Source organism: Orbicella faveolata, unplaced genomic scaffold (assembly GCF_042242905.1).
Source record: "Orbicella faveolata isolate gen_17 unplaced genomic scaffold, um_ofav_v1 contig_34, whole genome shotgun sequence".
NCBI lineage: Eukaryota > Metazoa > Cnidaria > Anthozoa > Scleractinia > Merulinidae > Orbicella > Orbicella faveolata.
The window spans coordinates 12,021,201-12,152,500 of record NW_028301563.1 but is presented as its reverse complement, the minus strand read 5'-3'; the positions used below and the strand labels follow the sequence as shown (position 1 = coordinate 12,152,500).

Sequence of the window (131,300 nt, the reverse complement as noted above, 5' to 3'; positions counted from 1 at the left end):
ACAAAGTCATACACAGCCCTAGTCATACAAAGTCATACACAGCCCTAGTCATACAAAGCCCTAGTCACACAAAGTCATACACAGCCCTAGTCATACAGAGTCATACACAGCCCTAGTCATACAAAGTCATACACAGCCCTAGTCATACAAAGTCACACACAGCCCTAGTCATACAAAGTCATACACAGCCCTAGTCATACAAAGCCCTAGTCATACAAAGTCATACACAGCCCTAGTCATACAAAGTCATACACAGCCCTAGTCATACAAAGTCATACACAGCCCTAGTCATACAGAGTCATACACAGCCCTAGTCATACAAAGTCATACACAGCCCTAGTCATACAAAGTCATACACAGCCCTAGTCATACAGAGTCATACACAGCCCTAGTCATACAGAGTCATACACAGCCCTAGTCATACAAAGTCATACACAGCCCTAGTCATACAAAGTCACACACAGCCCTAGTCATACAAAGTCATACACAGCCCTAGTCATACAAAGCCCTAGTCATACAAAGTCATACACAGCCCTAGTCATACAAAGTCATACACAGCCCTAGTCATACAAAGTCATACACAGCCCTAGTCATACAGAGTCATACACAGCCCTAGTCATACAAAGTCATACACAGCCCTAGTCATACAAAGTCACACACAGCCCTAGTCATACAAAGTCATACACAGCCCTAGTCATACAAAGTCATACACAGCCCTAGTCATACAAAGTCATACACAGCCCTAGTCATACAAAGTCATACACAGCCCTAGTCATACAAAGTCATACACAGCCCTAGTCATACAGAGTCATACACAGCCCTAGTCATACAGAGTCATACACAGCCCTAGTCATACAAAGTCATACACAGCCCTAGTCATACAAAGTCACACACAGCCCTAGTCATACAAAGTCATACACAGCCCTAGTCATACAAAGCCCTAGTCATACAAAGTCATACACAGCCCTAGTCATACAAAGTCATACACAGCCCTAGTCATACAAAGTCATACACAGCCCTAGTCATACAAAGTCATACACAGCCCTAGTCATACAGAGTCATACACAGCCCTAGTCATACAGAGTCATACACAGCCCTAGTCATACAAAGTCATACACAGCCCTAGTCATACAAAGTCATACACAGCCCTAGTCATACAAAGTCATACACAGCCCTAGTCATACAAAGTCATACACAGCCCTAGTTATACAAAGTCATACACAGCCCTAGTCATACAAAGTCATACACAGCCCTAGTCATACAAAGTCATACACAGCCCTAGTCATACAGAGTCATACACAACCCTAGTCATACAAAGTCATACACAGCCCTAGTCATACAAAGTCATACACAGCCCTAGTCATACAAAGTCATACACAGCCCTAGTCATACAGAATCATACACAACCCTAGTCATACAAAGTCATACACAGCCCTAGTTATACAAAGTCATACACAGCCCTAGTCATACAAAGTCATACACAGCCCTAGTCATACAAAGTCATACACAGCCCTAGTCATACAGAGTCATACACAACCCTAGTCATACAAAGTCATACACAGCCCTAGTTATACAAAGTCATACACAGCCCTAGTCATACAAAGTCATACACAGCCCTAGTCATACAAAGTCATACACAGCCCTAGTCATACAGAGTCATACACAGCCCTAGTCATACAGAGTCATACACAGCCCTAGTCATACAAAGTCATACACAGCCCTAGTCATACAAAGTCATACACAGCCCTAGTCATACAAAGTCATACACAGCCCTAGTCATACAAAGTCATACAAAGCCCTAGTCATACAAAGTCATACACAGCCCTAGTCATACAAAGTCATACAAAGCCCTAGTCATACAAAGTCATACACAGCCCTAGTCATACAAAGGCCTAGTCATACAAAGTCATACACAGCCCTAGTCATACAAAGTCATACACAGCCCTAGTCATACAAAGCCCTAGTCATACAAAGTCATACACAGCCCTAGTCATACAAAGTCATACACAGCCCTAGTCATACAAAGTCATACACAGCCCTAGTCATACAGAGTCATACACAGCCCTAGTCATACAGAGTCATACACAGCCCTAGTCATACAAAGTCATACACAGCCCTAGTCATACAAAGTCATACACAGCCCTAGTCATACAAAGTCACACACAGCCCTAGTCATACAAAGTCACACACAGCCCTAGTCATACAAAGTCATACACAGCCCTAGTCATACAGAGTCATACACAGCCCTAGTCATACAGAGTCATACACAGCCCTAGTCATACAAAGTCATACACAGCCCTAGTCATACAAAGTCACACACAGCCCTAGTCATACAAAGTCATACACAGCCCTAGTCATACAAAGCCCTAGTCATACAAAGTCATACACAGCCCTAGTCATACAAAGTCATACACAGCCCTAGTCATACAAAGTCATACACAGCCCTAGTCATACAGAGTCATACACAGCCCTAGTCATACAAAGTCATACACAGCCCTAGTCATACAAAGTCATACACAGCCCTAGTCATACAAAGTCATACACAGCCCTAGTCATACAAAGCCCTAGTCACACAAAGTCATACACAGCCCTAGTCATACAGAGTCATACACAGCCCTAGTCATACAAAGTCATACACAGCCCTAGTCATACAAAGTCACACACAGCCCTAGTCATACAAAGTCATACACAGCCCTAGTCATACAAAGCCCTAGTCATACAAAGTCATACACAGCCCTAGTCATACAAAGTCATACACAGCCCTAGTCATACAAAGTCATACACAGCCCTAGTCATACAGAGTCATACACAGCCCTAGTCATACAAAGTCATACACAGCCCTAGTCATACAAAGTCATACACAGCCCTAGTCATACAGAGTCATACACAGCCCTAGTCATACAGAGTCATACACAGCCCTAGTCATACAAAGTCATACACAGCCCTAGTCATACAAAGTCACACACAGCCCTAGTCATACAAAGTCATACACAGCCCTAGTCATACAAAGCCCTAGTCATACAAAGTCATACACAGCCCTAGTCATACAAAGTCATACACAGCCCTAGTCATACAAAGTCATACACAGCCCTAGTCATACAGAGTCATACACAGCCCTAGTCATACAAAGTCATACACAGCCCTAGTCATACAAAGTCACACACAGCCCTAGTCATACAAAGTCATACACAGCCCTAGTCATACAAAGTCATACACAGCCCTAGTCATACAAAGTCATACACAGCCCTAGTCATACAAAGTCATACACAGCCCTAGTCATACAAAGTCATACACAGCCCTAGTCATACAGAGTCATACACAGCCCTAGTCATACAGAGTCATACACAGCCCTAGTCATACAAAGTCATACACAGCCCTAGTCATACAAAGTCACACACAGCCCTAGTCATACAAAGTCATACACAGCCCTAGTCATACAAAGCCCTAGTCATACAAAGTCATACACAGCCCTAGTCATACAAAGTCATACACAGCCCTAGTCATACAAAGTCATACACAGCCCTAGTCATACAGAGTCATACACAGCCCTAGTCATACAAAGTCATACACAGCCCTAGTCATACAAAGTCACACACAGCCCTAGTCATACAAAGTCATACACAGCCCTAGTCATACAAAGTCATACACAGCCCTAGTCATACAAAGTCATACACAGCCCTAGTCATACAAAGTCATACACAGCCCTAGTCATACAAAGTCATACACAGCCCTAGTCATACAAAGTCACACACAGCCCTAGTCATACAAAGTCATACACAGCCCTAGTCATACAAAGTCACACACAGCCCTAGTCATACAAAGTCATACACAGCTCTAGTCATACAAAGTCACACACAGCCCTAGTCATACAAAGTCATACACAGCCCTAGTCATACAAAGTCACACACAGCCCTAGTCATACAAAGTCATACACAGCCCTAGTCATACAAAGTCACACACAGCCCTAGTCATACAAAGTCACACACAGCCCTAGTCATACAAAGTCATACACAGTCCTAGTCATACAAAGTCATACACAGCCCTAGTCATACAAAGTCATACACAGCCCTAGTCATACAAAGGCCTAATCTGGGACCTTAAGTCGCTGTAACTTAAGGCGACTTTGGGCGATTTAAGGCGACTTTAGGCGACTTAAGCAAAATTGGCAGAAAAAACATTGCGACTTTAGGCGATTTAAGGCAATTTTAGGTGACTTAAGGCGACTTAAGGTGACTTAAGGCGATTTAAGGCGACTTAAGGTGACCTGGGGAGACTTTATTTCACTCGAGTGCTGTAAATTCAAACTTAGCAACACTCTCTCCATATATCTCTTGCATTAAACCAATATTGTACCAATACTGGTACATAATTTTTGGGAGGCGCGGTGGCCTCATGGTTAGTGCGCTCATCTCCGGATCGAGCGGTCCAGGTTCGAGCCCTGGCCGGGGACATTGTGTTGTGTTCTTGGGCAAGACACTTTACTCTCACAGTGCCTCTCTCCACCCAGGTGTATAAATGGGTACCGGCAAACTTAATGCTGGGGGTAACCCTGTGATGGACTAGCATCCCATCCAGGGGGGAGTAGAAATACTCCTAGTCACTTCATGCTACAGAAACCAGGATAAGCTCCAGTCTGATGGGCCACTTGGCTCATAAGCAGACTTTACCTTTACCTACTGGTACATAATTAAGTAACCACAGTCTCAAATATCCAGGGCTGGGTTGTTCAAAGCCTGATTAAACTAACCCAGCATTGGAGGGAATTTTGATTACTTTCATTTTTTGTAACTTTTCGGTCCGGTTTTCTGTTTATGTTGTTTGCCTTTCAGTTTTGAGTTTGATTCATTTTAAAACTACACAACCATAAGCAGTGAAAGATATTTCTCTTCAAAAAAAATATATTACCTGGGTTAGCGCTAACCGGCTTTTGAACAACCCGGGCCAGATTTCAAACCATTAAGAAAAATACTATTAAAGAAAGGATTACGACAACACTGAACAGTTACTACTATAAGAATAATAATAACAATAGACACCAGCAAGGTAGCATGAATATTAGTGAAGATATCACAATAAAAAAATCAAACAAAACTAATAAAATATATTCACAGTCACAAAAAATTTAAATTTAAGATATCTTGATTTAATTTGAAGTGTTTGTATATTTTCCATCAATTATTCAAACAACAGGGAAATTTAAATTAATTTAGCTCCTTTACATGCATTTATTTTACAATGCTTCCCGAATTATAAAAATGGTTATCTTGGTAGACTTATCTGCCATTTTTGGCATCTCCACTGTCAATTTCAGTCCTTTTCAGGGACCCAATCGATCTGATGCTCTCCTGCCTCAGTCAGACAAAATATTCCAATACCATAATGAGTAGCGTATGCTAAGTTCCTTCGTAAGAACACGTCCTGTCAAATTTCACCAACTATCTGTCAGGTTCCAGAAAACTTTGATGATCCTGGCAGTTTATACAGTGAATCGATTCTTTTTAGAAGGTTTTGTTGATCAGACCACCAGGAAATACACCTTCCAAACTTTCACTAGTTTCCACCTGAGAAATTACAAATGCCCAGAACGACATTTTCACAACGAAATACTAGAAATTGATACATCGATACCAGACACACTGTTCTCCGCCATTTTGATTCTCACAGTAACCCTTGCACCGCTAACTGGTTTCCATGCTTCTAAGAGACAAGATATCTGTGCCACGAAAACTCGAGTTCTCTTGCTAAGTGTTCGGGTGATTTCAAATCACCCGATAATAAATTACTGTCTTCAAATATTTCGGAGAGTATTAGTTTGGCGTTTAGTTTTTTTTTTTTTTTTTTTTTCTTGTCTTTTGTAAACGCCTGTCGGAGTAATCATACTCGTGTGAGCGCGAGTCGGTCGCGTGAGCTCGCGTACTTAGTCACGGGGCCAAACTAAGTCACGTGTTCCAAACATACCCCTGGCGGCCATGTTTACTGAGAGTTGATCACAGAGAATTTTCTGTACCATAGCTTTCGATAGTAACAGTAGCGCAGTCCACGTAAAGTGTATAAGATTATGTGAATACCTGGCTTCATCATGTGTACGAAAAGGATAGATAAACATTATGCTGTAAGTTGGTTCGTCCAATTACGAAATTCAAACGTTTACAGTTGGTCGAATGTGGAAGTAAAATGCAAACAATGATTTTTGCTGGAGAAATGGCCCACTTTTGTCACTCTTTTACACTGGGTAAGTAAAGTATTTAAAGTGTAAACTCAATTCGGTTCAATTGACTTTGGATGACCATATTTTTACTGCTAGTGTAAAAGTGACTAGAAAGAATTGAGCCTTAACCCAGAAATCTTTGTGTTTTTTTTCTTTTCATCTAGAGGATCTGGAACACCTCTCACTGTTGTTGTTTATTAATTATACACTGTAGGTCTTCGGAAGATTTGATTCAGAAATATCGTACAAAAATTGATAAGCTTAAATGAAGTTATTGCAGTATAGTCATTTGTTATATCCTTCCACATTTAATATATTTCCTGATGACAGCACAGAGTGTCATCTTAATTATTAACTCTTTTACAATGAAATACAAGAAAAAAAAAAAAAAGAAAACTTAATAGAAATAAAAAGCCATCTGTGAGAGAGTATACATCAGATTGTCGTTCCTATTTAAGTATTGTCCACATGTAGAAATTATTCCTGCTAACATGGGGGCTAGAGAGGTGCAAGACTATAATAATATTAGGTTTTTTTATGTATAAGGGAGGCACGGCCTTGTTATTGTCGGGTCCTCAGCTTCTTAAAGGACCCTAGTCAGCCTCTGCTATTTTCGATGCCATCAAAATTATTGATACTGCATGGTGAGGCAAAGTCTTGTTGCTTTACTGTAACTTTTGTTCCTGAAAGTATGTCCCTTTATCTCTAGTAGCTTCACAGTGATTTTCTTTGCTTTGACATGCTCCGAATAAAGCATAAAAGCCAACCTCTTGTATGTAAACAAAAACAAAGGTGTGGCTGACTAGGGCCCTTTAAGAGGGGTTTAGATGGTTCCAATGCATTGGAAACGAGTGTTAAAGTGCCACTGAAACGAAATTCTCTCTTGTTTTCACTGGATTTATTCAAGTTTATTCTTCATATTGTCGATACCTGCTAGTTTTCTACCTTGTAATTTCTGTCCAGTCTTGACAGGAAATACATATCATGAACGTTGGAGGGCGCCAAAGAGTGTAGATTCACCAAAATAAATGCTACAGATTAGAACAGTACTCGATTGGAGATTTCGAAGACGAGTGTGGCAACTTTTATATCACGTCCTAAAGCCTAAACACGATAATTCGTCGTCTGTTTTCAGCCTGGTTCTGAGATTTGGATTCTCACGTTTATCTAAGGTCCATTACACAAGGTTCGAATATATCCTCGGCAACTTTACTGCAGTAAAAGCCGTAGGCGCATCAGCCATCCGCACAATCACGAAGTTATTAACGGTCCACAAGCTTTGAGTGGAGTACTTCTTTGTACACAGAGGGCATCTTTTTATGATACTAATAAGTGAGAGTTCTTGTGGTAGACAAAATGTATCTTTGAAAATTGTGATCCGCAGCAGGGTTTGCTTTATCACCGCACACGTATCAGTGTAAACAAAGCGGGAATTTCGCTTCTCTTTTACACGTATCTCCCAACTGCAATATTTCATGGCCGATGGATTACTTTGAGTTCTTTAGCACATACGTATGTCTATGATCTTCATTTAATAGTATCCAAGTTCAAAGCAATTCGTTAAACGTCACTAGTTTACACTCCTTTCGAAGGTTTATTAAACAGAATTTGAACTAATTTGCATATATCACCTTTCGCCGCCGACATTGTCACGCTTTCTCTTGTTTCCTGAAAACATACCTGTAGGGTCATGGCAGCTTAGTTTACCTTTATAGTTTAAATTCGCTCCCTCATGTAAAAGAAGAGGGTTTCTTAAATTGTTGCTGTTTTGATAACTTGTAGGATGTAGCAGATACAACTGAACTAAAGGTCACTGTAGCACAATCTCATCCGCAGTGAAACTCACAAAGCGTCCAGTTTCCTCGAAGCGAAGCGACTCGAAACTCGAAGCGTTGTTGCTGCGATTCGTGCAGCAGCAGTCCGGATAATATTTTCAAAAGCCGCTTTCTCTTGTTTTCATGTCTTTTTTACTTTATGAGTGTAGATATTGTTTAATTGAGTGGTGGCCATTTCACCAAGAGTCCCGATCGTTTTGCGATCTAAGAACTCCCACTCGTTTGCTTGCTTACATAAAATATCCTGCAAATATCCAATTAATAGACTGGAAAGCCCCAGGATCGACTCTCCACCTCTTCATGTCTAAGGCTACTGTTATTATCTGCTTTACAGCTCTGAGATGTCCTTAAGATGTTTTTTGGGGGGCTTCGAACAGTATTCTCTTCTCCCATAATCACTCTAAATTTTCAGAGCGGCATGAGAGTAATACAACCAGTGACGTCACTAGATTGTTTTGGCCGCGCCAAGATGGCCGCCAATTTTGGGCTTAACCAGCCAACTTTGAACGGCTGAAAAAGCAGTTTTCGCTTACCGTATGCGAAAAAAAAGCCTGCAGTGTTTCCAAGTAAGGTTGAAACTTTATTACTAAGCAAATATCTCACATACGAAAATTTCGTTTCAAAAAATTAAAGGCACAACTATCGAGGTTACCTCTGCTGCACCCTGCCCCCCCCCCCCCCCCCCCCCCCCCCCGCTGTTCCATATCCAGTACCTATTTATACATCTGGGTGAAGAGAGGCACTATGAGAGTATGAACACAATGCAATGATCGACTATAGGGGTCCATTGCACCAACCATTGGGTCATCGTGCTTCCTCCTCCATAGGGTCAGAGTGGAGTTTACCCTAACATGACAGTTACGAGTCTAATAGCCTTTACAGGGGCAATTTGAGTGTGTTGAAACCTTTTTAACATTGCGTAACCGATAGCAACTTAAGGCAACTTTAGGCGACTTAGGGCGACTTAAGGTGACTTAGGGCGACTTAAGGCGACTTAAGGCGACTTTAGGCGACTTAAGGCGACTTTAGGCGACTTAAGGTCCCAGAGGAGGCCTATACAAAGTCATACACAGCCCTAGTCATACAAAGTCGGTCAAAATATTTTTGTAAATTTGCCGACGGGCTACGGTAAATCTTTGATTTTCCAGTGCCTTCCGATCGCTGCCGATGCTCTGTTCGAAAAGCCTCGTGGTTCCAGTGTTCACGTTGTAATATCGCCATTGCGATCGCTTATGGAAGACCATATTCTCTGGCGAAGCCGGACAGAGATAAATATGAAAACCGTGATAAGAAGCAGCATAACTTGCAACAGTTAATCACACAGCCGGGCCCGGCGTAATAATACAAAATGCAAGTAACCAACATGTTAGCGGAATATTTCAAACTTTGTCTCTCCAGAGCTAACATTTAGAGAGCTTAAAACATATCCTGCAGTACAAATGAGCCAAAAAAGACTAGCACGAAGCAAAAAACAGGTGTCAAACTCTTACAAATTACACGCGGATAACAGCGGAAACCACACAGACCTATGACCTCTAACGGCTCTACTCTTGCAACGTCCTCCTAAAAACACAGGATTATTGCTTAGCAAAATATTCAAAGATCCCCCTATCGTATCATACAAAAGGGGCAGATCCTTAGAGATATACTAGTTCGAGGAAAATTTTCAAAGCGGCTATTTATTAATACACGTGGATAGGAGTTGTGTAGGCCTGTCACTCTATTGTTAGCATTGCGTGATATATTTCGCAAGAATATGACCAATCACAAGGCGCGTAAGAAACTAGCCAATCAGAAACGGATACACAGATCCGTGTATCCATGCGGGATATCAGAATAAGCTTTTTGGGAGCCGTTTCACAGACGGACTATATCGGGGATCTTATGACACGTCCGGCTGCAACGCAGGCTAGAAGAGTCTTGCCCAGGAAAAACACAATGACTCCGGCTAGGCCTCGCACCAGGACCGCTCGATCCGAGTCCAGCACACTAGAGCTTCTCGTCACCTTTCCATACTCCGCCCGTTATCACTATAACACCACTGGACGTCCCATTAATATTTATTGTTTCTCTATGTAATCTTGAAGTGCCCATAACCTACTTTTTACCTTGTAACTTGAATCTAAACTATAAATCAATTTAATTCACTAAGCTCCTGGAGCTGAAACCTTCGGGTACAAAATCAAAGTTTACGTACTTCTAACTTTAGTAGCTTTAAGTATCACGGTAACACGCGACGTGCCCGGAAGATAACAGTCATCCGCGAATATTCCTGTTAATTCTTAGCGAATTCAAATTCTAAAAATGTTTCAGAGAATTAAAAAAAAATGTTCAAAAGGCGACACCTTTCCCACAATTTCGGTTTATAAAAATCATATAAATTTATTCGTGGGTGAAGGTCCTGCGCGACCTTGACGATCATTAAATGAATTGATCAGTCTTTCGATCAATTTACTTGGACACGTTCCTGCTCAAGTTTTACTTGTACTACAGGGTTAATTGGAGACTCCTACAAAAATTAAACAGACTAAGTTTTAGGACATATTTACAAGTTAACTTTTTGAAGATATAAAATACCATACTGTTTCAAACTTTCTTTTCAAAATCTAATTATATAATTGATTCTGTTTCTCATTTGGAATAATATAATTGCCTTTTACATTATCACATGTAGGTCTTTTATGAAAATGTTCGACCTTTTCCGAAACACAGAGTGTAAACTTAAAATTCTTAGCGACAGCTACACTATACAATAAATTCTTAAACTAAAAAGTGTTAATACTTTGCGTGAAAAATATATCATCAAAGCACCCGTCTTTCGGAATGTTTTGCAAAGACTTCGTGTAGAAAAAACGTAAAACTTTAAGCTACTTCTGAATGATAACGTCTCAGCATTCTAAGAGGTTATACAGTGGAATCCCGTTACTATCACTACAACTAAATCATAATAGTGTGGTCGTATTCAAGGCATTCTTTAAAAAAATAACAAGAAAATGACTGACTAGGCGTTTTCTTCTGGTCAAAAGAAGTGCCCGTAATAATGAGTTGATCGCGCTGACTGAGTGCTCTTGAGGCGGGCTTCAACTGACATTGATGTTAGAAGTTACGCTTTTAAACTTATTTCCCAGTTGTGTAATACCTGTGCTACACAATGTGCATGTTAAGATAACATAAAGTTCTTCCGGCAAACGCAATCTTTCCTTCAGTTTTAAAAAGTTGCAACAGTTCATTGTTTCCTCAGGAGTTTCTTGAGTCATGTATCGCCACAGTGAAGTGGTCTAGCCTTGTTAACCTGTGAGAGAGAACAGTGTATGTAACAAATAAACAACTGGTAGAAACCATGAGAAACAAGAAAGATTTGCCACTGACGAGTGTACATATTTTGTATAAAGAAGATTTCATTTGAGACGAATAACTTGTTAACAGTCCAAAACAAACCAAAACTTCTTAGCAATAATAAAGAAAAAGTTACTAGCCATCAGAAGCACTACTGTTCACATAGGATTGGCACCAAATCTTTGATGCAGGGATTCGCTTGTAGAGGGAGTGTTATCCCTAGATCGTTAAACTTTGCTTCCAGTTCAAGAAAAACTATGAAAAGTGTGGATAACAGGAGCCAGTTGATCAAAGGGCAGATGACGCTATCCACCGGTTAAATCACTATCCAGTGGATAACTGTTGTTTTATGTTTGTATTCAAATGAAAGTTAAAGTAATCGTCTTCGTATATACACAAACTAATTAGAATTGTTTTCATTTCTCTGATAAACTTTCCAAAACATTGGCTCCGAAAACTAAGCACTTCATATCTTTCACACAAATCTCTTTCCTCTGACAAGATTTCTCCCACGTGTAAAATTTATACATTGCTTGTAAGAGTGGTATCAATTATTTCAAGAAATCCTCTACATTATTTTGGCGACTGCGAAATGTCTTCTGTGCAATGAATTGATACGATATGTTCTGCACGCGATTGATTTGACTTGTCATCTAGAGAACTTGTTTTTCAATGTTTCGAATATTTTCGCTCAGAGGTCTTTAACCACAATACATTTTTACATTCATCTTGAAAAAACCTTTTCATAAAGTGTACATCACCTTTCGAGAGTAAGGCCAAGAAAAAGCCTAACCTTTACTTTCCAAACGGCATGTGTTGAAATGACTCTTAACAATTCCATTATATTGGACCCACAGAGCAAACTACGCGACGAATGAAAGTCTTACCATGAACTAACCGCCACATTTTTCGAACAAGAGCTTCACACTGCTCCTTCCAGCTGAATTCATTATCGTAGCTTGTTCGTAAGCTTCGAATCTCTTGCAACCGCTCTGCTCGCTCTTTCAGACGGACAGCTTCGATTGCGTTGGCCCACTCTTTAGGCTCGGCTGACTCCACCACAAATGGCTTGCCTAATGGTAACGAACGCAGTGCATTTCCAAAACCCGAGTTTCCACTCACAAGAATGGGAAGACCAGCAGACAAGGCTTCCAGCGCAGTCAGACCAAAACCCTCCGTCCTGGACGACATGATAGCAAGGTCGACCTCGCAAAACAACTCCTTCAATCTCTCCTTGTTTTGGACAAATTTCCTGACGACCAGTTGATCTTTAGAGATTCCACAGTGCAGCAACTTGTTTGCGACGTCCTCTTCTTTTCCATCTGGTGCGCCCACAAATATCAGACGGTACGAGCTGTCTCCCAGTTCAACTATTGCTTTAGCAGCAATGTCATATCCTTTGAGACTGAAGTCTTCTTGATCACCGCGGCCAAAAATCAGCACCCTAAACTTCTCGCTGTCGAAAGTGGCTTGCTTTACGACTGAAAATTCACTGAAAATACCTGGAGTTAGCTGAATTACATCTTGGCGTTCTTTGCACGATCGCAGGTAAGCAGAGTAGGCTTCCTTCAACTTGGGTCCAACAGCCACAACAGCATTGGCCAACTTGCACAGGTCTACTTCGGTTCTGTTCTTCTCTTCACCTTTCGAAATGGCCTCGGAATAATTCTTGTGCATTCCGAGTTCCTCGGGTGCAGTATGCACTACCTGGACCCACTTACAACTGTGCGACTCTCTAATGACCTGGGCTTGTTTACCAAGCTTCGCTCCATGACCCAGAACGACGTCAATGGCAAGGTCTCTTGGTGGGAAGCTCAACCATTCAAGGGAGTCGTAGCCCGGACGTCTCTCTGCTTCTCTAATGGCAATGTTGTGGCTTTTAGCGACCCTCCTTTCTTCTTCAGAGCAGGCAAACTGTGGGACTAATAGAGTGACTTGTACTTTCAATTGCGCCAGCTGTAAGGCAAGCTCTCTACTTATGGTTGACAAGCCCCCCTTTGACGAACGCCACTCACTGGCTAAGAGAGTTACATTCAAAACTCTATCGGACGTCCCTAGATTACCTTGTGCTGGCTCGCCCTGGGATTTACCAGCTACAGTGGACAGAAATACATCCTGCAAGAGAATGAAAACGTCTTCATAGAAATGCAGCCAATTTTGTCGGTTTATATTGTAAGCGGGCATGAGATAATTCTTTCCTGCAATGCAAGACAGCATGACTTCTTCAACTTGGATTACTTGGGTGCGCGTCACGAAAACCAAAATAAATACAAGGGAACAAGTGTGGAAATTTCTCCGATGGTTTTATACCAAGCTTGTCAGATGTGAACAAAACAGGGGAATCCCATTACTATTGATTGCGACCTCAACAGATCTTCAGTTCTTTGCATGAATAACTTCCGCATTCTTCAATTTAAATGCTTCCCCATGGACAAGTAATAGGGACGACTGTTGCCTGATATTTAACAATAGGGACTTTAAGGAATGGTACGGCTAGGTTGTAGTACCACGGCAGTTAGTGAAGATCACTTCCGGTGACGTCATGACGCGCGTACCAGTACGGCTTTCCCGCCGTAGCCTTCCTTTCTACTACGGGAAAGTGCTTGGTTTCACGTACTCTTCACTACGTGAGTATAAGCCTGCAGTTTACTTCTCATTTTAACGCTTTTTCAACTGTTTGAACAGCCTAGTTTGAAGATAAAGTTCTCAATCATAAAAATCAGTTCTAAGATCATTGTTTCTTTGTCATTTGTACAGAAAATTTGAAAGATTTTAATACCTACAGCGAGAGGATCAATTCAGTCATATTAGTATCAGGCCGAACAGCCGTTTATAAGAAAGCTTCGTATGTTCTAATCTGAACTATAATCGTTTGTTACCGTTCAAAATGTATTTATTATAATCGAAAGTTTTGCATTTTCGGGCTTATCACGTAATCGTTGTACGAACAACCTGTCCGTGTTGAAATCGAGCTTTTTCAGTATATCACAGTTTATATTTTGTTTTGTGGTTGGAATTACAGGCGGTTCTATCAAGTTCTAAAAGGCAAATCTGAGTTCTGGGAGATGTAAGACGGATACAGGAGAAGGAAATCATTGTCATTAATCAAGCCTATTTTGTATGAAAGTAGAATGATCTCTGGTTTCCTTGAAAGTACTGTACGGGTCCGCAAATGATCCCAGGACCGCAAATGATCCCGGACCGTAAATGATCCCCAAATTGGACCGCAAATGATCCCAGACCGGAAACGATCCCCGATAGGGACCGCAAATGATCCCGACTAAAAACTCAGGAATGGCATGGATGGTGGGATGGTGTGGATAGGGAATTGGCGCTCGTGAATACTGATGATTTTATTAAAGCCATCTTATAATTATAGTGGCTTACAACTTGCTTTTTTTTTCATACTTTCGACTAAATTTTGTTGCTAACTACGATGTTATGAATATCACCACTCAATCATTAAAACACGACTTGGCTTGCATTTCTTTGCAATTCTCAGTAAAATTATGATCAGTGCAACATACGCTACATATCCTCCTTTGTTAAACATTGATAGTTCGGTGTTATAGTGAAGTCACATTTTATCAGCCATTAACGCCTCTCGTCTGAAAGTTTTAAACTAAAATCTAACCATGAAGCAACTATTAAGGAAGACGCTGTCACCTGAGTAGACCCACAAGCCTACAACGCTTCATCACGTTGCAAAGCACGTAGTGTGTAGCACTGGAAATTTGAACAAATTTATTTTGTAATTTTTCCTCGGTCGTATTTTGGCTTTGATTCCTCGGAAATGGCCACTTGAGTATTCTAAGAAGCCAAAATTCCAAGCTATAGTTATGAAGTTCAGCTTCATGACCAAGCAAGGCCAAGGCTTGCTCTCCGTTTTGAGTGTTAGCTGTTTGATAGATGTTTGATACTTTCGCCACTGGGATTTAGAGAATGTTTACAAGTATGTAAAGACTTCTAATTCAATAGATCGTCCTCACGTGACGTATTTCTATCCTCATCAGGCAAAAGAAGCGGTATATTTATATCTGTTTACAATTAGCGTGCTTCGTTTGGTAACCAGAGCATTTTGAATTTCAGGGTTATGGAGGTTGCGTGACACAACGCTACGATCGAGTTTGTTGAAAAATGTATACTTATCTCATGATTTTGAGCCTTTTTAGAAGTTAGAGCATTAGGAAAAGTGCTTATATAAACGCTTGTTTGTTTAGTACTGATAATCAGTCGCCTAGAAAGCCAAAGTAAGTTCCAGATGTTTACACTACATTCCAGCCGCCATATTGGTGTACCACGGATGTATATCAACATGGCGTTTTCTTACTGGGCTCTGTAAATTTTTGGGAAACATTTACGACGAATTTCTGAAGTTTGGGGAAACGCGCAGGCCTAAAACTTGGAGAAGTGTCTTATTTAGTTATCTTCTATAACGTACATCACAATTTCTTAGCTTTTTCCATTGGTTGGTTTTCGATTTATTATTTTTTTTTATTGCGTGACAATGAAAACGATCTGTACCGTTCGAAGAACAAAACAGCAACTGTGGAATATTTTTTTGTAAAATGACAAAACATGTTCTTTAGTTCATATTTTTTGTACATGTTCTCACCTTCCTCTGATATAAATCCATGCCATTCCTTTTTTTTTTAGTCGGGATCATTTGCGGTCCTGGGATCATTTGCGGACCCGTACAGTACTCATTTTTGTAAAGACACGTAGAGACTGCACATACCGTTGCCGTACAACAAAATTTTAATCACTTGAGTTTGGCGGGTAAAACACCGTTGTCAACCTAGTCCCTCGCGGCCAAAGTAGCCGTAGTAGCACTTCGCCGTAGCGTATCTTAAAGTCCCTAATTATTCGCCAAAGGCAAAGTGAACATTGGCGAATATTCACCGAGACGAAGTCGAAGTGAATATTCACCAATGTTCACTGAGCCTGAGGCGAATAATTGTTTTAGTATAATTTTCAGACGTGAATATCAAGGACTACAAAATAACGGACTAAAACATAAAAACACAGACGCAATTGTTCGTGTGCATACACGTATGCAGCCGTAGTACATCGATCATCGAGTTCGGCAGCAAAACAAACGAGCGAAACACTACCTACGAAAAATAAATTCATCCGGTACCGTTTTATCGTTGTTGACTTCCTTCACAGTTGTCATCATCACCTAAAAATGAGTAGCTTAAGCCTTTAGTTTGAAGAAAGATAAATTTCGGTCAATCGATCTGACCTGCTGGCGATCTACGCAACCACTGCGTTTACAATTCTTAAAAGCCTTGAATACGAGCTCTTAAGAAGATTTTTGGTCCAAGGGCGGCAGCAGTCATTGTGAAAATTCTCCATCCTTTCAAATATCCTGGACTTGGAGCGATGTCTTTCGAATAAATGAAAACTTCATTCAGCAACTGTCCGCCATGTTTACTTCCCAAGATGGCAAAGATGGCGAGCTTACTAACCAAGCTCTAGCGGGGTGAATATAGCGTCATATGATAAGCTTTTCGACCAAAACAGAATGTCCAATTCTAATATTCACCTCTGAAAATTATACTAAAGGTAGATAATACCTTTTGCGTTTGATTTGCAACACCCATGCTGAACTACGATGTCAACCACTGGTGTTATTACTTGTGAAATACATTACTTTTTATTCATAAATCAAACCTGGCTTGTTCTTTGTGGGTACCACTTTTCCAGACCACGAACTGTGAGTACTTTGCCACTGACGCTCTTCATGCAGATCAAGCGTCCTCCTTGTTTTATTTCAAGGAGGTGCAGACAATCTTCGTGAGTGCACAAGGTTTGGCTGTGGTTTGCACACACTTGACCTCCCTGCAGACAGTAGGGGCATGCAACACAGAACTCGTACCGCAGATTACCAAGGTACTGAAACTGCTTCAACAAATCTTGTAAAGTGTCTTCCACAAACAATCGCACACTTCTTGCTGTTTCTGGCGATGTCGAAACTGGAACTGCTTCCTCTTCAGTTCTTTGCTTGAGGGAAATCTTGATGAACTTCTTTTTGCAAATCAGAATCATATCATGTATTATTTGCCGACCAACAACAAACCAAGCTCCATCTCGGTACAGGTTTGGGGGTTGTACGGATCCAATCTTGGAACACCAAGATATCGATCTTGAAACAAATTGAGAGAAGAATCCATGCGGAACAAAACCATCCACAAAATGAAGATACAACGGGCAAGGATCGGTGGGCGATGGCTCCAGTTTACCAAGGTCTTCAGGTGGCGACTTAAGCTGAGCGGGTACAAAGTACTTCACATTACTTGGCGAAGCTGAGAACTTGGCGATCAAACCAAATCGCTCCATCATGTCTAAGATGTCTTCCTTGACAAGGCCTTGCTGAATGAATTTGGAAAAGACATGATCGACAAGTTCGATGCTCAGGACACCGCTTGTCTCTACCTCTAGCCAGTACTTGGATTCTACGGGATCCTACCAACAAACAAAACACACTTACGTTGCATAATTATTTTTTGCCGAAGCAAAGGAGATTTGTGAAAACAACGTTCAACATGTCCCGAACATCTGACAAGAGAAAATCTGAGTCCCCGACGGCATTTGCACCCATTACCTCCCATATATCAGCTGAGTGCTGTAACCACTGACCTATGGAGAAACTCATGGTTAGCGAGGCCAGAATTATACTACAATGCTAAGGGATTATTTTTCAGTCTAACCCTGCTGGACCTTGCGTTCTTTAATTTGTCTCACGTATGTTCACTTGCATCGGTAAAAGAGAAAAGAAACGGAAAACGCCTCTCCTAAAGAGTTTTGTCACTGGGGTATGATGTATCTTAAGACTTCAGCCCGCATTTTACAGGTCCGTCTTTCACAGCCTTCCTTAATCTTGCTAAATTTAACTATCCCGACAGCTTTTTGGTTTTACCAAATTTTAAGCTATTACTTTCAGACTTTATTTGAACGTAGTTTTAATCTATGGTAAATAGCTACTTTAGTAACTCACACCCCTAATGCGCTTGCCTTCGCCCAGAGGAATAGATCTCATTTAAAAGCTGTCCTCAATAAAAATATACGTAGGTCCATATGACCAAGAGTTTGCTTGGGGAATACTCTAGGCGTTTCGTATAGAAGATACGCTTTTTAAGAGCTAAGCATAACGTCTTCGTACCGCTTTGTTGAAGGGTGGTATGGTTATCAGCATCTTGAATAGCTCAATTAACCATTGCGCCTTCAGTATGACTGTGCTGCGGTGCTTTACAATCATTCCGAGGTCATGATAAAAATGTAGCATGGCGTAGAACTGGTCTTCATCCTCGATAAAGCACACTTCTTTGGCATACGTTTGAAGTTGTTCCACATTCATGTGATACACATTCTCAGCTACCAAAGCTTCAACGACCTTTTCGAAGTTGAACCACCTAAAGAACAATCAAACAAAATAACTAATTAGCTTCGAAAAGTATTCATATATTCAACATCTCCCCCTTGAAATTTTTAAAAACAAAGTTAAACATAACATCTTTCAACCATATTGCCAACATTCACCTGAAACTTACTAGTCAATTGTTTATTACTAATTTACTTTATTCCTAGGTATTTAGTGATTTAGTGATTTGTTCCCGCCGTTTACTTATTTATTCATATTTTTCATTTTTCTCTTATTTTGTCCCCTTTTTTTTGTAACCAAGAGTTTTTATAGTTTGGTGATAAAGTGTATGCTGTATTGAAATCTCCTAACCGATGACATTCCAAAACATGGGCTTCGAAAATTCCACGAGAGGGATAATTGATAGTTCCAATAGGAAAATTTCACAGAAAAAATCTTGGGAAATGCTATATGTTATCAAGATGACATATGAATGGAAAATTCCCATCGAGAGATTTTTACGGATATTTGCCCTGTAAAATTCGAAAGAAAGTACATGAAAAATCCCCATGTAATACTTCATAGAAATTTTAAGTTTAATCAAATGTAAGACATGGCCCGTCAGAAATCCTAGTTTCTCGATAAGAAGACGCATTTCTTTTTTACTAAATTCATTGGAGGGTATTTTCTTGCTTCTCTCCACTTATATAGCCTAAATACTCTCCTCGATCTTTCAATGAATGCAGTTACAAATAAAGTATATACGTTCCAAACTCTCTTTCCAAGGATAGTATCATATTTTTTATATTAAATGTTGGTTCTCTAAGATAGAGTTGTAAATAAGCCCTTCCAGCATTTATTTGAGGTGTAGTATTAGGTTAAGCTCTAATGGTTAAATATATGGCTGTCCAAAATGATAAACAAAAACCTTTGCTAATAAACTCAAGACCAAAAAAATGCAGTGAAAACTAAATGCCGGGTCTACGTACAAGGCCAAGTTTGAAATGAACGCCACAACGTTTAATCGAGAAAATACGGTCAGTACACAGTAATGAAAAGATTGAGGGAAAATGGAAACCCTAGTTGTGCTGATGTGATAAAATGACTGCAGACAGACAGACCCTAAATTTACTACACTACCGATGTGTAGAACTATGAAGTGCACGAACTGGTATAAATGAAATACATAAAAAGAAAGAGACATTCGCAACCAATTTAGTTGCAAAGAAACCCAAAAAGGTCTCAATGGGAGACCATAGCAACTGAATCCTTTTTACAGGCCTCTTGTGCAACTGTTGTTATTGCAAAGGTCTGAATATCTCTTTCTCTTGCGATATCACTTTACTTGACTGGTATCTTCTCCCCCATGTATGGCTCCTTCCTCAAAACATCCATGATTTTGGTCCGAAGAGCATGAATTCCATCATTACTAGCAACATCAGTGTCACTGCCTCGCCCTGTAAATTACAAATGGCAACAAGCTGTAAAGCATCCAAACGAAGTTAAGCGTCAAGTCCTGAGTGAATGGCAGTTGTTACAGAGGAGCTCTTATTACCTGTGTCTTCTCTACACACGTTTGCTGATTTGTGCTACTTTCTGCTAGAATTCGAAAGCATGGCTCAGGAAAGATATTATTAAACAAACATACCCTAAAATTAATGGCTCGTTAAACGAAAACAAAAATAAACCTTTTGAGGTACCTTTGGCAGAGGATGTAAACAATGTAAATCTTTCCAGGGCTATCTGTACCGCAATACATATTCAAACTGCTCCCTCCATACAAAACAACGTCAATTCTAAGAAAGGCATGGCCAGTATTTGAAGAGATCTCGGTTTTACCAATTTGCTTTGCTGATGGATTTCATGAATAAACCAAATGCAGACTTAAACCTGAGTTAGGTAATAGTCATGTATAAAATGTCTGTTCATTGTAAGCTGAAATGTTTTATTTCAATCAGTGATCCAGCACAAAAAGATCGTTTACCTGCTTGTCGTTTGCGCCTTTGCGCAGGCTTCACAAACAAATTCTTCATCTTGCGTAACAATGACTTATCGCCCAGCGTGTTGTCAATGCTGAAGAATGGCCGGATAACATGCCTCTCGTATTCCTTACCAGATATTCCCTGCTGTATCTTTGATGTCGTAGCCTCGATATCCTCGAATAGTTTATCAGCATGTGTGCCAACAATGAACACTGGAGGTCGGAGATAGGGCAGCATGTCGCCTGAGTTGCCAACCATTTCCTCTCCTGTTGGTCTGATACTGTGGATTGTTACCAGCCATGACAGCAAATTCTCCAGATTTGTTTCGTTGTTTGGGTTTTCCAAAAATTTATCACGTGTTCCTTGTCGAACACAGGGCTGGGCTGGGGCGTCTAGTGCCTTGCTAAGGTTGTGCACCAGGACATACACTGCTCGTGATGACAGGAACACAGGATGAGAAGCGTAGTACAGGTGCTGTCCGGCAAAATCCCACAAATCTACAGTAACTACGGTTTCTCTTTTGTCAGCAGCATTTTCAGCGTCACCATGCACACCTTCAAGCATATCCTTCAACCGCTGATACGCATGTTTTGTGACGTCATCTGGAGGGGAGGTTGCATCCATCATTAATGTTGAATTTTTACTTGAACTTACACTGCTGTCATCTGGAGGGTCTTCAACGGTAGTCTTTGTTACAGCTTGCACTCGCATTTCACTCTCTGGCGGGGAAATGGTCGAGTTCTTGAGATTGCCAACATTTTCAGGAACCTAAAATGGAGTTTTTAAAAGAGGAAGCATTTTCGTTTCATTAGGACCTGCTTATTCCAGTATCTATAATTACATCTGAGAAATATTGTAGGAGTACTGAGAAAGAACTGTCACATTTTTGCCCACAAGGACTCACCTTGCACAATAAATGAGTCAGCCTTATCTATCTAATCTGACTACAATTCGATCAAAGCCCAAATATTGTGTATACTACCTCCTTTTCTACGTATCGTAATCCTATGTTTAAAAAATGCCTAGTTTTATGCTCTTAGAAGATAGGCACACGAGTCTCATGCTGTGGCGCCATGCAACAGTTCAACCGTGCTATGTTGCCTGGGTGTGGAATCAAAGTAAGTGGCAAATAAGTCAAACAGGAAGTAGCTATCAGTGCTGTGTGGGACGTTACTCTTGGCCTGTCAGTGTTACTCAGTACTGTTATACACTGATCACTCCTCAAACTCGCACACGTAGCTACTAATAACCTCCAGCCACCAAAAGAGATTATGTATGGTCACTTTTAGTGTCGTTATATATTAACATCGACCATACCATTCACTTTTAAACTAGAGTCGCCCCAGACTTTAACATACAAACCTGATTCATGTCAGAGCTGTTTGTGCCCAGCTCCATTGTTGATTCTTCACCCGTCAGTTCTAGCTTTGATTCCATTCCGGAATCTTCCTTTACTTCATTGACTATCCAGTGATACTGTTTTTCAGCTAACATTCTTGATATGTCTTCAGAAAATTCCGCCAGACTTGGCTTATTCTCGCTAGTGGAATTCCAGTTTTTTACTTGTTCGACTTCAATCTCGCAGACTGAAGGATCAACTTCGATTCCCTCAGTGCTCTCTTCTTTAGGGTTAAATGGCAAACCTAAAAGAGACTTCTTCAAACTTGTTTTGCCAGCACGATCCTGGTCGACCAATAATACTCTACTGCGGTAAACATTCACAGATCCATCCTTCAGCGCTTCTTCATAGAGCAGCTTTGCAAAACCTCCTTTCGCTTGTGTTTCTTCAGGAGTGTAATTGTAAGAAAATGCAGTGATGTTTGTGGGCTTATTTATTAGGCATGCATGTTTGTCAGCTTATGCATTATGCGTGCATAAGGAGGACGAGGAGGAGAAGGAGGAGAAGGAGGAGGAGGAGGAGGAAGAGGAAGAGGAAGAGGCAGAGGCAGAGGCAGAGGCAGAGGCAGAGGCAGAGGCAGAGGCAGAGGCAGAGGCAGAGGCAGAGGAAGAGGAAGAGGAAGAGGAGGAGGAAGAGGAAGAGGAAGAGGAGGAGGAGGAGGAGGAGGAGGAGGAGGAGGAAATGCCCACACCAGGATTTGCACCGCAAACCCTTTCATCCGACTTGCAATTCCCTGGCTGAATCCTTACCACTGCGCCACCCTGTTATAACTCATTAATTGTGAGGGAATACTGTCGTAAGTTAAAGAGAAAAAAGAAAATAAGTAAAAAGAGTTGAACTCATAGCCTCCCGCTCACAAGGCAGATATCGTCTCCACTGCGCCACACTGACAACTATAATATTATGGCGAAAATATTGAATTAATCGTTTTTTACCGAAGCTCTGGGTAGTTAAAACAGCAGGCTCGATTACGTTCCTAACACAAACCTCATTTATTCTTGTACTTTTATCTTTCTAGTAATTGCCTAATCGTAAGACCACAATACTTCAACCCAATGAATAAAACTAGCTATAAGCACACAAGTACGCATTGCGGACCTATTTTTCTGATTGCGAAGGCTCTATATAAGGGAATTATTTTAAATTGGTTGTTGTTGCATACTTCAATCACAGAGGTTTGCAAGTGACCGGAAAGTAACAAATAAGCACAATCTGCGATCATGATGGCGTATCTCATTCGTAAAATTCTAACATAGCTTTAAGGCTCAGGAAACTAAAACAAATTAAAGAAATAACACTGAGGTTGAGGCACGAATAAACAATTTCTTTTGTTTTAGTAAGGTTTTTTAGAATTGACCCACTGCCACTAACTTTAGGAAGTATGCAGCCATACCCGTTCTATGCTAGACCATGATGCACCAGTGCATGAAATAAGGTAAATGGTCCTATTTAATGCTAACCTGCAATGTCTATTGACATCCTTTGTGGTTTCAAATCCATTAGCGTCATGAGCCGTTCAATTTCTTCAAACTTCAGGGGGTTACCTGTCACGGAGAGCTTTTTAAGACGATGTAAGTCCACGATATATTTAAAGAGTTTTTTCATTTTGTTGTTCCTCAATTCCAGCTCCTCTAGATTTTCCAGATTTTTCATATTTTCCGGTAGTGTTGAGAGTTCATCGTCATTCACAAACAAGTGCGTCAGGTTGATCAGAGTAACAACAACTTCAGGAAACTGTGTTAGCTTGTTGTGGTTCAAATTCAGCTTTGTAAGGTTTGACAGGTTACTTGTACTACGTGGTAACTTTGCGAGCTCATTGTGTGAAAGGTTCAGTATTTCCACTTCCGTCATCAGTTCTGTGACAGCGTATGAAATCCTTAACAATCTCTTCCCTTCCAGATTTAAAGCCTTGCTATCTTTTCGAATTTTCTCCGTTAAAGTAAGTTCCATCTCCAACTGGTCCGCTACAAAAAAAAAAAAATAATAACTTCTCATTCAGTTGTTTTAGATAAAGGTTATTTTTGTCAATTTAGGACTCAGCTGTCTCTGATGTGCGGTATCAAAACTGCAAAACCGAAACATGCGTTGTCAATTATGCCTCAGTACTATTTAAATCCTTACTGAACACGAGGAAACCATGTCAGCGGTTTAAGCTTAAGCAGCAGAATATTACAAGCACGTGAGCGGCACCAGCAATGTGGTGTTCGCCAAAGATATGGAACACTTCATTGCCTATTTGTATTTCAGCGACCCAGGACAAGTATCAGACTTAACAATGCTTTTCACATCAGGGCCTTACAACAATGGCTCCTCACCATCAATCCAAAGAATATCTGAAGGAATCAGAGAAATGGTACGAACAAAGCAGTCTTAGAAAACTTTGTTGAGGTTAAGGACGCAGGATAAGGATACGTTTAACACTACACTTTTCGACAACTTACAAAAGATCTGGAGCGCAGACGTAAGTCAAGAGTGGTACAACTTTAAAAGTCACAGGCTAGGCTCTACTGACATTTTAAAATTTGGCTAGTGACATACCTTGCATACAGTGGCTGCGCCCGCAGTACGAGCGGCAGTCAAAAACAAGCTGCCCTTATAATAGTCTTTTTCTTCGCAGTTAACAAAAATAGAGAGAATGCTAAAGTTGCTTTGGTCTCTTCTCATAACTTCACGCGAGCACTCTGAGTTTAAGGTATCAGTATACCCCACAATTGACCACTTTTCAAAAAAATCGTTTCTCGCTTTTTCAGATAGATCTTTTTGCGATCTTTCATTGAAAAAATTTCTATGAAAAAAGATTGATTCTAGGCAGTTATAAACAAAAAACGTTTCTTTACATAATTACCTCTAACTGATAGCTGTCAACGGGTTGTCACGAGAAGTGCGTTAAAAAGTTACGTGACAGATTGCTGCGTAGTACGATTGTCTAACGTTTGTGTTTGGATGTCGACGAGCTGTTCTGAGAGTTCTCCATTTGTAGATTGTTAATTTGAGCTTAAATATGTCGTCGAAGAAACGCAAAAGATCGTGTCCATTTGCAAGTGCGAAGAAATCACCACACGGCAAAATGCAGAAAAAGGCAGAAATGTTTCAAAAACAATCGATCAGAATTGGGCTGATGCGTTAGCTGGCTAGCGACAAAGGTTCCTGCTTCGAGCAGGAGAAGTTGCTTGCACTGAACGAGGAAGATATTGGACATTCTCTGAGCGATACTTCGTTGGCGCTTTCGCCGTTCGAAGCGGTAACGATAACATCTCAACTCAATCGATATTTCGTGGGTTTCCTTTACGTTGCTTACGAGTGCCCTCTTTCATTGCCTATGTCATCTCGAAACTAATGCGTTTTACAGATCGAAAAGAAGAAACAGAAGCGAAAAATATTTTCTTACTAACCTGGGAGCACGAGCGGTGGAATTCAGATCTTGCAAAGGATATTTCCCGCCGGAAGCAACATTCGAGGGGTAACTCGAAAACACGGACCCCCGGTCGGCGGATCCCCACTACGGACCGGGTCCGCGGACTACCCATGGACCGGTCCACGTACTTCCCCTACTGGCCCCCTCTACAGACCACCCCTCAAAAAAGAATAAAAATAATAATTAATTACTATCCAACTGCAGCAAATAGCATCCAAATAGCAGTACAAATATACAGCGATATTGTAGTTATTTGTACAGTTGAAAACCTGTTTGCCGTGCAGGTCGGCGCGCGCACGCAAAACTGTCACACTCTTCCTCTTTTCAGTGATAAATCTATTGACTACAGCAGTTGGATTATCAATCTCTTATTAGATGTTTTGGTGTGTAGTATCGCTTTATATTTTTACTCATTGTCTGTTAGATAACTCGTGCCGACGAAATTTCGAACGTTACATTGTGCAAATGTAACAGACTTCGGTTCAGGCTCGGGCGCAAGTTATATCATTACACGTTGCCTTTTCCTTTGGCTATGCAGTATATGAAAGACCGGGAAGCCTCCGGGAGCCTCGAAATTTGTGCTCTTTCCCCTCTCCCATTTTGTATAGCCCATTCTCCCATGGGTTCGTGAACTCGTTCCAGGCTTCACAATTTGCTCAGCGAAATTACAGAAACAAACAAGCTTAAACAAGTTAAAAACACATCTTACATCACTAGATTGAGCCACGAATGGAAGGTAAGAACTTTCATTCTTTTTGTCATCGGCATGTCACATTGAAAACAGCTTTTTAGCATTTTTTTTTTTTTTTTTAGGCGGGGGGGGGGGGGGGGGGTGTAAAAAGTTCAAGGCTATTACATTTGCACAGTGTAACACTCAAAATTTCACCGACACGAGTAATCTATTAGACAACACTATTTTGGGGTGGTCGGTAGAGGGGGTCCGTAGGGGTAGTCCAAGGACCAGTCCGCAGTGTAGTCTGCGGACCCGGTCCGTAGGGGGTCCGCGGACGGGGGTCAGTGTTTTCGGGTTACCCACATTTGATCCCGCTTTGTAATTGAACTCTCTTGTTTAAGTAAAATTAGCCTTCACTTTATCGATCAACGCGTCATTATTTTCACACGTTTGTGTAATTATCTCATTACACCGGAAGAGCGCCCTAAAGTATATTTTCCTTCGTATCGCGAAACAAAAATTTCAGCGAGTGAAGCACACCTTTTGAGTTCGTTTTTGGCGAGTTTTAAACGTTTTTCGCTGAAATTTGGAGAGAATGTTGCCCGAAAATCAGGCAAAAAACAAACGATGTTGGAGAATTTTTAGTTTTTGTTTCTTTCAAAAGTTATAGCTATTTTAGTGAAGAAAACGTATGTTTTATCAACTTCAAAGTTTAACTGCGTGTCAAACCAAACCAGACAAGTAATCAAATTTCCCGACACCGTTTTTCAGAGAGAGGAAGAAAAGAAGACATAGTGATGTTCATCGCGTCCTCTCGCTCAAACGCGATCGAAAACGAACTTGATTAGTGAACCTCTGTACTTGGGGAAATAGAGCGCTATATTCGGAAAACCTTATTTTTTTATTATCTTAATAAATATACCTTCGTAATCTACAATTCTTAAACTTTCAGAAAATATATACTTTACTGGGGTTTTCGTCAAATGTCCGACCGTAAAGCGGCGCAAACGAATGATGGTCATTTGGGGTATACTGATACATTAATTTGATGAGGAGCAACATATTTTGCTCAAAATAGCACAACTAATATGCCACCTGGCGACACTCGGCGAGTGAAGAGCGAGTCGCCGGACGCGCCAGGGGAAACTGATTTTCGGCGCTAAGTTAAAATCTTGGAGACAAAATTTTTCATATTTTTCACTTGTTACAATCTGCTGTGGCTTTCGAAGTTATAGTTTTCTTTATGGTAATATTCAACTCTGTCTCTAGTGAGAAAAATTTCCAGACTTCAAAGCCTTTCCTGTTAACAAACGTTGACATCGACAATAGTTTTCCCCGGTCCTACTGAATCCTGATTGGTCAATTCAAATTAATAAAATAAATCACTTTATTAACGTGTAAAAGTCTTAAGCACTACTGTGCCAATTAACGACACTGAAATGAATTAACAAATATTGTAAATTGAACAGAAACATGTTAAATATCCAAACTGGCGGGAGACTGAGCAGTTGGCTATTTACAAAGCGTGGAGGAGTTGAATCTGGGACCATCAAACACAAATCCATCTAGTGGCAGGGAGGAGATTTGAACCCGGGACCTCCGGACTACAAAAAAAGTGCCAACTTACTTCACGCCAACTTCACGTCCTGAACTAATAACAAATGAGCAGGAACAAGTTTTAACCGATTTGAAAGCGAATTGGTGTCCTGACAGACTATTAAGGAAGTGTCTCAACCATAAAGCAAACCCAGACAGTCACAGGAGAGGCCACTGGGGTTTGCGATACTTCCTTACGTTAAGGGTGCATCTAATCGTTTGGGTTGCGTCCTCCAAAAATTTCACATTTCACTAACTTATAGACCGCTAAGAACATTACCTCATAAAACGCCCAAGGACCGACCAACGATCAACCAAGTCCTAGGGATCGTATACAAAGTGAGGTGCTATGGCTGCTTCTTCGCCTAGATTATGGAGAGTACTTGAAAGCGCTCGTGAAGCTCGTAAGGAGCAAAACATGCGAGCAACAGCGATTCAGCAAATAAACAACATACTGAGTCCAGGGATAAACAACTGTCATTTTTTTGTGTGTGTGTGTGAAAATACATTCTTTATTGATACACATAAACCTATATACAGTACAATGCAATAAACTACAATTTTAACAGTTGCAAAATTAATACATTTATAAGCTATAGTAAATAAAAATAAAGAGTGATTTAATATTAATCATAATGACTTAACCAGAGTAGACCAAAGCTGGAGCATCATTGCATGTAAATTTTTATCTAAATTTTCTAGCCTGTACTTAGAGGAGATTTTGCTGACAAAATCTGTGATGAGAAGAGAATTATTGTGTAACTTATTTGTATAGATAAAATAGCGAGCAAAAAGCATAGTGAAGTTAAATTTTTTCAGTAGTTCTTTATTGGCAGGATTGGAAAAAAATCCCAAATAAATATTCTTGACTTGACGGTTTGAACGAAGAGTTATTACAGTTGTTGAACCATTGCACCACTTTTGACAAGAAATCTTTCGTAAAAAGGCAGTCTGAAAAGGTATGGTCTATCGAATCTAGTTCTCCACAATATGGGCATTCACTGTCGTCTTTGATACCAAATCTAAAGAGCTCTTTTTTAGTTACAACGATTCGATGGAGAAATTTGAAGTGAAATTCCCTCAGCTTATTTTCTCTGGAAACCTGTTTAATCGATACAATTTTTTTTTCCCATTGTTTTGTACATATTGGCATAGATTTACTCCATTTAGTTGGTCCAGCATGTGGACCATTATTAACTAGCTTGTTCAATAACCAGTAGAAATCCGTTACCTTCGCAGTTTCAAAGTTTACCTTCGTTGAACTATCAAGATCGAAAATTGAGTGGTTTTGTAGAAAGATGCTCTTGGAGAACGGTTCCAAGTTATTGTTCTTTGTCTTGGCCAGTAAGCTGTCCGGAATAGCACTCCTAACTTGATAGTAATTCAAGAAGTTAGTTTTACATTTATATTTCTCTTTAAAGGCTTGGTATGACAGTAGCTGACCTTGTTCATCTAACAGGTCACTTATCAAAATAATCCCTTTTGAAAACCACTCTTGGATGAAAAAAGGCTTGCCGTCTATTAATATTTCCCGGTTATCAAATAAAACTGTTTGGCCCAGATTATAATTATACAGAGTTTTAAGATCATCGAAGAAGGAGAGCATGTCCTTATAAAAGGTAGGTAATTTCGAATTACGGAAAATCACATCATAATTATAGCGCAGTAGAAAGTTTAAGCCACCTAGCCTTCTTAGGAAAAAATCGGGTACTGAATTCCAATTCGAGTTTGCATGTTTCAGCAGACGAGGTATCCATGCCAAACGCATGGCCTTTAACATTAGACCTACATCGGTCATACGAATACCACCTTTATCGCAATCTTGGTAAAGGGTTTCTCTTTTAATTTTGTCCTTTTTCTTGTTCCAAAGTAAACTAAAGAGTTTCCTTTTAACAGTTGTGATAGTATCTTTTGGCACATTGGTGTCAGAGGCTGAATACAGAATTTGCGACAATCCTAAAGATTTAATAATCAAAACTTTCTCAAATAAGGTGAGACTCCTTGAGCTCCACATATCGAGGTGAGTTTGGAGTTTTTGAGTTTTTAAGTTGAAATTGTAGTGATCGTTGTTTTTGTCGTCGTAAGAGAAGTATATTCCCAGAATTTTAACAGGATCGCGTGGCCATGACCGTTGCAACGGTGTCGTTCTGTTATTGCGCCATTTACCCAACCAAAGTGCCTTGGTCTTTTTGACATTGAGTTTTAAACCAGAAACAGGCGCAAAGTCGTTAACTAAACAGAGGGCATTGTCAACAGAGGTAATATCTTCGCGAAAGAGGTTACTATCACCTGCAAATTGGCTCACTTTAACTTCATTTCCATAAATATTTATTCCTTTAACCAGCTTACTCTGGCGGATTTTATTGGATAGTATTTCTGCACCCAAAATAAAAAGAAATGGTGACAGGGGGCAGTCTTGTCGGACACCCCTTGTTGGCTTAAACCAATTCGTCGGAAACCCGTTGTTAAGAACTGCACTTTCACCATCAGTGTAAAAGATGCTAGTGCACCGCTTTACGCTTTCCCCGAAATTAAAAAGATTTAAAACGCTTTTTATGAATGGCTATTCCAAAGTGTCAAATGCTTTTCTGAAGTCAAGAGAAACCAAGACCCGCGTTAAATCCTCATTCTTAGTGTATTCGAGAACATCACTGATGAGTCTTAAATTCTCACCTATATATCGCTCTTTCATGAAGCCTGTCGGATCTGGGTGTTCAAGTTTTGGAAAAATTGTCTCAATCCGTCTAGCTATGGCTTTCGATGCAATTTTATAATCTGTATTTCACAGAGTTATTGGTCTCCAATTCTGAAGGTCTAACAGATCCGAATCAACCTTGGGAATAAGAGTAATTACTCCACGGCGTTGTGAGATAGACAATTTCCCAACTTCATAAGCCGCGTTTAGGCTTTCCAATAGATAACTCCCTACTGAATCGAAAAAGTATTTATAAAATTCTACAGTGAAGCCATCCTCACCTGGCGATTTCTTTTCCTGAAATAGTTCTAGTACTCTTTCGCATTCATCGAGTGTCAGAGGGCCTTCTATTTCTTCTCTGTCTTCATACGAGAGTTTTGGAAAGATTAGATTTCTGATAAAGAGGTCAAATTGTTCTTGTGAAGTGGATATTTCAGAGGAGTACAGGTCCTCATAAAATTCCTGGATGACTTTCAGGATTTCCTTTTCTTCTCTTATCTCTACTCCGTCCTGTTTTCTGAGTTCGTTGATGGTCTTTCTGTTGTAGTTTCTTTTTTCCAAGTTCAAAAAGTATTTAGTGGGTTTTTCCCCTTTTTCTAGCTCTGTCTTTAAAGCTTCGTATTCATTTAAAGTGGTATTAATATTCAGCAGGTTATTACTCAAGTCGCCTGGAAATTTCAGTTTCCCTTTTGGAAAGCGCTCTTGATTTTTGTTTTGCAAATGAAACAGACTTTTCTCTTATTTCCATTTTCATAACAACTGATAGATGCTCGGGTCTTCGAACGAGGTGTGACCGAATACCACAAGAGGAGTTACATGTAGGAGTTAGGGCAACGATGACGTTAACGACGGTAAAACGTTCCCTCGCGCTTACGCATCTCTAATTCAAATTAAAAACGACAGCACACAGGTTTGTAGCACAAGCAGTAACGAACCTTTTAACATTGTAGCTACGATGAAGGTGAACAGAAGTTACCAAAAATTTAGTAAAACAAAAACAGATCGGTTTTTAACTCACCTACTGTTAAGAACAACTTTTCCACATTCTCACCGGTTAATGCTGACACTTCCATAAATAGATCCACATCATTGTCATGTGCAAAAGACTGACCATCCTACAAAATCAAATTCAAGAAACAAAACCCTGTTCAATGAGCTGAACCTGTAGTTTCAGTAGCCTAGGAGGGAAACTGGATTTACACAGGTGCACTGTACACAGATAACCATGGGGCGCCGTTTGTAATGATCAGTTATTTATTTTACTTTTGGTCTTTTTTCATTTTCGTGATAACTTGGTTTATTTATGATTATTCATTACTGAACTCCCATTCGCAAATAGGGTTATTTTTTTTGCAAGAGTGCACGGTAACGAATCTTGCAATCTGATTGGTTTTCAGCGCGGTCCGGATTTTTCTAAATCTCTACCCACGGTCTTAAACTTTTGTCCTCCAGTTTACAAGATAAGAAAAAATATTTAAAAGTTATTTAACGGCTTAGAGACGGTCCGTATAGAGAAAACCTGTGACCTCGGTCTTGAAAATGCTGCCCCACGCCGAAAATGCTGTCCTTTGCTACTTGAATAACGATCAATAGATTATAGGAAAAAACTCTTCCCTGATGATGGTGTATCAGTTCTTTAACGGATATGGCTTCTCTAATTCCTCTTGTAACGGCTGTACACAACCTCGCATTCTGACCTGATCCGTACGCCATGTTTACTCAACCGCGGAGATCAAACTCTACGCAAACACTAAGCGCCTTCTTTATGTTACAATACTGCTGGGCGACATTCGAGCCCATCGAGTTGACACTAAGGTTATTTCAAATAACCAATTTCGTAAAACTGAATTTGGTTATTTGAAATAATAGCGTTGACGTCGTTCATAACGTGAAAAGGACAGGCCAAAGGGTTGTTAGTTGTAAGATGCCCACAAAAAAAGGTTCAGGGGATACAATGATGAAAGTTTCAACACTGAAACGAAATAATGGTTTAATTCGTCAAAGAAATATCTGAGAAACGACCTCAGTAACGCCACAATGGTTTTATCTAATAATTAATATAAGCAACAGAAGACTGGATCTAACAGATAACCAAATAACGCAAGGTTGGTTTTATCAAATAACTAAAAAACGGAACATTGGTTTTATTCTAATAACAAACCCATATAAAAATGGTTTTATTACACAACCAATGCATAGATGAATCGTTTTATGAAATAACCAAATGTTGTACGTTGGGTTTTGACAAATAACCAATTGTAGTAAAACATTATTTTTTTGTGACAGGGGACGGTAAGTAATGAATTATCATAAATAAACCAACACTGCGATCAATAGAAAAACGACCGAAAAGTAAAATTAATGATAAATTTACAAACGGTGCCCCATAGATAACCGCAGGCAAGCAAAGTAAAACTCTGAGCAACGTCTAGTAAGACATAAAGTTTATTGTGTGGAAGACCGAGAGGTGAGTGATGAAAATGAGAACTCTGTGTCTACACTTGCCGTGGCAGATCGCAGGTAGAAATCCTGTAATGGAACTTGATACCGATTCGTTAACAAACTTGTTAGAGTAAAAAAAAAATCAGCTCGATGTAATACAATGTATGTACAAATTAATATAACGGATTTCCTCAATTGAATTGGATTTGATAAAGTAACTGCAGATTTTATACCTGACATAAGCCTATGGCTACAAACACAAATTACCTCAAACGTCAACTGCCTCTTGTTAACAAGATCTGCTTTGTTTCCTGCCAGTGCTTTGAAAATATTTGGCCCGGACTCACTCCGAAGAAAGTCAAGCCATTCCCTTGCATTTCGAAGTGAATCTTGCTGTGTTATGTCATACACAATAATAGCAGCGTGCACTCCTCTGCAGTGCGGCTTGAAAAAAATTTCGAAACTCTTTAAGGCCAACAATGTCCAATATTGAAAATTTCACGACTCTGCTATGATCTTGATAAACTCTCTTAGTTTCAAATTCACCTAGAAACAGTTAAATTCAAGTGGAAAAGATCTAATAAGTCAATATTAATTCAACTCGTTATATCAAATTTGGTGGAGTAAGTATGTCATTAGCCAAGCTCGAGAGATATACTAAAGGAATATCGGCTCAAGATCGTGACAGTACAGACCGAGTGCAATGAGGTCCATTGCAAAAAATGAAAGACCGATATTCTCCTAGTATGGTACCAAGCAAACTTGGTTAATAAACGATTTACTACAAATATCATAAATGTTTGGAAAAACCCTCGAAAGGCAACATAAACTTCACTTTCGCGCATATCCTGATTGGGAGCTGCCTTAGCGTTTACTCATGCCTGACACTAAACGACTGAAAATCAAAGGCCCTTTGGACAGCCCCATGTCACTTGTTTTAGAGTGCGAGGAAATCCACTGCCAAACCAAACAAGTGTAATGTAAGTGGACTTCACCGCAGAATGCCCTGCCACTCGAGCTAAGTTCTTCGTAGTACGCAGAAACTCATTAATTCAAGCTGAAGTATATAATTTATTCATGTAACAAACAAATTGTGCGTACAACGTAGTCACCCATTTTCAGTGAAGGGCTCGATGTGGCAGGATATTCTATAGTTACCCCTGCAAGTGTAACGCTAGCTAAAGTAAACAGGAGCGCATTTTCACTTCCGGTATTTTTATGAATACAATTCGATCTGACACAATCTGGCCCGATCTGATCGGCGCTTATCAACAATTTTTTTATTATTTATACTTGTTTGCTTATTTTCGGAAAGTGCGCATTAAATGATAATTTTGAATCGGCTCATTTCCATCTCTAGATTTTTTTTTTTTTTTTTTTTTTTTTTTTTTTTTTTTCCATGTTAGAGTTGCATTTAGTTTTTTGGGACTTCGGCTTTTACGACCCTTTATCAAAAGGGTTTCCTAAAACAGATTCCATTTCAGGGATCTTTACGTGGCTCTGTAATTAAAGCCAACTTTAACCTTAAACATGTTATTTGCTTCATTTCACGGATTGAAATGATACAAAAGAAGCGAAAAGCAGTCAGCGCGAAAAAGCTCCGTTTGATCCGTCTAGAGTGATTTCACCTGCTTCTTAGTTTAACCCAAGTAGCGCGATACGATATGCTTTCATGCTGTTAATAAGATGTTAAACAACAGCATACAATCAGAAATGCGAAAAATCTTTGCACAGGGATCTTACATTAGGCATACGAAGTATCCTTACAGAGGAATCTTCATTAGGATCGGAATGGAAAGAATCCTTACACAGGAATACAGCAAAAACCCTCCATATCCTCGTGTCCACCTGACTCTGGTCACATGGTCATGAGGCAAAAAGGGGATAAGTTGGAAGAAAACGATTAGCAAGCTTTGACATAAGCGATAACGAAAATATGGAACAGCAATAAAGTAATCTGATTGGTTGTTTTTTATTTTTATTATTTGCAATAACACAAGGGAAAACAATGCTCACAACACTAGCTCTATTTACATTGTATTGCTCTAATTATTTACACTATTTAAGTTACAATATCTAAACGACTTACACTACTAACAAATACAGTTACACGACTTACACTACTAACAAATACAGCGACGACAAGGGGCACAGAAAATCAAAGGCTCCTGTGAGCAGCTCATGGATGAATGTTTCCTTTTGCTTGTTGCAAAACGAGTCTTCCTGTGAAACCTTTCACATAAAAATGAGTTAATGAATCTGCAGGCGGAAGTGAATACTTTTGCACTTAGATTCGTTTTGACACAAAGGCAAAAGGGAACTCGGAAATGGCCTATTGGATGAATGTAGAAAACTTAGTTGAATCTAAAGAGAGGAGGAATTGATCATTGTAGAGTTGTTCTTGGTTCCACAGTGGAAAACAGGAAAAGAATCATCAGTTGGTCAAATGTGATGGATAGGTTTTGATGTCCAAATAAGGTTGTTTACTGACACCCTTTAGGTCGTTGAATTCGTTTTCTGGTAAAATCGTGTTATAATAAATAATTATTTATTACATATTTGAAATGGATTTCAAGAGCTAGAGCACAACAACAAAAATCAAGTTGAACACTACTTTCATTAGGAACATTTTCTTTCTCTTTAAGTCCACTGAAATACTGACTACCATAATGTAGCACATAAAAGTTAAGAGGGGAAATTGTAGCCAACAGTCTCCTATACATGCAGATCAGATTATACATTTTTTTTGCTGAGTTATAGATAACATAATCTTTACAGCAGCAGGACACACATGTAGTAGAAGTAGAATATGATAACAACCATTTTAAGAATTGAATGAAAATTCAACAGGATAAGCTGGAACCGTTAGGTTAGCTTATACTTCAAATAACCATTGCAAGATTTGTATTTAATTAATAGAGAGAGATTAACACATTCTATTTTTGTGTTCCTTTATGATGGAGTCTAGTATTTTCATTTAATTGTAGTCCTAGTAGAAAGGACTGATGTTTCTCTACATGTACTGGGCATGGTATATGTTCAATGTATATGAACATGATATGGAGCTGCTAATTTTAAGTTGAAGTTGTATTTCTGTATTCCACTGTAAAGCTGTAGGTTCTGAGTTAAGTTTTGACACATACAGTGAGTTCAGGTGGATTTCACTTGTTGACATTCTTAACTTTAAGAAACCTACATGGACAAAGTTCCAAAGTGTTTCCAACTCTGTAATTATACTGTAAATCCTTGAATTAGCACGTCCCCTCGAATAGCCCCCCCCCCCCCCCCCTCAATTAAGCACCCCCTCATGTTCTCCTAAATTTGAAATAAGTGCCCCAGGCACTAGTTCGAGGATCTACGGTGTGCAGTTTGGAGAGCCATTTTATATGCTTGTAACCAATGTCTTTTGCAAAGAATAAGTTTAAACAGCTCAAGTGGCAGCTAACACAAGTGTTGAAGGCATCTTATTCTCTTCCTAAGTAGGGGTATTCCACATCCATCTGTACATTGTAATTCTCAGATTAATTCCATGAAGTCTTAAGGGTGACTTGTGTTGTTAAAGCCGGTTTCTGTGAAGTCTTTTGATATTACTTTTGCCAGCTGATAAACACATATCGCATCAGTAATGGTGTTGTTAATATTAATATTTGCTTACTGTCACTTGCATATTATAGTATACTGTAGTTGTTACCACAGTGTTCATCTGGGTTATTTGCATATGCACAATAGTACAACTTGCTTCACCTGCAATACACAATAAATATAATAGTCACATATTTTAAAAGGGTGTAAAAATTAATGCAGAAAAATTACACATGTATATCTTTAATTTGCTGCTCTTTCCCCTCCCCCCATACCCAACCCCAATAAAAATAGGCTACTTACCTAAATGCGGTGTCCAAGTGATACTTCTTGCTTTTCTGGAAAGGGTTTAAGAAAGAAAATGCCAGTTATAAATGGCATGCTTTCCTTCAAGAAACATTGGAGCTAAAATAATTCCTTTAACCTGAAAAATTTGCTCTTATATATACGTACAGCATCTCCAAATTCTGGTAGAGTTACATGTAATTTTGAAACTCTATGAGAAGTAGGAATTCAAGAACATGAAAAGCACAGGAAATTCAAACCATTCTTTGTTTCTGCCAATAAATGTTCTGACTGTTTTCTATATGTGATTCAAATAGTTGCTTGATACATTTAGATATTTATTTGGTATGTAAAGTATCATCTTCAGCTAAATTAATAATTATAATAATCTCATATGATATACATAGTGAATTTTTGTTAACAAATATTCAAACAGCTTTCATGGAAATTTATTTCAAAAGGCTGATGATCACCTGCTGATTGTGCACATAATTTGTGGTACATGATTTATCTGTGTACAGTAGTCAGTAGTATACTGGTTAATCAACTGAGCGTATCCTTTGCCGGTTATAAGATACTGGTTAATCAACTGAGTGTATCCTTTGCCTGTTATAAGATATTTCATTAGAGCCTTTTGTTCTGTATTTGCCTGCATTAGATCAATATTGAAATCTCCAAGCAGTACAGTTGGCAGGGCCTTAGCTAGTAACAGGCAACTCGAGGCACTTGCCTCAGTCATTGTTTTCGTTTTTGTTGTTTACAGTCATCAAAAACACTCTAAATTCCCAGGAAGAGAATTAACCCATGGACATTGCCTCAGTCACAACTCATTTCTTGGACACTGCCTCAGTCATAATTTGTTTCTGGCTATGGCCCTGGTTGGAATTGTAGGTTCTATTAATACTGAGTTGTGAAGGTGAGTAAGAGCATGAATTAACTGTGAAATAACTTTAGTTTTCGAGCGATAGATACCAATGACATGAATATTTGGAACTGGTTGGGTTAAAACCATAAAAGTAATTTCTAAGTTATTAAAGTTACATCTGTATGAAATTTAGTACAATTCTAAACATTACAGCAGTTCCATGGCAAGTTCTTATGTTAGACTGACTAAAGTCATTTCTGTGACTCGTAAATTCACGAAGCTGATATGCATCATCTCTATCTGACAAGCAAAGTTCTGATTCAACAAAAATGTTGACATCAGCTTTTTGACTGTTGTAATCACATTGCACATCATCTAATGTGGAGGTGGAGCCAGAGGTGGAGAGATCCAACATTCTGAGGCAAGATTGTTTTTGTTTGGGATGAATTGTCGGTCTGTAACACTGCCAAAGGCACAAGGCTTGCTTGTGTTCTTAGTCTGCTCATTTCACTCTTAACTTTCTCAGTAACCTTTATTTTAACTCGACGTAAGCTTCTTCGAAGCCCGGGGGGAGGGGTGAGGGCACTGCCATATATGGGCTATATAGGTACATGTATGTGCCGCTGTGAAGGGTATGGTTTTCAAGCAGTTTACTCTAGGATAGGGTATATAAATTAGAGCGTTTGGGTCTAGAATAGGGCATAATTTTTCACAAAACTGACTAGTTGGTTGAAGATTTTATCTAGACTAAAGAAACCAGGAATTGTCACTCAAAAATATAAAAAAATCAAATCGGCAGGCAAATCAGCCTCAACAGTGTCGATAGATGGGGGGATTTGGGGAGTTTACTGTAGTATAGGGTAGAAAAATTCAGCTGAACTAGCTCTGGTATAGGCGGCACACCCCCACCTAGGAATTCCCAAAGTACCCCACCCCCCGGGTTTCGAAGCTACACGAGGTTGCACGTCTCCTGGCCTAGCAAATTTCCCCGGCTTTTCTTCCCAAATATATATACAGAGACTTGTTATCAACATTTCCAGTACAAACTACATCCATAGTATAAATCGCTAACAGACAGAAATCAACTCTGTAAAGAAAACATCCAACAATGACACAAAATGGCGAACGTCAGCTCTAACTTTTGAGTTTAGAGAACAATGTGCTTTGTCAGATGACTACTTTCGGAAGTCGAGCAGTTTCCGAACGAAAGAATCCAATTACTAGTACCCACAAGTGCTCTCATAGACATAGTTTTTAAAGGAAAAAATGATACAACAAGAAGGCTTACCTTAGCTTCTATATGACACGGCATTCATTTCATTCCTCCTCCGGGTGACATTAAAAAATCTTTAAACAATTCCGCTGATTTGTCCACGGACCACGGTCGAAAGACATTGAAGCTTTCAAGGTTTCGATGCAAGTATCGTCTGCCGTCGCTTATAGGATTTCGTTGTCGATTTGTCGCAGCAAGTGTTCCTTACCGTAAAAACTTTCCATTTTTCAACCCACAAAGGAATCCCTGTTTACAGATCGAACAAAAAAGTAACCATCTTCGACCTCCGTGCCTTGTTACGCCATGTTGTTGGACAAAAAAAATCAAAGCCTTTCTAGTACCCCCATAAAACCAGTCAAACATATGCCAAGAAGTCCTTGAGACAAAAACAATACTTAGCAGGGGAGGTAGGAAAAAAATGTTTAATCCAACTTTAACGAATAAATTAATCAGAATCGAGTGAGTGAGTGAGTGAGTGAGTGAGTGCCATTCATCGCGCAGAATTCTAGTCTTTCGCGACATATACTTGCAGTGCTCAGTTTTTCAATGCGCGGAATAATAATTACAAATATTAGCTGTCGGAATTCCGACTGCTCTCGTCAATGAATCGGCGGCTGTCAATCAAACGGTCTGATGTGTGAAGTAAGTCCCAAGGTGTAATAAGCTAACAAAAGCGCTCTAATTTAAAGGCGGCCTGCGCTCTTCACAAAGACTTTTGTCAACAAAGTCGTGTGCAGCGACATTCTCACTTTTTTTGTTGACATGTCACACTCGAAATGGTTTGAGCGCGGGAGCCAAAAGTTCTCCCACAAAAAATTATTCTTCCAAAGCGTTGCCAAATGGAAAGAACGGTGCGCATAAAACTTTCTTCTACTTTATCGTTGTCCTCTTTTACTCGACCGGTCAAAGCAGTTCATCAGACGTAGTCTTTTACTCGATCGGTTCACGTAGTCTGTCGTTGATCGAGGACTTAAAAGACAACACAGGTCTTTATCTATTCGAAAGATGAAGAGGAAAATAAATGACATTTCTGTTTGAAATCCAGAGCCGAACAAAAAAGCAGCGCCTGAGTGAGCATTGTTGTCCACTGCATGTGTGAGATAATTATACAAAATTGGAACCGTTTTAATTGATCAAAACATTTAAAAGGCCCAGGTTCGAGTATTCAGTTATTAGAATCCTCTTTGGAGTAACATGTCAAAGCGTACGAGACAGCAGCTCGGCTTTTACGCATCACTATTTGATGACGCTTATGATCGTCGCCTCAGTTATAAGTACCGACCCAAGCAAAAGCCCGTTGTTATGGGTATTTATGAAGTTGAGCGCATAGTCTCTCAACGAAATCAAGGGGACAAGGCAGAGTATTTTATTCAGTGGAAGAATTATCCTTTAACTGAAAACACATGGGAGCCGTCCGAACACTTCTTATGTTGATGAAATTACATGTAAAGTGATGTTAAAACGACGTTCCGAACACTCTGAGATCTTTTTTTCAACGAAAATCAAAAATGATCTCTTTGAGACCGGCTGAGGATGAAGTACTCTCCTTCGCTTCCTTTAACTCTTTTATCTCTCTGAAATCATTTTTGCCTGACTACATTTAAGTCCCGGATATGTCGCGGCATTCTGCGCGATGTGGACTGCCTACTAAGCTCATGGATGTTACATAACATCCATGAGCAAAAAGAAGAAAAATAGATAGTTATCATTACAGCTTGAGGTTGTACTATAGAAACATAAAGAATAGACCAAAGGCATATGGTACATTAAAGGTAAAATGAGTTATGGATCTAACAGGAGATTAGAAATAGACTAATGGGTAGGAGATAGATACTGATAGGTATAGAAAATATAATCTAAAATATTAATCAAATCCTCATATATCCTGTAAGAGGTTTCCATTTCTTTGTGTCTCCACTTTTTGTTTCTATTTCATATTGTGTGATTGGTTGGTTTTGGTTATTGGCCTTGACTGGACTAACTTGGTCATGTAATAATTAAACTTACTCAATTTAAATAATGCTGATTAGAGGAAAATATCTCACCTCCAATAGAGAGTCTTGCAACAGGATTGAAACCAGCCGGTCCAACATATCTATCAAGCAAAAATGTTTTTCCAACACAAGAATCACCTGTTCAGGAATAATTTAAAAGCTTAGTTCAAAACTTAAAGGACAAGGGAGGCTAGAAGTCATGTTTCACTTAACCACTGAAATTTATGGAAATGTTGTGAATTGCTTTAATGCTCTGATTAATTTCTCAATACAGGCTTACATCAAGCTCAACGCTAATCACTCTCGATATACACTTTTCATTACTCGCTCGTTCTACTCGATCCCACGTGTACAAAAAAAGATCTCTTCTTTTGTCTCTTGTCAGTTTTAAGTAAATATTAACAGCGTCACACCCTTATTACGTAATCATATTCTCGACACACTCCCCCCATATATCTCCGGGGGAGATATATGTTTTTCCACTCAAGTTCGAGCTGCCTCGAATAAAATAATCACACTCATCACATTGATAATCATTTCTCTTAAGGTAAACAAAACGACTGTCTCTATAGTGTTAGTCCATCAGCTAAATGCAAGCTGATAGCACTGTTCGTTCAGATTGTCCATTTCAGACTTCCTCTTGGCTAATCTCTTGTAAACGTAAGTGCGCTGCAACTGCAGCATCACGTCTTGGGCGAAATGGGGCAGCCTCTGGGTTCATTCCCGCCTGCGATGCTGGCAGCTGTCTGTCACACGATAGTTCCAGGGGGTAAAGCTGTTGAATAGCTCGTTCCACGCAAGACTTCTTGTAACTCTTTCCACCGTAGTAGGCCATTCCCTATTGTCTTGTTTAGGGCTGCCTTGACAAGACCAATCAATCGTTCAAACTGCCCTCCCCACCACGGCGCGCGGCTCAGATTGAATTGCCATTTGATTTGATTGATGGAGAGGTATGTCTGCAATCGTTCGTCATCCATGACAGCTCTAATCCAACTTGCTACGCCAACAAAGATTCGGCCGTTGTCTGAATAGATTCGTTCCGGTCGTTCTCGGCGCGCGATAAACTGCTTCAAACTCTTTAGGCACTCTGCTGTTTCCAAGTTTGGTAGGAGGTCAAGATAAATTCCCCGCGTAAGACTGCAGGCATATAGCAAGACATAGGCCTTTCCCTCTCGTTGTTTAGACACTCGATATCGGATTGGACCAGCGTAGTCCACTCCAATCACTTGATATGGGTTGGTTCCTTGCGTCCGGGTAGTTGGCAGGTTTCCAGGCGGCGGAGCTGCATACACCGATGCTTGAAATCTCTTGCACCCATGACAGCTCTTGCGCACTTTCTTCACCAGCTGTCTCAATTTTGGAATCCAGGAACGGGTACGCACCTTGGCCATGGTTAGCCCCACTCCCCCGTGCAGTGTTTCTTGGTGTGCTTCCTCTACTAGTCGGGGACCAAGCATGCTGGTTTCTGGTATGTAAACTGGATACTCTCGTTGTATTCGGCCCCGGCATTCTAATAGTCCGTCCTGGTTTGGCTGTAGGTTCAGCGCCACGCGATCTCGTTCAATGTCACAATTCTTCTGAGCCTGTTTCTCCCAGAAGAGCCGCTGGCTGTTTGTCTCTTCAGTTGTCAGTGGTCCCAGGACGCGTGGTGTTCCTCGGCTACGGAGCGAGTTGTGTGCGAATCTCCGCATCCACGCACAGATACGTACAGCCTTCTGTAACTGAAACCTGTGTAGCACTTCTTCAATCTCGGTTTTCTCGTTTGCTGCAACTCCCAGCACTTTCTGCACAAGTTTAGCTTCGGTTTGGCTTTCTTCTGACGGCTCGTTTAGTACATCCGCTGGCCAAAGTTCTGGAGTTCCAAGCCACCTTGGTCCATGCCACCACAGATCAGCTTCCTCTACGTGCCCTCCACGACTTGCAAGATCAGCGGGATTATCTGCTGTGGGAACATAGCGTCAATTTGAAGCTAGGATGCAAAATGCAGAAATTGAACAAGTTGGTAGCCATAAACTTCTTGGAGTGATAATCGACGAGAACCTAACTTACGAAGCACATGTTGACGAACTATTTAAAACTTTCAAAACGAATTGGTCTTCTACGCCATATAAGCTGCTACTTGAAAAAGAATCAAAAATTGATCTACTATAACGCAGTAATCAAACCACTCTTCATGTATGCAAGCACAGTATGGACATCGTGTAACAAAGAGGCACTCGAGAGAGTTCTCCGTATGCAAAAACGGGCTGCGCGTATTATTCTTGCAGCACAACGTACTAGTCGAACTGTCACTTTATTTAATAAGCTAAACTGGATCCCCTTTTACAAAGAAGCTTATATAAATCGATGTGCACTGGCCTACAAAAGGATAAACAGAACTTTACCTGAATACATGAACACATCTTTAAGGAAAAACTCTGACGTCCATTCGAGAAGTACTAGAAATTGTAATTTAAATTTATTATGCCCCTCTCACAGAAACGCCTCTGAGGGAGGACGCACTTTCGCCGTCAGAACTATTAAAGATTGGAACAGTTTACCCCGGTCTTTAAAAACAGAGAAGTCCGTTAAATCGTTTAAGGCTAAATTATGTAATACTATTCTTAACTCTCAGAAAACTAATGGAATTTTTTAACTCTTATTATTCGTAGTATGTTTGTAATTGTAAGTCCAGTTTATTATTTGTAACCATTTTTAATAGTAACTTAATTAAGTATTTTATTGTAAATAATATCGTATTTCAGCATTTTATTGTAAATAATATATTTTTAGCATTCTAATTATTTTAAGCTGAGGGCCCCAAGTTTATCAGTAACTTAAGTTACTGTCACGGGTCACCCTCATTAAATAAAGTCTTTCACTTCACTTCACCTCTTTGTGACTGATTATTTTCTGCACGCGATTTGCTACGAACTGCTTATATTCTCCTTGTCCTCGAATCCAGTACAAGGCTACTGAACTGTCCAACCAGCATTGTGTGCTTCTTACAGGAAGCCCGTCCAGAGCGTCTCTCACATTGTCAACGAGGTTCACAGCCATGTGACCAGCGACCAATTCCAACCGCGGGATGGTCAGTCCTTGTTTGGACAGTCTCGATCTAGCCGCAATTAGGCCCTGGCTCGTTCCGGATGCTTGTCGGATGACTGCATAAACGCAGGCTGCGACTCCATTTGCGCACGCGTCTCCAAACGAATGTAGATCGATTTGTTCGATTTCCTCTCGATGAACAACTAGCGATCTCGGTATGGTAAAGCTTTCTGGCAGTTTGCTTTCCCACTTGACCCACAGCTTGGCAAGATCACGCGATAGGTCTGCGTCCCAGGCTCCTTTCGTATCACAAACTGCGCGGTAGATGAGTTTGCCACTAAGTGTCTCAGGCGAGACAAGTCCCAGGGGGTCATATATCTTAGCTAGCTTAGCTAAGATACCTCTCTTACTCAGCGTTGCTTTCTCTGGTGGGACTGTGATGCTAAGTGAGTCTTGTTCTTTGTTCCACGGGAGACCGAGCATACTAGAAAATGTTCCTTGTGGGACTCCTAACTGCTGCTTTGCGTAGGTTGGTTCTCCTTCTGCTTGAGGAGACTGCTTTGATTCCAGCTCGGGGACGTTTGAGTGCCACTTATGAAGGTTGAAACAAGCGTCTTGGAAGATTGTTGTGGTCTTATCTTTCAGTTCTCGAGTCTTGCACACTTTAGTTGATCCCGAGATTAAGTCGTCAACGTACAGTTCCTTGCGAATCTTGGCTACTAGTTCCGGCTCTTTCTCCTCCCAATGGTTAAGGTGCACCTCGATCACTCCCCCCAGTAGAAAAGGAGATGGCGCAAGTCCAAATAGGGCTCTGGTGAATCTAAGGGTCTCCAATGGGGATTGTTCGTCTCGGCGCCAGTGAAAGCGCATTGCGTCGCGGTCAGACTTTTTTACTCTCACTTGCAGAAATGCTTTCTGTAAATCGCCGGTAATGGCCACGGGGTTAAAGCGCCCTCTTACTAGCACGCTCCAGAGTTTGTTCTGCAGGGGCGGGCCAGTATGCAAACAGTCGTTTAGCGATGGAGCATCGCTGAAGGCTCTTGCTGACGCGTCGTACACAATTCGCAGTTTTGTTGACTCCGCTGTGGTTCTCAGGACAGGTTTGTGTGGTATGTAGAATTCTCGGCAATTACTAGATGACTCGTCTGCTCTCTCGACAACCCCTTCGTTCTTCTGATTTTCAATTATCTCTGCATATTGATTTGTCAGTTCCTGACGCTCAAGCTTCTTGTTTAGACTTGCAAGTCGTCGAAGACTTCCGTCCTTATTGTTTGGTAGCAAAGGATGATTTCCTCGCCATGGTAAGCCAGTCTCGTACCAGCCCTCCTTGTGTCGCACAAGTTGCTCTTTGAATTCGGCATACACGCTGCTCTGGTCGTTAGGGTGTGTGTCAGACAACCGAAGTACATCAAGACGACAAGGTTCCTGGTAATCTACATGGGATGTTTGAGTTAACAGTACGTTTGTTAAGTCTAGAGGCTCTTTTCCTGGAGACATGATAATCCAGCCGAATTTCGTCAACTCAGCCACCGGCAGACCAGGCTCACTGATCTTCGGTACACTCTCTGTTTTCACTTTAGCGTAGTCACCGGCTCCTAGAATTATGTGCACTGGTAGGCGGCTCTTTGTGTCCACATCGTTCATTACAACTCCGGACAAGTGTGGATTTCTCGCGATCACTTCTTGATACTTTGGGTTTTCCAGGAAAAGCAGTTCTCCTTTGTCCACTTTAGTGACTTGCACAGGCATTGAAAATTCTCTGTTTACATCAGAAATGGTGATAGTAGCCAGCTCTACTTCTCTTGTTGACGCTCCTAGCAACATCTCTATTTTTCGGACTTCTTTCTTGTGCCCAATGCTTGAAATGTGGTCCAAAAGGGCGGCAGATGCGTACGAGCTCCCCGCACCCGTGTCCAACAAAGCGCGACATTTAATTCCTTCCACTTCGACAACAACAACTGGATATGTTACATTTCCAGTTGGAATTCCTGTGGCGACAAGGAGTGGATTGGTCTTGTTTTCTTGCTTGTGACAAATGGACGTGTGATGCTTGCGATCACAGATCTGACACCTTAACTTGCTTTTACACTCATCAGCGCGATGCCTTGCACCTGTGCAATTGAAGCACAGTTTTTTCTCTGATAGGATTTTCTGTCTCTCATGAACACTTGTGACCTTTGTACAATTAATTGCTCTGTGTTTGTCATCCTCGCAGTAGACACACTGATTTCCGGAACGCGGATTTGATTGATGTGTATTGAAGGCAGGCAGGGCCGGTTTAAATTGTTGATTTCTTTTCCCTGTTGGGTCTTTCTCTGGCTTTTCTGCAGCAAACTCTTCTACCGGATTGATTTGGGTCCACTTCTGCAGCTCTGTCAAAAGATCTTTGAAACCCCAGTCCTTCCAGCCTTCATTTCCACACACCAGATCGGCCTTGATTCCTTTAAGCTTGTCCAAAGTACATCTCACGTTTCCCTTGACATCTGCGAGCCGTCCAAGCGTGTCCAAACTTTGCTCCGGTAATAATCGGCAGTTCCATTATGTTCTTGATATAGGCATTTACAATTTCTGTCGGTTGTCCATATTCCGCTTCGAGAATAGCCTTCGCGTTTTCGTATCCTTCCTCTGTAAATGGTAGCCCATCAATATCTTTGCTCACGTGCCGCTCCAACAGCTCTTTTAGATATCCAAATTTAGTGAGGGGTGCCAGGTCAGTGGAATCTATTTCGGATGTAAATTTCCCCCAGAAAGGGAGCCATTCTTCTATCCTTCCATTGAACTTCGTTATGGATAATTTGGGGAGCTTGGCAGCTGAAGACGATTTACATTCTTCGGTCGCTTGGGTGGCTGCTTTTTGTTGTTCACGGTTTTTCTCAAACTCCGCTTTCTGCTCTAAAATCTCTCTCGAACTCCATCTGCAGTTTATGATTCTCCAACGCTTTTTTCTCCTGTTCCTCCATATCTATCGCTTGGATTGCGGATTGAACTCTGTTTGTTGCTTGGTCGGCCTTCTCGAGGTGTTTTTTGATTTCTCCGCTCCATGTTTTTATCGCGTCCTCGCTCTCTCCCTTTGTGAACTTCTTTTCCTCTACTGCGGACTTAAGCGTATCCACTGCACTAACAATACTTGTAATCGATGATTGGTGGCGCTCTAAAGATTGTCGTTCTCGTTTCTCCACTATCTCGTCGGTTTGGTTGAGCTTGAAGTAAAGCATTTTAACTTTGGTGTCCAACTCTGCTATTTGCTTCTCCGTCATATTTACTCGGGTCGGATTCTTGCTCTTGTTCGAGCACTCTCACTTTCGTCTTGTCCCGTCGGAGGTGCCACTTGTGTTGTGAATTGCTTTAATGCTCTGATTAATTTCTCAATACAGGCTTACATCAAGCTCAACGCTAATCACTCTCGATATACACTTTTCATTACTCGCTCGTTCAACTCGATCCCACGTGTACAAAAAAAGATCTCTTCTTTTGTCTCTTGTCAGTTTTAAGTAAATATTAACAGCGTCACACCCTTATTACGTAATCATATTCTCGACAGAAATTACTAAGATTTGAAGAAAACGGCAATAGAAGGAGGATCCGTCATTTTCCTTACCAAAATGGAAGAAAACAGCTAAAAATTACTCCAAAAAATAAATGTCAGCCACCATGTTGTGATAGATCAACAAACTTGCAATTGTCCATGTTTGGCTATTTCCTGCCCAGTTTGCACAAACCTAACTAAATCCTTTGTATTGATAACCGCATTAAACGAAAGATTTGGTTAGTTTTAAACAAATTGCTCAGAACATAACAAAACATGAAAAAATTGCATGTGTGCGAGATTTATTGACTTACATGTATGTCCCAAATGACTCACACCATTTTTGTGTCTTTCTTTAATTCAGTAGCTAACAATATTGTACTACATATACCGATGTGGTCTGTTATCTGCTATAGCTTACAGTTCCCATAAACAAGAGTTAACTTCTCTCCTTAGAACTGCATAGAAACTACATGTAGTCCAACACAGGTAACCACTTCCCCAAAGACAGTTATTCAAAGTGCCCAACAGTTCCACAGTTGATCAGGCAGAGGTACACATGTATATAGGTTGTTGTTTAAAATGTCTTTTTTGGTCAGAATAATTTCTTGGTCAGGATTATCTCATAGCTAGTCTAATTTTCATCAAAGGGGAAGGGGAGTCTGGGGCCAATAACTTATAAGACCGACAAATATCGGAAAATTTCTATTGATTGCTTTCATGGCCAAGTGGAGATGAAAGTGGACTGCAAAGTCAGAGATCTGGTGTTTGAATCTGGGGGAGTACAAAATATTAAAGATCTAGATGGTTGATATGGGATCCTGGCAGGGTAGGGTCCCATGGGAGAAACTTCAACATAAAAAGGACAGAAGTGCTTATCCTGCCTTTTAGGGGAGAAAAAACGCGGTTTTGGTACCTCTCAGGGTGTTAAGAGGGGCTTTTGCAGTTCCCTTTAGGGTATTGAGCCAAAAAAATATGGCAGAGAGATAATGTGTTGTTTTAAAATTGGTACCTCTTAGGGGTGAAAAAAATTTCAAGCCACGCCCACAAAACAGGATCTTGGTACCTCTTAGGGGTTCTTTTCAAAGTTTTCGATGAACAACCCATCCTTTTTGTATGGGTGTCCCCTTCAAGGTAGGGTAGGGTTAGGGACAGTCAGGGAGGTGGGTGCCATGCATGTTATTCTTTGACCTTTGGTAAGAACCCCAAAACACAAAGAAATAAATAAACTTATTTGAAAAATCTAACCATTTTAAAATACTCACAACATATACACCCTTGCATCCAGTCCTCCTCACATCAAGAGGCATTGTGAGGGCAAACTATCTTGCCTCAAAGAACAACACAATGTGCCCTTGAGCACTTAACATGGACCACTCAGCCCCAACTCACTTACCGTCAGCCACCTCACCACCCATGCTACTTTCAAGAATGTAAAACATATTTTGTTGTGCATTATTTTCCACTGGCTCAATTTTTAGCTTCCTTTGCTTAATTAGTAGATAATAATGATATATGATACAACAAACAGTACAATTGAACCATGACTCGTGCAACCTTAACCGTTTCAGATTAAACTGAATGACTTAATTTGAAAGGTACATTGTGTAATAATTGTAGACCCTACAAATTTAAATTTAAATTTCAATGTAATTACAACAAACACTGTGAGCACTCACCCAATAGCACCACTTTATATGTCCTATATTTCCTGGCTTCCTCCATTACAGAGCGCAAGCATAAGAATTTATCCTCAGGATAAAACTGTTGTACAGCTGCAACTGTTAAGTAATTTCACCTAGAAATACAACGCAAACAGTGGTATTCTCCATTTATCAACTTGCAAAATTCACTGCTACTTCCCAAGGAATTTGAATGGATCCAATGAAAAGACACTATTCAGATGACATGAATCTGCTGCAAACCTCAATACAAATTATGCATTCAGTAATTTTTAATCCCAAAAGAACCCCTTCTGTATCATTTTGAGAACAGAATGACACCAACTGATTACACCTTTTGATTGCTTACTTTTAAGCTTGAACAACATAAATTGCATATTCATAAATTTCACAGGTCTTACTCAATGATCATGTTCAAATTCACCACTGTAAAGACCTGTGCAGATTGGTTGCCTAAATTATATTTACCTCTAAGTTTAACTGTTGACAACAGTGACAATCCAACAACCCCGTCATTATGACCACCTTCAGGCTGTGACAATTTACCCCTGCTTATATTTTCCCCTGCCATGAACAAAGTTCAGTCATTTTCTTTTATTCATGTAACATAGCTACAGTGAAACCTGTGTTAAGCGGACCCTATATTAAGCGCACTCCATCTATTAAGCAGACACCAGCTTGAGTTCCTAAATTTTCCTCCATCATTTACTCTAAAATGAAACTGCATTCGGAGGACACCTCTGTTAAGCGGACACGGACACTGATATTATTGAGCCAGTTTGTTTCACAAAACCTGCAATAAGCAGACACTTCAAGGGCCTTTCACTTCTAAAAGCTCAAATCACTCCTCCCCCAATGTCACTTTAAGCCTACGTAGATTATTCCAGATTGATGCATTGACTGACTGAACATTGTGCTCTGAGCAGTCTTTGATCTTACACTGTGTTACACTTTGTTACAAAAGGGTTAATAATTAACTACGGTGTATCATTACACTAATCTATATTAGAACCTGCTTAGCTATAGAGCGGACACCCTCTATTAAGCAGACATTAGCGAGTGTCACGTGGGTGTCCGCTTAATACAGGTTTCACTGTAGCTATAATTATAGCAAAGCCATGCTATCAAACTCGGTAACTACATATGAGACAAGTGTGTATCAATACAATGTACATTTTATGGTACAAGCAAGGTCAAACTCTTTCATCGTTCCCACTGGCAATTAATTTATTGAACACTGCCCCAGTTGTTCGAAGGCTGGATAAAACTATCCACAAGATAAATCCCTATCCAGTGGATAGCATGGTTTGTTTTGCTGACACTTATCTGCTAGATAGTGATTTATCCAGTGGATAGCATTATCAAACAACCCAGGCCAGATGAACTGGAGAAGTTCGGAGAGCGCTCAACAAGCTAGGGTCACTCTCAGCTGTACCTCAAGTGACTCTTATTAGCTTCTTTCAAACTCTCCTACCAAACTCTCAAGCACATGCATTGTACATCAATGACACACACTGAAGTATGTATCAATTTTAAATCTAAACAAGCTGCCGACCTTAATTGTTTATGCCCTCAAAAACACATGCTGGATCTCCAAATTCCCATTACAGCCACTTCTCCCATCATTGGCTGCATATATAAGCTGAAGTAAAGAGCGAGTGGGAACTCTAAAGAAGGCATGAAAAGAGACAATGGGACAATTATTATTCCCACCTGAGGGTAGTGGAACATGAAAAAAACAACGGAAATATTTTGTGAGGTCCTCACTGAGATATTTTTTGATACAAAAAAACCATAATAATTATGGTTTTTTTGTTTTACTTTTTAGTTTATTTTTTATTATAACAACAGCTAAGGATTAGGTGCAAGGTCTGGAAATTAAAGATAATGGGTAGTGGAAAGTTCATGCCCCACTGTTCCCCCCCATCCCCTCCCCCCACCCCCCGCCTAACCTATATGTTGGTTACCATCAATAATTCCCATCTTTTTTCAGTATGGCATGGCATGGGTCAAGAGGGAGAAAAAAAATTAATACAATCAATTTCAGTCTTCCATGAAATAAATGTATTTCCCTCACTTTTTTTGGAAACAGTTGGATGCCAATATTTAAAACTGAAGACTCAGCAATATGTCTGTGTAAGTATGCCATTAGGTATGGAAATTTGAATTTGACACCCAACTCATATGATCATAGCCATATCTTTGAGCAGCAGCTGAGAACATTGCTACTCCCCGGCCCTAACCCCCCTGGATGGGAGACTAGTTTTTCAAAGCAATATTCAATACTAAGAAATGTTAGGTTACCCAATTCACTGGCATGCAATTATTACAACCATGTTTGAAACACTGATATTATACTGAGCAATAGTTTTTTTAACAGAAATTTAGTTCCAGCAGTAATTACTTAAAATAAAGATTTTTTAACATATTTCCCATTAATTTTCTCAAAATATCTTATAAATTCCCACACATTCATTAAATTACATAAAGTTAAGCAGTTTTTCACTATAACAGCTATTATGCTATAATTACTGAAATTTTTCTCTTTCTTGTACAGTACATGGAAGCAACACAAATAATGGACATCTCGCAAATATGTCAGCAAGAGAGTGCAATGTGTGAAAGTAAGCTGAAGGGTACAATTCTGCTTCTGTTATGGAAATATATCTGAATGTGTTACGTATGCTTGAAGTTAGCCATGATCAATTATACTCAAGTTTCATTAAGTTTGTGATCAGATGTTCTGTGATCATAACCAGAAGATAGTATGCTTCTGTCATAACCAATAAGAAGTTAATGGCAGTGTAAGTAGAAAATCAACTAAGTGTCTGTCTAATTATCACAGTTCTAGATTATCAAATTACAGTCATTTCAATCATTAGCTTTTGACTATATATTTTATCAGCTGGCTAATTTACAACTGCCATGAAGGAGCTGAACTCAGGTCTAAAGGGAAACAACTCCAGCTAAAGGTCTGAGCTGGACTTGAACCCACAACTCTCGATTTTAAGTCTGGTGCCCCAAACAATCAAACACACACTGCCTCCTATCTAAAATAAAGTAAAGTAAAGTAAAGTAAAATCCTTTATGTAAAACACAATTATCGTTTAAGCACTACATGCTTGAGGTGTCATGTATCTAATTAATTATCTAATTATCTAATTACCTACTGATATACTGATACCTATCTATTACCTATCTGACACAATAACCTGAGCTTGGCTTCCCTGTGGTTCTTTCTGCCCTTGAACAACATGTTAAAACTTAACCTAGAGACAGCTCAGCTGACAGACCTTGGCTCTGAAACAAGCAAAAACACTGCACTGTTTGTTTTAATAACAAGCTGTCATGTGTTTATAAATTACTCTCACTTCTGGTGGAATTAAAATTAAATAAAAAGAGGTAATCCATGCTCAGTACAGTGACACCCGGAAGTAACGCAGATAAAAAGGGGTAAGTAAGCCACTTCCTGTCACTTCCTGTTAGACATTTCGAACCGGGGGGGGAGGGGGGGGGCTTCCATATGAGAAGGTCAGAGATGCTCATCTGAAAATTTGACTTTAACCCCTAAAGAAGACCAATTTAAAACAAAATAGGTTCAATTACTAGCCACTGTTCCAGAAAGGATCACGCCTGCACTTGTAGAACTGTTTCGCATACTCCAGAGATCAGCGGGAAACAAACGAGAGCCTTTCTTTTAGTATTACTTTTTGGAGTGTACCCTAAAGGTTACTTTGACAGCTAAGAATGGTGACATTTCATCATCAACACCCTAAGTGGGACCAGAATCCTTGGTTTGTTCCCAAGACGACAATGGACAAGCATCCCCAACCTTTTCATATAGGAGTGCCCCCCCCCCCCCCCCAACCCGGTTTTGAACAGTGCACTATCCAGGGCCATTTTACAGTCAATTGCACTGTGTCAAGTCAGTTATTCTTTGAAGTACTCAATATCTTGCCGCAGAAATGATCTAGATTGAATACATTTTCGCACCAACATTTTTATTTATATAGAAGCTAATTATATAAATAGCTCATTTCCCGAAGGTGTCCGCTTTATATACAGGTTTAACCGTAATCAGTTGCCGAAACCTGATGAGATATTAAAAATCACAAAATTGATGAGTTACATGAATTTGCGAATTATGATTCAAGCCGTGATTAAAGGTTTTGGATGATCAACAGACAAGAGAACTGAAGAGAATTCGAACAACGCATTTCCCTATTATTTATACAGTATTGTAAATAAATACTTCAAAGATGAATACTGACACAGAGCATGATTTGAACAAAACAGCTGATAAATAGTAAAAAAGGCATTACAAGACTGGGAGTTCAGCAGTCACTAATATCACCCTTGAAATGGGAAGAAAAAAGTGAGAAGAGAGAAAAAAAGAAGTTACACAGTACACAAGGTATTCATATTTGGTAACCCATACAAGCAGGAACCCCACTGAACAGGGCTTAACTTTGTCGAGCGGATGAGATGCAGTGCTGTCCTTGTGGTATTATGACTCTATGTTGGAAATTTTTTTGTTTATTTTTGTTTATTTCTAAGATCTCTCAAAAGGTAACAAAGAAAGAAAAAACTCAGTGATATTGCCTAGGAAAATAAAGAATGAAGAAAAGAAAAAGAATGAAAAATAGAATCAAGTTATACTTGCTTTGCTGCTCGGACAAGAAGCCTTACTTTCGTTATAATTGTCTCGCACGAGGATCATGAATAACTTCATGAATGTTTCAAAGGTGTTACACTGTACATCTCCTCGTGTATTCTCTTACCATAGCATTTTGCCAGTGGGCTAACTGTAACTTAACCTACTGATTAAAACCTCAAGTCAGAGGCATCAAAATTGTCACTGTTTTACAGGCGATCCATTTTCGAAGTAGAGTGGCTCATATAGTCACCTTGATTGAGATTCAGAGGGGCTCTTAAGTCTTAGTTTTTGAGATTTGGAGGGGGTCTTAGGTCTTAGTTTTTGAGACACCAGGACAAAAAGTTTGTAACTAGCCCCCACCCCCAGCCACACCCCCCCCCGCCCCCCGCCCCCGCCAGACAAATAATTTTGTCCTTGCTAGACAAACCATCTACAAGTTATGTGTTGACAGGTTTTTTTTTGTTAAACTTTAACACAAAAAGTTCTGTTCTCAGAGTGGATCAACTCCAAGTAAGTTTTCAAATTTTAGCTTCATGTGTTTTTAAAGTAAACAACACATAATACAAGTTAGTTCTAACACTTGAGTAAGTTAAGCTTATGTAAATACCTAGCAAATAACAAAATTCATCTAAAGCGAGCAGATGTCGGCTACACGAGCTAATTACTTTAATTAGCGTTTGTTTGATGTTGCTCGGAATCTCTCTAGCCTGCGAACAGGCTCCCGGTGACCCCGATCGCTTCGCTCTCCGAATCCTTCTGTTTGGCGCTCGCCGAATTTTTTGTCCGTCCTCGCCGGGAGCCTGTTCGCAGGCTAATGATCTCTCTCGCCTTCAAATAACAGTCTCGCCATCTCACTTTATTAAGATTCTGGAATGCAATTTGCTGCTTATGCTATTTAACAAGCGTGCGTATAAATACGAGCTGAGTTAAACAAGTATAAATACTTTAAGGACTTCAAACACTTCTTACCTCGGGAAAAAACGTTGCTGGCTACAGACCATCACCATTCATGGCCGATTTTTGTAAAGAATGGCCCTAGACTCCCAAACATTGCTCACACAAACATGTCGGATCTCCATCATTTGCTACGCATGAATGAAAAGCATTTCCGCGATCTGTCACTGGCTCCACCAGCACCCACTCCCTCGATTTTTTGGGAAAAATTAACGCCCGGGCGGAGTGTGGGGGTATTCAGCGGGCATGCTTTTAAAAAACAAATATGTTGTGTAAGCGTCACGGAATATTTAAGTACCATTCACACAGATCTTTAAAGTTAATTACTTTATTTAGGTGTCATCAATTGTCATCGAATAACGCTTAAAACTTTCAAAAGTGTGCATTCGCTCAATGTTGCACACCTGGTATCATTTTTACCTCTGTTTGCAAATTTATAATACTCAATTCTTTTTCCCCTCTTCTGTACATAAGTTACAATGACGCCATTGCGCGCGGATCGTCCGGCAAAAATTCATTACAATCGAATGGTGGCATTCCGAGTTAAAGCGGACAAACATGGCCTTTTTCCAAGGCATACTGAAGTACGTTGTTCCATCACTGTGGCAGCTTGCTAAGGTTTAATTAAGTTAACGGCAAAGAAAAAAAGAAGAGTATTTTCTTAGTTTCACTTTTAGGTTTACTGACATGGAATCGACATAATGTTATGCCGTGTTCACAACAACTGGTAAGAGGCTCAAAAATTTACAAATGGAATTAAGACTCGTTTCAAAACGAAAATCTTGTTTAAGACAAATAATCTGGGGCTAGTTTATAATGCAATCGACTATAAAAATGGTTCTCAATGAGGGCAAAATAAGAATGGCTGTGAGAGGATTTAGAATAACTGATACCGAGGCAGTTCGCATGGAAATATTGGGTGCACCCGTCGCAGCCCACCCAGTCTTCTCCGTCATCATCTCAGCAAATCTTGCGGAAATTAAATTCGCATTCTTCCTGCAAGTAAGATTCCTTACTATGGTGATCTGACAGAACAAAGCAGCTTGAATTCGATGACATATATTCTTCGAGAAATTCTTTAAGATCACCCTCGAAAAAAAAACAAAGACATAGCCATTTTCCTTTCTATAATCATGCAAATGCAAACGGAGATATTCCTCGTCCACTTTGTCCGCCATATTTACATTTTACGCGGGAAAAGTATGTCATATTACGTATGTGCATGTGAAATGTCCTTTAATTTTACGGGATCACTTACACAACATATTTTTATATAAAAGTGTGTCCGCTGAATACCCCCACACTCCGCCCGGGCGTTAATTTTTCCTCGATTTTTTACCCTCGCCCCAATTTTCGCGCGACCAGAAGGTGTAAAACGCAAAACCCCTTCAAATGACTGACGCGAGTCGAAAGCAAAACCGTATTTTTATCACACCTCGCTATTCGTTGATTTCTTATTACATGGCCCTGGCTAAATGTTTAACTTCTTCGATTTTGTATAATTTCTTCAATCTGTGTTTCATCTCGTCTGTGTATCAAAGCGTTCGAACTTTCAAATAAAAAGGACGGGGTTGCTTATCGTATCTTTTAGGGGTTAAAAAAGCGGTTTTGGTACCTCAATCTTAAGGTGTTCAGCCTCAAAAGGTCCACAGCGGGAGCTTTTGCCGTACCTTTTGGTGTATTGATCCGAAAATTATATAACAAGAGATAATGTGTTGTTTTAGAATTAGTACCTCTTAGGGGTGAAAAACATTTCAAGCCACGCCCACAAAACAGGATCTTGGTACCTCTTAGGGGTTCTTATCAAAATTTCAGAAGATGACCCCCATCCTCTTTATATGGAAGTCCCCCCCCCCCCCCGGGAGGTTTGGATTTCCCTAAGCATAGCCAGGTCTAGAGACAGATTTACAATGATAATTGTTTTGACCAAAAACGCAGCAAAATTATCCTGAGTGTCCATTTAATTGTTGATTTAAACCTCCGGTTGCGACTGCCTCTCATAAGCGACCACCTCTCCTCAGCGACCAGCTTTCCAAAATACCAAAAGTTTCCCAGTCAAATCACTATTTTTGGAACCTCTTGTAAGCGACCACCTCTCGTAAGCAACCGCGACCACTTTTGGAGCAAAAAGTCTGAAATTTTCTTTCGTTTTTAACCTCCTGTAAGGGATTTCTTGACAGATAATAGAGCGAAAATTGGATAATAAGGTGTTGTAACATTATTGCATTCCTGGGAAGTGCCAGATTTTTCCTCTAAATTTATTTTTAACATGAATAAAACATTGAATAACATTATGGCTACTGTTGCCTGGCAACGGTAGCCACGAAAATTTAAAGAAAAAATGCATGTTCACTGTATTCTATCAGTCTGTATTCTATCAGTCTGTATTTTATCAGTCTTAAAAGAGACAACCTAAATGTAAAATTTTGACCCAATATAGTCTAAAAAAAAAACAATTTTCAAAAGAAGATGGAAGAAGATTATAGTAATAGTGATGCATGAAAAGTGCATTGTGGAGGACAACAAGATCAGTTAATTTAACAATCTCTAATTCCTTAAAAAGAGGCTCAGAGTGTTCATCTGGTTTCAAGAAAGTTATAATATGTATAGCCCTCTTTTGAACAATTACTGAAGGTTTAAGAGTAGAATTATAAGTATTGCCCCAAATTGATAAATCATAGGTGAGGAAGGGGTAAATAAGTGAATAATATAATTAATGTAATATTTTATTCCTGTTTACATAATATCTAATTTTAGATAATACTCCAATGCCTCTTGAAACTTTCTTGCTCAATTTGTTTAAGTATGGTTTCCAGTTCAAATTGGAATAAAAAAATAGGAGATTTGAATCACTGAAAGGCATTTCTTCAATATGGTTTACATGAACTGTTCCTTCCTCTCCAGGTTCATTAAGTGCAATTTTAGCTTTCAACACCATTACAAGCAAGTGAAGAGTTACTGGTATTCTGAAGTCCTAATGGTGTATTGTGTTTCTCATCTGAATCACTGACAGGCATTTCTTCAATATGGTTTACATGAACTATTCTATCCTCTACAGGTTCATTAAGTACAATTTCAGCTTTCAACACCATTGCAAGCAAGTGAAGAGTTCCTTGTATTCTGAAGTTCTAATGGTGCATTGTGTTCCTCATCTGAATCACTGACAGGCATTTCTTCAATATTGTTTACAAGAACTGTTCCTTCCTCTCCAGGTTCATTAAGTTCAATTTCAGCTTTCAACACCATTACAAGCAAGTGAAGAGTTACTTGTATTCTGAAGTTCTAATGGTGTATTGTGTTCTTCATCTGAATCACTGACAGGCATTTCTTCAATATGGTCTACATGAACTGTTCCATCCTCTGCAGGTTCATCAAAACTGCAATCAGGCATGTCTTGTTGGTTTATCTGTACTCCAACTTTGCCATTGTCCAAAGATATAATAATCACTCTTCTAAATGCATTTTCATATGCATGTCTGTGGGCCAGTTTCTTGGCATATCCAAGCAATTCAAGTCTTTTAGTGGGGGTTTTTTCTGTGAACCATAAAATTTACAAGGAATTTGAAAGTTGAAAAGTCAGATATATAATCTTAATTTCCTCAAAAAGTTTCCAAAAGAAACCTACTAGCCTTGGGCTATCGGACACGAATTTCTTTCCACACGGAAGGTAAGTAAGGTAAGGTAAGTCTGCATACAAGCCAAGTGGCCCACCAGGCCGGAGCTTTATCCCTGTTTCTGTGGCATGAAGCGACTAGGAGTATTTATACTCCCCCCTGGATGGGGTGCTAGTCCATTGCAGGGTTACCCCCAGCATTAAGTTTGCCGGTACCCATTTTTACACCTGGGTGGAGAGAGGCACTGTGAGAGTAAAGCGTCTTGCCCAAGAACACAACACAGGGCTCGAACCTGGACTGCTCGATCTGGAGACCAGTGCACTAACCATGAGGCCACCGTGCCTCCCACACGGAAGACTCTCACAATTGCTCTATTGACAGATTATGATACCATTGCTTAAGGACGTTCGTGCGAACATTTTCCTGTCAATAGATTTTTTGAAATTTTTACTGCAGTCAGATAATGAGTTACCTGTGTCAGAAATGCCAAAAAAATCAGGGATCAGCAACTTCATTTCAGAGATGAAGCCTGTGGAAAACTACCGTGATTTTGAAAAATTGGCGCACACAATTCAGTATCGACTACAGGGGTTTATAGAACTTTAAAAATATCGAAGGTGAGTCAATGGAGGCAAATGATCTCGGACATATTTTGTAAAAGTGGGTCTGTTGCATAAATAATTCCAAATGTTGCCAACCTTTTCACAAAACTTAACCCTTCAAGGGGCATTTGAAACTGCTGCACAGGTAAACAAAGAGCTAAAAAGAACAGAATTTGATGATGCAGTTTGCAAAAAATCCAAACTTTTAATAGAAAGATTTTCTTCATTTTTTTGCTTAACATAGAAAATCGGTAGAGGAAATGATCTATCAAAGGAAAAATGGGGTCACTGAACATCCAAGATCATTAAGTCCATAGCAATGGCCATCTGCCATATTGTTGTTCATTTTATTACTTAGCGCACACTTGATGCATGATGTGGTGTGTGAATTTTCCTGCGCAGTAAGGATGCGCAGAAACAATTCAGGTGAATGTCCTCAAGCCACTGTTTGAATTAAAAAATATCAGTGTTGACACTTTAACCCATCAATCTGTACTAACCTTGCCCTATCATGTCTTGATCTCCACCATGCCCAGTGCCGTCACAAAAGAATTCACAATCTTTAATCTCCAGTCTAACCACACATCTATACAAAGAATTGTTCTTTTCCTGACTATCATTGTTATCAATTTTATTCTCCAGCCTCTCTAGCTGAAAAAAGTGCAACAGTAAAAACCTGTCAGATGAACAATAATATTTCTATTGCATGTTTCTGTTACATGAAGGGGAGTGGCTCCTCACATGAAGAGTTACAGTAAGTGCCTGCACTGATAACACATTGTGGTGACCCATATTACCCAAATGGGAGTGTTTAGACTTGACTGAGGTTCTCTCAGAAAACCCAAATTCACACAAATTCAGAAATCATACATAAGAATTTTAACATTAACAATGACTTTATTTTACAAATTCAGATAATTGACCTTAGTAGCCAGTAATTAGCAAAGTTATTATGTAGGTAATCTATCCTAAACAAGAGATTTAATGATGTTATTAATTTTAAAGCTCAAAGAAAAAAAAAATAATAATAATCAGCACTTCTGAGTTACCATAACAAAATGAAGACAGGAAGATTTCATTACCTGAACAATTTTTGTTGACCATCCATTAAATCCAAAGTAATGATTAGCAAGCACTGTACACTTTGCCATGTACAAAGGGTGTCGAACAACTTCTGTGAACTTTTTCCGTTGAGCAAACTGGACCTGTATAAACAATGCCAACTAATAAATTCTTAAAGTTAACTCAGATAACACCGAACACAGGCAAAAAAATCTGCATCGGACCTAGAGGCCGAATTACCAGCAGAGCACATCCTGGTTTCTGTAGCATTAAGTGCTCAGGAGTATTTTGACACCTCCCTGATGGGACAGTATGTCAATCAGAGGGTTTACCCACCCTCACCCCTTATGGCATTAAAATCACCTGTACCTATTTGTACAAGTAGATCTAATCTATGTAGAGGGAATCACTGTGAGAGTTAAGTGTCTTGCTCAAGGATACAACACAATGTCCCTGGCTAGGGTTCAAACGGAAATAACTTGATCTGAAGTCCAGCACACAAGCCCTCTGGCCCGGGTTGTTCGAAATGTGGATAACGCTATCCACCAGATGAATCACTATCCGGTGGATATCGTGGTTGGTTCTGTTAACACTTATCCACTGCATATCAATTTACCTTGTGGATAGCACTATCCACCTTTCAAACAACCTCGGCCTGGCCTCCAAATTATGCAACAGTTGGTGAAGAACATTATTGCCATGAGAACTCTGCCACAAGGGAAAACTAAAACTGACCTTTAAAAATTGGCCTCCTAAAAGTCTCTTTCCATTTATTCTTTCTTTTGCCTTTTTTGCTGCCCTTGCTGAATAAAACTTGACAAAGGCGTATAGAGAACTGTAGTTCAACTCAGAACAATTCACAGTGGACTCCTCAGGAGCTGATGGCAAAAATGATAATTTTCATGTTATTAGATAATCACTCAGTTAAGTAATAATCAACTTTTTTACTTTAGTTTATTACATGCAGCCTTGATAAGATTCCTTCTCATGCATGGTGGTGAAGTAATCAGATTAAAAATGAATCATCCCAAGTTGGCTTGTTAAGACAGTTTAAAACAAATTCACATGTTGAATGTTTATAGTGGTCAATGCACTTACCTACACCTACAACCCTGGAAAAAACTGTCGAGATAGTATTGACAATAATTGCCAGTGATACTGTGAGGTAATCAAACCACACTGTAGCCCCCCACTCCCCCCCCCCCCCCCCACCCCCCACTACCTCCATTCAATGTTGTTTTGGTCTGAAAACCAAAGGATAAAGTTCTTGTGTTATTCCCATCCTCACCAAAAAAAAAACATGATTACAAACATTACAGGAGGGGAGGGGTATAGGCTCCATTTATTTAACGACATTTTGGAATCTACTCAGTACAAATGGAAAAATGATAATATTTTTTCAATATAGTTTTTGTCACAACTAGTTTAGACCATGGTTGTAGCTCATTTGGCTAAGGCAAAACACTTAAACTGACAGACTGGTAATGGGTTCTAGCAGAAGCATATCACCTAGACTAGGTGATAGGCTTCTGGTTCTAGCAATGTTATACTTATTATTCTTTAATGGGTTTATCATTTCCATTATTTAGCAGTTGCTGTAAGTCTAAGAGTGAAAACCTAAAAATTTTCTGACATTTAAGGTGGCTCTCAAATGCTTCCTTTAAGTTTCAAGTACTTATGCTGTCGAAATCACGTAATCAAGTAAGAAAATTAATAAGCTTACTGTATAGGGCCACCCCATTTAATGTCCATGCCTCCCCCCCCCCCCCCCCCTCCACTATTGAGGACTTTTGAATTTTACCCTCTCAGAAAAGTAAACTTTTTACTCCCCAATAAGGGAAGACCAAAGTTCAGACACACTCCCCCCTTCAGAATTTATTAAAAGATCAAAGGTGCCGACACTGTTGCCACCCCGAAATGGCCCTTAAAGACTCCCCCTCTCACCCTCTGATTTCCTAGGTCATCAATAGAGGAGATCTGCAGATAAAAAATGGAATGGCCCATAGAATTGTTTCCAATTGGTCAACCTTTTTTTTACAATAACTGTCTAATTTCTTGCACACTGATTGGCTCATTTTTATCATCAATAAGAGTACAGACAGTCCGTTTTTTACGTGTCTGTCCTCTTATTGATGATAAATTGCATCATAACATTGTCAAAGTGGCTGTGGAACCACTCGCCTGCGGCGTGTGGCTCCGCAGTAAACTATGACAATGTTATGACGAAATTTATCATCAAAGAGAGGACAGACACATAAAAAACTGACGTCAATTTGTTAAAGTATCCAAGTCTTCAGTGTTCATGGTTCTGACGTTAAAAAGAGTTCCTACAATCAGAAAATTAGAACAAGAAAACTAAGTTACCTTCTAAACTATCTGATGAATCGATCACTTGTACTTCATACACCAATCCAAACTGGGAGAATATTTCAAGCAGTTTCAGCTGAATCATTGAAAACGACAATACTTATTGTTCAGTTGTACACCATTTTTGTCCATATTATATGTCAAAGTATCTTATTATACACAAAGAAATCCTTACTTGTACCACTTCTTTCTCCAGCCGTCTTGAAATGTTGGTGACATAGAGATTAACTTCATTCTTATGAGGACGAAAAAACTCGATAACTTCAACTGATGAGTCCGCCATGTTTGTTTTGAACTTCCCGCGCGCTCCCGCGTATCGTCCGACAACTCAGCGGTATTTTAGTTAGAGAAATTGTCTGGTGGTGTATCAATCATATAGTGGTTTTCTGTGTACCGAGGGCTTGAAGGAAAATAATTTTTAAGGTGATTTCTTAGTACTGCATTGCGCATCCCGACTGTGCACGATGTTCGCGTCATTAGCGTCTCAAACTCCCTCAAACGAAGCTCGATAGCAAAATAAATGCTCCTTTTCTCTTAAACGAGCACGGTGACCCCCACTTTTTATTTCATAATTTCAATGAGAACAATATAGTCAATAACTAAGAAAAGCAGAAATCTACGGCTACTTTTTTGGCAAGTGAAATAAATACTATTAAAGATTGAAGCGTAGCCAGGATGAGACATAATTAAAATTAAAATAAAAACGTTCGCTGGCTAAAAAGTTTCAAAAAGAACATGAGCTTTCGGCTGTCAATCTACAGCCCGCGACGGATAAAAATGGAACGCAAAAAGATAAAATGCATGCAAAAAAGGCGAGATAAAAATAATAAGAAGAACAAAATCAAAGTAAAAATGTGTAAATTAGGTGACTATTTTTTTTTTTTTTTAAACAATCAAAGAAAGTCAAACTCTGCGTGATATAACACGCTGCATTGGAAAATAATCGAGCTTATTTGTTGCGCACGGAGATTACCAAAAGTCACCTAATTAACCGTATTTGTCAGCATTGTGGCATGAAAATAAACACGGTGACCCCCTCTTTTTACTACGTTTTTAATATCTCCTTGTCCTGTAACAACAGCATACCAAATTTGATCGGAAATCTATGGCGGGTTCTTTTACTAGGGAATCACCTTGAGCGCAAAATGACCCAGAATTGAAATTTAACCGGGGTCTTAATGTTTTTCAATGTCATTGTTTTGTGGAGTTTAGAGTAGTCAAAGTGAAATATATAGCACCAAAGAACACCAGTGAAAGTCACTCAAGGATACCTCCAGGATCAGACTTTGAGCAGCCGGGCGCCATATTGCGATGGAGGGCTATGTGTACCTTTTACTACTGTATACAGAGTTGCTCATAGTCAATTGTTTCAAGAGTGTATAAAACGCAATATAAGGCCTTACGTCAGGTGAAACCCTAGGGAGACCAGAAACATCATGGCGGAGAACTCTCGAAATTGAGATGAGACAGCCCTTACATGACCAGAAATGTGGAAGGCGGCAAAAGATCGAAAAATGCAACTTCGTTTTCAGGGCCCTCTCTCTTCCTCGAGAAAACCCAAGGGAGGAAGAGAAAGGACCGTGTGAACAAGGTTAGAAAAGTTGCGAGCTTATGCCTCACAAAGGGCTAAGAGGACGAGTGAGTGATTACCCTCTATAGCATTTATAACTGAGGGCTATAACTGAACCAGACAAGAGTTACTCAGCCACCCATAGACTGCGAGGCTCTTCGTGGGAAAGAAAGTAGGAAAGGAAGAAAGGAAGAAGAGCCTGCCCGCATCACTCAGAGCCCAAGAAATCCCGCTGATGCGAAGCTGAGCGAGTTGTCAGAAATCAGTCAATCAGCGCTGAAACACCAAATATATATGGATTGACACATTCGTTGTCCACACGATCTGTGTCGCGCTAGAGGATATTGGGGTAGGGAATGGCGATGGCTAATGCAAAATAAAATTTGAAAAGGAAGAAAGCATATGCCAGAAAAATTCAAACGACTATTGCAAATGTTTTAAAGCGTCACTGAAAATCTTGTCCACAGAAAATGTGTTTCGTGCGGCAAGAAGGGGTTTCGGTATATTATTATTATTATTATTATTATTATTATTATTATTATTATTATTATTATTATTACTATTATTATTATTATTGTTCCCTCAAATGTAGATGCAAACGGTTTTCAAAGGATCCTTGCTAGCAAGTCTTTCAAGAAGTCTGGCTCTAATTTGTGCGACGCTCTTGCAACTCTGACCCGCCGGTTGCGCACGAAATACATTGATCCCGCGACTATTGAGCCGATTCTAGCAAGTCGTCTTATCCCACTGCATAAAGGTAACGGTGAAGTCAGACCAATAGGAGTGGGGGAAGTAATTAGAAGAATTATTGGAAAGTGCGTGACAAAGGTGACGAAACAAGACATATTAGAGTCGAGTGGCTCGCTTCAGGTTTGCGCTGGACACAAATCCGGCAGTGAGGCAGCAGTGCACGCAATGAACAGTTTATTCCAGCACAATGAAACCGATGCTGTACTGCTAGTGGATGCGTCAAACGCCTTCAATACACTAAACCGTGCTGCCGCCCTTCATAACATCAGGGTTCTCTGTCCAGCGTTAGCTATATTTGCAATCAATACCTACCGACCACCAGCACGACTATTTGTAACGGGGGGTAGAGAGCTAATTTCCGCGGAGGGTACTACGCAAGGCGATCCCTTAGCAATGTGCATGTATGCTCTTAGTCTACAGCCGCTCATCTCTCGTCTACAGACGGTGAGTGAAGCCAAACAATGCTGGTTTGCAGATGATGCGACAGGGTGTGGATCACTACAGAAGATCAGGATGTGGTGGGATGAGCTGACGATGACCGGACCGGACTTAGGATATTACCCTAATGCTGGAAAATGCTGGCTTGTTACGAAGCCTGATAAGGAGGAGACCGCTAGGAGCATCTTTGACGAAACAGCAATCAACATCACCACAGAAGGACGAAAGCATCTGGGTGCGGCGCTGGGCTCCAGGTCTTATCTTGAGCAGTACGTTAACGGTAAAGTCGAAGAATGGGTGGGGCAGGTGACAAAATTGGCCGAGTTTGCTTTGTCGCAGCCCCAGGCTTGCTACGCAGCATTCACTTTTGGATTAAAACACCGCTGGACGTACTTTATGAGAACTCTGCCTGATATAGAAGATCTACTCGCTCCTTTGGAGCACGCAATAGCTGATGCCCTAATACCGTCCATTACAGGTCACAATTGTACAGAAGCTGAACGTGAGCTATTGGCGCTGCCAGTGAGAATGGGAGGTATGGGCCTAATAAATCCGAGCCAAACAGCAGCTTTAGAGTATGCAGCATCAGCCAACATCTCTGGTTCACTAGCCCATCAAATAAAATCACAGTCGCATAAGCCACCAGACGAAAGTGAGGTACACGCTGTGCAACGGGAGATGAGCCAAGTGAAGTATCAGTATCTGAAGGAAAAACTTGATGAGGTGAAGGGCTCGATTTCTGGAAAAACTTTGAGAGCTGTCGACCTTGCCACTCAGAAAGGTGCTTCTAGTTGGCTTACTGTTTTGCCAATTAGAGATATGAATTTTGATTTAAACAGGAGTGAGTTCCGAGACGCTGTGAAACTCAGGTACGACTGAGAAGTTCCTGATACTCCCTCTGTTTGTATTTGCGGGGACATATTCAATGTGGATCACGCTATGATATGCAAAAGAGGCGGATTTATCATCCAACGCAATAATGAACTAAGGGATTTGGAGGCGGAACTGCTTAGCATGGTATGCAATGGTGTCGAAACCGAACCAGTTTGGCAAGATATCACAGGAGAAGAGTTGAATAGGGGAGCCAACACCGCCCCTGATGCGGGGCTGGGTATAGTTGCTAGGGGATTCTGGGAGAGGCAGAGGTCGGCTTTTTTTGATTTCAGAGTATGCCATCCGAATGCAGACTCCTATAGAGATTTGGATCCAGACCAGATATTCAGGCAGCACGAAACAGAGAAGAAGCGCCAGTATGCCAGCCGTGTGTTAGAAGTAGAGCAAGCTACATTTACGCCATTAGTTTTTAGCACGACTGGTGGAATGGCAGTGGAATGTAATCGATACCATAGTAGACTTGCTGAGTTAGTTGCTACAAAGAAGGGCGAAAGTTATGCGACTACCATGTCATAGATCAGGGCAAGAGTATCTTTTGCGCTGCTGAGATCACCATTACTTTGTTTAAGAGGCTCGCGAGCTCCTAGGAGAGTCCTTTTAGAACTGTCGGACATTGATTTAGATATCGAAAAAGGACATGCAAATATTCGTTAAGGCAATTGAGAATGCTATTTCTGGGGATCTCTAGCCAAAGCCGCGAACACTGAGCCAGGAAGTGGACCTGCATATAGCTACAGTGTATTTTTAAAGTAGAGTTTTTGCCATTTAAATGTGTAGAGTATTTTTTACTATTCTTATTTAAATTTTTTCGACAAATGATAATAGACAAATTTATAAGGGTTGTAAAGAATGAGTGTATTTGTAATTCGTTTGTAAGTTAGTATTTCCCTGACATATATATTGTCCTAAGAATTTTTACAGTTGTAATTTTTTTTTATAAACCACTAATAAACATTATTATTATTATTATTATTGTTGTTGTTGTTGTTGTTATTATTATTATTATTATCTACGTTTAAAACAAGGGAATCAATGAAAAAATATCTTATCTGTCACAAAGAGCCCAGCATAAACCGTGAGCAGGTAGTGAAAAGACAGAATACCGTAAATCACAACTGCTGCCACATTTTGGCTGAGCAAAATAGAATTGTCTTTCAGGATATTCAGCGATCCTTGCTTGAACACTCCACCACCCCCACCCCCTCTCCCTCGCCACTAAACGCCTGTAACGCAGGCTATCGTGATTACTTTCAGACAGGAGCACAGTCACAATTCACTGGTCTAATCAGCCTATTCTATGACCCTGTCTTGAATGTCACCTTAGCCATGGGGAAGCCTATTGGAATAGGGGTGCTTAATTAAAAAACCGCATTCATCTAGGGAGCGCGTATTGGAAGAAGGGTGCTAAATCGAATCATTACGTTAGCCTTATTAGATCGAGCACGCTTACGTTTATATCTTTTTATTCTTTACAAGTTTGTCAACTTTGCGAATTAGTCGTTGTCCAATCATCTTACAGCAAAGATTCTTTCATGAAACTAACAGCCCTCTGGCCGCGTTTAGTTTTGGGCCCAGGCTTCGCCTCGCCTTGTTTCGTCAGCGCTAGATACCAGTCAGGATTGAGCATGGATTGATACGAAGTGCACTCGGTCCCACAAATCTCTTTGAAGACACATTCTGGCCGAGATGAGGAGGTCTGTGGAATTAAAAAAAAATTGCCAAAAAAAAAAGTAATCTAATAGTATTGAATCAGAACAAGATCAAGACTCAACGAGTGTAAAGAAAAAAAAAACTAGTACCTTTGAACCCCACCCTTATCAGGGTGAGCCTCTACCCGGTTATTCCAAACACTGTTATCCTCTAGACAATTCAATTCAAAACCAGACAGTTCTTACTTACTGTGGTATATAGCTCTCCGTTTGCACTCATTGCAATGTACTTTCCTGCCGCTTTTCCTTTTATCATGACCACACCGGCCTCCACGAACTCCATCACGAAAAAAACTATTGACAAAGAAACACAAGAAATAGCAGCTGCGGCTGGGTCACAACTGTCAGTGTTTCACTGATTCCTGTTTGTATATTACGGAGCAACTGGGACCTGTTGCCTAAGTACAGTGTTAGTTCGGTTCTGAATGGGATGCTAGTGCTGCAGGTTTCTTTTAAGCGTCAACAATTAAGTTTCGACAACGACCACTACTCAACATGGCGGCCATACTCTTGCTAATAGGTCGACCGAAACATGCAGCCTTGGTTTACAGCGCACATCTTTGATATTGGACATCCAGGTTATGGTCAATTGACGCCTATAAAAATGAGTACTGGTTTTCGATTGGATCGCGGGCTCAAGCTAAATTAACGTCTTAAAACAGTTGGGCATCGTTGGTGGGAAAGTGAAAAACTTAAATTAATCACCGCAGTCGGTGACAGAATGTTTGTCTAGCTAGATTTCTTATTTTCTGATGACTTCGTGCAAAGCATCTACACACTCTAATATTGTAACTGTATAATAAAGCTACCAAAGGACACGAGTGCAGTGTAGACAATTGCACACAGGGAACCCAATATTATAACAGGACCACCCAATTTATTTAGGATCGCCTTCCAAGTATTCCATTTAAAAAGAACAGCCCAACGTACGGCGAATTACGAAGAATGAAAATTATAAAGAATGAAAATCATCAACAACGAATTACGATTTTGACGTTCCACCAAATTATCTAAATTAACATTGAAAGCGGAAATATGGCGGACAATGAATTGGTCAAAAAATTAAGTTCATCACCGTCATTGAGTTTTTCTTTTTCGTGTCTGGCTACACGTAGACAATGCTATATTTTCAATAACAGTCAGAATTCCTTTTCTTTTAGTTTCAAGACGTTGTAACTCAGTGAAGTTCACATCAAAAATACATTTTTTCATTGACACTCGGCCTTTTCGAATGCAAATCTCGATTTCTTGAAACTGAAAAATGCTTAAAGCCATGACTAGAAGTTATACTCATAACTGACTATTACGCATTTCCTTTAATGTAAGTTTAGAGAATATCGTTCTATATGAAGGCGACATCCCTTCCTTGCTTGATGATTTTCTTTAATCTCCTCACCTGCCTACTTGACAATGTAACAACATCGTAAAGAGAAATAAGAAAATGATCGCTGTCGGAAATAAATGGCTAAAAAAAATGCGAAGGAAACGTTTCACTTGAGTTGAGGCTGGGTTACAATTCCTAGGCATGAATGTAACACGCAGGCATTCTGTAAGTTATACGTTACATTACAATTAGAGAAATAAATTTCTCCACTCACTGTAAATATCATTTTCGTCCCGGCTTCCCTCTACGCCATTCTCGTTTATTCTGAGGTAGAAGTCATGACTGCATTTTAAATGCTTCGGTGACGACGTGTTGGGAGTGAAATGAACCATGTCGTTTGTTGCTGTTGACTCGGTAAGTGGATTTGCGATACACTGAAGGTATTTTGAGTGTACTAGTCTAACTTAATTGCACACCTGGATTAATCGTGACTGACGCCTACCGAGTTAAAAGAATTTCGTTTTCACTCACCCTGCCAATTCCCTTTGCATTTTCTTTTTGTTTGGAACGGCAAGTGATTTTTCCTCTACATCGTTTCTTTTGGCCAGCGGTAGCTTATTGAAGAACAATTTCGCATCATTGATGGTACCAAACTGACACTGACGTGCTTAGCATTTGAGACGCCACCTTAGACCTCAAAAGTGAGAATTCCCTGGTGCCGAGACGGGATATGCCTTTTGCCTCTGTTTCAAAATGAGGTGCTCTTTGCCTCTGCTTCAAAATGAGGCTCGGCCCAAAAACTATGGCTATAGTCTATGAGCCCTCGACAAAAACTCTTTATATGACAACAGGGTACGATCGCACACACGACAGTTTTGAGAGGGGAATTTCTCCTTAAACGATACCTAAGAAAAAATTTTTTTTCCTGACCGTTCGTGAAGTATGAGCGAAAGTCTGGCTGGGCCTCGTTGACAAGGAGCTCATAGAAAACCTGGGGACATTGTCCAATTATTAACGCTTACTGATCGCCTTTGTGTACCATCAAATATTTTCTTATATTGCCATGAAAGTTCCAATTTAATTGTGTGACAGTTTATCCTATTTATAAGTTGCGTGATCCAGGGAATCTAGGAATAATAGAAATCGGAAGCACGTGCCTGACAGTCTCAATTAGTTCAGCCGATGATTACCAGTTAACTAGCACCAGATTGTAAACGCGTTGCATCTTATCAACAAAACATGTAAGCTTGCGTGTCGGGTAATATTCCGTGATCAAAGAAACTGTTTAGAAAAGGTTGTAAGCCAATCAAATTAGATTTCGCTAAGTTTTAAGCCAAAGAACTGATGTTTCAGTATTTGAGTGAACAAAACAGAATTGCTAAAAGCTTTTGAATGAACAAACAAAATTGCTAAAAGCAATGACACCAATTGTGTAATAAGGCATGCATGGCTCATAGAACGTTTGTAGAGTGGGTGGGTTATGATGTTGTTTCATTTTCCTCTGACATTGTTTTGAAAGCCGCCCTCCCCCCCCCCCCCCCTACCGCCCTCCACCCCTCTTCCTTAATGTTCTCAGCAAGTCAAAATTCGAAAATGTCACGTGAAAATGCGGTTTCTGTAGCGATCGTAAATGAAGAGGAGAAATATCGGCCACGGAATGAGCGAGTCCACAGTTTTTACTATATCTCACTAGTATAGTTTTCTGTAACTTGTCTTTGTCTTTAAACATTCGTTTACGGTTTGAATTATTTTACTTTACGTATACCATCGTGCAATAGTTTAATGTTTGTGTTCAGTTGCAACCTCCACGCCAAGCATTATTTTTTAGAGAGTCGACGTAGAAAATGAAAAAAAAAAAAAAAAAAAAAAAAAAAAAAGACGTGCGTTAAAATAACCTGCAATGCAGACGTTTTTCCTGGACAAGGGAAACCCCATGGGCTGGTTCGAGATTAAACCAGCCCTTCCACGGCCAGCGTCAAACAGAGTGAGATCTGAGTACGAGATTAGGGCTGGTTAATTTGACCCGCTCGGGCCGAAAAAAAAGGGCAAAGAGTACAAAAAAGATAAGAAAACAACAAAGAGACGAGTTTGCTGGCTCAAGAGACAACCGCATTGCAGCCTAGCATAAAGAGTGGGTCCCCAATAGGTTTGGCGGGATGTGGGATTTGGCTTTTTTTCGCGGTGATATTTGGGATTTGAGCAGAAAACAGGGGCGGGAGGCGGGAATTACACTTACGAGCGGGAGCGGGATTTTGTGTTTTTCTGGGATTGGGATGTGGGATTCCCAAGGGGAACAGAGCGGGATACCGGATTTCAATTCTTATATGACCACACAAATTGTGATTGACCAACGCAAAAACCACAAGCTGGCAGAAACGAACCTTTTGTGTATATAGCTGTGTCAGGTTTCAAGTAATGAATAGCAACAACTCTGTACCCTGTCAGGTTCTGTCAAACGTATCCATTATCGCTTGACCACGTTAGTATCATGAGACTGTATGAGGTATTTGAGTCCTATTGCAATTATTTGTGTTGACCTCTGACATCAATGACATCTGTCCATTTCCAACATTTTCGACACTTGCGTCTGCAATCTTGGCCTCCAGATCCTTTCTAGTTTTTCTAGTCTTTTTACCTTTTTCAGAGCGCTTGCTTTGTTTTGGGCAGGATGGCCACACCGAATGGCGGTGATAGTGATTTACCGAACGAAGTATACAACATTACGAATTGCGTCACCATATATTACGAAAAGGATTTGCGAGCAGGAATGCCTTCATTCGGAAAGAAAAGTTCTGAGCCCAGATTTCAAGGAAAGTGAAGACGCTGAAAGCTTTGAAAGAAACTGTCAAGTGTGTTTACAGGCCATCTCTTAAAGAGAGGGGTGAATAGGTTTTCGGATCGACGAATTTGGCCTTAAAAAGCGCTCGGATTGTGGATTTTTGCCTTAAATCGAGCGGATTCGCGGATTTTCAAGACACTGTGCGTGGATCAGCTGTGAATTTTGGCGCGGATTCCGGATTCTGCCTGTCTTGATGTTCCTGTCTTGATCTTGGATCATAGAACTTTCTTCAGCCTTGGTCGCTATGTTAATAAGTTCTTCCAAATTCTTATTTTTTTCGAACAAAGCTCATTTAAACTCAGGTGTGAGACTGTGTCATAGTCATCACGCATGTTGCCTTCTTTACTATTTGTGCGAAATTACTAGTGACAATGACATTCACATTTACCTTTCCGGATGCAATTGTGGTTTCGGATTTGAAGAAAAATATTGGCGGATCGACGGATTTGGCGAAAAAAAGGCACGGATCGGCGGATATGCATACCCCTATTTACCCCCCTCCTTGAATATGGTAATGAACAATCATTTTCTTTCACTGATACGTGGACAAAAGAAAGGAAAACAGTGAACCGTTTACAGAAAGAAACGTTATAATTATTTGTTCTTACTTGTCTGCTAGCCATTGAATTCTTTTGCGATCTTTTATGCGATGTCTATTTTTAAAAGGTTTCTGTGTTAGTAATTAAATTAATTATTAATTTAACAAATTAATAATTAACGCAGAAACGTCTCTGAAAAGTGGCCGGGATCGGGATTTCCAGGTAAAAAATGGCGGGATGGCGAGATCAGCAGGAAAAAATGGGCGGGAAAGCGGGATCTGAGAACCCTATTGTGGACCCTCTAAAGACTGTAACATAAGCAAAGAACAAAGATGTTTTCCGCATCAAATGACCTCATTTAGGGGTTTTTAGGACATTTAGGACAAACGGTAACTTTATACTTTTATACTATTATATATACTATTATATATATACTATTATATATACCAAAGAGTGCTCAGTAAATAAAGAAAGCTTCCACGAAAGACAAAGGCCAAAATGACTAAGGTGCAACTTTTAGAAAATTAGTTTCCCAAATCATTACAAAAGACTGTGATCTAGATCATATTCTCTTGATTATCATCATCATCATCATCATCATCATCATTATCAAGAAAACTATTGGACCAAATACAACAATTATATTTTTGCGTGGGTCTTATCTTTTATACTTTTCGCGTATCGTCAATTAAGGACCGAAATTACTTTCGCAAAACAGGCAGACAAGTGATAAGATGTGACCAAAAAATGTATTTTTCTCCGTTTTCGTGAATGATTAATAAAATATCGTGTCAATTTTACCTGAGAAAATTTTATCATGACAATATTGCGTGATTTTTTCGAATTCTAACTGAATGAAAATATTGAGGGTGTTTACAGACAAACGAAGACAAACTCGGATTCTTGGTCAAATTGGAATTTAAGAATGTCGGTTTTTATGAAGAGAGCAGAATAGAAGTACCCGGAAGAAAATATGGACGAGATCTAGAAGAAGAGGTTGAAGAGAAAAACCAACAACAAACTCAACCCGATTATGAGACAGAGTTTGGGATGCCAGCCCAGACAAGTGGATGTTAGGATACACAAAGTAGGAGAGTATAAAATGCGATTTAAAGGCTATCAATGAAAATGTAAGGAAGTTTTCAAACTCACCCTCTGCTTGCGTTGGATGAAGCATTATTGAAATCGATGACACAAAAATGAGGAGGACAGAAACATTCATTTTTACACCGCAACAAACGTCTTAAGTTCTCAAGTCTTATGGAAAGTAATGAGCTAGTACCAGCTGGCGATGTAAAGTCGACATAACAGCTTATTACAAGTCAACACTGTCTAATAAGAGATGGCGTGTTTTGCCTCAATCATTCAGAGCTATATTTCTTCTCATGTCAGTTTGACTCCTCTTGCTCTTACTAAGACTTTCCGTTTATATGACGCACTTATTACGTCAACAAAATATTTCTATCTGTGGGTTTCTCAACTAAGCTTACAGGAAGAAACTCCTTCTTGCGCTTGCTTATGAGTGAATGTTTTATCCCAGTGAAAGATACGTCCCAAACTCAATTTTTTAGCAATCACTTAGTTAAAAACCTTCAGTTTCGACGGTATTTTCCGTGTTCTCTATCTTTATTTGGGTTCTTTGTTAAGAATTAAACATTGATTTTATTGTTTTCATGTTATTAATTTTTTTTGTTCAGAATTGTTCGTGGTAACATTAGCGTGAATGTTGAATACATATTTATATCAGGACGTTATTGCGATTTCGACTGTTAGGTTAACCCTTTGAATACCAACTACGCATATATGCGTAATTAATGGTCGTGCTCTTTGTACCACTTGTGACGTCATCAAATTAAATGTCATCAGATATTCTTGATAAGCAAATAGTAGTGCTAGGCTAGCCCTTTCCGCACAATGGTCAGGTTTAGATATCGACGACATTCCGACGTCGCAAATCGAGAAACAACGTTATCAGTTTTGGTGCAAAAACGGTGGTAAAATGGTCCACAACGCCTATGATTGATCAAGGTCCATTTCTAGGCTTCGCCCGTAACTAACATCCAACTTTTCACGGCAGCCAGAAAGAACATACAATGCAAAAGGTAGCCAGTGTTAAAGGACCGAGAAAAACAGAAAGGAAAGGGCCAACAAACGAAATTAAGAACGGTTAATGGCAAAAAAAAAAAAAAGTCCAAATTTTGGCTTATGCGCATGCCCGGAATTGAAGTTTTGCCCAATTTTGTACCTAATCCTCGAAAAATCTCTCCTTTTAGTAACAAAAAATGTTTTTGTTAAGCAAAACTTAGGCTTATTTAGCGTCGTGGCAGCTAAAAAACCTGACTAAACGGTTAAAAACGGTATTTTTTGGCGAAAGTTTGGTATTCAAAGGGTTAATATATTCCTCGCCTTTGATAACGTTTTGACAAAAGGCAGGATGTTGAACATTATATTTTACCGCCCCGCATGCATGCGATTGTTATAAGTTAAAAGTTAGTTAATTAATCAAACGCCATTCAAACAACTGAATTTAAATTTATGCGTTTTCTTTTGCAAACAGATTGACAGATTGCCTGCTTCTCATTTTGCCATACTTTTAAATTGGAAAGAAAAAAAACATATTTTCAGGCGCCAAGTTACGCTTGCGATGTAAATATGGCAAACTTTTTTTTGTTCCCAAGACCTTGTATTTTGTATTTCGATAAAGTAACAACTCATGTCTTTACTTTCACTCAGTTAAAAATCTTTAATTCCCATGGTATTTTTCGTGTTCTCCACCTTTGTTTTTGTTCTTTATGGAAAATGTCAACATAAATTTCGTTGTTTTAATGCTCAAAATATATTGTTTCTTAGTTCAAGGTGGCTCAAGATTAGTTAACCTGAATATTGAATAAATAGCTATGTTAGGGCGTTATTGCAGCTTCGAGCTAAGCTTGTATCCAATTTAAAAATAATATTAATAATAATAATAATAATAATGATATAAATATTTATAAAAGGGAGTGATATTAAACGTTATATTCTGCAGGCCTCCATACACATAAGATGGTTACAAGTTAGCTAAATGCCATTCAAGAAACTGAATTTACATCATGCTTCATCAGTTTTCACATCTTACGTCTAGGGGAAAGTGATAACATAATATTGAGCTAACACAAGCTGGAAACATGGAGTCGAAATATCAGCTCATTAGAAGTCCTGTCTCAGAAGAGATGGCGTGTTTCGTCTCTGTCATTCAGAGCTATTTCTACTCGTGGCAGTTTGACTCCTCCTGTTCTTACAAAGACATCCTGTTCAAATTACGCACTTATTATGTAAACAAATATTCCTATCTGCGGGTTTGTCAACCGCGCCTACAGAAAAGAATTTCTTCTTGTAGGCCTGGGTGCATGTTTTATTTATAGGAAACGTTCCAAACTCATGTTTTTACAATCACTCAAATAAAAACCTTCAACTTCGTCGACATCTACCGTGTTCCCTAGCTTTGTTTTGGTTCCTCATTACGAATTAAACATCGAGGTCGTTGTTTTCATCTTAATAAGTTTTTTTGTTCATATTTTTTCGTTATTAAGTTGGTCTGAGTGTTGAATACAAATCTATAAGAGGACGTTATTGCGACTTGGTCTGTTAGCTTAATATATTCCTCGGTTTTGTTAACGTTTTGACAAAAGGCAGGATGTTGAACATTATAATAAACAGGCCTCCATGCGTATGATTGTTATACGTTAAAAATTACTTAATTAATTAAACGCCATCCAAATGACTGAATTTAAATTTATTCTTTTCCTTCTGGCAAACATATTGTCCGTTTCTAATTTTGCCATACTCGTGAAAAAATATTATCAGATGTCAAGTTACGCTTCCAATGTAAATATGACAAATTTTATTTTTTCGAAGACGTTTCACTTTGTTTTTCGCAAAAACAAAAACAAAAACAAAGCAAACACACAAAAAAGTTTTTTTTCGTAAAAATAAAAATGCTACAGTCGAACCTCCCTCAAGCGACCATCCAAAATGTCAAGCTTAGGTGGACGCTTACGGGAGGTGGTCGCTATCGAGAGCTCAGACCTTTTTGCCGGTCAAAATTTTGGCTCATTAGCATATGGTAACTGCAGAGCCTTACCAATGCTTTATATGTCTTATTCATCATCAGAAAAGTCAATTTCGAGAGAAAAACCGGTACTTTTCGTTGAGAAAATTTCTATCTCTTGCAATGCGATGATGTTACAACATCTTGGAATGTGTCTTGTTGTCCAATTTTCGGTCTATAATATGTTCAGTGGTCGCTCACACGAGGTTAAAAACAAAAAGGAATTTCAAACTTTTAGCTCTAAAAGTGGTTGCGGTCGCCTACGAGAGGTGATCGCTTATAAGAGGTTCCAAATATAGCGATCTGACTTGGAAACTTTTGGTATTTTGGAAAACTGGTCGCTTACGAGAGGTGGTCGCAACCGGAGGTTAGACTGTACACTACATGTTATTACGTCACTCTTGGTCTACAGGCAAACCAACAACAGACGACCACATGTATAATACGAGAGTTAAAATGTTAACCCTTGGTAACCACGAACTGAATGGTAATTTCATTTCCGGTCGGTGCGGAGTGGACGACGGTGATCGAGCATCACTGACATGCGCAGAATATTGACGGAAGTCATTTGTTGTTACCGGTAGCCGTTGCAATCTGTCACGGTCGTCCTTGCTAAAGGTCTGTCTCCTCGACAAGGCTCGTATGTATACCGAACAAGAAGGGACCATTCAATATTTATGCCTTGGGTGAAGGGGGAGGGGGGCTGGAAAATAAGAGGGGGAATGATCAAAAATTAGAAAATGAAGAGGGGGTCACTAAACTAAATAAGGATAGGAGTGGGGGGCTATGTATTTCTTTTAGCCATATAGAGCATACCGGTAAACACTTCCAAACAGTCCACTTACATGGGTCAACGAATACAAAAAAGTCACGACAGTGAGAGAACGACCTCACAATATTGCGCCCAGATCGGGTTTGGCCAGAGACCTGTGCTACAACAGGTACTCTGTCACTGTTGGTTTCCTTTTGAATCACCCTCGCTTTCCGATGAATCAGAGCTGCAAAGATGCGAAATAACGATATCATCTCCGCTTTCACTTTCCGCATCTGAACTGCTGTTCATATCATCGTCACTGTTATCATCTTGCAGTACTTCGTGCCGCTGAAGAGAGACATGGTTACCAAGTACCCCACCCATTCTGATCAAGGCATGTGCAGTGACTCGTTGCACCTTATCATTTTTCTTGCCCTTTAATTGAAGGTTGAAATGACTGACGGATACTTGTCAAGCTCCTGATTGCTTAATTGCCCAACTTTACCAGTGCGACAAGGAGTGTTCCAATCATAGTCCTCGAAGCATTTCTGTTGTTTCTGCTTGCGTTTCCTGTTGTCTCTGCTTGCATTTCTAACGTCATGTATCTGTTTCAGTTTGCATCCTGTCTTGCGGGTTGTTTAGCATTATTTTCTTTTGACATGCCTTTAATAATACAATCTTTGCTATTTCATTCAAAAAGTGTTTTTGGACTGAACAATTGAATGAAAATGTGAGGCCTGTTTTCATTATACATTTCTTTCATTATCTATATTTATATTTAACGATTATTCGCCGAAGGCGAGGTGGATATTGTCGAGTAATCCCCAAGAGGATTTTTGGTCCAAGGATGACAGCAGTCACTTTGAAAATTCTCCATCCTTTCAAATATCCTGGACTTAGAGTGATGTCTTCCGAATAGATGAAAAATTCATTCACCAACTGTCCGCCATGTTTACTTGCCGAGATGGCGAGCTTAGAAGCCAGGCCTCGAAAATGTTATATAAACCGCCTAGCGCGGTTTATGTAACGTCATATAAGGGATCACTGAATCAATCAGATTGCTGGAAACTCTATGTTCAACTCTGAAATTATACTAATTCTTTTTATAATATAGATAGGACCCTGCGCGCGCTCTGATTGGTCAAAAACCCATTTTTATCAGAGTATAAAACATAGAAAAAGCGGGTTTTATTGTTTTGCGCGTGTAAAATCCGTATCATAAAGCAAATGAAGAAGCTTAAGCGGTGTAGTACACTGTGATAAAACACTCCGGACATTTGGGAACACTCGAGAAATGTAGAAAACACTCGCCTGCAGCTCGTGTTTTCTACATTTCCCTCGTGTTCTCAAATGCCTGTCGTATAAGTGTATAAGTGTAATACACGGCTCAGGCTTCTTTATTTGTTAAATATTTTATTTCTTCCAAGTACTACCTTGGAATTCATCACCAAAATTGTCAAATGGAACAGGGAGTAACAGTGAGGGCTATGTCAAGTACCCCTATAAGGACCTAAAGCATGAAAGGGCCAAGTATTACACCAAAATACTCCTAGACATGCGCAAACATGCACAATCGTATTTGCTGGATAACGTTTCAAAGTACCTTTACAAGGAAAGGGAAAGAAGATTTCAAATCAAGAGATATCTTGATAAGGTCAAGCACGACATGAGTGTACTTTATTCTGAAACAAATGAAGCCTCCTGTTTTAAATTTATAAGAATGTCCATGACACAAATAAGGCCTAATAATATATGCATTGTGTCCAAAGGTGTGAAAAAATCCCAAGAAATTGTGTCCCAAATGGAAAAAGAGTAAAACAACATCCCATCTAATTTAGGGACACTTTAAAACAGAAATAAACTTAAGCCATGGGCCAGTGAGCAGTATAAGTATATTAAAGCAGCGCAAGAGGAACTTGCTCAAAAAAAAGGAGATATCAGTGACAAATTAGAGATGTTGTTGAGCATAAAGCAAAGTCTTGACCGAGCCTCCAAAGGTTTACCAAATAAGACAGGATGAAGAACGGAAGACAAAAAGAAAATAAAATAAAAGCTGAAAAGAGAAAGAGAGAGCGCCTCACCAAATCCAAGAAGAAACAAGGTGTAAAATCATCAAACGTGATTCTGAGGAAGCTTACAAGTGTATTACAAAACAAATACTTCTGTTAAATGCACTAGAAAAATTGAGAGCAGATTGGCACAAAGCTCGATTAGCAAGCCTCATTAACAAGGGAAATTGACATCCAGAAGCAAGGATATGTGTACTTGTGCTTGCAAAGCTCACCGATTAAGAATTAGAGGCAAACTGCCATGAAGAGGAAGGACATAGTGAAGAAGAAGTGAAAAGTGAAAAAGATGATTGCAAAGAAAGAAAAGAAGTGGTGGAGGATAATAAAGAATTCAATGAAAGAAATTAAGTGTCATTGTCAGAGAGAACCGGGCAGTACCAAAAGATCGAGGTCGGCCGTTTACCTTCATCTTTTCGCAGTATAAAAGCTATCCGAAAAGATTAACAGCCATGACATTTAAAGGAATTTTATCAAGTTCAACATTCTGAAACGTGTACATGAGTTTTTCTAAAACAAACATATATTTACAGATTTATTGCATTCATGTCTGGATGGAACAAATGTCTCAACTATCGAGTTTAGAGATGTACTTCTAATCTAATCAATTCAATCCTGAGTTTATCCAGCCCCATTTCCATCCAAATCTCTTCAAGTAAGCTCTTGAGACGTTATTAACAGACTGGAAAAATTTATAAGAAGAGAAGTTATTCTTCGCCGTATTTCTTATACGTGTAACACTAACGGCAAGTTAATGTTTAAAACGAACCATGGTTAAGTGGCATGTTTTGATTTCCCAACAGCAACACCTTTCGAGATACGGTCATTACGTTCCATCTAGAGTTCTGGCACATTTAAATAATAAAACAATATTTATACCGACAGGTTATAACTATATCATGCATTTAGAAAGAATGCTTTAATTTACTAATATAACACGGAGGTTTTTACCCTAAATTCCCAAGGTAATTCACATTAATTTGTTTTGATTTTGTCTCGCTACGCTTAGTGATTGGTTTAAAAGCCTAGCGCCACATTTTCAAGCAATCCTAGGTGAGCCTCGCTCGCACATCTTATCTCGAATTCGTATTCGAGCTCACTATTGCTTCAGTCGAATGTCTGTGTCCTTTTTGATTAGTCAAAGTGATTACCTTGGTTGTCGTTTTACCACAGTCAGTTAAAAACCTCTCTATGGGTTGAACATTAAAATATTTTGGATAAGTCATTACTAAACGTTGTATTGTACCTAATGTAATTTAATTAGTATTGCACTAAGATGGCATTGGACCCCAGTGTAGCGTGATAGCGCGCAAGTCATTTGTACATTTTGAAAATTGTATTTAGATTGAAAATTAATTGGTTTCTGCTGGAATGTGTAAGAGAACTAATAACTTCGTGGGATGCAAATGTAACCAGGAAAGAAATTTGGTGGGATAAGAGTTAGTTTCATCCTCAACTTGAATTTTCATTTAAGTTAATTTGTTGCTATTTGAAATCAATCTACTTTTGCATCATAAACAAATTAATCAGCAATAATTCCAACGCTTTTCTTTTGACTCCTGGTGCCTTTCGTCGCACGGAAAACTTGACAAAAGCGCTATCATGCTACTGGCCCTTTGAGTAACTTTAGCGCTGCGGTAAATATAACTAAACATACATGTGTATGTATAACTTAGTTGTACTAGACCCATTAAACATTACATTATTTTGATGTACAAACTTAGTCATAACTTAATGGACATAACCACAGAAGAACACTTAATACTAAACAGTGAAAAAAGAACACGCAACAGCCATGCTTTTAAGTATAGGATGCCAAAAGTATCTAAGGACGTTTTTTAAGTTTTCTTTTTTTCCTAGATCAATAACAGAGTGGAACCTACTGCCCGCTGACTTAGTAAATTGCAAGTCATTATCTGATTTTAAGTTAAATTTAGGAAAACACGTGAAATGAGTAAAGTAAATTGTACTTAAGAATTATTTTTTAATTATCCTTTTTGTCTAGCTTATGCATATATGCATATATGTTTGGTACAGTTGATGTGATGTCTTGCGGGACTTTATCAACTAAATAAATGTAGATGTAGATGTAACAAGGTGAATAATAATTGCTGTTATAATAATAAAGAGTCCTTATTCATAGTTTTAAATAGACGTTAAAACTTACAAGGTACTTATAGAGTTAAAAACTGTCCCAATAGTAACAATTTTTAACTATAATCCAACTTGTAAGCAAGGCAATTTTGGGCATTTTGTAGTTTCTGCCAGAAATTGTCTTGTATACACTATATTTAAACTGTAAGGCAAATGAGAAAAGTTAGAAAGGAGTATTGATATTCATTACTAACATGTGCAGAATCAAGGTACTGGACGTATATCTGTAAGTGATAATTGTCTGTTTAAATACCTTACACGATGTTAGCACTACAGCTTAAATATATTTACAAAATTAAAGTGAGGAATTTGATCATTCCCTGAAAGATGCCTGTCTGTGGAAATAACTTCGTTGCCTGGAGTCTATCACAGTGGAGTTAACTAAGGAATATGAAGACTAAGATTGCGAAATAATGTCCTAATGACGTAAAGCAAAATCCTTGAAGAATTAAACAAAGTTTAATGTAAATCGATGTGATAAAAACTGAAATTTTCATATCAATCTGATCAGAAAAGTTGAAACACCAAAAACAATTTTGAGACAGATGTTGGGCTAAAAGAAAGAGGAGACTTACAAACTGAATTGTTTCTTGGTTAGATTACCGAAGGAAGAGTTTTTTTGATAGATTGAGGAAACAGGCAAAATGTCTGGAAGAGATTTCTTTTGTTGGCCTCTTAATATCTACATTATGTACACACAATTTACCAGCTCAACATGCTGCAACAGAAATCAGCAGCCTTGGAACTTTCAGAGATGAGATAATTTCTTTTGTAAAATCCGCCATATTGTACCTTGAGAGTTCTACCACCGTCATTCCATATCAGCCGGCATTTTCAGCCGTGCAAGAAATTCGTAATTCTCTCCTCTCTATCTATCTTGTACGTGCAAGCGCCGGACGCGATCGCATTCATTGGTACTACGGCGGCTAAAACCGTGAGCCAAAACCTTAGTCACGCCTTGTGTAAATATTGCACAACGTCACCTGCTTCCTTTCATAAATCCGACAAAACCTTAGTGGTTTGTGTCTTTGAACTGGCCACTAGTGTGGCTTAAATGCAGGCGTTGAGTGTATGTTTGTAAAACTACCTGAAGAGATCTACTACTAGTTTAGTGTTTAATTTTAATTTTAAAAAATTTAAACCAAATTTAAAAAGAAACAAAAAGTTGTAATTTAAAAAAAAATTGTAAAACTTCTCGGTCTGCTTATACTACAGAAACTAGGCTGTGCTACTTAGTTATATTTACGAGAAGTTACTATTTTATACAATTGCAAATTGCTTGTATAATGTCTGGGATGTCAGCAAATTTTTAAGTTTGACTGTTGTCTGGGCAATTGCCAAACATGTTTACTAAAGAACTTTTGGGATTCCCTACAGGCGATTACACTAGATACATTTTTTGAGAAACCAAATCGAACAAAAACACAGATAAACATACATACAACACAAAAGTTAACCTACACGAGCTAAAAACGTGTATATTGTATATTGCATACTGCTTATAATTTCAATCAAAACTGGTTAAAAAGTGTTCAATAACTTTTAAACAAATTAAGCTAAACCGATAGGAAGAGCAGTTTTTAAGATAGCACAAAGTAATGGTTGGTCCTGGCAATCAAGAAAAATTGTTACTCTGGCTTTCATATCAAATTTCTTTTTAAAGTCTCTTGTCTTGAGGAATAAAAGTTATGAAAGTTTTAAATAACCCTCACTTTTCACAAATTATATACACGACTGAATATTGAAAAAATTATCAGATTTTAAGCTTTTGTAATCACACTCTATTTCCTTCTCTATAAACGAGAGCAAATGGATTGCTCAAATCACCCAAAAGAATAGACCTGCTTTGATTCAATATCTTTACTGCAGGGGCAAACAAAGTTCTCAGAAGCTCTGTACAAACTTATAACAAAGTTATAACAAAATCAACTTGAGCAACTAATTTCTTTAAAGCCTTTACTTTGTTAAGAGAATGCGAGTTACTTTGCTAATGCTATTCGCATTGATATTATTGCTACGCATCTACTAGCTCACTGTGCAGCGTTACAGTGTCTTGCCTAAAAAAAAACAGCCGTCTTATGTCACGCCGTCAAGTCTTCTCCCAAGAAACGCCTGAAACTCGATGTGCATTGTGTTTGTAATCCAGGTTTAAGAGTTGATGGAGGTTTAAAGTTTTCTTTCGTGGGTAAAGTATTTTCTTTGCTTATTTTTAGAGGACTTAGAGCTTGTAAGCCGTCGTCAAAAGTTGAGAGAAAAAAAATGGCTGAAGTTTATAAATGGGTAACACTAATTTTGGCCCAGCTTGGTCATGCTTTGAAAAAATTAACCAGGCCATGGTTAAGTTTTACTGTAGGTAATCATGTCGGGAAGTAATATCCCGCTTGGCACTAAAAGAGACAATGATCTAAGTCTCTTGCCACTACTATTCAACTGAAGCTAACTGAAACATACATATGCTATGACCGGATTAGTCAGTACTGCAATATCGGGCAGGACAATTCCCCGGGTGTAATAACCTGTAGATATAATAGGAGCTGCAGTTCTTTACTTGAATGAAGAACCAGCTGTAGCAACAGTACTCAGACTTATGAAAGCAGACTCTTCTTGGGACTGTACCCTCAGCCACTGTAGGATGATTTTCACTCAACCAGGCAGGAAAGCTTGTATCACATCTGTAAATCGGTGGACATGTGGTCACCATTTTTGTGCCTGCAGCTCCTTGGAAGCGATACCAGCCATTGAATGTGTTGTCACATTTGGGGTTTACTGTTACGTAGTCATATCTTCTTTCCGCATCTGTCAGATTTTGGTAGTTCTTACATATGTCAACTAAAAAAAAAACAAACAGGGTAATACGTAAATAACTCTCCCCTGATCCGTAGATACCTCTGTCGTGCTGTGTCGTTGGGTGTTACTTGTAGTTTGAACACAGTCACTTCATATATTTTGTTCAATTTTACATCACTTTATTACATCCGGTCATGCGCAAACATTTCTATATGATTTGTCTTCGTTTCCATTTTTCCTGGGAACAAGGTTGTAAAAAGATCTCGCCACCGAAATATAGCTTCTACAATAGGTATTAATTACCAGCTTTTTGTCTGTTTATACGAGAAAATCTTCATATTTACATTTGAAATTTCCAGTTCAAATGTTGTTGGGTAACCTGTAGGTAAGCCATAGCTGAATGAATTTGTCCTTCAGGCGATGATATTTATCGGCGCGAAGTGCGAGAACATCACAATCAGCGCCAGTGTTTCTCCACTAACGGTGTTTACTCTCTGGCATTGGATAAACCGCTGGAGGAATATCATGTGGGATACTTTAATCAACTATGTAGTGGATTCTAACTTCATATGGGTTATTTATTATTTTTTCCTGATACATGCCTACTTGTAATATAAGATTCGTAAATGTGGCAAACTGTCCTTACATAACGACAAATAAAGTTTTTAACTGTAGCTAATTAAAACAGAATAGAAGATATCCCTGCTAATGATAAAACTCTGTTGCACCTTCACAAATAGCACCGTTCTTTACAAATCCATCGTTGCACTGGCAGTTGTACGATCCATCCGTATTCTTGCACTCAGAGTTGGCAACAGCATCACATGGGTCGACCTGTGCTGCGCACTCGTCGATGTCTAAAAACAAAGGGATCTAAGTGTTACTATTTCAATGTCACAATGGATGGTTAAGTGTTCCATTACGAGCATAAAAGGGAATTCTGGTGGAAATAAACTACTTTACACATTAAAAAGGCGAAAAAAAGTATCAGAAAAATCTCAAGAGAACCTTGTTACGAAGGAAAATAAGTAGAATTGGCGCCTTAAATCTTAAAGTTTTTACCTTTCTATAGTGACTACACGGCATATAGAAACACCTATAGCAGATACATTTTATTTGAGTAATCGTGTGGCTGGCTAACGGGAAACTTTCAGTGATATCAACCACACAGTACTGCGATCTGCCCATCGATTGTAGAAGTTTCATCCCTGTTACTTGCATGTGGTATTACCTGCTGTTACCTACAGCTATTATCTCATTCACAGTGTTCCAGTAAAGTCTACATGTAGTGCGCAGCTGCAGTTGAATTCGTTCACTCGTCTAAGTAACTAACTCTTCGCATCATTTCGCCTCCACCTGCCCACTAAAGGTGTAAAATCGGCCCTAAATCGAAGCCATACCCATGCGGTCAATTCCCCATCTGTTCCCCCCTTCACCAGATTGGAGGTTATGACCATGGAACTACACGCCCTAGTGTGTTTAGCATGTGTAACTTTGGGTCGTATGTCCGCTCACAGGCAAACGTTAACAAAGAAATATGCTGTAAAGAAGGTATTAAAACATTTCTGCTGGAAGAGTAAATAAGATGAAAGTTTCACAGCAACTCGTAAAAAAGGTTTATCTTTTGGTTTACCCGTGGCCATAATAGTAGTCAAAGACGACTTTCTTTTTGTTTTCCCTTCTCCAGTGGCTGCCAATTTCTAGGAAATACACCTTTTGATTGGCTCCCAATCTTTGTTAACTTTGCTGTTTTATTATTTACACGAACGATAAGGTTGGTGAGGTTATCTGTTTCGATTACCTGTTTCACATTGCGTTCCATTAAATCCAGGTACGCAGCTGCAGTTGAATCCGTTCACTCGGTCTGTACAGGTCCCGTTGTTCTTACAGAGATGACTTGCACAATCATCAATATCTGTTTCAAGGTGATAAGGCAGAAAGTTAATGACGGTCACATTCGATAGAACCTGCAACAACTAACAACAAAACTCAATAACAAAACTATGCTTGAAGTTAAAAGATACAACACTGCGCGCAAACAACTTAGAGAGAGATTAAAACCCGTAGAATTTGAATGAAAATTAACTAATTTTGGTTGTAGTTACCTGTTTCACATTGTGTGCCGTTAAATCCTGGTGCACAGCTGCAGTTGAATCCGTTTACTCGGTCTGTGCACCTCCCGTTGTTCTTACAGGGATGACTTGTACAGTCATCAATATCTGTTTAAAGGTGATAAGGCAGAAAGTTATTAACGGTCATACCATAAAATTTCACGTTAAAGCTTCCCGGATCTAAAACCTATTTGCTAACAGAGATATTAATTATTCCAGATATTAGAGCCCCCCCCCCCCCCCCCCCCAACCCCAAAACCGGATACCAGCCCATCTAATGTATAAATCAGATAACGTTCTGTTCCTTTCCAGTTGTTCCAGTCACACTGGTGTTTTATGAATGTTCTTGAAACATATTCTCCGTTTATTGTGACGCACAATAAATGTATTATAAATCTAATAGTTCTAAAGGTATTGGTATGTTAGCTTTAACTAGTTGCTCAGTTACGTTTTATATCGTCGTTCTGAAACATTATTTTTATTCCGCTTATATTCCCCCCCCCGGATATAAGCACCCCCCCTGTCTTTAAGCCCGCACAAAACCTCTTATGACGTTATATGATCCCAGGGCTTTATCTTGAGATTGTACGGTATACGATAGAACCCGCAACAACAATATCTGCAAAATAACAAAAAATGCATAAGATCGTTAAACGGCCCAAATTTCGCTCCTTAGAGACTTGGATAGGTCAATTGGACAGAATTAAGGAGAGAAAAGAAAGTTGTGGAAAAAAGTGTGCCTTTCTTTAACCAAAAATGCATAAGCAAAAATATCTGTTTCTCCTCTCTTCAAGCAGTTTAAAAATCGAAGGAAAATGAATTTTGGATATAGTTACCTGTTTCACATTGTGTGCCATTAAATCCTGGTACACAGCTGCAGTTGAATCCGTTCACTCGGTCTGTGCAGGTCGCGTTGTTCTTACAGGGATGACTTTTACAGTCATCGTTATCTGTTTTAAAGGAAAAAGGTAGAAGGTTAATAACTGTGAGGAGAGAAAACCAGATTATTTAGTATATTTTATATATTTGCTTTAGATATATTTGTTTTAGTTCATTTTGCATTTCTAAGTTACAGTTTACTATTCCAGTTCATTAACCGTAACAAACACCTGCTATTTTTGTTGTAGATCATAACTGTAATAAGCGCTGAGCTGTAATTACTACCTGCGATAGTCTTTTTGTGAAACTGTCAACTACCTGTATTGTTTTGAAAGTTATTAATGTTGCGAACTACAAATTCCGTTACAGCTAATCGAGCTCCCTGAAATGTTTTGGATAATGTTAAGTTCAGACTTTTTAATAACTTTACGTAATCCTTTAGAATCGTGTTTTGGGCTTAAAGAGTCGTGCCTTGTAAAATATTCTTTGGTTGCGTTCTTGGATTAAAACGATATCGTTGGACCTAAAGCCTAATTGCTGTTGGCGTCTCTGAATATAACTCCCTGCAAGAGATTTCGGTACTGATCTCCGCAACCAGAAAGTTTCGCCAGCTTTTTACAGAAGTGCTTTCCTTGGCCAAAAATCTATTATCATATAATGGTCATATATGATAGAACCCACAGCAACAATATTTGCAAAATAAACAACTGCAACAACAACTTGTCCTTTTCAAGCGGCTTAAAAGCACTTCAAGAGAAATAGAAAGAGATTTAAAAACATCCTAACATATGAAGACAAATGAATTTTGGCTATAGTTACCTGTTTCACATTGTGTGCCATTAAATCCTGGTGCGCAGCTGCAGTTGAATCCGTTCACTCGGTCTGTGCAGGTCCCGTTGTTCTTACAGGGATGACTTGCACAGTCATCGATATCTGTTTTAGAAGATAAGATTGACAGGATTAAAATGCAATTGCTTATGTTGTTACACTTGACGGAGCCCGACTCGGAGCAAATAGGCAAAAGAGATCACTAACTAACTAACTTTCAGAGAGTTTTTTGCTTTTTATAAAGAAAAACAAAATATCTTTATCAGATATCCATCATTATCATAATCCAGTCCGGGAATGGCAACGGATCTGCTCCTTGAAATATATCTGTTCCACACACAACTTCTTGCTGGGTGGGAATCTTCTGGTTCTGACCACCCGCTGTCAGTTGCACGGGGAAGATGGAGCCTGTTTGCCTGTTAATTATTAGTCTAGAGAAGATAGCAGATCTTGAACCTATCATTTTAGCTCTCAGCTTCATGAGCTATATGAACGCTCTCGTTGTTTTAACTCTAAACAAATAGTTTTGCTCGGATGGAATCCGATTGGGTTTTAAAGCTGGCCTTGTTCTTTATATTTATGGTTCTCGGCTTCTTGACCTTCATAAATGCTATTGCTGTTTTAACTCCAAACAAATAGTTTTGCTCGCATGGAGCCTGATTGGGTTTTAAAGCTGGGCTTCTTCTTTATGAAGAGCATCTCATAAATTAAACAGTCTATGTCCATGTCTTGAACGTTCTTTTCGCTATGGAGACGCTTATTGGAAGGGTTTATTAAAACACACTCCTGGTTATTACATTAATAGAAAGGTAACATAACCTAAATATAAAAGTTCGTAAAAATTTGATTTAGCGCCAAAGTTGCACTTTTCGCAAATATGCCTTGTTTTGTAAAATACAGAGTCTCTAATCACAGACTCACAGAAACAGCCTGGAGGTTTAGGCATTTTATAGCGCGTAGATGAGTCTTATTGCAAGAAGTTTGTAAATAATAAATCAAGGTAAAACCCCGAACGTATAGTTACCTAGTTTAGACATGTCACAACGAGCCAGGACTGCCTCGCCAGGTTTAGTTGAATGGAACCAGTAATTACCGCTGACTGCATCTTCTCCTTCACTCGCCCTGATTTCGGCGCACGACTCAGCTGGCAACTCGGGAATGGATCCGAGGGGAACTAAAAATAGAAAAGTCAAAAACATTGTTTTAGCGCTTTCTTGTCATTACTAAACACCACTTTTGTTAAGCACTCTTCACGAAAAACTGCGGGCTTTGTTTGTAGTCCTCGGGATGCAATGAGATTCTGGGCACGCTCGTATAAGTTACGAGTACTATCCTTAAAAAAAAAGATGAGATGAACATTCAAAGAAGAACAATACCTCTTTCCCTGAATCGTTTAATATAGAACCGATCGCAGTCCGGAACAAAATCTTCGGGTCTGGCTTCTTTGGTGCGGTTGTTCAACTCACATATGCCTTGGCTGATGACGTAGTTAAAGCTTTGACATCTGACGTCATCATCACACTTGTCTAAACAATTAAGCCCAATTCCGGTCTTCTCCTCGATGAAGGTATGTCCTTTCAACATCATGCCACGGATGGAATATTTGCCTTGAATTATGCACTGCTGAGCATCCAGTTTATAAAACATTTGAGACATCAGAAGCACCGTGATGGCCATACTTATGCCAGCTTCTGAAACTGTCATATGGAGAGAAAAATATCGAGTCTTGCATAATATGTCTCTTTAAACCGTAAGTTTCTGTTGTAACTTGAAAGAGTACGAACATTTTCATCCCAGTTTAGTTTGTGTTAACAATGTTAATTTTCTTGCATTATACCCGCATTTAGAGAGATCAATAAAGCTATTGTTACTGTTGTTGATGGTAACGATGATCTTCACAATTACATGTCACCATATTTCTCCTGTCAAGTCATTTTTTTACCTCCCCAAAATATATGGTAAACGATGACAATCGATGACAATCGATGACAATCAATGACAGTTAATGACAATCGATGACAATCGATGGCAATTAAAAAACACAAATTTTTTGGCCATCGATTGGTCATCGATTTCCGATATCAATCGATTAACTGTTATCGATTGATATCGATTGCCATCGATTGTTATCGATTATCGGTTTCATCGATTGATCACGCCGGGAAAGAGAAATCGCTTTGTAGTGATTATCCCGAAAACGTCGGTCAAAACCGAATGACGGGAATTCGAAGTTACAACAAAGTGTAAATTTCTTGACTCAAGCGAAACACATGCGCTGCGCCGACAACATGAACCAAAAAAGTACAATTGTTCTGGTCAACGAACGAATATACGGTCGTGCTCCTCCCGTATGCCCATATTCGATAAGAATTTTCCAGGTCCACGTCATGTACACGCCATGAATACTCTAGAATTCTATAGCTTTGGCGTCAAGATCACGTATTCGAGGATAAACGTATACACGCGCAGATCGCACATACTTTGAATTCATAGTCTAAATTTTGTTTCCAGGAGAATGCTATGCACCCGAACTGTTACCTTCTTTTATAAAGTTCTTTTTACAAAGGGTTCGCCATCATACCCAAGGAGTACGACAGATGTGTGGTATATTTTAACGAAAATCCTCGAACGATTTTGAACGGAGCGTATTCCACCATATTCGACACGAATATTCCAGGTGTACGTCACGTGTTGTGTGCGGCTTGAGTACTCTAGGATTCTATTGCGTCACATTCACATATTCGAGTCTAGAATACTCTAGAATATTTTGGCTTTCACGCAGTGCAAGCGAGCATCTCGATCTCTTATAGCTGAGTGTCAATGAGCCAAATTCCTATGAATGGCAGCGACACAACACGCCACCTGTTATTACACAGTGTTGCTTGTAACCAATCTTGAAATAAATTTAGGGAGCGGCTGGTGAGGGAATCATTGAAATTTACTTCGTTAAGTGAAAAAGAGAGGTGAAAAACTCAGGCTGCGTCCACACTACAGTGGAGAAATTTGAAAACACGGCTATCTTTCTACGGTTAGGCCTGCCGTCTCCTCTAATCCGTTACGAAAACGCTCTTCGAACAGGAGGAATTTGAAAACACGGCTTTCTTTCTATGGTTAGGCCTACCGTCTCCTCTAACTCCTCATGAAAACGCTCTTCCAACAGGAGGAATTTGAAAACACGGCTATCTTTCTATGCTTAAACCTACCGTCTCCTCTAACCCGTTATGAAAACGCTCTTCAAACAGGAGGAATTTGAAAACGGCGGCTTGCGTTTTAGTGTGCGTGGACGGGAAACATTTTGAAAACAGAGGTTTTCGAAAACGATGACATCGCGATAATTAAACGATTTACCTGCCAGAGTTTTCCTCAAACACAAGCCAAAATAACCGGTGACCAAATTTTTTCCTTGTAGCGTGCAAGAAAAACATTTACTACGTTTTTATATATGGTCTGTTGTATTATGTAATAACCTGTAACGCTGGCGTTTTTCCTGGAAAAGAGCTGGTTAAATTTATTTACGCATCAACCTAACTTTTTGTTTGCTTTCTTCAACTTACTGAATCCAAGATAACGCTCGCTTAGACAAAAAGAAGACAAAAAAGTTCAACAAATACACAAAACGAACGAAAACAAATGAAACGCTCGAGTTCGCTCGCTCAAGAGAAAACCGCATACTGGCCTTTAAACCACAACATACTTAAACAACAAAGATGTTTTCCGCATAATTTGACTAATTGAGGGGTTTCAATGATGACATACGGTAATTTCATACTGTGAGGAAAATGGGGTATTTTAAATCCACCTGTTACTGGTAATAACTTCCTTTATTGATTCTCGAGTGCTTTGGAGCACGAAAGAACTCGTTTTTAGTTTTAGGCTACAGAATTCAAAGGATAATTATCTTAATTACAGAAGACTGACCGAAGAAAACTGTGACACAACGCATGGGCATAAAGTTCCTATTTTTGTTTATGATTAAATTCAGATAATATATTTTTTAAGAACAGCATTACGTATAGTAGGATATGTTTGTTAGACTGTAACAAGAAAGCCCGCATTTCGCTTATTTGCCGTTTAAACTCCAAATTTCCGTGCCCTTCGAAGATTTTTGAAAGATCTCTCCTCAAAGATTACCTTGCCGATTTTATTAACGAAAAATGCAGCATCATTCTTTTTTAGGCGATATAATACAAACTAGAGATGCATTTTACAGACCTTTTTTCCCATCTAGTAAGAAAATAGTTGGTTTTGATATTCTAGCTTCCTCTTCGTCTTTATTTATGTGCTGACTGACTGAGAATTATTTTTAAGAATGTAGTGATGCTATAAGATAAATGCAAGTGGCAATTTCTCGTACCAACTCTTGTCAAGAATAATGCGTCGGCAATCGTGTCAAAAGGCGCTGTTACACTTGGTTATTAACATGCCTTGCATTGCTGTCACGAAAACGTGCGAGACATGTCCAATTCAGGGAGAGTTACACTAGACGACGCTTCGTGCAAATTGCCTCGTAGATGCGCAATAAAATTGTGAGACAAATTACTAATAAATTCCGGTAAATTTATTCAAATGTTATTTGTGGAAAACTTAGCGATGATGCATCAAGAACTTGAAGTCTCCTTGAAAATAGCTTTCTTTATCTTACAGTATTTTGACATTACAACTATCGGCTTTAAAATACTAAATAAACAAAGCTTCCACGAAGGACAAAGAAGACAAAAATGACTGAACTGCAACTTTTAGAAGATTAGTTTCCCAAATGACCACAAAAGACTGTGATCTGGATGATAGTCTCTTAATTATCACCATCATTATCATCATTATCGAGAAAACTATTGAACCAAATAAGTACATTTATATTTTTGCATGAGTCTTATCTTTTATACTTTTCGCGTATCGTCAATTAAGGACCGAAATTGCTTTCGCAAAAGAGACAGACAGGAGATAAAAATGTTACCAAAGAAAACGCATTTTCCTATGTTTTTGTGAGTGATTAATGAAATATCGTGTCAGTTTTACCTGAGAAATTTTATCATAACAATTTTGCGTGATCTTGGCGAGTTCCAGCTGAATGAAAATATTGACGGTGTTCAGACAAACTCAGACAAAATCGCATTCTTGGTCAAATTGGAGTTTTAAAATGTCGGTATTCATAAAGATAGCAAAATAGGAGTACCCGGGAGAAAATATGACCGAGAAGAAGAGGTTGAAGAGAAGAACCCACAACAAACTCAACCCGCTTATAAGGCAGAGTTTGGGATGCCAGCACAGGCAAGTGGATGTTAGGATACACAAAGTAGGATAGTATAAAACGCGACTGAAAGGCTATCAATGAAAATGTAAGGACGTTTTCGAACTCACCATGAGCTTGCGTTGGACGAAGCATTATTGAAATCGATGACACAAAAATGAGGAACGCAGAAACATTCATTTTTACACCGCAGCGAACGTCTTCAGTTCTCAAGTCCTATGGAAAGAATTGAGCTAGCACCAGCTGGCGATGTGAAGTCGACATATAACCAGCTCTTTACAAGTCAACACTGTAATAAGAGATGGCGTGTTTTGTCTCTGTCATTCAGAGCTATTTCTGCTCATGTCAGTTTGGCTCCTCCTGCTCTTACTAGAACTTTCCGTTTAAATTACGCACTTATTATGTGAGCAAAATATTTCTATCTGCGGGTTTCTCAACTAAACTTATAAGAAGGAATTCCTTCTTGCGCTTGTTTATGAGCGTTTATTTCAATGAAAGATGCGTTCCAAACTCATGTTTTTAACAATCACTCAGTTAAAAACCTGGAATTTCGACGGCATTTTCCGTGTTCCCTATGTTTGTTTTGGTTCTTTATTATGAATTAAACATTGATTTCGTTGTTTTCATCTTATTAATTTTTTTCTTCTTCACATTTGTTCGAGATAGAGTTGGCCTAAACGTTGAATGCATATCTATAACAGGACGTAATTGCGACTTCGACTGTTAGCTTAACTATATTCCTCGGTTTTGTTGACGTTTTGGCAAAAGGTAGGATGTTAAACAATTTATTTTACAGCCCTGCAAGCATGTGATTGTCTTAAGTTAAAAGTTAGCTAATTAATTAAACGCCATTCAAACAAATGAATTTAAATTTATTCTTTTCCCTTTGCAAACAGATTGACATATTGCCTGCTTCTCATTTTGCAACACTCCTAAATTGGAAAAAAAAAAATATATTTTCAGGTGCCAAGTTACGCTTGCGATGTAAATGTGGCAAGCTATTTTATTCCGAAGACCTTTTATTTTGTATTTCGATAAAGCAACAACTCATGTCTTTACTTTCGCTCAGTTAAAAATCTCAAATTCCTATGGCATTTATCGTGTTCTCCACCTTTGTTTTTGTTCTTTACTGAAAATATAAACATAAATTTCGTTGTTTTTCTGTTAAAAATATATTGTTTTTAGCTCAAGGTGGCTCAAGATTAATTAACCTGAATATTGAATAAATATATGTTAGGGCGTTATTGCAGCTTCGATATTCAAATTAAAAATAGCTCAAGGGAAATTGGCATCCAGAAGCAAGGATATGTGCACTTGCGCTTATGCAAAGCTCACCGATTAAGAATTAGAGGCAAACTGCCATGAAGAGGAAGGACATAGTGAAGACGAAGTGAAAAGTGAAAAAGATGATTGCAAAGAAAGAAAGAAGTGGTGGAGGATAATAAAGAATTCAATGAAAGAAATTAAGTGTCATTGTCAGAGAGAACCGGGCAGTACCAAAAGATCGAGGTCGGCCGTTTACCTTCATCTTTTCACAGTATAAAAGCTATCTGAAAAGATTAACAGCCATGACATTTAAAGGAATTTTATTTAGTTTAACATTCTGAAACGTGTACATGAGTTTTTCTAAAACAAACATATATTTACAGATTTATTGCATTCATGTCTGGATGGAACAAATGTCTCAACTATCGAGTTTGGAGATTGTACTTCTAATTTAGTCAATTCAATCCTGAGTTTATCCACCCTCATTTCCATCCAAATCTCTACAAGTAGGCTGTTCAGTCGTAATTAACAGCCTGAAAAAATTTATAAGAAGATAAGTTATTCTTCGCCTTATTTCTTATACGTTTAACACTAACGGCAAGTTAATGTTTAAAACGAACCATGGTTAAGTGGCATGTTTTGATTTCCCAACAGAAACACCTTTAGAGATGACATCATTACGTTCCATCCGGACTTGTGGCACATTTAAACAATAAAACAATATTTACACCGACAGGTTATAACTATATCATGCATTCAGAGAGAATGCTTTAATTTACTAACCCAGAGGTTTATATCCTAAATTCCCAAGATAATTCACATTAATTTGCTTTGACTTTGCCTCGCTACGCTTAGTGATTGGTTTAAAAGCCTAGCGTCACATTCTCAAGCAATCCTAGCTAAGCCTCGCTCGCACATCCTTTCTCAAGTTCGTATTCGAGTTCAGTATTGCTTCAGTCGAATGTCTGTGTACTGGCCCTTTGAATAACTCTAGCGCTGCGGTAAATATAACTGAACATACATGTATATGTATAACTTAGTTGTACTAATCCCATCGAACATTACATTATTTTGAGTAACAAAGTGAAAAATAATTGCTGTTATAATAATAAGGGGTCCTTATTCATAGTTTTAAATAGACGTTAAAACTTACAAGGTACTTATAGACTGTCCCAATAATAACAATTTTTAAGTATAATCCAACTTGTAAGCAAGGCAATTTTGGACATTTTGTAGTTTCGGCAAGAAACTGTGTCGCATGCAAATGAGAAAAGTTGAAAAGGGTTATTGATATTCATTACTTATTGATTAACATATGCAGAATCAAATAACAAAGGTACTGGACGTATATCTATAATTGGCTATTGTTTGTTTATATATCTTATACCATGTTAGCACTACAACTTAAATATAGTTACAAATTAAAGTAAGGAATTTGACCATTTCCTAAAAGAAGCTTGTCTGTGGAAATAACTTCGTTGCCTGGATTCTATCACTGTGGAGTTAAAGTGCCCATAATTTTCGCTCATCTAATTTTACATTTCACCTAATGAACTTCTGTGAAAAAATTTTTCGTTTCGATAAAATGCAATTTTTTTTATAAGATTTTAAAGACGTTCAAATTTGCCGCCATTTTGGTCCACCATTCGCACTAGTCTTCCTCGTTTTGAAGTGAGTCGTGACGTAGGTTCAGGAACACGTGATTTGGGTCATGATTTATCTGACTTGAAGACAAGTGGAAATTTCGCTTTAGAGTTGAGTACATTTAGTTGAAAATTCCGGAAAGGTGCGTTGCCGCTTTTTGTAACAACGTTAATGATCCAGAAAACAACATCAGTCTTTATCGTCGGTTCCTGAACCTACGTCACAGGCATCACTCTCGTGGCCATTTTGAGCTCGTTATTCTTGTGATCAGTGGCAGGGGTCGACTGCAAGAAAATAGAATTTCCAACTTTGTAAAGATTCGTAAAAATATTACGTTTTATCCAAATCGAAAAATTCTTTCGCAGAAGCTCATTAGGTGAAATGTAGAATTAGATGAGCGAAAAAAAAAAAAGTTTTGACACTTTGAGCACTTTTACTAAGGAATGTGAAGACTACGATCACGAAATAATGTCTTAATGACTAAACGCAAAATCCCTGAAGAATATCATTAAAGAATTAAACAAAGTTTAATGTAAATCGATGTGATAAAAAGTGGAATTCTCATATCAGTCTGATTAGAAAAGTTGAAACACTAAAGAGAGTTTTGAGACAGATGTTGGGCTAAAAGAGAGAGGAGACAAACTGAATTATTTCTTGGTTAGATTACCGAAGGAAGAGTTTTTTTGATAGAGTGAGGAAACAGGCAAAATGTCTGGAAGAGATTTCTTTTGTTGGCGTCTTAATATGTACATTATGTGCACATAATTTACCAGCTCAACATGCTGCAACAGAAATCAGCAGCCTTGGAACTTTCAGAGATGAGATAATTTCTTTTGTAAAATCCGCCATATTGTACCTCGAGAGTTCTACCACCGTCACTCCATATCAGCATAACTAACTATGATATCAGCCGGCATTTTCAGCCGTGCAAGGAATTCATAATTCTCTCCTCTCTACCCGTCCTGTACAGGCGCCTGACGCTATCGCATTCATTGGTACTACGGCGGCTAAAACCGTGAGCCAAAAACTTTGTCACGCCTTGTGTAAATATTTCACAACATCGCCTGTGTCCTTTTGTAAATCCGACAAAACCTTAGTGGTTCGTGTCTTCGAAATAGCCGCTGGCCTGGGTTAAATACAGGCGTTTAGTGTATGTTTGTAAATATTCCTGAAGAGGTCTACTAATACTTTAGTGTTTAATTTTAAACTTAAAAAATTCAAACCAAATGTAAAAAGAAACACAAAGTTGTAATTAAAAAAAAAAAAAAAAATGTCAAACTTCTCGGTCTGCTTATACTACAGAAACTAGGCTATGCTACTAAGTTACATTTACGAGAAGTTACTATTTTATACAAATTGATTGTATAATGCGTGGGATGTCAGCAAATTTTTAATTTTGACTGTCGTCTGGGCAATAGCCAACTATGTTTACTAAAGAACTTTTGGCATTCCCTACAGGCGATTACACTAGATATATTTTTTGAAAAACCAAATCAAACAAAAACACACAGATAAACAAACATACAAAACAAATGTTTACCTACACCAGCTAAAAACGAGTTATCCCTGTTGTATACTGCTTATAATTTCAATCAAAACTGGTTAAAGAAGTGTTGAATAACTTTTAAACAAATTAAGCTAAACCGATAGGAAGAGCAGTTTTCAAGGTAAGACAAAGTAATGGTTGTTCCGTGCAATCAAGAAAAATTGTTACTCAGACTTTCATATCAAATTCCTTTTTAGAGTCTCTTGTCTTGAGGAATGGAAGTTGTGAAAGTTTTGAATAACCCTCAATTTTCACAAATTATATAAACGACTGAATATTGAAAACATTGTCAGATTTTAAGTTTTTCTAATCACACTCTATTTCCCTCTCTATAAACGAGAGCAAATGGATTACTCAAATCACCGACAAGAATAGACCTGCGTTGATTCAATGTCTTTACTGCAGGGCCAAACAAATTTCTCAGAAGCTCTCTTAGAAGACAAAATGTGCAAAGTTATAGCAAATCAACTTGAGCAACTAATTTCTTTAAAGCCTTTACTGTTGTTAAGAGAATGCGAGTTACTTTGCTAATGCTATTCGAATTGATATTATTTCTATTCATCTACTAGCTCGCTGTACAGCGTCACAGTGTCTTGCCTAAAAAAACTGACCTCTTATGTCACGCCGTCAAGTCTTCTCCCGAGAAACGCCTGAAACTCGATGTGCATTTTATTTGTTTATAGTGGTCAGGTTGTTCGTAATCCAGGTTTAAGAGTTGATGGAGGTTTAAAGTTTTCTTTCATGGGTAAAGTATTTTCTTTGCTAAATTTTAGAGGACTTAGAGCTTGTCAGCCGTCGTCAAAAGTTGAGAGAAAAAAATGGCTTAAGTTTATAATTGAGTAACATTAATTTTGGACTAGCTTGGTCATGCTTTGAACAACCAGGCCATAGTTAAGTTTTACTGTAGGTTATCATGTCGGGAAGTAATATCCCGCTTGGCACTAAAGGAGACAATGATGTAAGTCTCTTGCCACTACTATTCAATTGAAGCTAACTGAAACATACACATGCTATGATCAGATTAGTCAGTACTGCAATATCGGGCAGGACAATACCCCAGGAAATATAACTTGTAGATATAATAGGAACCGCAGTTCTTTAATTGAATGGGGAATGATGTGTGACAACAGGCAAACTTATTAATGCAGACGTTTCTTGTGACTTTACCCTCAGCCACTGTAGGATGACTACCACTCAACCAGATAGGAAAGGCTGTACCACAACGGTCTATCGGTGGACATGTGGTCACCATTTTTGTGCCTGCAGCTCCTTGGAAGCGATACCAGCGATAGGGTAAGTTGTCACATTCAGGGTCGTATCTTATTTTATAGTCATATCTTCTTTCCGCATCTGTCAGATTTTGGTAGTTCTTACATAGGTCAACTAAAAAAATAAACAGAGTAATACGTAGATAACTCCCTTGATCCGTAGATATCTCTTTCGTGCTGTGTTGTTGTGTGTTACTTGTAGTTTGAATACAGTCACTTCATATATTTTGTTCAATTTTACATCACTTTATTACATCCGGTCATGCACAAACATTTCTATATGATTTGTCTTCGTTTCCATTTTTCCTGGGAACAAGGTTGTAAAAAGATCTCGCCACCGAAATATAGCTTCTACAATAGGTATTAATTACCACCTTTTTGTCTGTTTATACGAGAAAATCTTCATATTTACATTTTAAATTTCCAGTTCAAATGTTGCTGGGTAACCTGTAGGTAAGCCATAGGTAAATAAAATTTGTCCTTCAGGCAATGATATTTATCGACTCTAGCTAAGTGCGAGAACATCGCAATCAGCGCCAGTGTTTCTCCACTCAAGTATGTTTACTCTCTGGCATCGGATAAACCGCTGGAGGAATGCCATGTGGGATACTTTGATCAACTATGTGGTGTATTCTAACTTCCTATGGTTTATTTATCATTTTTTCCTGATACATGCCTAATTGTTAAATAAGATTCTTAAATGTGGCAAACCGTCCTTACATAACGAGAAACAAAGTTAGTAACTGTAGCTAATTAAAACAAAATATAACATATCCATACTAATGATAAAAACTGTGTTGCACCTTCACAATTAAGACCGTTCTTTACAAATCCATCTTTGCACCGGCAGTTGTACGATCCATCCGTATTCTTGTACTCAGAGTTGGTAACAGCATCACATGGGTTGACCTGTGCAGCGCACTCGTCAATGTCTAAAAACAAAGGGATGTAAGTGTTACTATTTCGATGTCAAAATGGATGGTTAAGTGTCCCATTACGAGCGTAAAAAGGAATTCTGGTGGAAATAAACTACTTAACACATTAAAAAAAAAAAAAAAAAAAAAAGGATCAAAGTTTCCGGCGGCAACTCCAAAAAAGGCCCAGTTCATCTTTTGGTTTCCTCGTGGCAATAATATTCAAAGACGAATGTCTCTTTGTTTTCCTTTCTCCAGTGGCCGTAAGTTTCTAGGAAATACACCTTTTGATTGGCTCCCAATCGTTTGTGGACATTGCCGTCTTATTATTTACACGAACGATAAGGTTGGTAAAGTTATTTGTTACGATTACCTGTTTCACATTGTGTTCCATTAAAGCCTGGTGCACAGCTGCAGTTGAATCCGTTCAATCGGTCTGTGCAGGTCCCGTTGTTCTTACAGGGATGATTTGCACAATCATCGATATCTGTTTCAAGGTAATAGGGCAGAAAGTTAATAACGGTCGATAGAACCTGCAACGATCAAAAACAAAACTCAATAACAAAAAGTATGCTTGAAGTTAAAAGATACAACACTGCAAACCGACTTAGAAAGAGCTTCAAACCCGTAGAATATGAATAAAAATTAACTAGTTTTCGCTATAGTTACCTGTTTCACATTGTGTGCCATTAAATCCTGGTGCACAGCTGCATTTGAATCCGTTCACTCGGTCTGTACAGGTCCCGTTGTTCTTACAGGGATGAATTGTACAGTCATCGATATCTGTTTTAAAGGGATAAGGCAGAAAGTTAATAACGGTCATACCATAAAATCCCACTTTAAAGCCTACCTGGATATAAACCCTTCTATTTGCTAACAGAAATATCATTCCAGGTATCACTACCTCCCCCCCCCCCCGGATACGAGCCCATCTAATGTATAAATCAGATAACGTTCTGCTCCTTTCCAGTCGTTCCAGTCACACTAGTGTTTTAAAGATGTTTTTCAAACATATTCTCCGTCTATTGTGACGCACAATAAATGTGTTATAAATCTAATAGTTCTAAATGTAATGGTATGTTAGCTTTAATTCGTTGCTCAGTTACGTTTTATCTCATCATTCCGAACCATTATTTTTATTCCACTTATATGCTCCCGGATATAAGCCCCCCCCCCCCCCCCGTTTTTAAGCCCACACAAAACCCCTTATGACGTTATATGATCCCAGGGCTTTAACTTGAGATTTTACGGTATACGATAGAACCCACAACAACATCTGCAAAATAACCAAAAATGCATATGATCGTTTATCGGCCCAAATTTCGCTCCTTAGAGACTTGGATAGGTCAATTGGACAGAATTATGGAGAAAAAGAAATTTGTAGAAAAAAAAATTGTGCTTTTCTTTAACCAAAAATGCATAATCAAAAATATCTGTTTCTCCTCTCTTCAAGCAGTCTAAAAATCAAAGGAAAATGAATTTTGGATATAGTTATTACCTGTTTCACATTGTATGCCATTTAATCCTGGTGCGCAGCTGCAGTTGAATCCGTTGACTCGGTCTGTGCAGGTCCCGTTGTTCTTGCAGGGATGACTTGCACAGTCATGGACATCTGTTTTAGAAGATAAGCACGGCCCGGAGGAAATAGGCAAAAGAGATCACTAACTAACAAACTTTCAGAATTATTTGCTTTTTATGAAGAAAAACAAAACATCTTTATCAGATATCCATCATTATCATAATCCAGTCAGGGAATGGCAACGGATCTGCTCATTGAAATATCTCTGTTCCACAAACAATTTCTTGCTGGGTGGGAATCTTCTGGTTCTGACCACCCGCTGTCAGTTGCACGGGGAAGTTGAGAGAGATAGCAGACCTTAAACCCATCTTTGTAGCTCTCGGCTCCATGACCTATAAAAATGCTATTGCTGTTTTAACTCTAAACAAATAGTTTTGCGCGAATGGAGCCCGATTGGGTTTTGAAGCTGGACTTCTTCTTTATGAAGAGCATCTCATAAATTCTATGCTCATGTCTTGGACGTCTATGTTCATGTCTTGGACGTTATTTTCGATATGAGGACGCTTATTGGAAGGTTTTATTAAAATACACGCCTGGTTATTACATTAATAGAAAGGTAACATAACTCAAATGTAAAAGTTCATAAAAATATGCAAGGTTTTACGCATCGCAGATTTGCCTTATTTCTTAAAATACAGAGTCTCCTGAATCATAGAAAGAGCCTGGAAGTTGAGGCATTTTATAGCGAGTAGATTAGGCTTATTGAAAGAGGTTTGAAAATAATAAATCGAGGTAAAACCCCGAACGTCTAGTTACCTAGTTTAGACATGTCACAACGAGCCAGGAGTACCTCGTCAGGTTTAATTGAATCGAACCAGTAATTACCGCTGACTGCTTCTTCTCCTTCACTCGCCCTGATCTCGACGCACGACTCAGCTGGCAACTCGGAAACTGACCCGAGAAGAACTAAAAATTAAAGAAGCAAATTAGTTATTATTTCAGCCTTTTCTGTCATAACTAAACATTACTATTGTTTAGCTCGCTTGACGAAAAACTGCGGGCTGTGTTAGCTGTCCTTGAAATGCCAGAAGGTCTTGGGCACTTTTTTCCTGGGATACGACTGCCTCTCCTTCAAAAAGATAAAGATAAACACTTAAAGAAAAAAAATACCTCTTCCTTCTAATCGTTTAATATAGAACCGATCGCTGTCCGGAACAAAATCTTCAGGTCTGGCTTCTTTGGTGCGGTTGTTCAACTCACATATGCCTTGGCTGATGACGTAGTTAAAGCTTTGACATCTGATGCCATGGTTACACTTGTCTACACACTTTAACCAGTTTGCAGTTTTCTTGGCCATGAATATATGCTCTTTTAACATCATGCCGCGGATAGAATATTCGCTTCTACACTGCTGAGTGCCCTGTTCACAAGACATCTGACACATCACAAGCAGCGTGAAGACCAGACTCATACTTACAGAGTAAGAAAGCCACTGGCTAGGTTCTGAAGCTATTAAATTTATATGGAGAGAAAAAGATCGAGGCTTGTATAAAATGTTAATCTTGCATCGTACGTAAGGAAATTAACTGTTAGATGGCAGCGAACAGTGTCCTAACCTAGGAAACCTCGCCCTCTTATTGCTAGGTTAAATGTTGAAAGGTTCCATTTGGCCATGGCGCCGTAAACAGTCAGTGTCAAACTGTCAATCTTGAAATCAAAGGAGACCAATAAAATAAAAATCGTGAAAATGGTAATAGCCTTGACATGAAATTTTTTTGTCGAATACTAGACCTATGAACAAAAAGATAAGCAAACAAGGAGAGAATCAAAGAAAAACAATAAAGAAATGTAGAATATATCAAACTGAAAGGAAGTGGCGACTCCGTTACACAACCTCTGTCAACTTCCGTAACTTGGGAGAGGCTGGTGAGGGAATCATTGAATTTTGGCACACCATAAACAACGGCATTATTTCCCTGATTAAAGGCTTGATTCAACCGGGGAAAGAATGTTTCAATATTTGATTGAACAAACAAAATTTCTAAAAGCTTTTGATTGAGCAAACAAAATTGCTAAAAGCTTTTGATTGAACAAACAAAATTGCTAAAAGCTATGACACCAACTGTGTAATATGGCATGCATGGCTCATATAACATATGTAGAGGGGGTGGGTTAGGATGTTGTTTCATTTTCTCCTTACATTGTTTTGAAAGCCGTTTCCTCAAAATATCACGTCAAAATGTGGTTGCTGTAGCGATTTTAAATGAGGCGGAGAAATATCGGCAACGAAATGAGCGAGTGTAAAGTTTTCACTATATCTCACTTGTTTTCTGTAACTTGTCTTTATGTTTAAACATTCGCTGACGGTTTGAATTATTTTACTTCACCATCGTGCAATAGTTTATGTTTGTGTTCAGTTACAACCACAACGCAAGCATTATTTTTTTAGAGAGTCGTCGAAAATTAAAAAAACTTGCGTTAAAATAACTTGCAATGCAGACGTTTTTCCTGGACATGGGAAACCCCATGGGCTGGTTCGAGATTAAACCAGCTGTTCGTATAATGTTATCGTCCGGGTGAGGGTAGTTCTGAAAAGAACTGTTGCTGGTGACTGACGTTTCGACAACCTGAGCAGAAGTAATCTTCAGAGTCAAGTGGCTTAACACCTGGGTTCAAACCATTTATTTTATTAAACCAGCTAGATTAGAGCTGGACAAAGAGTACAAAAAAAAGACGTTTTTTTATTTATGATCCTGTACCTGCAAGAAGGTGTATTTGTTTGTTTTGATGGTCTAGAGAATACCGTGACAACGAATAATTACCTTCATAGCAGAATATTAAAGCTACAAACCCATCGGCATAAAGTTCATATTTATGTTCATCAAATAGTACATTTTTTAAAAGAGCAATACATGTGGTAGGAGATTTTTTAGGGCTATAAGGAGAAAGTCTGCATTTCGTTTATTTGCCGTTTTAACTCAACGTTTCCTGCATTTCGAAGATTTTTTGAGAGATTTTCTGCAAAGTTCACACAAAACACGAAGCAATGAGTGTCAGATTAACTACCTTGTCAGCATTATCATCCTTCAGGCGATATCATGCAAAGCAGACACGCAATCTACAAATCCCTTTATTTTTCCATCTAATGAGAAAATAGCTGGTTTTCCTATCTTCATCTCTACTTATGCGCTGACGGTGTGAATCATCTTGAAGAACGTAACGACGCTATAGGATAAATAGGTGTAGCAGTTTGTCGCAAGGCGTTTTGTGAAGAATTATCGGTCGGCAATCGTGTCGAAACCCTAACGCGCTGTTATACTGGTTTATACTAAAGGAACTCGCAATTATGTTGCCACACAAGATGGATCAAAAATCGCTCAGTGGAACGTCCCTTGCAATAACATGTCTCGCAGCGTTTTCGTTGGAGCGACGTTGCATTGAGAGGAATCAAATTCTACTTTTAAAATATTTTTTGTAACGAAATGTTGCGAGACCTGTCCATTTCAGTAAGTGTTAGCCTAGACTGCAGATTGCCTCGTACACGCAAAACAAAATTGGGAGATAAATTACAAAGTAATTCCGGTAAATTTATTCAAATTATATTTATGGAAAACTTAGCGGTGCATTAAGAACTTCAAATCGCCATGAAAATAGTTTTCTTTATCTCGCAACCTGTTCCAGTATTTTGACATTGCAAGAACTAACCTTTAAAATACCAAAGAGTACTAAATAAAGAAAGCTTCCACGAAAGACAAAGACAAAACGGACTGCACTGCAACTTTTAGAAAATAGGTTTCCCAAATTATCACAAAAGACTGTGATCTAGATCATAGTCTTTTGATTATCATCATCATCATCATTATCAAGAAAACTATTGAACCAAATAGAACAATTATATTTTTGCATGGGTCTTATCTTAAACACTTTTCGCGTATCGTCAATTAAGGACCGAAATTACTTTTGAAAAAGAGACAGACAGAAGATAAAATGTGACCCAAAAAAACGTATTTTTCTCCGTTTTTGTGAGTGATTAATGAAATATCGTGTCAATTTTACCGGAGAAAATTTTATCATAACAAATTTGCGTGATTTTTTGGGAATTTTACCTGAATGAAAATAGGGTGTTTACAGACAAACCAAGACAAACTCGGATTCTTGGTCAAATTGGAATTTAAGAATGTCGGTTTTTATGAAGAGAGGAGAATAGGAGTTCACGGGAGAAAACATAAACGAGAAGAAGAGATTGAAGAGAAGGACAAACAACAAACTCAACCCGATTATGAGAGTTTGGGATGCCAGCTCAGAGGAGTGCATGTTAGGATACAGAAAGTAGGAGAGTATAAAACGCGATTTAAAGGCTATCAATGAAAATGTGAGGAAGTTTTCGAACTCACCCTTCGCTTGCGTTGGACGAAACATTATTGAAATCGATGACACAAAAATGAGGAGGGCAGGAACATTCATTTTTACACCGTAACGAACGTCTTCAGTTCTCAAGTCCTCTGGAAAGTAATGAGCTAGCACCAGCTGGCGATGTGAAGTCGACATAACAGCTCATTTTAAGTCAACACTGTAATAAGAGATGGCGTGTTTTGTTTCTGTCATTCAGAACTATATTTCTTATGTCAGTTTGACTCCTCTTGCTCTTACTAGAACTTTCCGTTTAAATTACGCACTTATTATGTAAACAAAATATTCCTATCTGCGGGTTTCTCAACTAAGCTTTCAAGAAGAAATTCGTTCTTGCGCTTGTTTATGAGTGAATGTTTTATTCCAATGAAAGATACGTTCCAAACTCATGTTTTTTAACAATCTTTCAACTAAGAACTTTCAATTTCGTTCACTTTTTCCGCTTTGTTTCGGTTCCTTATTGTGAATGAAACATCGAGTTCGTTGTTTCCATCTTAATAGTTTTTTTGTTGTTCAAATTTTTCAGTGATAAAGTTAGCCTGAATGTTGAATACATATCTATAACAGGACGTCATTGCGACTTGGACTGTTAGCTTAATATATTCCTCGGTTTTGTTACCGTTTTCACAAAAGGCAGGATTATATTTTACAAGCCTCAATGCGTGCGATTGTTATACGTTAAAAGTTACTTAATTAATTAAACGCCATTCAAATGACTTAATTGAAATTCGTTCTTTTCCGTTGGCAAACATACTGTCCGTTTCACAGGCGGCCCAAGCTCACAATGCGAGGATTTTTTTTTTTTTAATCTTTATGCGAACGTTCAGCGCGCGAAACGTGACACAGTTACCGCCGACATCTACTATTACATAACGACCGAGTTTGGTTACGCGAAACGTGACCTTCGCCTTGCAGTATGTGGTGGTGTTGTGTTACAACGGTTTGAATTTATAAAAGTTTGTATGGGGAAAAACGGTAATCGACATTATAGCTGAAATTTTGGTATTTTTGCAATAAAAATGACTCACCTCAATGCCTTGTTGTCTTTTCTATTGTCATCTCGCTTCTCAGCTCGATCCGAAGCCTTTTAAGCAAGTTGTCCCTTTTTGGTTTTCCTCTACTAAGAAAGAGTAAAGGCTACACACTCGATTCTGGACACCAAGCTGAAGTTGTCTGCCAATTCACTGCCAATTCGCCATCTGCCAATTCGACCGGCTGAAACTGTCTGCCAATTCGATTTAAAACTCAGTAGTGGAAATTAGAACATAAAATCATTTAAATATCTTTACCAATTGCTCAAAAACAATTTCTAGCTGCATTGAAAGCTATTAATTTGCGCCAAACGCTCACGTAAATTTGTAAAAAGATGCTGCAAATATCCTTTGTTCAGAAGTGAATAACTCGTCGCGTGACTTTTCAATTGACACCAACGTTGTATTGTTTCAAAGCTTACCGTCTTATTAGTCCATCTCAACGGCTTCTACACCCATCTCAATGCAATTACTATCGAAAAATTGCACCCGAACATCGTGCTTTCATAACATACACACTTGTACTGGCTTTTCCGGAAGTGAATAACTCGTCGCGTGACTTTTCAATTGACAACAACTTGGTATCATTTTAAAGCTTACAGTATTGTAAGTCCATCTCAACGGCTTATACACCCATCTCAACGCAATTACTATCGAAAAATTGCACCCGAACATCGTGCTTTAATAACATACACACTTGTACTGGCTTTTCCGGAAGTGAATAACTCGTCACGTGACTTTTCAATTGACAACAACTTGGTATCATTTTAAAGCTTACCGTGTTGTAAGTCCATCTCAATGGCTTCTACACCCATCTCAACGCAATTACTATCGAAAAATTGCACCCGATCATCGTGCTTTAATAACACACACACTTGTACTGGCTTTTCCGGAAGTGAATAACTCGTCACGTGACGTTTCAATTGACACGAACTTGGTATCATTTTAAAGCTTACCGTCTTGTAACTCCATCTCAACGGCTTCTACATCCATTTCAACGCAATTACTATCGAAAAATTTCACCCGAACATCGTGCTTTAATAACACTCACACTTGTACTGGCTTTTCCGGAAGTGAATAACTTGTCGCGTGACTTTTCAATTGACACGAACTTGGTATCATTTTAAAGCTTACCGTCTTGTAAGTCCATCTCAACGGCTTCTACACCCATCTCAACGCAATTACTATCGAAAAATTGCACCCGAACATCGTGCTTTAATAACACACACACTTGTGCCGGCTTTTCCGGAAGTGAATAACTCGGCACGTGACTTTTCAATTGACAACAACTTGGTATCATTTTTAAAGCTTACCGTATTGTAAGTCCATCTCAACGGCTTCTACACCCATCTCGACCCAATTAATTTTTAAAAGAAAAGCACATGATCTTTCCAGGCATATTTAAGATTTCCATAGCATGGCTTGTTGAGTTTCAAGACAAAATGGCAACTGTACTAATTAGCGGTATCCACGTTGCTGTTTGTAATCAGTATTAGTGGAAATAGCGTGAGATGTTGATTACGAAACTTGGGAAAAGAACATTATCATCAACGACCATCAACCGTGGGCTTTCAGCTGACAGGAGCGAACGATTGATGCCACCGCCGCCCTAAATCAGTTGTTTACCTTGCCATTTGACCGACGATTGTTATCATACAGGCATTCCCATTGCCAACATCGCTATTGATGAAAACTAAAAATTCAACACTTATGATAACGTTAAATAAGTCAGTTATCTTCTTTTGCTTTCAAGTTTATTCTGTTTCCACAGGGGAAAGCGCGGTTCTCATTTTTTTCCCTTTTTTTTCAAATTATACCTTTGGTTGTCTAATTAAATTGAACGTCAACGTTTATTCTTATTTCTATCGGGAACAACATACTTGGGTAAATTGTCCATTCAAGTGTCCTCTTTAATTGTTCTGTTAAAACACAAATACTTTCACCAATCAAAATAAATAAAATCAGAAATCTACCGAACTGTTTGTCTTTCCGTTGTTGGATGCAATGTTACAGAGCAATCGAAGCAAGCAAGCACACGAATGACAAGAATGTAAAGAATAAGGACTGTCCACTTGATTGCCGGATTCGGATAACACTCAGGTCCAGAACAATGCCACGAAAAGTACGTATAACTCTTGTTCTAATTCTATAACTAGCTTTTCTAATGGGGTACCACCTTCTTTGCAATTCATTCACAACAGAAATCCAGGGCTCACCACGCTCTTGATTACCAGCGGTTGGCTCAGTTGACAGCAGAGACTGGGCTTCCAAATGAAACCCGCATGGCTGCAGGACTGAAGGAAGGGTCATACAGGCAAAAAATCGCCACCGAATATGTCAATGGTCCTCCAGAGCAGGGCATGATAAAAGCAATTTATAACCTCTGGCGATCCACCTTTTTTGTTAAGTTGGTGACCGAAATGTTACAAGTAAAGGTAAGATACGAAAACATTAATAAGAATCACGAGGTTTTGTCGTGACCTCCTTGAACTCTCAATAATGATCTTGAAATTGATACGATTGTAATTAGTGACAAGACCGACTAAGGGGAGGGGTGTAGGAGGAATGTTGGAAAAAATGAACAAAAAAAAATAAGCGGCAAAGAAAACCTTCAAAGTGATGCAAATGTGCTAGATCAGCCAAATGTAAGTCCGTAAAACAAAACTTAAAATAGAAATGTGATGAAAAATCTGAAATATATTCACCTATTTGCATGTACCTTTTCAGGGTAGTAACAAATATCCCAAAGATGCAGAAAGTCGGGCCGGGGACAAAGTTAAAAAGTGCAAGGATCCGGTCAGTTTATTTCTTAATATTGTTCCATGCTACGCTTTGTTTGCGAGTACATTTTAATAATTTTTCAGTTCTGTTGAATTGTTACTATTGAGCTTTGGAGTTTTCCGTGTTGCTTTTTTCCCATGTTTTTAGAAGGCCCAGACGAATCATGCAGGACCTGTCCAAAGCAAAAAAATTTGGTCACCTAAAATCATATCCCCAAGATATGTTTTTAAAAGAAAGAAGAAGGTAACATATCTTGTATGCTATAAAAATGCAAGGGCACGAGAGGAATAATAGTCTGTTTGTCTCTTAGGAATAGATATCCTCCTTCCACCAAATCACTAACCGTTAGCGTTGCTTCTTAGGTCAAAGGGCTTTCTTCAAATTGTGAGCTGCAACCTCGCTTTTCCTGGCCATCGACGCTAGCGGTAAGCGCATTTCATATCTTTTTTGTTTAGTACCTGTTAATGAATCAAAATTTTACTCGGAATACTATACCTTTCCGGAGTAGTCGCAACTTGTCTAAAGCGACGCATGCATCAAAATTCTGAACTTTTAGACACAGGAAATGCTTCATTGTTTCCACCGAAGGTCAATATTTGGGAGATCTTGGCACAACTGTACAAGTTTTATAGCTTATTCCTGGCATTCCAAAATGTTTTTGCTCTTTCAAACACATTTCTAAAGACATCAATCACGGTAGAAATTTGAAAATCGTTCATGCTCAAAGTCATATTTATCATCTTTTTTAAAAATTGTCATCATTATTTTTAGGACGAGGCTCTATTCTGCGTTTGCCGTAAGCCAGAAGACAACAGGTAGAAGGTTATGTGTGCCGAGGGACCAAAGGACGCAGGTCACGTATTTGTTGTGGTGCATTTACCTGGGCCTCCAGGCCACTGGTGCTTACTCGTAAGGACGACAGAATTTTTAAATTTCTTTCTTTTTACGTAATTCTCTATTAACATCTGTTCTCTTTTAACATATTCAAATGCCATAGTATTACAAGAACAAATAATTACTGAGGAAACGGAAAATAAAAGAAAAATTCAGTGAATGATCGTAGAAAATTCTGAACGTGTTATGACACGCATATGAAACGCTCCTCTTCCTCATAAAGTGTAATGGGAAGTGATAGTCGGAAATATCAAATGGCTGCACTGTGGCAAGGGTTGGCAAGTCTATTAGCACCACAGCCTGAATCGCCCACTAATGGGAAATGAAAGAAAAAAAAAATTAATAACCCCCGTTTCGTTTGACCTTTCAGTATATCAGTAGGAAGGAAAAACGCATGGTGTACTTGGACCCCTTCGGAATTGGAGCTCAATCTGAGGAAACTTTCCGTGTCGCTCGGTAAGTTACATTGCTATAAAAGTTACAAGGTCTACTTACTTTGCCAGTTTAGCTGAGGTGTCTGTCTGTCTGTCTGCCTTTATATCTGTCTATGCGTCTATACATGGCTGGGGTCGTTAAAATCGAATTCACCTTGAAAGCTTTTATGACCTAGCTAGTGCCAATCTCTTTAAGTGGAAAATAGCAGCGATATTTAAAATTATGACGTCATTTTAGATGTTTGACTCAAATCGGACATAACAAGAATGGCGAAGATTCCGACTGGAACGCCTGGAGACTTGGAAAACTTACGGTGAGGATTTCACTGCTATACGTTGCTCTTCTTAAACTACTTTAGTGAACGTAAGTGTCTGTGGAGAGGTTCAAACCACAACAGACAAACAGTCTTTGACGAATAGGAATTTTTTTCTGTCCATACAGGACAAAGACATATTGCCAATTCAAGAAAGAAACACTGACTGTAGAGTTTTCGTATGCATGGTAAGTTGTTCATTGTTCCAGGCCTCTGTGTTGGTTTAAAAGTATAGGACTGTCATCATTCAAATGATCTTTTTTTTTTCCTTCTCGCTTTCATTATGCATTGTGTATAGTCCTGGGAGGAGTGTTTCAATTCTCGCAGGTAGAAGCCGAAAAAATTTTTCTTGTTTAAGTGGAAACTTATTCGCCCAATTTCTTTGATATACTTATCAATTAAAGTCTGAGAAAGTATTTTTAGGAAGCGGAATAGCGAGCTTCACCAACTTACATCCTTTACAACGCAACTTTCGCCAACAGGCAAATGTAAAAGCACTAAGGATGCAAATGGCCTATGAGATCCTGGAGGGAAGAATATCGTGAATATAAATTCCTTTAACTTCAAGCAGGACAAAACAACATAGTACGATATAGTATGTAAAGTTGAAATGAGATTATTTGTTAACTTGTACATTATAAATCAACATGTCACGATATAACGTAACGAACTCAAATCTTATGTTACAGCTTTACGAATCTCGCACGATTTGGAGACACAGTGCCGTTTTGCCCACAGGGTGCTATAGGTAAGGTGCATTGAGCAGAGATCAGTGACAACCTTAGGCCGATACAATACCTCAATAATTAGTAGATTTAAATTCTGAATTTCTTACAATGAATAACTGACTTGTACTGAATTCGCTGTAGTGACAGCAGACCCCAGAGAAAGCTGCCAGCAGGGTATAAAGACGCAGCTCAGACGTCGCTCAAAATTAAAGGTTGGTAAAGAAAATTCATAACAAAGGGAAAAGCTAAGGGCCTGGGAAAAATAACACTGGTAATAGCAGAAAGGCTGAAATGTACATATGTACGGCTGTGTGTTGATCCTTGAACGTAAGCCCTACATGGCTGAATTAGTTGGTTTATCTTCATTTTCATGCGTTTTAGAAACCAAAGCACTACACTCCATCCACATCTCCTGACTTTGAACGTGACGAGTCATCAAATCTGGTGAGCACTAGTTTATTTCAAAAGGTATGTACAGAGGTATATTAACTCATATGAGTTTTCCGTTATTCCTTTATTTACTTAACGTCCCTCGAAACGTCACTTAAAGAACTAAATTAAAATTTGTTAACAGGTGAAGAAAAGAAAACTAGCTGAAAGTATCACTAAAGACATGAAGGAACACGAAGCTCCACAAGCATCCAAAAGGCTGTACACGCCCACAGAAGATGCAGACGATGCTGTGGTAATTAATCTAGTAGTTGAAGATACTGAAGAAGAAAAGTTGATGGAGTATCGCTTCAAGGTGACCCCCCAGATGGTGGAGGAGAGGGTGAAGGCGATGAAAGGTTATCTTCTGGATATAGCAGGCGTCCCACCATCAGAGGATACACCGCTTCCTCACTTGGAGCGGCACCAGGCGTGGTTGTTGCTTGGAGGATACCAGAAGCAGTACAAGAATCTTGAAACCTACGATTTGGGCGCAAACACATTTTCTTATTACATCTTCCCAGATGTGATGCGTCATTTAGAACACCTTTTCAAGGCAAAACCAAAACAAAGAAAAGGCTTTGTCCCACCTATGGCATGTATGTATACTTTGTTGAAGTACGACTTGCCGGAATATATCCCGGACCAGTGCTATTATGTCAATACCGTTCTTGTTTTTGAGGCAGTGACGAAAATCATCATGGACTTGGAAAATGCTCGTACGAGATGGCCACAGGGATCGGTCTGGGGATAAATGTGCCAACCAAGACACCGTATGGCATTGAATGGGATTCCCTCATTGAAGAAAAGAAGCAGAGAAGGGAGCTTGCCAAGGTCCAGAGAAGAAGCAATCGTAAACAGCCTACACCCAAGAGACTGTTACGTTCGAAAGGAAAACCCCAAATTGATTCCCCTATTTGTGTTTAGTTTCATCTAACGCGCGCTCAATGGTTGAAATCAGAACGTACTCTGCCTTTCCGTTTTCTTTCCAATAATTTTTCTTCTTACTGACATTAAAAAAATACAAAAATATACCGCTGACCAATAAAAGTTATGTCTATGTTTTAGAAAGCCCGTTAAGATGGATGTAAAAGCCGTTCAGACGCACTAATAAGATGGTGAGTTTTACAGTGATACCAAGTTGGTGTCAATTGAAAAGTCACGTGATGAGTTATTCACTTCCAGAAAAGCCAGTACAAGTGTGCATGTTATCAAAGCACGATGTTCGGGTGCAATTTTTCGATAGTAGTTGCATTGAGATGGGTGTAGAAGCCGTTGAGATGGACTTACAATACTGTAAGCTTTGAAATGATACCAAGTTGTTGTCAATTGAAAAGTCACGTGACGAGTTATTCACTTCCGGAAAAGCCAGTACAAGTGTATGTGTTATAAAAGCACGATGTTCGGGTGCAATTTCTCGATAGTAATTGCGTTGAGATGGGTGTAGAAGCCGTTGAGATGGACTTACAAGACGGTAAGCTTTAAAATGATACCAAGTTGTTGTCAATTGAAAAGTCACGCGACGAGTTATTCACTTCCGGAAAAGCCAGTACAAGTGTGTATGTTATTAAAGCACGATGTTCGGGTGAAATTTTTCGATAGTAAATGCGTTGAGATGGATGTAGAAGCCGTTGATATGGACTTACAATACGGTAAGCTTTAAAATGATACCAAGTTGCTGTCAATTGAAACGTCACGTTACGAGTTATTCACTTCCGGAAAAGCCGGTACAAGTGTGTGTGTTATTAAAGCACGATGTTCGGGTGCAATTTTTCGATAGTAATTGCATTGAGATGGGTGTAGAAGCCGTTGAGATGGACTTACAATACTGTAACCTTTGAAATGATACCAAGTTGTTGTCAATTGAAAAGTCACGTGACGAGTTATTCACTTCCGGAAAAGCCAGTACAAGTGTGAGTGTTATTAAAGCACGATGTTCGGGTGAAATTTTTCGATAGTAAATGCGTTGAGATGGGTGTAGAAGCCGTTGAGATGGACTTACAATACGGTAAGCTTTAAAATGATACCAAGTTGCTGTCAGTTGAAAAGTCACGTGACGAGTTATTCACTTCCGGAAAAGCCAGTACAAGTGGTGTGTTATTAAAGCACGATGATCGGGTGCAATTTTTCGATAGTAATTGCGTGAGATGGGTGTATAAGCCGTTGAGATGGACTTACAATACTGTAAGCTTTAAAATGATACCAAGTTGTTGTCAATTGAAAAGTCACGTGACGAGTTATTCACTTCCGGAAAAGCCAGTAGAAGTGTGTATGTTATGAAAGCACGATGTTCGGGTGCAATTTTTCGATAGTAATTGCGTTGAGATGGGTGTAGAAGCCGTTGAGATGGACTAATAAGACGGTATGCTTTGAAACGATACCACGTTGGTGTCAATTGAAAAGTCACGCGACGAGTTATTCACTTCTGAACAAAGGATATTTGCAGCATCTTTTTACAAATTTACGTGAGCGTTTGGCGCAAATTAATAGCTTTCAGTGCAGCTAGAAATTGTTTTTGAGCAATTGGTAAAGATATTTAAATGATTTTATGTTCTAATTTCCACTACTGAGTTTTAAATCGAATTGGCAGACAGTTTCAGCCGGCCGAATTGGCAGATGGCGAATTGGCAGTGAATTGGCAGACAACTTCAGCTTGGTATTCTGGACTGATCCCCGCTCGAAACGAAAAAAAAAAACACACTGAAATCCCGCCAGCCGCCCCAATTCCTCCGCAGAATCATAGTACAGGTTTAAGCGCTCCCTTGCAGTTAAATTCCAAGCCAAATTCATCTCCACAGCGCACGATACAAAGCTCTGAATCGAAGAAAGCTAACCATCCGGAATCAGTGATCATGCTGCCGGCACCTTTCGTGGACACATTCGAAACCCGACCGGAATGCCGGGCTAACAAATTGACCCTGACCAGGGGAAGGGAGCGCACAGTTCTCGACAAGCTAGGTACTTTGCTCCACGGTCCCCTGGGAAGATTTTCGTCCAGACCGCCGACGGAGCATTGTTGTGACAAGCCAATCAAAGCAACGACTAGACGAGTTTACAAATGTGAGATACTTTGATACCTCTCAGAGAAAACCCTTTACGCGATCTCGAATAGATAAATCTTCGTGGATCATTATCATCAACAGAGCTCATCTAGTTTATGTTAAGATCTTTTGAAGATCTGAAATAGACGGTTTGTTTGTGGAGATACTGCTTTGCAAAGTGTAGAGGAATGAAGGTCGTTAGCCAAGATGTAACTGAGTATGCACTGAATATTACTGAATATTCGCGGCACATGTCATAATAGCTAAGAAAATTTGCTTTAGTTTTGTTGCATCACAGCCATATTATGTCTTACTCTAGATTTAGCAATTTTTCAGTATCAAATTTTGTCCTTTAACGGTGTACTTTTCCGTAGCAAAGAAAATATTTGAAATAGGTTTCAGTACGGACAGTGCCAACAGATCGCGTTTAAATTTTCGCACGTCTAGAAATCGTTCGCATCTTGATTTCGTTCCAATGCTTTACAGGATAAAACTAAACGCTGATCAGGAACGAATAGTTACATTTGCTGCCAAGGGGCACAACCTTCTGATCACCGGCCAAGCTGGAGTTAAAACTTTCACGGACAATCCAACGATTAGATTGAGATTGCCGGTGCGAACGAAGCACTTTTTTTCAAAATTTGTAAACACGTCTAGTCGTTGCTTTGATTGGCTTGTCACAACAATGCTCCGTCGGCGGCCTGGACGAAAATCTTCCCAGGGGACCGTGGAGCAAAGTACCTAGCTTGTCGAGAACTGTGCGCTCCCTTCCCCTGGTCAGGGTCAATTTGTTAGCCCGGCATTCCGGTCGGGTTTCGAATGTGTCCACGAAAGGTGCCGGCAGCATGATCACTGATTCCGGATGGTTAGCTTTCTTCGATTCAGAGCTTTGTATCGTGCGCTGTGGAGATGAATTTGGCTTGGAATTTAACTGCAAGGGAGCGCTTAAACCTGTACTATGATTCTGCGGAGGAATTGGGGCGGCTGGCGGGATTTCAGTGTTTTTTTTTTTTCGTTTCGAGCGGGGATCAGTCCAGAATCGAGTGTGTAGCCTTTACTCTTTCTTAGTAGAGGAAAACCAAAAAGGGACAACTTGCTTAAAAGGCTTCGGATCGAGCTGAGAAGCGAGATGACAATAGAAACGACAATAAGGCATTGAGGTGAGTCATTTTTATTGCAAAAATACCAAAATTTCAGCTATAATGTCGATTACCGTTTTTCCCCATACAAACTTTTATAAAATTTCAAACTTTTAACTCTCAAAAATTGGTCGCGGTGGCTTACGAGAGGTGGTCGCTTACAAAAAAAAAAAAAAAAACAGAGGGGAAATCATCAAAAAATTAAGAAATAAAGAGGGGGGTCACTAAAATAAATAGGAATAGCAGTTGGGGGACTTGGTATTTCTTTTAGCCATATAGAGCATACCGGTGAACACTTCCAAACAGTCCGCTTACATGGGTCTAATACAAAAAAAGTCACGACAGTGAGAGAACGACCTCACAATACTGCACCCAGATCGGGTTTGGTGAGAGATCTGTGCTACAACAGGCACTCTTTCACTGTTGGTTTCCTTTTGAATCACTCTCGCTTTCCGATTAATCAGAGCTGCAAAGATGCGAAATAACGATATCATCTCCGCTGTCACTTTCCGCATCAGAACTGCTGTCCATATCATCGTCACTGTTATCATCTTGCAATACTTCGTGCCGCTGAAGAGAGATATGGGTATCAAGTACCTCACCCATTCTGATCAAGGTATGTGCAGTGACCCGTCGCACCTTATCATTTTTCTTGCCCTTTAATTGAAGGTTGAAATGACTGACGGATACTTGTCAAGCTCCTGATTGCTTAATTGCCCAACTTTACCAGTGCGACAAGGAGTGTTCCAATCATAGTCCTCGAAGCATTTCTATTGTTTCTGCTTGCGTTTCCTGTTGTCTCTGCTTGCATTTCTCACGTCATGTATCTGTTTAAGTTTGCATCCTGTCTTGCGGGTTCTTTAGCATTATTTTCTTTTGACATACTTTTAATAATACAATTCTTTGCTATTTCATTCAAACAGTATTTTTGGACTGAACGATTTGCATGGCAGAAATTAAATGGCAATGTGAGGCCTGTTCTCATTATATATTTCTTTCATTATCTATATTTATGTTTCTTTATATATATTTTATTTCTTCCATGCCGGCTGCCTTGGAATTCATCACCAAAATTGTCAACTGGAACAGAGAGTAACTGCGAAGGCTAATTCAAGAACTTGTATAAAGACCTAAAGCATGAAAAGGCCAAGTATTTCAACAAAATACTCCCAGGCATGTGCAAACATGCACAGCCCTATTTGCTAGCTAACTTGCTAAAGTACCTTTACAAGGAAAGGAAAAGAACATTTCAAATCAACAAAATATCTTAAAAAGGTCCAGCATGACATGAGTGTACTTTTTTCTGAAACAAATGAAGCCTCCTGTCTTAAATTTATGAGAATGTCCCCGACACAACTAAGGCCTAATCATATAGGTATTATGTCCAAAGGTGTTAAAAAATTCGAAAAAATTATGTCCCGAATGAAAAAGGAAGAAAATAACATCCCATCTAATTTGGGGACACTTTTTAACAGAAATAAACTTAAGCCATGGACCAGTGAGCAATATCAGTATACTAAAGCAGTGCAAGAGGAACTTGCTCAAATGAAAGGAGATGTCAGTTACAAATAAGAGAGGTTTTTAAGCATAAAGCAAAGTCTTGACCGAGCATTGAAAGGTTTGCTAAATAAGACAGGAATGAAGAACGGAAGACAAAAAAAAAAAAACAACAAAGAAAAGAAAAGAAAAGCTGAAAAGGGAAAGAAAGAGCGCCTAAACAAAATCCAAGAAGAAACAAGGGGTAAAATCATCAAACGTGATTCTAAGGAAGCTTACAAGTGTATTACAAAACTAATAATACACATGAAAAAATTACTCGATTCTGATTGGCTAAGAGCAGTGCAGTTCAAGTGTAACACCAGTGCAAAAAGTGTAACATCAGTGCAAATTACACATCAAAATTCTGGATTATGATTGACTGAAAGATAATAGGAATTTTTCTAAGAAAATGATATCAGGTAAAATGATGACGAAAATTTTGTGTTGAAACTTTGAAAAAAGTTTTCTCAAATAAGAAAAAATGGCTCCAAGAAAGATCTTCCGGCACTTCCTCCGCGCGAATTTTTTCATGTTTATATTATTAATAAGTAATCATACGGTTTTTCTCGTTCAATTTGGAGGTAATTTGGACTTGTTACACTCGCCGAAGCGGCTCGTGCAATTTCAGCTTTTTGAAAAACTCACTCGTGCAAATTAATTCCAAATTGAACTCGAAACCGTATGATTACCTATACAAATACTTCTGTTAAATGTACTAGAAAAATTGAGAGCAGACTGGCACAAAGCTCGATTAGGAAGCCTCATTAACAAGGGAAATTGACATCCAGAAGGAAGGATATATGTACTTGTGCTTGCAAAGCTCACCGATTAAGAATTAGAGGCAAACTGCCATGAAGAGGAAGGACATAGTGAAGAAAAGAAAAGAAGTGGTGGAGGATAATAAAGAATTCAATGAAAGAAATTAAGTGTCAATGTCAGAGAAAACGGGGCAGTACCGAAAGATCGAGGTCGGCCGTTTACCTTCACCTTTTCACAGTATAAGAGCTATCCCAAAAGATTAACAGCCATGACATTTAAAGGAATTTTATTAAGTTTAACATTCTGAAACGAGTACATTAGTCTTTTTTAAAAGAAACATATATTGACAGATTTATTGCATTCATGTCTGGATGGAACAAATTTCTTAACTATCGAGTTTAGAGATTATAATTCTAATTTAATCAATTCAATCCTGTGTTTATCCGCCCTCGTTTCCATCCAAATCTCTACAAGTAGGCTCTTCAGTCGTTATTAACAGACTGGAAAAATTTATATGAAGAGAAGTTATCACGTAGGGGCCAAACCACCCCCCTAATGTTTCATGAAGGCTATATTTACTTGGTTTATATATTTCTGAACCAAGTTTGGCAGATGAGCTTTCTTTATTCTCCAGTTTATTTTAATTTGGAAGTTGTGACAAAATGTCAGATTATGACGTCATAATTGATGACGTCACCAAAACGTGCTATAATTTTTGTAAAATCTGAAAAAAAGATTATGTCATTGGAAAGGCGTTGACTTGAGGAGTAAAATGCCGGAAACCGTTTTTTGCTATGATGATTATTTTTTCGAGATATGGTAAGTTAAATATTTTTTTGTTGCCCCCCCCCCCGGAATTTGCTTAACCATACTGTCCTTCTTAAGTCAGTCTCTCTGGTTTATTTTTTTCAGTTTTATTCTAGGAAGGCTAATAATCTAGAAAAATAGCAAGCTTGATGTTGTCAAAAATCGTATGGTTTTAGAAATTTGATTTTCGGCTTTGTTAGGATGGTATTAACAGTAAAAAAACGGATGACGTCACAGGTTATGACGTAACAAAACTAATTTTAACGCAATAACACTAGAGGGTTAACTTTTCATTCCGATTTTCTTCTTTATATTTGCTTTAGTCATCTGGCACACCACATGTGCAACATAGCTGTATTTGCTGGAACAAAATTACGGCTCCAATTTGGGGATTTTTTCTCAAGGGACCCCATATTTTGCAGAGTTATTTTTCATGTTTAAAAATGCCATATTTCATTTAATTTTTGTGATATGGACAACATTTTTTCAGGTTTCAACTCCCCTTCATGTGCTCTTTCCAACACATTATAAAAAATATCCATATTAAAAACTTCAAAAGTGGCAAAAAACATGACGTCATCACTCTGACGTCACAGATTTGACATTTACTGACATTTTTCACGTAAATATAATTGACAATAGATCTCCTGCTCATCTGCCAAGTTTGGTGTAGAAAGAGTCAACACTTTTTAAGTAATGCGAAATAATGTGAAATACCCAAGAACTGACGAAACATTTGGGGGGTGGTTTGGCCCCTACGTGATTCTTCGCCGTATTTCTTATAAGTTTAACACTGACGGCAAGTTAATGTTTAAAACGAACCATGGTTAAGTGGCATGTTTTGATTTCCCAACAGAAACACCTTTCGAGATGACATCATTACGTTCAATCCAGACTTCTGGCACATTTCAACAATAAAGCAATATTTACACCGACAGGTTATAACTATATCATCCATTCAGAAAGAATGCTTTAATTTAGTAACACAGAGGTTTTTACCCTAAATTTCCAAGATAATTCACATTAATTTGCTTTAATTTTGCCTCGCTAGGCTTAGTGATTGGTTTAAAAGCCTAGCGCCCCATTCTCAAGCAATCCTAGCTAAGCCTCACTCGCACATCGTTTCTCGAGTTCGTATTCGAGTTCAATATTGCTTCAGTCATATGTCTGTGTCCTTTTTGACTGGTCAGAGTGATTACCTCAGTTCTTGTTTTACCACAGTCAGTTAAAAACCTCTCTATGTGTTGAATATTAAAATATGTTGGATAACTCATTACTAAACGTTGTATTGCACGTAACGTAATTTAATTAGTACTGCATTAAGATGGCATTGGGTCCCAGTGTAGCGTGATAGCGCGCAAGTCATTTGTACAGTTTGAAAATTTTATTTAGACTGAAAATTAATTGGTTTCTGCTGGAATCTGTGAGAGAACTAATAACTTCGTGGGATGCAAATTTAACCAGGAAAGACATTTGGTGGGATAAGAGTTAGTTTCATCTTCAACTTGAATTTTCATTTAAGTTAATTTGTTATTTGTTATTTGAAATCTACTTTTGCATCGTAAACAAATTAATCAACAATAATTCCAACGCTTTTCTTTTGACTCCTGGTGCCTTTTGTCGCACAGAAAACTTGACAAGAGCACTATCATGCTACTGGCCCTTTGAATAACTTTAGCGCTGCGGTAAATATAACTAAACATACATGTGTATGTATAACTTAGTTGTACTAAACCCATTAAACATTACATTATTTTGAGTAACAAGGTGAATATTAATTAGTGTTATAATAATAAAGAGTTCTTATTCATAGTTTTAAATAGACGTTAAAACTTACAAGCTACTTATAGAGTTAAAAACTGTCCCAATAATGAAAATTTTTAACTATAATCCAACTTGTAAGCAAGGCAATTTTGGACATTTTGTAGTTTCTGCCAGAAATTGTCTCGTATCCACTATATTTAAACTGTAAGGCAAATGAGAAAAGTTAGAAAGGAGTATTGATATTCATTACTAACATATGCAGAATCAAATAGCAAAGGTACTGGACGTATATCTATAAGTGACAATTGTCTGTTTAAATACCTTACACGATGTTAGCACTACAGCTTAAATATATTTACAAAATTAAAGTAAGGAATTTGATCATTCCCTGAAAGATGCCTGTCTGTGGAAATAACTTCGTTGCCTGGAGTCTATCACAGAGGAGTTAACTAAGGAATATGAAGACTAAGATTGCGAAATAATGTCCTAATGACGTAAGGCAAAATCTTTGAAGAATTAAACAAAGTTTAATGTAAGTCGATGCGATAAAACTGAAATTTTCATATCAATCTGATCAGAAAAGTTGAAACACCAAAAAGAATTTTGAGGCAGATGTTGGGCTAAAAGAAAGAGGAGACTTACAAACTGAATTGTTTCTTGGTTAGATTACCGAAGGAAGAGTTTTTTTTTTTTTTGATACATTGAGGAAACAGGCGAAATTTGTGGAAGAGATTTCTTTTGTTGGCCTCTTAATATCTACATTATGTACACACAATTTACCAGCTCAACATGCTGCAACAGAAATCAGCAGCCTTGGAACTTTCAGAGATGAGATAATTTCTTTTGTAAAATCCGCCATATTGTACCTAGAGAGTTCTACCACCGTCATTCCATATCAGCCGACATTTTCAGCCGTGCAAGGAATTCGTAATTTTTTCGTCTCTATCCGTCTCGTACGTGGAAGCGCCGGACGCTCTCGCATTCATTGGTACTACGGCGGCTAAAACCGTGAGCCAAAACCTTTGTCACGCCTTGTATAAATATTTCACAACGTCACCTGCTTCCTTTCATAAATCCGTCAAAACCTTAGTGGTTTGTGTCTTTGAAATAGCCACTAGTGTGGCTTAAATACAGGCGTTTAGTGTATGTTTGTAAAACTACTTGAAGAGATCTACTACCAGTTTAGTGTTTAATTTTAATTTTAACAAATGTAAACCAAATATCAAAAGAAACAAAAAGTTGTAATTTAAAAAAAAAAATTGTAAAACTTCTCGGTCTGCTTATACTACAGAAACTAGGCTGTGCTACTTAGCTAAATTTACGAGAAGTTACTATTTTATACAATTGCAAATTGCTTGTATAATGTCTGGGATGTCAGCAAATTTTTAAGTTTGACTGTTGTCTGGGCAATAGCCAAATATGTTTACTAAAGAACTTTTGGCATTCCCTACAGGCGATTACACTAGATACATTTTTTGAGAAACCAAATCGAACAAAAACACAGATAAACAAACATACAACACAAAAGTTAACCTACACGAGCTAAAAACGTGTATATTGTATATCGCATACTGCTTATAATTTCAATCAAAACTGGTTAAAAAGTGTTCAATAACTTTTAAACAAATTAAGCTAAGCCGATAGGAAGAGCAGTTTTTAAGATAAGACAAAGTAATGGTTGTTCCGCGCAATCAAGAAAAATTGTTATTCTGCCTTTCATATCAAATTTCTTTTTAAAGTCTCTTGTCTTGAGGAATAGAAGTTATGAAAGTTTTAAATAACCCTCACTTTTCACAAATTATATACACGACTGAATATTGAAAAAATTATCAGATTTTAAGCTTTTGTAATCACACTCTATTTCCTTCTCTATAAACGAGAGCAAATGGATTGCTCAAATCACCGAAAAGAATAGACCTGCTTTGATTCAATATCTTTACTGCAGGGCCAAACAAAGTTCTCAGAAGCTCTCTTAGAAGACAAACTGTACAAAGTTATAACAAATCAACTTGAGCAACTAATTTCTTTAAAGCCTTTACTTTTGTTAAGAGAACGCGAGTTACTTTGCTAATGCTATTCGCATTGATATTATTGCTATTCATCTCCTAGCTCACTGTACAGCGTTACAGTGTCTTGCCTAAAAAAAAAAAAAGAAAACAGCCGTCTTATGTCACGCCGTCAAGTTTTCTCCCAAGAAACGCCTGAAACTCAATGCGCATTTTGTTTGTTTATAGTGGTCAGGTTATTCGTAATACAGGTTTAAGAGTTGATGGAGGTTTAAAGTTTTCTTTCGTGGGTAAAGTATTTTCTTTGCTTATTTTTAGAGGTCTTAGAGCTTGTAAACCGTCGTCAAAAGCTGAGAGAAAAAAATGGCTGAAGTTTATAAATGGGTAACACTAATTTTGGGCCACCTTGGTCATGCTTTGAACAACCAGGCCATGGTTAAATTTTACTGTAGGTAATCATGTCGGGAAGTAATATCCCGCTTGGCACTAAAAGAGACAATGATCTAAGTCTCTTGCCACTACTATTCAACTGAAGCTAACTGAAACATACATATGCTATGACCGGATTAGTCAGTACTGCAATATCGGGCAGGACAATCCCCCGGGTTTGATAATTTGTAGATATAATAGGAGCCGCAATTCTTTAATTGAATGAGGAATGAAATCGTACAACAGGCAAACTTATTAATGCAGACGTTTCTTGTGACTTTACCCTCAGCCACTGTAGGATGACCACCACTCAACCAGGCAGGAAAGATTGCATCACAACGGTTCATCGGTGGACATATGGTCACCATTTTTGTGCCTGCAGCTCCTTGGAAGCGATATCAGCCATTGAGTGTGTAGTCACATTTGGGGTTTACTGCTACGTAGTCATATTTTCTTTCTGCATCTGTCAGATTTTGGTAATTCTGCCAGTGACATACATCAACTAAAGGAAATACACAAATGTGTAAAATAAATATGTGATAAACACAGAAGGCATTTGACATATGTCGTCTTCTGTTGCGCAGTCATATCTTCTTTCCGCGTCTGTCAGATTTCAGTAGTTCTTACATATGTCAACTAAAAAAAACAAACAAACAAAGTAATACGTAAATAACCCTCCCCTGATCCGTAGATACCTCTGTCGTGCTGTGTCGTTGGGTGTTACTTGTAGTTTGAATACAGTCACTTCATATATTTTGTTCAATTTTACATCACTTTATTACATCCGGTCATGCACAAACATTTCTAGATGATTTGTCTTCGTTTCCATTTTTCCTGGGAACAAGGTTGTTAAAAGATCTCGCCACCGAAAGATAGCTTCTACAATAGGTATTAATTACCACCTTTTTGTCTGTTTATACGAGAAAATCTTCATATTTACATTTGAAATTTCCAGTTCAAATGTTGTTGCGTAACCTGTAAGTAAGCCATAGCTGAATAAATTTGTTCTTCAGGCGATGATATATATCGGCTCTAGGTGCAAGAACATCGCAATCAGCGCCAGTGTTTCTCCACTAAGGCATGTTTACTCTCTGGCATTGGATAAACCGCTGGAGGAATACCATGTGGGATACTTTAACCAACTATGTGGTGGATTCTAACTTCATATGGATTATTTCTTATTTTTTCCTGATACATGCCTACTTGTAAAATAAGATTCTTAAATGTGGCAAACCGTCCTTACATAACGACAAATAAAGTTTTTAACTGTAGCTAATTAAAACAGAATAGAAGATATCCCTACTAATGATAACACTGTGTTGTACCTTCACAAATAGCACCGTTCTTTATAAATCCGTCTTTGCACTGGCAGTAGTAAGATCCATTCGTGTTCTTACACTCAGAGTTTCCAACAGCATTACATGGGTCGACCTGTGCTGCGCACTCGTCGATGTCTAAAAAGAAAGGGATCTAAGTGTTACTATTTCAATGTGACAATGTACGGTTAAGTGTTCCGTTACGAGCATAAAAGGGAATTCTGGTGGAAATAAACTTCTTTACACATGAAACAAGCAAAAAAAATTATCAGAAAAACCTCGAGAGAACCTTGTTACGAAGGAAAATAAGTAGAATTGGCGCCTTACATCCACTCCAAAGTTTTTACATTTCTAAAATGATTACACAGCATATAGAAACACCTTTAGCAAATACATTTTATTAGAGTAATCGTGTGGCTGGCTAACGGGAAACTTTCAGTGATATCAACCACAAAATACTGCCATCTGTCGATCGATTGTAGGCGTTTCAGCCCGATTACTTACATATGGTATTACCTGCTGTTATCTACAGCGATTATCTCATTCACAGTGTTCCAGTAAAATCTAATGCGCAGCTGCACTTGAATTCGCTCATTCGTCTATGTAAAATATTTTTCTTCAATTTCAAGTAACTTTTCGCATCATTTCGCCTCCACCTGGCCACAGATGGTGTGAAATCGGCCCTGAAGCCATACCCACCCGGTGAATTCCCCACCTGTCCCCCTTCACGAGATTGGAGGCTATGACCAAGGAACTACACGCCCTAGTGTGTTTAGTACGTTTAACTTTGGGTCGTGTGTCCGCTCATAGGCAAACTTTTTCAAGGAAATATGCTGTAAAGAAGGAATTAAAACAGTTCTGCTGGAAAATTAAAAAGGATGAAAGTTTCACAGTAACTCGTAAAAAAGGTTTATCTCTCGGTTTCCTCGTGGCAATAATACTCAAAGACGACTTTCTCTTTGTTTTCCCTTTTCCAGTGGCTGTCAATTTTTACGAAATACACCTTTTGATTGGCTCCCAATCGTTTATTAACATTGCTGTTTTATTATTTACGAGCCCGTCTAATGTATAAATCAGATAACGTTCTGTTCGTTACCAGTTGCTCCAGTCACACTAGTGTTTTATAGATGTTTTGGAAACGTATTTTCCATTTACTGTGATTCACAATAAATGTATTATAAATGTAATGGTTCTAAATGTAATGCTGTCGCTCAGATACGTTATAACTCGTCATTCCAAAACAACATTTCTATTTCGCTTATATGGTCCCGGGATATAAGACACCCCCCCCCCCCCCCCCCCACCCGTCTTTAACCCCACACAAAATCCTTTATGAAGTTATATGAGCCCGGGCTTTAACGCGGCATTTTACGGTATACGACAGAACCCACAACAACAATATCTGCAAAATAACCAAAAATGCATATGATCGTTTATCGGCCCAAACTTTCGCGCTCCTTAGAGACTTGGATAGGTCAATTGGTCAGAATTATGGAGAAAAAAGAAAGTTTTGGGAAAAAATGTGCCCTTCTTTAATCAAAAATGCATAAGCAAAAATATCTGTGAACATTGCTGTTTCATTCTTTACACGAACTGTAAGGTTGCTGATGTTATCTGTTACGATTACCTGCTTCACGTTGTGTTCCGTGAAATCCTGGTGCGCAGCTGCAGCTGAATGCGTTCACTCGGTCTGTACAGGTCCCGTTGTTCTTACAGGGATGACTTGCACAGTCATTGATATCTGTTTCAAGGTGATAATGCAGAAAGTTAATAACGGTCACATTCGTTAAAGTTAAGTTAAAAGATACAACACTGCAAACAACTTAGAAAGAGATTAAAAACCGTAGAATATCAATGAAAATTAACTAGTTTTGGCTATAGCTACCTGTTTCACATTGTGTGCCATTAAATCCTGGTGCGCAGCTGCAGTTGAATGCGTTCACTCGGTCTATACAGGTCGCGTTATTCTTACAGGGATGACTTGTACAGTCATCGATATCTGTTGTAAAGGAGAAAGGTAGAAAGATAACAACTGTGAGGAGAGAAAATCAAATTATTTAGTATATTTTACATATTCGGTTTTGATATATTTGTTTTAGTTCATTTTGCATTTCTAAGTTATAGTTTACTATTAATTCCAATTCATTAACCGTAACAAACACCTGCTATTTTTGTTGTAGATCATACCTGTAATAAGCGCTGAGCTGTAATTACTACCTGTGATAGTCTTTTTGTTGAACTGTTATCTCCCTTTATTGTTTTGAAAGTTATTAATGTTGAAAACTACAAATTTCGTTACAGCTAATCGAGCTTCCTGAAATGTATGAGATAATGTTTAGTTGAGATTTTTTAAAAACCTTTCGTAAAACGTTCTTGGATTAAAATGATATCGTTGGACCTAAGTGTTGAGTGCTGCTGGCGGCTCTGAAGATATTTCCCTGTAACAGATTCCGGTCCTGATCCTCGCAACCAGAAAGTTTTCACAAGTTTTTACAGAAGTGCTTTCCCAGGCCAAAAATCTATTATCACATATCGGTCACATACAATAGAACTTTGCAACAACAGAAATATATGTCTCTGCCCTTTTCAAGCAGTTTAAAAAATAAAAGGACTGCAAGCGACATACAAAGAGATTAAAAACTCCCAACATCTGAAGGAAAATAAATTTTGGCTATAGTTACCTGTTTCACATTGTGTGCCATTAAATCCTGGTGCACAGCTGCAGTTGAATCCGTTCACTCCGTCTGTGTAGGTCCCGTTGTTCTTACAGGGATGACTTGCGCAGTCATCGATATCTGTTTTAGAAGAAAAGATTGAAAGGATTAAACTGCAATAGCTTCTGTTGATATATTTGACGGAGCCCGGCCCGGAGCAAATAGGCAAAAGAGATCACTAACTAAGTAACTTTTAAAATCTTTGCTTTTTATAAAGAAAAACAAAACATCTTTATCAGATATCCATCATTATCATAATCCAGTCCGGGAATGGCAACGGATCTGCTCCTTGAAATATATCTGTTCCACAGACAATTTCTTGCTGGGTGGGAATCTTCTGGTTCTGAGCACCCGCTGTCAGTTGCACGGGGAAGATAGAGCCTGTTGACTGTTAATTATTAGTTGAGAGAAGATAGCAGACCTGAAACCCATCTTTGTAGCCCTCGGTTTCACGACCGATATAAGTTGTCTTGTTGTTTTAACTCTAAACAAATAGTTTTACGAGGATTGAGCCCGATTTGGTTTTAAAGCTGGGCGTCTTCTGTATGAAGAGCATCTCATAGATTAAACAGTCCATGTCCATGTCTTGAACGTTATTTTCGCCATGGGGACGTTTATTGCCGGAAGGGTTTATTAAAACTGACACTGCTCGGTCAGATTACATTAATAGAAAGGTAAAATAACTTAAATGTAAAAGTTCGTAAAAAATTGATTTAGCGCCAAGGTTGTACGCATCGCAAATATGCCTTGTTCACGGTTTCGAAGAATACAAAGTTTCTAATCACAGAAACAGCCTGGAGGTTGAGGCATTTTATAGCGCGTAGATTAAGCTTATTGGAAGAGGTTTGAAAATAATAAATCGCGGTGAAACCCCGGACGTCGAGTTACCTAGTTTAGACATGTCACAACGAGCCAGGACTACCTCGCCAGGTTTAATTGAATCGAACCAGTAATTACCGCTGACTGCATCTTCTCCTTCACTCGCCCTGATCTCGACGCACGACTCAGCTGGCAACTCGGCAACGGATCCAAGAAGAACTAAAAATAGAAAAGTCAAGAACATTGTTTTTTTTTTAGCGCTTTTCTGTCATTACTAAACACCACTATTGTTAAGTTCTCTTGACGAAAAACTGCGGGCTTTGTTCGTAGTCCTTGGGATGCAAAGAGATTCTCGGCACGCTTGTAGCAGATGCGAATACTGTCGTCAGAAAAAAAAATAGAGATGAACATTAAAAGAAGAACAATACCTCTTTCCCTGAATCGTTTAATATAGAACCGATCGCTGTCCGGAACAAAATTTTCAGGTCTGGCTTCTTTGGTGCGGTTGTTCAACTGACATATACCTTGGCTGATGACGTAGTTAAAGCTTTGACATCTGACGTCATCATCGCACTTGTCTAAACAATTAAGCCAGATTCCGGTTTTTTCCTCGATGAAGGTATGTCCTTTTAACATCATGCCACGGATGGAATATTCGCCTCGAATTATACACTGCTGAGCGTCCAGTTTATAAAACATCTGAGACATCAGAAGCACCGTGATTGCCACACTTATGCCAGCCTCTGAAACTGTCAAATGGAGAGAAAAATATTTAGTCTTGCATGATATATTTTTTGAAGCTTACATAAAAAAAGTTAACTGTTAGATGCAAGCGAGCATCTCGCTCTTCTATAGCTGAGTGTCAATGAGCAGAAATAGCTCTGAATTGCCGCGACACAACATGCCACCATTAATTATACCGTCGGCTCTTGCTTGTGAGCAATCATGTAGACAATCTTGATATAAATTTTAAAAAGCTATAAAATAATCTTGAATCAGGTAATAGTCTTTACTTGAAACGTATTCGTCGAATTCTAGGCCTATACAAACAACGAGATAATCAAATAGAAACACCAAAAGAATCTAGAATATCTCAAACAGAATGGAGGGGCTGCTTCCGTTAGACAACAGGCGAATCTTTGCTGACGTCATTGTTTACATTTTTCCTCATTAACATACGACTTTGGGCATAGAAGGCATCATGCTAGACACGATGTTGCTAGAAAAACTTAAAGAGCTTGTGAATCTCATTAAGTGGTGTAATTTTTGGCTCTTTGGGTGTAATATTCGAGGAGAAATTGGCTTTCAAAAACATCAAAATTTCTGTGTGGCAAAAGCGCTAATGAACTCACACATTCTTTGCAAAATTTTGAGCTTTTAAACCCTCGTCGCACAAAAAGTATCCAATACATCGCGCTCAAATTCCTTGGGACAGGTTATCGTGCTGTGCCCTTTCAATATTCAGTATTAATCTCTTTTTAGCTCCATCAGAAACTGTATCGCTTATGGTAATGAGGCAAATATTGTAAACAAAGATTCTCCTACAGGGGGTTTAAGAAACCACGACGGCGTCGCCGCCGAGGGCAACGTCGATTTGAAAAAAAATGTGTTGATATTTTACCTATGAATCTCGCAATACTCTAGAGTCATTTACTTTGTTTATCCTTGTCAAAACTATCACGAAACTAAATCTGGAACGCAACGAGAAATTTGAAATAGAAATTTAAAAAATTAGTCATTGTGGTTCACGTTCTCCAGACCACGCAAAAATCGATCATTTCACGTCGTTGTTTTGCAGAGGACGGCAAGGAAATGTACCAAGAATTATAATGCACTCGCACAGCTATTGTTTTGCTCATTAAACCTTTTGTTCAGTGACGTTTCCGTTGCCGTTGCCGTCGTGATTTTGTTGAATTCCCTACTCTCACTAACGCTCTCTATCTAGGGAGCGGTTAGTGGGGGAATCATTGAAATTTACTTCATGTTGTGAGAAAAAGAGATGAAAAACTCAGGCTGCGTGCACACTACAATGGAGAAATTTGAAAACACGGCTATCTTTCTATGGTTAAGACTACCGCCTCCTCCAACCCATCATGAAACGCTCTTCAAACAGGAGGAATTTCAAAACACGGCTATCTTTCTAAGGTTTAATCCATCCAAAATGACCGGTTGCGTTTTGCAAATTTTTCCAGCCTAGCGTGCAAGGAAAACATTTACTACGTTTTTAGGTATGCTTTGTTGTATTAATAACCTGTAACGCTGATGTTTTTGCTGGAAAAGAGCTGGTTAAATTTATTTACGCATCCCCTTAACTTTTGGTTTGCTTTCTTCAACTCACTGAATCCAAGATATCGCTCACTTAGACAAAAAGAAAACAA

The 131,300-nt window shown here is 38.9% G+C and overlaps 5 protein-coding genes and 3 pseudogenes across 9 annotated transcripts; 2 read left to right on the top strand and 6 right to left on the bottom strand.

Annotated features, from left to right (window-relative positions):
- Positions 1 to 10,085: 10,085 nt before the first annotated feature.
- On the bottom strand, positions 10,086 to 33,361 carry LOC149104801 (uncharacterized). Its single transcript, XM_089270785.1, has 10 exons — positions 33,212 to 33,361; positions 31,521 to 31,617; positions 23,584 to 24,087; positions 22,087 to 22,508; positions 20,727 to 21,492; positions 20,088 to 20,199; positions 18,545 to 18,794; positions 17,056 to 17,847; positions 12,267 to 13,494; positions 10,086 to 11,335 (listed from the first exon to the last, which is right to left on the bottom strand). The coding sequence occupies exons 2-10, from the start codon at positions 31,573 to 31,575 to the stop codon at positions 11,331 to 11,333; spliced, it is 4,134 nt and encodes a 1,377-aa protein (XP_089126911.1). The 5' UTR covers positions 31,576 to 31,617; positions 33,212 to 33,361; the 3' UTR covers positions 10,086 to 11,330.
- LOC149104799 (ras-related protein Rab11a-like) lies at positions 33,348 to 55,005 on the bottom strand. Of its 4 annotated transcripts, XM_089271034.1 has the most exons (6): positions 54,805 to 55,005; positions 49,176 to 49,294; positions 40,995 to 41,081; positions 38,965 to 39,195; positions 36,830 to 36,864; positions 36,239 to 36,688 (listed from the first exon to the last, which is right to left on the bottom strand). In XM_089271034.1, exons 2-4 carry the CDS (start codon positions 49,219 to 49,221, stop codon positions 39,080 to 39,082), a joined length of 249 nt encoding a protein of 82 aa, XP_089127160.1. In that variant the 5' UTR covers positions 49,222 to 49,294; positions 54,805 to 55,005; the 3' UTR covers positions 36,239 to 36,688; positions 36,830 to 36,864; positions 38,965 to 39,079. The 4 variants fall into 4 exon arrangements, with proteins under 4 accessions (XP_089127158.1, XP_089127160.1, XP_089127159.1 ...); XM_089271033.1 differs by having other exon boundaries at positions 36,830 to 39,195; XM_089271032.1 differs by lacking the exons at positions 36,239 to 36,688; positions 36,830 to 36,864; positions 38,965 to 39,195 and adding an exon at positions 33,348 to 33,490.
- LOC149104800 (uncharacterized) lies at positions 41,174 to 45,794 on the bottom strand (annotated as a pseudogene).
- Positions 55,006 to 57,317: 2,312 nt separating the features above from the next.
- LOC110065698 (RAD52 motif-containing protein 1-like) lies at positions 57,318 to 62,770 on the bottom strand. The gene is made up of 6 exons (XM_089271928.1): positions 62,610 to 62,770; positions 62,432 to 62,510; positions 60,803 to 60,945; positions 60,088 to 60,210; positions 59,506 to 59,656; positions 57,318 to 58,323 (listed from the first exon to the last, which is right to left on the bottom strand). Exons 1-6 carry the CDS (start codon positions 62,715 to 62,717, stop codon positions 58,019 to 58,021), a joined length of 909 nt encoding a protein of 302 aa, XP_089128054.1. The 5' UTR covers positions 62,718 to 62,770; the 3' UTR covers positions 57,318 to 58,018.
- A 2,059-nt stretch (positions 62,771 to 64,829) lies between these two features.
- On the top strand, positions 64,830 to 66,760 carry LOC149104798 (uncharacterized; annotated as a pseudogene).
- A 772-nt stretch (positions 66,761 to 67,532) lies between these two features.
- Positions 67,533 to 70,027, bottom strand: LOC149104797 (fibroblast growth factor 2-like). The gene is made up of 3 exons (XM_089271490.1): positions 69,394 to 70,027; positions 67,986 to 68,089; positions 67,533 to 67,782 (listed from the first exon to the last, which is right to left on the bottom strand). The coding sequence occupies exons 1-3, from the start codon at positions 69,509 to 69,511 to the stop codon at positions 67,600 to 67,602; spliced, it is 405 nt and encodes a 134-aa protein (XP_089127616.1). The 5' UTR covers positions 69,512 to 70,027; the 3' UTR covers positions 67,533 to 67,599.
- An 18,910-nt stretch (positions 70,028 to 88,937) lies between these two features.
- On the bottom strand, positions 88,938 to 90,084 carry LOC149104796 (uncharacterized). The gene is made up of 2 exons (XM_089271003.1): positions 89,540 to 90,084; positions 88,938 to 89,337 (listed from the first exon to the last, which is right to left on the bottom strand). The coding sequence occupies exons 1-2, from the start codon at positions 89,865 to 89,867 to the stop codon at positions 89,159 to 89,161; spliced, it is 507 nt and encodes a 168-aa protein (XP_089127129.1). The 5' UTR covers positions 89,868 to 90,084; the 3' UTR covers positions 88,938 to 89,158.
- Positions 90,085 to 111,720: 21,636 nt separating this feature from the next.
- Positions 111,721 to 113,516, top strand: LOC149104795 (uncharacterized; annotated as a pseudogene). The gene is made up of 6 exons (XR_016201699.1): positions 111,721 to 111,759; positions 111,915 to 111,973; positions 112,122 to 112,180; positions 112,302 to 112,372; positions 112,542 to 112,628; positions 112,735 to 113,516. The product of XR_016201699.1 is annotated as an uncharacterized LOC149104795 (transcript).
- The last annotated feature ends 17,784 nt before the right edge of the window (positions 113,517 to 131,300 follow it).

Excerpts from the sequence above, each read along its gene's own strand:
- LOC110065698 (XM_089271928.1), bottom strand. The coding sequence starts at position 62,717 with ATGGCGGACTCATCAGTTGAAGTTATCGAGTTTTTTCGTCCTCATAAG. Across the intron at positions 62,511-62,609 it reads TGGAGAAAGAAGTGGTACAA|CTGAAACTGCTTGAAATATT; the intron begins GTAAGGATTTCT and ends TCAATGATTCAG. Across the intron at positions 59,657-60,087 it reads GGTCAACAAAAATTGTTCAG|CTAGAGAGGCTGGAGAATAA; the intron begins GTAATGAAATCT and ends CACTTTTTTCAG.
- LOC149104801 (XM_089270785.1), bottom strand. The coding sequence starts at position 31,575 with ATGGAAGTGTCAGCATTAACCGGTGAGAATGTGGAAAAGTTGTTCTTA. Across the intron at positions 20,200-20,726 it reads AAGGCGCAAACGACAAGCAG|GGCGAGGCAGTGACACTGAT; the intron begins GTAAACGATCTT and ends TGTAATTTACAG. Across the intron at positions 13,495-17,055 it reads ACCCACAAAGAACAAGCCAG|GATGTATTTCTGTCCACTGT; the intron begins GTTTGATTTATG and ends ATTCTCTTGCAG.
- LOC149104797 (XM_089271490.1), bottom strand. The coding sequence starts at position 69,511 with ATGGTTCATTTCACTCCCAACACGTCGTCACCGAAGCATTTAAAATGC. Across the intron at positions 68,090-69,393 it reads GGACGAAAATGATATTTACA|TTTTTTTCGTGATGGAGTTC; the intron begins GTGAGTGGAGAA and ends CTTTGTCAATAG. Across the intron at positions 67,783-67,985 it reads ACGGAGAGCTATATACCACA|ACCTCCTCATCTCGGCCAGA; the intron begins GTAAGTAAGAAC and ends TTAATTCCACAG.
- LOC149104796 (XM_089271003.1), bottom strand. The coding sequence starts at position 89,867 with ATGACAGTTTCAGAAGCTGGCATAAGTATGGCCATCACGGTGCTTCTG. Across the intron at positions 89,338-89,539 it reads TAAACGATTCAGGGAAAGAG|TTCCCCTCGGATCCATTCCC; the intron begins GTATTGTTCTTC and ends TTCTATTTTTAG.
- LOC149104799 (XM_089271032.1), bottom strand. The coding sequence starts at position 49,221 with ATGGAGGAAGCCAGGAAATATAGGACATATAAAGTGGTGCTATTGG. Across the intron at positions 41,082-49,175 it reads ATATAAAGTGGTGCTATTGG|GTGATTCTTGTGTTGGAAAA; the intron begins GTGAGTGCTCAC and ends ATTCCTGAACAG. Across the intron at positions 33,491-40,994 it reads TGCAAGACTCTCTATTGGAG|GTGAATTTGAAACTAAGAGA; the intron begins GTGAGATATTTT and ends AACTGTTTCTAG.